This window comes from Misgurnus anguillicaudatus, chromosome 19 (assembly GCF_027580225.2).
Source record: "Misgurnus anguillicaudatus chromosome 19, ASM2758022v2, whole genome shotgun sequence".
In the NCBI taxonomy this organism is placed as follows: Eukaryota; Metazoa; Chordata; class Actinopteri; order Cypriniformes; family Cobitidae; genus Misgurnus; species Misgurnus anguillicaudatus.
In genome coordinates this window covers 23,141,505-23,263,400 of record NC_073355.2, presented here as the reverse complement: position 1 = coordinate 23,263,400, position 121,896 = coordinate 23,141,505, and the positions used below count along the sequence as shown (strand labels likewise).

The following is a 121,896-nucleotide window of genomic DNA, read 5'->3' as shown; positions in this document are numbered from 1 at the left end:
GTGCTTTCGACATTTAAACGGAAACCAGAAAAGCTAGAATTATGGATATACAAAGCAAGCAGCACTTCCCATTGTTAACACCTGGCGGGCTTACTGATAGATTTGTGAATCATGTCTGCTAAGTTGCAAATGGCCCTGGCATTGTCAGACCTTTGTCTTATTTTTGTAAATAAAAAAAATTGATAAGGCGACAGCGACACTGTACTAAATGGTTGAAAACTTTGTTGGGGAACATTCGGTGGTTACCCAACACATGTCAAGGCAGGCAAAGTTGTGCTATGTTAACTTACTTTTTAAACTTTTTGATTAGCATTATAACCGTTTCAGTTTTTATTGAGCTCCGTTTGGCCTTTGAGGTGACAAAACAAGTGACAAGAATACCAAATGTCTGTGCGTTCCCCTCATTACTCTGTCATCGCTTTGCTTTTGTCACTTGCATTTAATTTCCCTTATGCTGATTTGCTAAGCTTAATACCCAATCGGAGTTCTCGTTCTCTCTGACGAGCTCATTTGACAGTGTCTGACTGGAGGCATCGATACAGAACAACCCAACAAAACTAAAGCCGACCAACACTTAAAAACCACCTGACTTTGGCTGACGTCCGACCGTCAGCTTGGTGTTTTCTGGACTGAGCCAAAGATGATCTTATGATAGCAGATGATAGCAGTTTATTAAATCCTGAAAGCAGAGGAAGACAGATTTTGCCTCAAGGTCAGTCCTCTGTGGTTTAGAAGAAAAGCTCTAAGTGGCTGCAAAGAAAATAAATCATTGGATGACTCTGCTCACCATTACAGTGACCATGGGACCATACCAATCTGTCAGTGAGTTTAATTAAAGCCTAATTAAATTAGGGGACATACTGTTTGGTAAAAAAATCTACACCCAGTGGATCCTACAAAGAATAAATATTATAGAAGAATCATCACATTGTGCTCTTCACATTGACTGTTACCTTCTATATAAATATGGTGACCATACAGTACGTGGCATTCTTCCCGGACGCGTCCTGTCGAGGATTTCGGTGCGTCTTCCGGAAGTCGTATTTGTTGTCCGCATATGCCAATCAGTTAAAAACATAAGACATACAATCGTAGTTTCATTCTTACCTTAAAATGTAAAGTTTGGTTTTCTGTAATAATAATAATAATCCTCTATGACATATGCGGTCGACAAATAAGATGCCCCCGAAATCCTGGCCAGGACGCGTCCGGGAAGAATGGCGCCTATGGTCACCCTAATATAAATCAAAGTCAGATTTGCCCTATTGATGTCATTTTATTACTGGAATAAAAAAGTAATACCAAATAAGTTTCTCTATTGAATTGTTAACATGAAATGTAAGACTGTAAATTCTGTGACAACAGCAGAATCTGTTTGTCTAAGCTGCACAACTAGTTTTCAGGTGGGACTTTCTGTTTGTCTTACTTATGGCAGATGAAATGTATTTGAAATGCTATTTAAACAATATTTTTGCAGTTCAGTCTCGTGCTACAGAAATTACACAGACCACATTTAATCTCTTTAGGCATTAAGATATCAAACGAGTGTGTCTCATGCATTATAAAAGTCTTCCGGGCTTACTAAAGAACAGATCACCAGACAAGACAATATACAACACATGCTGTTAAGATCAATTACGACACAACCCCCTAGACAATCCAGTAACTCTGATTTATTAAAATAAGAAAATAACTACAATCTATTGAATATGATAAGTGTACTGTCATTTTATTAATGTAAACGTGTACCAGCATGTTTGTTGGTAGATTGATTACCATTACAAATAGCATGGTTAAACTATTATTACTGTTGTGAGACCATATAAATAAATATGTGGTTAAACTATGGTTTATTTAAGGGTCTGCATAATGCATATTACAGATGTGCCGCTGGTCACAATGAAGCAGATTTGGTGAAGGCCAAAAGTACAGAAACATGCATACAAGTATAGGCCTACATATAATGAGCAACACTTATTCTTGATCTCATGCAAAACTTGTTATGTTACGTTATGTCTAACACTGCTGAATAGTGTGACACTTACAGTAGCCTATATGACAGGAACCCTACTAGATTAGGAGCTACATTATCTGCTGTGGTCATTTTTGGCCACACACTTCTAACACTTACGATAAATAATTAGTTACTATTAAATGTTTATTTTGTTCTACATTCTTTTCATGTAAAGACACTTGCTGAGTACATTACAACAATGCTAATATTGATGCAAGCAAATAGAGCGCTGAAAATAGAGCACTGTAAATAGGACCTCATTTTGTATGGTAATCTTAATAGACTTTAATTACAGCGCAGTAACGTGCAGGCTCGTGTGTGTACATTCTCAGGGTACAAAATGTTCATAATGTATAGAACATGACATGAGTCGAGCATTTCCTCATACGACCTGCGTGCGCGCTCCCGTGACGGCCCCTCTGGCGTCAGCACATAACAAATGAAGATCGGACGTCAGCTGTGATGTTATGCAACTTAAAGGCGTGTTGTACTTCATGAGGCGCTGCGCAGGCTGGTCTATATATGACATCAAAGTATCGCGAGTGCGATAGTACTTACCAAGGCAAGCTGTGCTCACGCGATACTTTGATGTCTGGTCAGCGCCATATGCAACGAACACAACTAAACTCTTTCCTTCTCGCGTTCTTCTAAGTCCAAAGTAGCAATTCAGCCTCAAACGTAAAGAGTGTACTACTTTATTCGAAAATAAAGATTCACAGTTACTCAAACGCAAACCTGAAGATGACAGTAGCTGACAGACTGTTGACATTATATTCACATATGTTCCCACCGTCTAGGTTCTTTAAGGACGCGCGTCCTGAATGTACACATGCGATGAATTATTTAACTTAGCCCTCCATGACCAAAAGCAGGCTCTTAATCATTTAAGTGAATAGGAAAATAATACCATGGCAAGTAAAGAATACCACAAAAGGGAATATTGATGGCAGTTTTGAGTTTTTATCTGGGCGCGCGGCGGCATGATCTGTTGACCTGACAGTTCAGTTGTAATAAAATGGGGTGATTTAGTCAAGCCACACGAACGCACTGCCAAAACGTAGGCTTTGTAAGGCTTAAAAGTACATACATGAATATTATTCATAAGCACAAAGACAAACCATTCTACGTGTACCTAAACGACCTTTGTAAATGTTTATAGATGTCACACAGGGGCGGTGAACAACTCTCTCGCCAGCGCCAATCCTCACGGGTGCAATTAAAACGACATTTTATAATGCTTGTACGACTGTAAGAGGCTGACGATCTCTTATTCAAGACTGGGGACTAAGTTGACAAGTGTCATGCTGTTTACGCCAAACTGAACTTGGTAAGTAGCACTTAACTTTTCACTTCAGTTTAGATATTCAGCCATAGGCGCGCAGAGCCCTATAACATGCACGCGCCCGATCATTCGCGCTACTACCTCGCAGATGTTTTACGGGTCTGCGCTTTTGCGCGCTGCATAAGTAGACACATTTGAAGTGAGAAGCCCAATACGACAGCAGAAATTACTCACCCGTTTTTTGAAGAAAGACAAAGTACTTCCGAAAACCGATATGAAGTCCAAGAGGTCTCCTTTAGGAACGGTCTTCGCCGCGTATTCCGGATTAGCGTAACGCAATGCACGTTACAGGGAAACCTGCGTATCCCGCTAAAACAATCCAAAATTGTATAATATTCAGAATACGTCCATTAAAAGCAATTAGTATGTATTTTGTTTGTCTATAAGTGCACACTGTACAGCGATAATGTTTCGCCTACCACGACAGGAAAATGCAGGAGCATTACTATAGTCGCTCCACCCCCTTTACGGTAAGCACGAGCTGATGGTATAGAAGTATCTGTTTGCATCAGATGCTGCTCTCTACAGGTTAAACCATTAACCCTGTCTGTGAAACTTGATCAGACAACTTAGTTTTTGTCACTCTTAACAAATTGCATACACCTTACACTTTGAAGTCCACGAATTAAAAGTCCAGTGAACATCTAGCAGCCTACAATGCTTGCAGTTAAACTAAACTAAAGAAGACTTTACACTTTCCTCTTCAGAAATTTTTTATGCAAATTTGTATAACCTACATATAATACAGTGTATAACATAAAATAAAATAAAATCTTTACACCTTAGATAATCTGGGTATTAAATTATTATAGGACTTATATGAATATTATACCATGGAAAAAATATGTAATAAGATCACTAAGAATTAAAACAATTATTGCATTGAGGTGTTTTATTAATTTGGTACAATTACCCCCAACCATCGTTACTTGTACATTATATTTATGCATTTAGCAGATGTGTTTATTCAAGCATTTAAAATACATGTTTTTTTCCTCAGAATTGAACCCAAGACCATTTGATGCTAATACAGTGCTCCACCAATTGAGCTACAAGACCATTGCAGTTGTTGGTGGCAACTGTAACTTTTTACTTATTTTTTGAAAAGTCTTTTTCAATTTATATATATATAAATATATATATATAATATTTAGGCAAGTGACCAGCAGGACATTATGTATTAGCTATATAACATCAAAAGCAATATCTGCATAGCACGGCAGTTTTCCCTGCAGGTTTTTCAGCATTAGCAAGACTTTACAAAGAGTCGTGGTAATCAAACACTGAGAAAAGTGATGTGGCTTTGCATGAACCATCGTACCCTGGGGCTCATATGTCAGTCATTCAGTGTTTTTTACATGAAGCTAAATATACACACTGACAAAAACATCAAGGTTGGCACAGTTGAGCTAACCTGCAATTGTATCAGCTCTATTCAAATCAACACAGCAGAAAGAGGGTTGAGATGGGGGCCTGCTCACACAGAGACTGCCTAGTCATGCTGTTTGTAATATAAATTGCTTGTGGTTTTGGAATGGTTTTCAGCCTCACCCATTCGAAGGACGCGTAACTGTTCTGCTCTTATCTTAGTATCCACATTAAACGTGTCACATTCATTACAACATTGCCAGCTGTTGCACAATGCTGATATGGCGGGGTGAAAAGCCAGCAGAACAGAGATCTGCTGTGTGTTTTATCATACTGTTCATTGGAGCTTATAGGTACAGTTTATGGACAGTAAAATTATATTTTACATTGAATGAATGCATGATACTTCTTGTTGCATTAACGCCATGACAGTGAAGCGTGGAGAGCAAGATGTCCCAGAACAATGGAGACAAACAAATCGTTTTTCTTTCATATTTTTAAATGTCATGCAAGATAGTACTGAATGTCAAATATTTTTCTTTATATTTGCCTCCGTCTCGTTTTCACTTTTTCAATTATTCACAGCTTTTAGACATCAGTCATGGTTGAGATGCTGCTGCATAGACCTCAATTTAAACCTATATGCTTTAATGCAATTTTAGCGATATTGTCTTTCATGCTTGACTGGCGCTATAGTGAATCAGCTGACCATGCAGTCTCTTCTCTGTCACGCTATCTTAAGAATCTTCACTCACTGTGTGCTGTATAGAGGAATGGCAAAGCGTTCTAAGTGAATTGGGTTATGGGGTGTTACTTTGTTCATTAATTCACAGGAAGGGACCATTGCTCAGCACCCCATCACATAGATAAATCACACTCTGTTCTGCTGTACACAATTAACTTCATAAACCTAATGACTAGAGATATTCAATGGCTGTCGGTATGTCATGTTGTTTTTTTTAAAAAAAACATACATTTATTGTTGGCTTAAAGGAGACATATCATGAAAATCTGACTTTTTCCGTGTAAAAGTGATATAATTGGGTCCCCTGTGCTTCTATCAACCTAGAAAATGAAAAAAAAAAAATTCTCTGCAAGCATGTGAATAAATAGGTCATTGAAATGTGGCTCCTCTTGTGATGTCAGAAGGGGATCATCTTATAATAATTTCAAACATTATAATAATTTCAACCATTAATCTGCACTATCCAACCACGACACTGTCATATAGTGCAGAGATCAGCTCACTTGCATTTTAAAGGAAACACACAAAAATGGCACATTTTTGCACACACCTACAAAGTGACAATTTTAACATGCTATAATAAATTATCTGGAATTTTGAGCTGGAACTTTACATATGTACTGGACAACAGAGATTTGTCCCCTTTAATATTATTTTTTGTTTTTATTATAATTAGTTAATTTGCTTTAGAAATCTGAACAGTAGACTTATAAACACATTAGTGCACTTTAAAAACGGCTGGGTTATTTTCAGCCTGGTGTTGGGCCAAAACTCAATTGAACCTATGCTGGGTTGTTTTAACCCAAAATGTTGTGTTGTTTTATATCCATTATTGGGTAAAATATAAACATTTTCTGGGTTATTTTAACCCACATGCTGAATATAATTTAGGTAACACTTTACAATAAGGTTCATTAGTTAACATTAGTTAATGTATTAACTAACATGAACAAACCATGAGCAATACATTTGTTACAGTATTTATTCATCTTTGTTAATGTTAGTTAATAGAAATAAAGCTTTAATTGTTTGTTCATTTTAATTCACAGTGCATTAACTAACGTTAACAAGATTTTAATAAAGTATTAGTAATTGTTGAAATTAACATTAACAAAAATTTATAAACGCTGTATAAGCAGTTCATTATTAGTTCATGTTAACGAATGTAGTTAACTAATGTTAACTAATGAACCTTATTGTAAAATGTTACCATAATTTATTATAAAATATAATTTTCTACGAGATATTGTTTGTTTCTTTGTTTCCTTGCATTGATTTTTCATCTTTTAATGCTATTTTGTATTTTACCTGTTTTTTTGTTCTCTGTCTTGTGATGTGTATGGCAATAGAAAGACATTCACCACCCATTCAGATTCGATTGATAATTGCATTTTTGAGTGAATTATACCATTAAGTATTACATGTAATATTTCCTGTATGCCATTTAAAAGAAAAAAGTGAAAATGTGCAAAATGTTATAAAACTTCTGGTTTTCATTTCTGATTTTAGAAGATGACCAACCCAGCTTACAATGAAGTGCACAAATCTGATCAGATTTGCCAGCGATCTGGCTGATTGAATAAAACATTCCCTGCTTTTCCGTGGGCTTCCCACTAGCAGGAAAATGAAGACTGAAGTAGAACATGTGGGGATTATGCAGAAGAGGACCAGAGAGCGGATCAGAGACATGGGGAGGTCTCTGTCATAATAACCATATAAAATCCTGTCCCAGCTGATCCCATAAAAGCACATATCAAAGTCATCACTGCAGGGCAAAGCAGAGGCACATGAAAGTGTATGACTCAGAAATCACTTCTGAAGAAGTGTGTGTGTTTGGAAGCTATCTACTGCACAATTCAGCTTCATATTCCTGCCGTTACACAAAGCTAATTTTAATTTGCCCATGAGGAAATGGTTTAAAAACATTAATATGTGCAAAGAAGTGAATATGGTTATAATCACCTCTTTTCTTAACAGCGAGAGGCTAGTCCAAAATAAAATCACATAAATTGCATGTTCTCATTTATTTCATTTCACTTGGAAGTAACATGCACAAAGATGTTAGATATAACTACCATGCCTACTATATCAGATCTGTTAGGATTGAAAAAACCAATTACAGACATTTGTACTTGTACTGAAGTATTGTATCTGTATTGAATTCAACATCAAATCAAGGACAACCTTTCAAAACAATTTCCATCTTAACTGAAAGCCGAAACTCTTGAATATAGATGACTGAAAAGGAAAAATCTAATTCCCCAACTTGTGTGCGTTGTATAATAGCGTGTCCTTAAAATGCTTGTTCTTTCTGCTACGTTAAACATGCAGTGCTTTTGAGGGCATAAACTATTCATGGTACCTCATATTCTTATTTGTTAGGCTAATGCTTATGTCTATAAAAGCATGACTTTATTTCTTAATAATCACATCTTACAGGTCCTTTTAACACTGCAAATGTTGCAATAAAGGCCAAATTTATGATTAAAACACAGGTGGAGATAAAGCTGGGGGATATCATGTCGATATCTTTCCTAATTTTGACAGTAGTCCGTATATGATTTGGATAGAACATACAAATTGTTTGGTGTAACCTACTATTTTTTATCATATAAAACATGTAAATGCTGCTTGAGGTTATGAAAGAGATTTGTTGTTAGTTGAAAGTTGTTATTTTGTTTAGTATGTGTTTTCTGACAAGCAGACCATCGACAAGATACAGATTGGGGACTAATTTATCATCCACTCCCGCATGTCTCTTTCCACACTTGTCTCTTGTGTTAGTTTAATAATGATCTGTTATGTTTGGCTATGCTCGTAAAATGTATTATTGTATCTTTAAGTACACTCATTTTGAATATTCATTATTCATTACATCACCCAGCCCTACTGTAGGTGTGGTTTGAAAGAATGAGACATTCAGGAGTAATGATTCATCATGCAAGAATACCTAATCTGTGCAAGTCCTGTCTCGCATGCTTAACAATCTTAACAATTACACAAGGTTTAGGTGTGATTTTCACTAAAGTACAGTTAATATTTACACTAGAACATTTCTACACATCTGGACAAATGATATTTGGTCACATAAAATGTAAGATTAAATTAAGTGAATGCTTTCAAAGGTATATGCGTCAGATTTAATGTGGAGGAACCGATGAAACCATAAACAAAGGGTGTCTCCAAAGCAGGCATTCAAACTTTTCAATCCTAAATCTTTAAACTATTATATAGTTCATGCCTGCTATTTGATAGCTAGTTACTTGCAAACACACAGGTATTGCAACAGCCAAAACTAAATATCAAAAGTGCTTGTGCATTTTACTACTATTAAAAGGATTATATACAATACTATTTATTTATATGTACACTCTCAATGGTACAAGAAAGTACCCAGCGGGCACCCTGATGTCAAATTGACATCAACAAAATAGTCAAGATTTTGACCACCATATATGACGTGCATGAATATGCATATTTTCATTATATTTTGTAATTATTTCTTTGTGGTTGTAAAGAGGTCCAACAAAGGTATCAATCTGACATGTTTTTTCTGGTCCCTATATCTCAGGTCAATATCATTGACATTAAATCAATGTTGACGTTAATGTGAAATTTATATCAAAACAATGTCTGAAAAGGTATATTACTCATTGTAAATCAATGCAACTAATTTTCAACATCTTGAAAGTTGTAGCCTAGATCTATGTAGTTTGCATGTGTGTTTTTATTTATTTAAATCCTAGAATGTGGACATGGTTCACCATCAAAAAGACATCAGCAGAGGTCAAAATCTTGACATCAAACTGACATTGACATTTGACGTATTTTTTGACGTAATTTTGACATTAATGTTTGATGTCATATTGATGTCAAATTGACATCAAGGTGCCCTCTGGGTACAAAAGTGGTCACTACTAGGGCGGTCCCTTTTTCCGAAAGTGCACTTTGTACCTAAAAGGTGCATATTGGTACCTCAAAGGTACTCATTTGTACCTCAGAGGTACATTTCTGTACCTAAATGATACATATTAAGACCTTTTAAAAAGGTAGCCTACCGTCCCAGTGGAAACATCTGTACCTTTTCTTCTGAGATTCTATATTATACAAGTAAGACGCCTAACCTACACCTAAACTTACGTAACACATAGTGTATATGTATGAGGCAGATCATAAACACACCTGTCCCCACAAATACTTATAGGGGCGGTTTCCCAGACAAGGCTTATACTAGTCCCAGACTAAAATGCGTGTTCGAGCTGCCTTAATTTAAAAAAAAAACATCTTGGCTTGATATATCTTTACATATACAGTATCAGTACCATTGATTTGAAAAACCGTCCCATAGTTTTAACATTGTCAGATGAGAAAAATGAGCTATGTAACTATGAGACTTGTGTTATGATAGGGTGTTCAGGTTTCTATTACATTTCCTGCACATTGATCTGCCATTTATACAGATGTTAGTTTACAATCACACACACACACACACACACACAAAATTGCCATGACAGGCACATAAATCTAGTAAAATAATTAAACAAAGGATTTTTACATTTAGAACAATTAGAGAATTTCACATGGTATCATTATACTTTGCTGCCACCATCTGGATAAAACATTTACGACATTTGCAGTAATGTTAACATGACATTGACATAACAAATATTAATAAATGAAACAAATATTTGATTTACTATGTACATAAGACTAGAGATAATTGTTGTGGTGGCTACGCAAGCACAGCACTTGAAAGAGTTCACCACCACATCAAATAACAACACGTAACACTGGTCAGAATGTCTATGTTCTTGTTGTTGTTTTTTTATTATTGCAGTAACACAATTTTGCATCTGGTCGCACATCTCCAAACGTCATAACAGATCATAGAGATCTGGACATCGAACACAGAAACCATTCAAAACAAGTAAATTAGTGGGCAGCCAGAAATCAATACCGAAAGCAACACTTTTATAAATAATAAATTCAGAAACAATATCTACACACACTATACACAGACAATACACTCACACAAATGAGATGACTCTTTTAGATGCTCGCACACATGCACAAACACACACACACATTCAGATTATCAATCCACTTGAACTGATCTCCTATATTAAATTTAAAGATATTCTCAATGAGGTTGAATCTTGAACACTGGTGTTTAAATAAAAAACATACAGTTGAGATAGTTTACATCCATATATTATATATATATACTGTATGTTTTACAAGCTCTGACACCATAACCAGAATCTAAATTCAAATGAAAACAAATGAATTGTATGTTGTATATTAAACTATATACAAAATCATAAATATAACACTGTGATCTATATGTAGTTTCTTGTGTGTTACCACAACACAATCACAAAGGCAGGTTTCTGCGTATGCACACTACAGACAGCACAGCTTACGTTCACTGTATACACACTAACAGCATTCTTAAATCCTACTTACAGATTTCACACGTTGCAGGATATAGACCATCTATAGTGTTTATATGTTTTGCATATAGCCACATATGTACATGTTTTTTTTTAAGATTTCTTTTACATATTCATGTAAATAAACAGCTTACAGAAATATTACACAAAGCACAAGACAATATTTGATATCGTGGTTGGATATGAACGGAGACCACAGGATGGTTCTGCGATCCCTGTCGGGTTATCAATATTGTGAGGGGCGGGGTTTGCTCGTAGTTGCCGAGGGAACATGCAGAGGGCGAATACCTCTAGAAGTCTTCTGTCTTGTGTTACTCGCAGAAACCGCGGTCCCTGTAGAGAGACAGGTGGAGGGTGAGATGGTGCCGGGTGTGTGATGGTGAAAGTGTGTGCGGTTTTGCTTTGTGTTCACCCAACCTTCTCTAACCCTTGATGTTTGATGTATGGAGAGAGTCCAAATTTACAGACAAACTCTGGCACACAGTGACTTTGATGGTTGCCATCTGAAAGTAAATAATTACCTTTGGCTGTGTATCTAAGATAGATGCCGCATGCACATTTCCTCTGTCACTGTGCACGCCTGGAGCAAGTTTCGAATCTTTTATTAAAATGCACTTGCTCTAATACTCATATTTGAGTATTTAAATATTCTGTTTTAATCAGAAAAATGTTTAGGATTGAATCACTAGCAAATGTAATCTGCAATGATTTGTGGGATTTTACCCTAGCATCTAAATTACACTGAAAAAAAGGTCTTTCTTACTTAGTATTTTTGTCTTGTTTTCAATAGAAATATCAAACAATCTTAACCCAAGATGTATTTTCTTTATGAGCAAAATGACCTAAGAAAATAAATCTAGTTTTTAGATAGAAAATGTACAGTTCAAGTGAATTTGTGCTCAAAATATCTGCCAATAGGGTGAGTAAAAAAAATCTTGAAATAAGTTTACTTTTTTCTTAAACACTTAATTCAAGCAAAATTTCTCTCACCCCACTGGCAGATATTTTAGCTTGTTTTAAGCACAAATTCACTTGAATTGTATATTTTTGTCTAAAAACTAGACTTATTTTCTTAAGTCATTTTGCTCATTAAGAAAATACATCTTGATTTAGAATTTCTAGATATTTCTACTGAAAACAAGACAGAAATATGAAGTAAGAATGTCCTTTTTTGCAGTATAGTAACTAACTTACAAGTATTGTAAAAACATATGCTAAATAATTTAGACTGTAATAATCATTTGATTTACAAAATGCATGCGTACACTGCAAAAAAAAAAAGATTTTCAAGAAATAAAATGTCTTAGTATTTTTGTTTCGTTTACAGTAAAAATGTCTAAAAATTCTTAAATTAAGATGCTTTTTTTTGATGAGCAAAATGACACAAGAAAATAAGTCTAGTTTTTAGACCAAAAATATCAAATTTATATCAAATCACTGTGAATAAAACAAGCAAAAAAATCTGCCAATGGGATAAGCAAATTTTTCTTACTTTTTTTTTTTGAGTTTAGTGTTTAAGAAAAATGTTCAAGATTATTTTGCTTACCCCATTGGCAGATTTTTCAAATTTAAGTGATTTTGTGCATAAAACAAGCAGCAAAAATCTGCCAATGGGGTAAGCAAATTTTTCTTACATTTTTCTTGAATTTAGTATTTAAGAAAAATGTTCAAGATATTTTTGCTTACCCCATTGGCAGATTTTTTCGCTTGTTTTATGCACAAAATCACTTAAAGAAACAGTATGTAGGATTGTGCAGGGCTCCAGACTGCCACCAAATGGTGGCATTTTGCCACCAAAATTTGAGAGTGTGCCACTGAATTTTACATCCAGTAAATTTGACCTTTTTTTGTGATGTGACACTGAATTTGAAACAGCACATTGTACTTTCTGCATCTGTCATTAAAGTTTTTATTAGTAATACAGTGGAAATTAGTAGAAATGTGAATATTTTGGTAAGCATGTTGATTTTTGGTGTGTGCCCCTAAATTTTCTGGTTGTGCACCTAAAATGTTCAGTTGGGGGCCTCTGTGCTCCTAGTGAAAAAAGTTAGTCTGGAGCCCTGTTGTGGCCAAAACTGGTACTGCAATCACAAAACTTGTGGCTAAAACTGGTACTGCAATCACACAACTGGTGGCCAATACACAACATGACAACATAAACATCAGTTGAGGGCTGCAACTCCACTTTTTAAATGACAATATCCTGGCCGGACCACTGTTGTCAGTGATATAAGTATTTGAAATGAAAATGATTTCCTAATGTCTAGTGACATATCAGGGCCAGTTTATGATTAATTGATATAAATTTTGTTACATACTGTTCCTTTAAATTTGATATTTTTGGTCTAAAATCTACACTTATTTTCTTAGGTCGTTTTGCTCATCAAGAATTTTTATATATTTTTTTACTGAAAACACGACAAAAATACTTATAATTTGTTTTCTTGAAAATCATTTTTTGCAGTGTGGCAACCAAATGACCAGAAATTTTAACATATCCAGTAAACACATTCAGTTATCTCACCAACTAATATTCAAAGCACATACACTTCAAAAAATGACTTACTTACTTAGTGTTTTTGTGTTGTTGTAGGTAAAAGTATCTAAAAAATCTTAAATTAAGATGTATTTTCTTTGTTGAGTAAAATGACCTAGAAAATAAGTCTAGTTTTTAGACAAAAATATAAACTTTAAGTAAATTAGTGCTTAAAACAAGCAAAAAAATAATAATAATAATCTGCCAATGGAATAAGAACATTTTTCTTGAAATAATATTACTTTTTTTTATACTTAATTCAAGAAAAATCTTATTCCATTAGCAGATTTTTTTTGCTTGTTTTAAGCACAAATTTGCTTAAATTTTATATTTTTTGTCCAAAAACTAGACTTATTTTTCTAGGACATTTTGCTGATCAAGAAAAAGCATCTTAATTTAAGAATGTTATTTTAGATATTTTACTGAAAACAAGACAAAAGTACTTAGTAAGAAAGTCATTTTTTTGCAGTGTAAACTAATACATAACTAATAGAGATCAGGTTCTGGCTGGTATGGAGTTTCTACCGGACACTAGTTTACAGGGTCTATCTCTCTTTAGGATGAGGGAACTCCAAAGCCTCTGTTCTGACACACTCCAAATACTGAACACTCCTCTATCATAACACCCTTACCATCTCACTTCATGGGTCGAGCCCATGCTGACGTTAAATTCGGATGTGATTGCTTTCATCCAACCTGTCAATTAACAAATTAAAATACAAACAAGCTTAATGCCAATGCACGGCGGGTTTCTTTCAAGCCTCCAGAGACGTTGGATTTTGTTTTTCACAAACATGATGGTGACAAACATGAAGTGATGAGTACTCACGCTCCCTCTTCTTTCAGCAGAGCCAGGAACTTGCTTACTCTGTATGCTTGATCCATCTAGAGAGAGAGGAGAGTAAACAGCAGATTCTATAAATAAACGCTTTTCATGGCTGGGTTCTATATGCAGATCTGTCACAAGATACAGTGAGCATGTAACACATGTTATTCATCTGTGCAGGACAATTCACAACTTATATAAAATGAATGAATTATTTAGATGCCCTTTTAAAGGTGCATATTAGAAAGGCTCTCAGGCTCATTAAATTGCTGATCCACACCTCGCAGCATTAGGAGATTACTGCAGCTGCATTTAAAGATGACGAGTATTGATGGATAGGCTCGGTTTGCCAATCGCATAGGGGCGGTTTCCCGGACAGGGATTAGACTAGTCCTAGACTAAAACTGAAAACAACTTACACTGACATATCTTAAAATACATCAGTACTCTTGTTTTTAGTAAGGTACGTTTGTTAAAACTAGTTATATTTCCTTATTAAACTAAGGTAGCCTGACTACGTCAGACTTCGTACTTCCGCTAAATTTCATTACGCTTCTGTACTCAGTCTGAGATACCTCCCATTCAAACCGTTTTCCACCGGTCTCAAAACTACCGTCCAATCAACGAACAGAGGGCGGGCTGAGAGCCGTGACGTAGACGCTAAACGCCGAATCACGGTTGTAGTCTGTTGTGGACATGGAGACACAAGAGGTGTGTTCGACTTCATGCGGCGCTGCGCAGACCGATCGGTGGCTGACTTGAAGCAGTGCATTCCGGTTGGTGGTTTTGTACGACTTCAGCTGGCGCTGCAGGCACGTGATCGTGTCATATGGTTTTTAAGTACCGCGAGAGCGGTTCGAGATCAGCCGCCTGAGTAAGCCAGCGCAGTTCGCGAAGAGGAGCTGCACGGGCTGTAATGACGACACAGCTGTTTCACGATTGGTCGGATTCACCACATGACAACAATCACGTGTATTTCGTGTTTATTTTCACGCCCTCAGTTCCACAAATGCTCACAAATCTGTATTTTTATAACAGTTAAAGCTATTTCTAATTCATGTAGTCGCGATGTTATATTGTGTCATCTTCATCAAAATAAAATGGATAAAAAACGTAGACCCCACTACATTGGTATTTAAATAATATATGCTTATGTTGAACTCTTTATTCTTGTAAAACACTGCTGTAAGCCTCTTCAGTTCCACTCATGCTCATACACGGACATTCAAAACAGTATAATTCGCTTTTTATGTATTTTACATCTTACAAATCATGTTTAATGCGATTAAGCAAGCAAACGGCACGTGATCAGCCATGCCTGACGTAAATGCAGCAAGCTACGGGAAGCACAGCGCGTCCGACTTCACGTCTCCGTTTTCAGCTCCTCCCCACCTGCACGCGGCTAATCTCGCCGATCGGTTACATCCAGCCACAGCCGATGTCGAACACACCTAAAGTGTGTTCGACTTCATGCGGCGCCGTAAGAACCTTCAGCCGGATGACGTCAAAGTACCGCGAGAGCGATTTAAAGGAGATTCCTCCGTATGAGTTCGCAAATCGCTCTCGCGGTACTTTGACGTCATCCGGCTGAAGGTTCTTGCGGCGCCGCATGAAGTCGAACAAGCCTACAGACAGCTCTGTTGTGGAGAACCGGCACTTGCCAACTTAAACCCGAACAAGAAGTGTTTGTTAAACATTTGAATGGAGATTATGTTGTTGCCCTGCTCCCGACAAGTTTTTGGAAAAGTTTAATTTATCAACTTTACCGATCGTCAGCGAGAAACTGTGTGCAGCACAGCTTGACGTGCACAACGATCGAGAAATCATGGAAGGGAATTATATTGTTCACAGTTAATGGTGGAGGACGCGTGGGCAAGCATTCTTTGCTGACATTCCTGATTAACCAGAAAATAAGGTAGGGAGATTTAATTTACATATGGTTATGGTTGTCTGGTGGAAGAGTTTGAGAGGAGAGAGGGGCTTTCCTCCCGTTAGACGTGAGTGGAAAGCCACCGTAAGGATAGTGTTCAACTAGCTATGGCCCGATTTACTTTACATAATCTGCAAAAGTCGTTCATAGCCATGTTAACTCAGGTATTTCGCTCGATGGGTTTGTTTTCACATCATACGTGTATTTTACAGCAGAGATTCGATGCGGCTGATCCGGCGCATAAAGCACATCATATCCAAATGTTATGTGTAATTGGCTTACGTTTAGACCAATGATTTTAAACTTCAGACAAGCCCCTCCCACGAGAAGGAAAACGATTGTCAATTATGCCCAGCCAGACATGAGCCGTTTCCCAATGTCAAGGAAGGATCCTCGGAAGCTAGAATTTCGAGGATGCTACGTCATCGACGTCCGTCGAAGGACTGTTCCAATGTCGAGGATCCTCGAAATTTCAGCCAAGGACTGAGTCCTTCGTTCGACAAATATCCCATATACAGGAAAGGATGCAAATTTGTATCCTTCGCGCTCTTCACGCGCTGAAATCACCCACAATCCTCTGCGCGCAGCACCGAAAGCACACCTTTCAATCACGTAATGACGTAATGACGTGCACTTGCTAGCCTGTTCCATTTAACGTGTTCTCCGAATGCTTAAAAGGAGCCTCGCCTCGCCTCTCAAGGAAGTGACTTGTAAGGACTAGTCCTGCCAAGGAAGTATCCTTGACATTGAGAAACGGCTTCTGTCTATGAAGCGAAGCAAAATAGCAGAGGATGGTATTACCAGGCTAAAACTAAGGCTTACACTGCAAAAAATGATTTTCAAGAAAAAAGTTTCTTAGAATTTTTGTTTTTTGGTTTGTTCAGTAAAAAAATCTGAAAATTCTTACATTAAGATGCTTTTTCTTGATGAGCAAAACGACCCAAGAAAATAAATCTATAGTTTTTAGACCAAAAATATCAAATGTAAGTGATTTTGTGCATAAAACAAGCAAAAAATCTGCCAATGGGGTAAGCAAAAAAATCTTGAACATTTTTCTTAAACACTAAATTCAAGAAAAATTCTAGAAAAATGTGCTTACCACATTGGCAGATTTTTTTGCTTGTTTTATGCACAAAATCAATTAAATTTGATATTTTTGGTCTAAAACTAGACTTATTTTCTAGGGTTGTTCTGCTCATCAAGAAAAAGGATCTTAATTTAAGAGTTTAAAAAAAAAATTACTAAAAACAAGAAAATATTTCCTTGAAAATCATTTTTTGCAGTATAGTCCTGGCTTATGCTAATCCCTGTCCGGGGAAAATGGAAAAATGTTTACAAGTTGCTGTTAGTAGTCAGTGATGCGGATCGGTTTCTATGGGAAATGTTCCGGCAGGGGTAAAAATAGGGAACTGAATAACAACATGAATATTACACACTGATCTTTGAACAATTTTGTATACATGTACAAGAAAAAGTTTATCACTGATTTATTCACACCGCAGGACCATTTAGATAATGTAAAAGAAAGCTGAAATAAAAATACAGTATAAAATTTATCATGATATGATATGGCTTATTAAAGGGATACTGGTAGTTCACCCCAAAATGATAATATTATAGTACATCATTTACCCCTGTGTCGTTCTAAATCACCAACTGCTCCGATTGTCTTCAGAACACATTTTTAGATATTTTTGATGAAAACCAGGAGGCTTTTGTTTGTCCCATTGACTTTTTCCAGAAAAGAATGAAAGATAGCGCCAAAAAGTCTATGTGCCATCAGATATTCATTTATAATATTATGAACACTACTGTGCATAAAGAAAACTAAACGAAACTAAACGAAAACTAAACTATACAATTTGGTTTCCTCTTTGGTTGTTCACTGCGCATTCATGCTGCTGACGTCACCTGCCGACATAGTTGCCAGCGTACAGACACAAAATACACTGGCAAGTAATTTGTGCATTTATACAGGCTGTTCAAGTATTGTTTACAATGTTTTTTTCATAATGGCTTAAAGGGATCACATCATGAAAATCATATTTTTTCTATGTTTAAGTGCTATAATTGGGTCCCCAGTGCTTCTATCAACCTAGAAAATCTGAAAAGGATAAACCCAGTAACTTAGTTTTGGTAAACCTTTCTCTGCAAGCATGTCACAGAAATTTGATAGATAGGTCACAGAAATTTGGCTCCCTCTGTGATGTCAGAAGGGGATAATACCGCCCCTCAATCTGCACTATCCAACCACGGCACTGCCATTTAGTGCAGAGATCAACATATTTGCAAACTGGCACATTATTGCTCACACATACAAAGTGGCAATTTTAACATGTTATAATAAATGATCTATACGGTAGCCTAGAAATCTAGACGCACCCTAGCGGCCGCAAAATATATTTGCTGCCAGGGTTTAGTCTAGGCACTCACAATACACTTAACAGCTCCAAAAACCAAAATTTGGTCAGGCCAATCACATCGTGTGTAGCGTCTGTGGGGCGGGCTTAACATGATGACGACAGAGCTGCAACGGTTCCTACTTGAAAACAAAGAATGGCTGCTGCTGCTGGCGAACAGCTTTCTTTTGAAGCGGCTTTGGCCGCGACTCTGGAGGACTTAGACTTATGTTTTTCTTTGAGAGAAGAGCAAATAACCCTACTGAAGTCCTTTTTAAGCAAGAAAGATGTGTTTGGAGTTTTGCCGACTGGTTACGGTAACTACGTCACCTTCTTCGTTGCTCTGAGTGGTCATAGCGCTATCCTATTGCGTACAGAGGCATTTTGAGGGACAACCTTATATCCCGCCCCTTGCATTGAGCCGTTTGTGTGAAGAGTTGCCAGACCTTACATCTTGATGTAGGTCTGGCTAACCAGGCTATCTATACGGTATTTTGAGCTAAAACTTCACATACACACTCTGGGAACACCAAAGATTTATATTACATCTTAAAAAAAGTCTTCTGAAATGTCCCCTTTTAAAAAAAGCGGAAAAAAAACAAAAACATTGGCAACTACGTCGGCAAGTGACATCAGCAACATGTGCGGTGTGTGAACAACCAAGAAGGAGAACAAAGTTTTGAATAAAATCTTTGTTTTGTTTTCTTTGCACACAAAAGTGTTCTCGTCGTTTCATAATATTATTATTGAACGTCTGATGGAACATGGACCTTTTTGGTGATGTCTTTCATTCTTTTCTGGGGAAGGCAATAGGACAGTCAGATTCCTCCCGGCTTTCATCAAAAATTTCTACAAAATGTGTTCTGAAGACAATAGGAAGAGTTGGGGGTTTAGAACAACATCGGGGTAAGTGATTTATGACAAGATTAACATTTTGGGGTAACTATTCCTTTAAAATTGTATTGATAATACTGAACTAAATTATTATTTGAAGGATGTTAAAATTAGTTTTAAACGTGTTTTAAACACCATACTAATGTGGCTAAGGCTTTTAAAACATAATTCATTCAGCATTTATAATGTGACCGCTTGACGGTGAAAACCCAGCTAGTCTTTTTTTGTGATTTATTGTTACATAAAATCATCCTACATAATGTTATATACCGAGTAAGGCCATGTCAAAGTTCAAAGATCAATGAAATCATCTGAAATAAAACTGATGCCCCTTATCTCATAATAAGATGGAGACTTTAACCTGGATTTCACAGACAGTGTCATATATGGTATTCACTATATAGCTTACCTGCAGAGACATCTCAATAAGCATGAGAAGCTTCTTGATGCCAATCCACACTCTTTTACTCTTTACATGCTGGGCAATGGTGGTTCTCTCAGCATCTGTGAAGCTGCCCAGGAGCTTGAAATCAACACAAAATAACAAGATTAATACGGTAATCATATGATTTCATAAATGTAAGAGTAACATGTGTGTAGCGTGTGATTAAACAGCACCATCTGTTGGATATACTGTAGTACTAAAACAGCATAAAATAAACATCTATCATGCTCCTGGAGGGCCAATGTCCTATTTAAACAAACCTGAACCAGTTAATTTGTTTGATTAGGGACTTTGCAAGACTGTGGTCCTCCAAAAGCAGGACTGGGCACATTTGAAGTAGAATGTGAAAATAAACATCAAGGGCTCTATCTTACACCCGGCGCAATGCAGCGCAATGCGCGACGCAAGTGTCTTTCGCTAGTTTCCACCCTAATTTTCACGTTTAGCGCCGCGTTGTTTAAATAGCAAATGCATTTGCGCCCCCTTTGCGCCCATGGGCGTTCTGGTCTGAAAAACGAGGTGTGTTCAGGCGCATTGTTGGCGCGTTGCTATTTTGAGGCAACTAAAATAGACTACGCCATTGACCAACAAAAACCTGGTCTAAAGTCTAAAGTCAATGGCGCAATATGTTTTTTGTTATTTAAAGAGCGCATTAGTAATATGCGCCTATAAACGGGAGGACAACGCGGGTTTGCTTATCACAAAGTACATGAATGCGCAGCAGCACAAAAATGCTTTTAAATATGAAAGATTAAAGGATTGAATGTAAGAGATTATTATTGAGTCTCTTGGACATATGAGGACTGATTATGAGACGTTAGAAGGCGCAAAGAGCTGCTTCACCTGCAGCCTGGTAAGTAAATAAATGCTTTGCTTTAAACAAATGCGTCTGTTTTTAAATGTTTTTTTTTTAATCCTACCCGACGGATTTATTGTATATGATATACCTGTGGATATGGCGAGATGAGAAACATTTGTAAGTAATGCTTAAAAAACCGCTGTCCAAAGTGCTGAAACGTGAGGAGAGCCGTTTGTAATTTCTTTAAAAATACTTTATTTGTAACAAACAGGAGATAGAGTACAAACCTTATCTTGCATACTTGTAAATTATGTTTTGATGATATTGGATAGTCATACATTTAAAGCAATTACAAGCCTGCTTTTTACTTCCATGACTAAAAGAAAACGGGTTTTAAAGGTTTTAATAAAAAAATAACAATTTCAATACAAGTGTAAAACAACACAATTATTTAACATTAATCTTAAACTGGGGATCTTCTTCCTCCGCTTAGTTTTTCAGTTTACAAAGTTCGTCATCTAAATAGGGATTAGACATAGCGCCAGCGCAACTTGCTTTTAAAGGGGATGAGAGCTGAGACTCTCATTGGTTTACTGCACGTTATGCCCAAAATACTCCCATTACAATAGGACCAACCCTTTTCGACCATGCGCTCGCGCACAAACCATTTTTCCCGTCGTTAAAATAGCAAAAGTGGATTCGGACACACCCATTTAGACGTTGCGCTGTGCGCTTTAGACAATGCGCTTAGATCGTTAAAATAGGGCCCCAAATCACACTTCCTCTTTCGACATTTTTATCACATTACTCACTAAATGTGTGACCATTGATGTATCTCACCTCCAGAGCTTCAACCAGGTGTTCCCCACTAGAGATGTTTTGCACATGGATGGTGGTGCTGAACGCATCCAGCATCTCCATTTCTTGCAGCACATCCTTGCGGCTGGTGGTACCAATGATCAGCAGCTTTCGACCCTTTAAAGAAAAATTATATGTTGTAACTCTGTGTTAATGTTTTTTTTTAGTTCTTACAGCTCCACTGATGCACAAATGCAGAGTGGATCGAATGTACCTTTAAAGCATAGTTACTGACTTTTTGTTTTTTTCAGATGCAAAAATGTCAATGTAAACATCAAAGCATCTCCTGTGGTATGAGTACTCACATGAGGTGGAATCTTCTTCAGCAAAACCAACAGGGCCTGAAGGACCAGATTGGAAAAGCGCGGACCAATCGGCACATAATCTGTTTCATCACACAAAATTCACCTATACCGTCTCGTTCATTTCATTAAACACCAAATTCTTTAAACAATACTGAATAATTACTTGAATCGAACCTAATAGGCGCTCAATGTCATCAATCACAATACAGCTGAGCTGAGACTTGTAGGCATCATCAAAGATCTGAGTGAAGAGGACAACCGTTTTAATAACATTAATATATTACATTGCAATTTATCATGATGAGCACATACTGCCACTAACCTTCTTGATGGCCTGACATTTGGAGGTCTCAGAGAAACCAATCATCTTATCCGGAGAACAGATCTTAATGAACGGAAACTGTGAGTCCTCTGAGATCTTAGCAGACAGGGCTGTTTTGCCACTGTGGGGAGGTCCCTAAGACACACGCACAGAAAATGTAAAGACCAGGCACATGTATGAAAACTGCTAACATTATATCCAACAGGACAACTAACCCTCAAGAAGCATGGACACCAGTGGTGTACGATCACTGTTTTTGGTCTGCTGTACCAGCAGCTCTCCATCTTCAAGCACTCGGGTGACTGGATCCCCCCACTTAATGATGCCGTTCATTATATAACTTGAATAATCTTCTTGGTTGGTACCGAAAGCCTAACAAGGGGCCAAATGACACGGAATTTAAATAATACAAATGATCTCTGATATTACAGTTTTAAAAATATAAAGAAAGGAAAGATTTAACATGACTTCATCAGGGTGGACACACTTACAGGTTTAATGTCATTGTTCAATGACGCCATAAAATCTGTCCGTGTGACCTGGAGCTTCTCTGCTCTCTCCATGTCCACCTCTACAGTGGATGTGGCCTTAAACAGACAATTCAACGCAGGTTTAGATCAGGTCATAACCAGTTGGGGAAAGTTACTTTTAAAAGTAATGCATTACAATATTAAGTTTCTCCCCAAAAAGTAACTAATTGTGTTACTTAGTTACTTTTCATGGAAAGTAATGCTTGTGTTACTTTTAAGTTACTTGCGTTACTTTTTCTTACTTGGCTGAGGCTTGATCTCTTTCAGGCCTTGAAGGTGTTTTTATCTCCGTTTCTGACTCAAACTGTTCCCGCTCAGGCTCACAGAGTGCATAATTCTACATTAATGTTCTTTTTAATTCAATACATTATTTTATTTTTAAATTGAATTAATTAGACTGAAAAGTAACTTGCATTACTTTTTGAAAAAAGTAACTCAAATATTAATGTGTACATTTATAAAGTAATGCATTACTTTACTCGTTACTTCAGAAAAGTAATATTATTACGTAATGCGCGTTACTTGGTCATAACCCATATTTGTTTACACCTAGAGTGTGGCTATTACTTGCTTTCTTTTCATGAGGCACAGCTACTTGAAATCACTTTGTTTCCTTCGTTAATGTAATATAACTAGGGGTGTAACTAGGTGGTACCTACCCAGTCTCACTAGGTTTCGTGATATAGTCACGTAATTTTTTTATTCTTATTTCATGATATTATCACGAATTTCCGCGTTTTTCGTGATCGTATAACGAATTCCTGTTTTCGTGTGATTATCACGTATTGGTTACTCAACTTCTTTTTCCTATTTTTAAACCATTGTCGCTTCGGTTTAGGGTTAGATTTCGTGCTTGCATTAGAATGTCACTTTATATTTTGGTTTATACTATTTTTATTTTTTTATGTCATCTGGCGTTAGGGTTACAGTTGGGTTTGGGTAGGGATGTCATTTTATGTAAATCTAACCCTAAAACGAAGCGACAATGGTTAGAAAATAGGACAAAACAGTTTAGTAACTAATCACACGAAAACAGGAATTTGTTATACGATCACGGAAAAACGCGGAAATTCGTAAAAAAAAGAAAAAAAATTACGTCACTATATGATGTTTTATTAACAAAGTTCGGGAGGAACATGTCAAATAAAATACCTAAGTGACTTCAGCTGTTTTCAATCAGTAGTCAATGGCACCAGCCGCTTTCAATCGGTAATCAACAATACACCCAATCAGCTCGAAAGCAAGCCATATATAAATCACAGTTGAACTCACTGAAAATCCTTCGCATCTTTCAGAATCCCTCCTACACCCTGTCTCCTCTCACTTACCAAGTTATTTCCTTAAGAGGGGGGGGGGGATACTCTGTGTTTCAGGCTCATTCCCTGCTCAGAGCCCTCTCCCCGGACAGCACGCCAAATACGTTTACTAATTTAATTCTTTTAACTTATTTGTAAGTGTGAACTTGTGAAATAACGGAATTTCGTGAGACTGGGCTGGGTGGTACGTGTACTCATTCCGAACCATCACGGTGCGTACAGAACAGCATCTCACCTTAATGTGGCGGTTCATTGCAGTAGACTGGGCAGCTCTAACCAGTCCCTCCAGTTCTGCTCCACTATAGTTTTTGGTCTCAGCAGCGAGCTCTTTAACATCCACATCAGATGCGAGCAGATTAAACTCTCGCATCTTATTTGTGTGTATGTTCAGGATCTGAACACGGCCCTTCTCATCCGGCAAACCTGAGTGATAACAAACAGATACAGAGGTGACATCAAACAGTGATATAGAGAGTTACGTATCTTCTGTTGAACAACGATAAAGTCGTACCGATCTCCATCTTTACTTCAAATCTGCCGGGTCTCATTAAAGCTTCATCAATCAAGTCAGGACGGTTAGTCATGCCTTTTTGGCAAAACAAAAAACAGAGAGAAGAATGATATAAGTGGTTAGAAAATCAAATTAAAAATAGCTTGCAATAAAATGCATAAATATAATTTCATAGTTATTCACCTATGACGAGAATGTTGTTCAGCTGCTCAACTCCATCGATTTTTGACAGAAGCTGGTTTACAACTGTGTCATGCACACCTGTGCTGCCAGCACTTGTGCCACGCTGCTTACAGATAGCATCCAGTTCATCAAAGATAATGATGTGCAGGCCACTGTTTGCACCAAGCTGCAGAGAACAAAAACAGGAAATAATAATGAGATATAACAAGATAAAGGAAAGCGTATGGGATAGTATAGCATACTTCAGTACAATTTAGCATTGTAAAGGCAGTATTTAGGCTATGTCAGTGTTCATGAGGGTTTATCATCTCACCCTTTTCTGTTCTTCCTCAGCATCTGCAAACAGCTTCCTTATATTGGCCTCAGATTCACCCACGTACTTGTTGAGGATTTCTGGACCATTCACGATCTTTGGCTCTCTGGCATTTAGCATCTTACCAATCTGCCTGGCCATCAAGGTTTTTCCGCATCCAGGAGGACCAAAAAGCAGGATGCCTTTCACGTGTTTGCAACCTGATAAGCAGAGGAGACAGCTTATATATCAACAAGTCATAACCATAGACTGTAAAAAATATGGACGATGCCCGTTCGCGCTCTTTCAATGGTGAAAAGTGAAGCCGCCAGTGTCCCGATACGGCACTAACATCTTGGGTCTTGAGTCTGCGCAGTAGCAATTTCGGGACCAGTCCTGCGCAGTAGTGAGCAGGAAGTAAAGCCGCAAAATCAAGACCCCGCCCTCGCTCTCGCAGAATGTGCATATCACACGATATCACAGCTGTCAATCATGACATGACATCTCCGTTTTATATTATTAAATAAGTAACTAAAAACAAACTTATTTTTAAAACAAACATTTGAGTTTACATCAGCGTGATAAAAACTACAATAAATGACAGAAACCAGCTTTGGAAAAAAGATAATTGAATTGAATTAAATTTTTTAGTTGGTCTCAAGTCCCATTGAATAACATGGGGAGGCGGGGTTTATGACCTATACTGGGACCAGTCACTTGGGGGGGATCGAGACGTTTTGGCTTCACTTTTCAGGGATTGTGCAGCATGCTTGGTCATAACAAGCACTATTGATAGAAATGTGTACATGATAACATTATATAAACTCAAAATAAAACTCATAGGGGTTGTTTCCCGGACAGGTATTAGCTTAGGCCAGGACTAGGCCTTAGTTTAAATAGAAAATCTAACTTGTTTTAACAAACATGCCATTACTTGTGTGCATTTTAAGGCAAAACAAAGGGCACTGATGTATTTTTTAAGAGATGTCAGTGCAAGTTGTTTTGAGTTTGGACAGCTCTTACATTTATTTTAGTCTAGGATTAGTCTAATCCCCATCCGGGAAACCGCCCCATAACGTACAGCTCACTAACAACAAAACATTACTGAAGTCAAAGCGTACCCATCTGCTCCACAATGTCAGGAGGGAATACTCGGGAAGCAAAGGCTCTACGGAAAATATCCGAGAACTCCTTGTCAAGACCACCGATGCCCATTTTCTCAAAGTTCCAGTCTGGGTTAATTATGGCTTGACGGGACTCCTTGGTTTTGGCCTTGCCTGGTAAATGGAAGGATAAATAACAAGATTCAGTTGTAAACAGACCTGTTACATAGAAACTCTTATTTTTTAACCTTATTAAACTTACCAACTAGAGTAAGAGATGAACTCTCTGACTTTTCAAAAATCACCTGACTGTTTCCAACCAGCAGACCAATCTCAATCTGTGAAAATAAATCATGAAAATTGAAGAGCTCACAAAAAGTACATCTGACATGTTTTCTTGTAAATGAGCATTTTTTTTTTGAGACTCTTAAGGGATTCTGCCATCAAACCAGTATTTCTGTGGTAGAGCATTGCATTAGCAGCGCAAAAGGTGATGGGTTCGATCCCAGGTAACATGTGTTGATAAAAATGTATACTTTGTAATGCACTGTAAGTTGCTTTGGATAAAAGCATCTGCCAAATAAATAAAAATATCATTATCTTATTGTTGACAGAGGTGGGCTGGTTTAAGTGGCTTTTTGCCTCAAATATTTATATATTTAAAAATAAAATATTAACAGGATAAGTGATTTATACAATTTTCTTATTTTTCTGAAAGAAAAAAATCGCACAAGAACCTTTTGCCTTTTGCCAGATGCTGGTTCTCCTTTCAGTATGCTGGAGTCCATAGCCTCAATGTCCTTTATAACAAGCCCAAAGAGCTTGTCACAGAAACTGAAGACCAGCTATGACAGATAATACAAAAAATGAAAATAAATTATTTGAAAATAAAACATCACATAAACTTCAATTTTTACAAAGTTACTCTAACCTGCTGTCCCACACTAAAACTCTGATTATTAAAGTGTTGGATAAACTCGGTGGCCATTTTGTCCGAATCGTAGGGATTTGAGTCAGTGCTCTTCTTCTGCAGAAAGTCAATTTCAACGGTTATGGCTCCAGTACACTGCTTGGATTTGTCGAAGTTGTAATTTGCCACTGAAAGGACAAAAATAAACATATATCACTTACCATGATTTGATCATCCAAATATTTGTTTTAAATGGTGTGTAAAAATCCAAGAGCAATGTACCTTCTATTTCTTGTCCAATGGACAGGCCTGCCCATTTTCGCTTTAGTTGAAAGAAAAAAGAGAATAAAAACAATTAAATATGCACAAAACTCCAGCAAGCTAGAACATCTGGTTTTCCAAATGTCGTAAATCCTAGATTAGCATAAACTTCCAAGATATATTAGGATGATCTATAATGATTCATATTAGTTGCCTAGCAAAACCTTATAGACCTAGAAGGAACTTAACAAATGTTTTGATTTCCTAAAGACGAGGGGAGACGGCGATCATGGATCTGTAGTTAAGATTGTAAACATTATATACAGTATATATATATATATATATATATATATATATATATATATATATATATATATATATATATATATATATATATATATATATATATATATATATATATATATATATATATATATATACATATACATCTATAGTAAGGCTTTTAAGTTTGTGTTTTATGTCAGCTAGAACGGAAATAAATATTTGAACCTATCACAGAAACTGAAAACAGGTTTAATGGTTTTAATGGAAACTAAAATGGTTTCATTAGGTCTCTCTACTAGTAATGGGTTTGCTTTTATCATTAAGATCTGGTGGATATAAACCAATGTACATCCTTCACCACAAGCAATCATTTGTTAAAAGCATTACATCTTACTGGAATAAGGCCCAAAACATACATAAAATTGTGTAATGCCTTGTAATGGTAAATAGCTGATGATTTAGGGTATTTTTTACTAATGGCATTTGTATTATTTCAGCAGTGTAATTTTGGCTTTAACATTATTGTTTGTCCTCTGACGCTCATTTGTATGATATACATGTTGGCGGTAGTTTTGTACCTGTGGCAAACTAAAAGCTATCGTGCCAGGAACCACAGAGTGGTGACACTTTACAGTGAACACAAACTTGTGGGTGGGCGATGTCCTCACACTCACATGCCTAGAAGAAATGCAGAAAAGATGAAGCCTCTATGAACAAACAAACTACATCACAGAATATATAATATGTTATATGTAGTATGATTTAAAAACATTATATAATACATAATCAAAAAATAGCAAATGTGTAGTATAGGATACATTATACTAGCAGCTTTGAATTCAAGTACTGCCCACATCTACAGCGGCACAAATCCTTAGACTGAGATTAGTTAATCTCATGGGATTACAGTTTTTTTTAGTCTGACTAACAATAGTGTTCTTTTTTAGTTATAGCAGTGAGACAACATAACAACATGTTAGAGCCATAAAGTAAACATTTGTATCATACAGCTCTTTCTGTTACCATAAAACAACCTTTTTATAAAAGAAAACGATTAAACCCGAAGTATATTTTACAGTAAATGTACATCAATATACATCACACATCAATCTGCAGACTATGCATGGGTCTGTATAAGATTCTGGCAGTATGATAACCTTTATATAAGCAAAAATACCACAATTTCACGGTGTTGCGGTATTGCCATTGCAACACTAAAATGTGTTATTTTCAAATGCAAGGTAAACCCTTTAAATTATAATATGCTTTTAAAAATATGTATGTAAAAATGTATATTAAATGTAAACATCAAATCAATCACATGACTTAAAGATTTAATGAATTTTGTATAAACAGAGCTCACCTTGAAGACGGTATCACAGAACATTTTAGAGGTTTAGAAACCTTGACTGTTTAAAACCTCGGTATACCTTGAAACCAGTAACCGGCCCATGCCTACTGCAGACAAATCCCACAAGCGCCATACTGTGACTTTCTTTGACATAAGGCATCAGCAGGACTGCGGCAGAGTCTGTCAGTCTAAATTAATGTCTACACCGAATCAGCATTACAAACACAAAGAGTACAAGCCTAAGGAAAATCAGCAGATTTACTGCGTGACCGTGTGCACTTTCTCTACAATGTTATGATAAAACTGCAAAAGGATGCATTTAAATATTATACAAGATCAATAAGTATCCCTGACTTTCATAAAGTGTGACATCAAATGGGGTAGATTTTGCAATACAGTATTATGTCAAATTTATTTCTATTACTAAACACAATAACTTTTTTACCATATCCATAACTACATAGGCAAAAAAGGTAGAAATATTTGTATATGTTGGATTGCTACATGGACATTTTTGCCCCACTTTTAAATTCTGACAATTTGGTAAATTAAGTGCCATTTCTGATGAATATGTAAGGGTCAGTAAAGCAGATGGATACTCACTGTCCAGACTGCAGATCTTTCTCATTTACTACAGCACAATTGGTCAGTGACAGCTCATCTGTCGGGCATCGGGCTGCTTGCATAATCTGCAGGAGAACAAACGATAATAAAAGAGAAGAAAAATGGCAAGAGTTATCAGAATGAGTTTGCATTGTAAGGGAAATATTCAATAATCTGTCCGGTGGTGTTTAAGGTTTTGAATATGCAGACAAAAGTCTGGTTCCCACAAATGTGTGTTAGTTTAAAAATCCTGACCAAGCATCATTCCCTAAACCATGAGTGTGACTCTAAGGGCAGGACTGTTTATCTAACCTATAGGACTACTGTACTTTTGACGTAAACCTGTTGGGTTCCTACTGAGGTCAATATGTGAATCCAAACATTTTTTAAGAACCGGAAGATTCACATTTTTATTGTTATTTTTTTAACTAAACAAATGCTTTTTGATTGTTCAGAAAATAACAACGAGTGTTGCTGCACAAAGCCAATGTGCTCAATAACCAGGAGGCACTTGTAAAGCACTGTAAGTTGCTTTGGATAAAGCTGTCTACCAAATCGATAAATATTTCACGATGCTCAACATCATGAACAACATGGCTGCTCTTAAGCTTTTGGGGGGAGTAGAAAGGGTAGTAATGTTGTTTTATTAACACATAAGAAAACAAAAAAAAATCCATAAAAACGTTGTAATTATATTGTAATTGCGATTCTGAATCGCAAGGCTCCGATTCTGTGTTTCATGCACAGCTTGTGCAGGTACGTCTCTGTGATCAGTTGGAAGTCCTTATTAATCTAAAATCACTATGAGTTTGAGTCATTTATAATGTGCATTTATCAGAAATAGATAATTAGAAAATTCAAAAATAATGCCACACTCGAATGTATAAATGAGATCATACAAACTGATACAAAAAAACCACTTCAAACAGTTTCAAACAACGTTTTATGGTGTTATGGCTTTATTTGTTCCTTCTTTGTTTGATTCTGCACATAAAAAGGTGCAAAAATGAAACAACTAGACAAAGAAAACAAAAGCAGGGCAGTGTTCCAGGTGTTCCCATCTGGCTGTTTAAAGCAGAGAACAGATGAGCTCTTCCAGGAGCTGCAGGCTACAACACACAACGGCTGATAAGAATTAGCCTAACTGAAACAAGAAAACTTAATTTCGGTGTAAACAGTAACGGGATTCAGAGAACATTGCGGAGTAAACACTAGGTAAAACATTTTTCAAGATGAACTATTTTTGTCATGATCCTAGCAGCCTGTCACAGTAATTCATAGTTATGTGGCAGGATTGTGGCGGTACTAGGGATGCACCGATACCACTTTTTTGAAATACGAATACTTGCATTTCAGTACTTGCCGATACCGAGTACATAATAAAAACATGATTTAAATTGACAGGTAACGACTTAAGTCATATAATTTAACAAAAAAACAAGGGACTAGTTTTCCAGTTTGTTGTAAACTCTGCCTCTTTGGATAACATAAGAGGCATTAACCCCTTACACGCCGCTCAAACATAGACATTTCTCAGACCGTGGTATCGATCCCCGGTATCGGGGGACTTTTAACGAGTACTTTAGAAAATGTGGTATTGACACCGATACCCGATACCAGTATCAATATCGGTGCATCCCTAGCCGGTACCCATGTTTTGTGTGGTAGCACATGACCTTTTGTTTGGGCTGTGTGCTGCAGTGTCTTTTTTTGACAGTCTTGTCTCTGCCCCTGCCCCCCTTGTTTCCTAGTTAATTATTCATCATTGGTTAACTCCCTTCACCTGACCTTTCCTCGTTATCTTTTAACGATTTTCCTATTTAAGGCCCCGGTGTTCTGTCCTGTGCTGAATAGTTTTGGTTTGTTTGGTATGTTGATGCGCTTGCCAATTCTGTCATTGAATCAGATACCCCGTTTACACGAAGGAAAGAAGCATATATTTCCCTGCAGTTTGGCCTGTCATTTACACGAAAACCGCGTTTTTATTACAGAAAACGATTATTTTTAAAGCCTCCGGCCAAAGTGAATATTTCTGATTACCCCGGTTATGTGTTGCCGTGTCAAATGGGAGAAACGGGGTTTTAGGTTCTTAAACGTCACATTTTGCGCCAGAAAATGTTTAACGTCATGAGAGCGCCCTTACAGTTTGTTTGGCTACTGATCAATCAGGTTTATCATGTTTGCTGTTATGAAAGGAACAGGAAGTCGCTCGTGTTCTTCGTTGGTGTCGATTCTGACGATTTTGATTGGCTTGCATGGCTGTATTCCCCTTCCTACACTGCTTCCCACAGGTTTGGCATAGTTATTATGCCGCTCGACGGCGTATTTACGTGGGTTGATGTAAATGGAAAGTTTTTTTGAAAACGATGTTGTGTGCACGATGTTATTATTGAAAACGGAGGCGGGAAAGTATTCGTTTCTCAAAATACCCGGCTATGTGTAAATGTAGCCAGAGTCAAGTCAAATCAAGTCAAGTCGTCAGTGATTTGTCATTTGTCTGTTATGTCAATTTCCCCCACGTGGGCTTTTGTTTAACTTTGTGTTCAATAAACCCCTTGTTTAGTTCAATTATAACCTGCACTTTGGTTCAGTTCCTCGTGAAATCATGACAATTTTAAAACCTTTCTTTAAAGAAACATGTTAAAGAGCTCTTATTTTCCTTTTCATGATTTTACATTTCTTTTGGTGTGTAAGTGTGTGTTAGTCATGTTAACAATCTGCAAAGTTTAAGCACACCACACTTTTTCAGAACGATGAGCTTTGTAGAAATCAACATGTTTCGAGAAGGCGGAGCACAAAGAAGCAACAATAATGTACAATATTTGTAAAAAATAATGTGTTTTTTGAACCATAAACCATAGACTGTAAAAAAAGATGAACGACGCGACGTCGCCTCCCACCATTGTAATGAATTGAAGCCAAAAATGTCCAACCACGGTCGCCACCATGTTACGTAAAAACGTCAGTTTGGAGCCAAAGCATGCGCAGAAGGAATCGTCCGTGGAGCCAGAGGCGGAGCCGCGGTATCAAACTTCCGCCCAAACGTTCGCCCGACCAATTCAACCACGCCAATCATAACGACACGCTCCGTTTCTATAGCATCAAATTACAAGCTAAAATGAAACTTACCACAATAATGAAACCTTGAACATATATCAGCGTGATAACAACTACTTGAAAGGACCAAAACCATCTTTTGGAAACTTTTATTGGAAGTGTAAATAATTTTTTTATTACAGAAATGAAAACAGGCTTTATTTCATTAGATTACATCGCCCTGTAAACTGGCAACAACTTACGCTTATGAACCATAATAACCAGCATGGCCATATTAATAACAAGATAGGATAATGATAAAACATTTTTAACATTTACAGAGCAGTGTTTGTTGCAACCATTTTTGAGAACCGGTCCCAAATATTAGATTTAGCAGCTTGACCCAATTTTCTTTAAATGATGTAAATTCTCGACCTTAATTTCTCCTGCACCGCATCTTCCATCTTTACTTTTAGATCTCGGTGTGTTTTGTTGTTGTGGCTTGCGGCTGGAGCTTGTGATGTGAGACCAAAGGTTTAGGGACATCACACAAGTTATGTTGCTACCTAAGGCCTATGTATTGTAACTTTATCAAAGAACCATAAATATGAAAATATATTCCCAGATACTTAATATAGACTATAGGGAATTGCACGCAACATACAAGTTTTTTTCTTTTAATGACCCGCCTCACAAATAAAGTGGGAATTTCTGTACCAACAACAACCCGACCCGCGGGTTACCTGCGGGTGACTCGCACATCACTAACGTGAACACACTGCATTACACCAAATAACATTCTTTTTGTCAACATAATAGGGGCTCTTTAACATTAGTTACCAAATAATAAGCATTTTATATTCTATGGTAATGAAAATTACTACATACTGTAGAATACTGAATTAAAGCAATAGCGCTCTCATAGTCATGTAATATGGCTCTATATCAGCATGGCTGTGATTAGGCTATCAAACCTATGATTATACAAAGCCATATCACACGAGCGATACTGTGTTTATACAACAGTTCGATGGGACAAGTCTGTAAAAAACCCAACTACACAGTAGTGTCTTTAAAAGGCTCTTTTGTGAGGAACTACTTCCTTCCGCCACAGATTTAAAGCCCAGGATGATGACAGGTAACCTTTTCAGCAGTTTGTTTTGAAATTAAGTTTTTTGTTGAACGTGGTAAAGCAGGAAGATTGTGAGACTGAAAAATGAGCGCTTAACACTATAGTATTCATGAGGAGACTAAAAAAGCATGTTTGAGTTAGCTTAACAGAAAACAGCTTCTACTGACATATGTTAAAATATTTCAATGGCATTGTTTTGTCTCAAGATGAACACCAGTAATGCTTTTTGTAAGGTATGTTTGTAAAAAACGACTTAAATGTCCTAATATAACTAAGACATAAGGCATAGTCTAAACCCTGGAAACAACCCCAAAGTGTTTTAAAAGAGCATTTGTGCATTTTATGGAGCATTTGTGCGTGAATGTGTGATGGCAGCTTTTCCCAATCACAAAAACATGATATCTGAACAAATGTTATTTACTTGTCCATTATTTTGCTTAATATTAGATATACTCTAGAGGGACTCTTTTGTTATTGATTCTATGCGGGAGTCCACAAAAGGAGTGGAAGTTTGGTCCACAAAATCCATTTGTTTATTGTTGCTGCTGAAACCGTCTATAATGTAACATATTTCCAAAAAGAATAGAATATCTAATAGGAAAAATGGAGAGTGTGGCTTGTTTTTCCACTGTGAATTGCTTGGCTCTAACATGTGGACATCCATTGAGAAATGCAGATGGCAGCAGCATGTCAGTTTTAGAGGGATTAATGGATGTTCTCCCCAACCTTCTCATCAGGATTGACAGTCATTAAAATAATAAAAATAATAATTTTGATTAAATTTACAATTACAGTTTTTTGTGGATTGACTTTGTACGATTGAATTGTTACAACAAAACTCAGGGGACAGAACTAAATGACAATGAGTGATTTGTTGAGCAAATGCCTCTGATTCAGAGAGCACAGGTTAACTCAACACGCTGCTATAATCTGGCTAATAAACAGCTGTCCAGCTATTATACTTTAATTTCGGGCCAGAAAACCAATAATCCAGGCAAAATGCTCATTGAGAGCGGTCTCACCACTACACAAACTCACACCATTTAATTGTAGTAGTTGGCAAATTTATTTTACATAAGAGTAAGACCAGAGGCAGGTACTTTGAGAACAGTTGTGGTTAGCAGACTTTAGGATTGTGACTTTGTATACACATTGTACCATTGTCGAGTCCCCGCGAGGTGCTGCTGTCACAACAATGGGGACACTAAGTACACAGCTATTGAAGCATACAGCCTGATCTACCAAGTGGAAGCAGAGGGCATTTAGAGAGGATACATAACTTAAAAAAGATTACGAGCTTAGGGGCCAACACATGCAAACAAGAGTGAAACAAAGAGCATCACACTGAGCTCAGAACTTTGGAACAACTGTGGCTATGTTAACATGCACACAATTGTGTCGAGCCGACTGAATTTAATCCAGTTGCAGGTTACGACAGTACAAGTTCCATGTACCCTAAACATTGCAATCAGATTTAAATATTCATTTACATGTACATTCTATATAATCCAATCCAAACATCTGCGCAAGTTCACAGCCAGGGTTGCCAGATTCCCGTAAACAGAACCAGCCCAATGGACATTCAATACTAGCCCAATAACTAATCAACAAAATACTTTCATCTTTAACGCGCAGAAAAAAAATTCAACTCGCAGAAACAGTTTTAAAGTAGCTCAAATCTAAACTTAGCATGCATGCCATGCACAGCCTGTCTCGTCAAGTTCACGCTGTGGATAAATGTACAAAGTCAAACTTGAGTTGGAAAAAGTTGTTCTTAAGAAATTTTCAGACATAGGCAAAATTTTCAAAAGGTGCAATGCTATTTTATTGCTTTATGTAATGTTATGAAAGTACACAGGAATGCTGCAGAATGTACTGCGCGTGAACCCATTACCTTAATAATAATGTGTGTTGCCAATGCCTTGTTATTGCATGTTTCTGTGATGAGAATCATGTGATACGTAAATAAGAGGAAAATATAAAATCTATGTGAACTGAATCAGCACAATTCTTCTGTGCATGTGCAATAGGTGTTTTTGCATTCGATTAAAAATTACTAAGATTCAAGCGTTTACATGCGCACTTTTCTCCTGATGATCAGATCACAGATCAGACTACACCACCACTCCTATCAATATTATAAAAATTTGCATCCAATCGACCTTAATCATATTGATTAAAGTGTTTACGTGAAGGCTTTTTAATCCGATTAAGCCATCAGTATGATTACAAATTGATATGGTTGCGTGTAAACGTATCTAGTGAGTAACTCTTGGCAGAATCTTTAAATTTGAGTGAATTAAACTTGTCTAAGGGTTTAATATACATAATGCTTAATCTTATTTTATATAAAAGATGAAGCTGAATACCCTTAAGTCATATGATTTTAGGTAGGGGGTCCTTGGAATCATAAAGTTTGATAACCCCTAGTATAATCTACAGCTACATCTATGGGAGAAAGTATGACTTGAAAACATGAATATATATGTATAAGAAAAAAAATCACAAAGAGTTGACCACCGCACATCATACTATCAAAATAATGCTCTCTCATGCCCCTTTTCCACCAAGGAAGTCTGAGTGCTTGTTTAGAGCCGAGATTCAAATCGATTCTTTGTTTTTTGATACCTGAAGCATCGGCAGGAAAAGTGATTCTTAAGATTAAGGTCTGTAACACTGTAACACAATACTAGAAGTGTAGCTGCATGCTAACGTTGTTCTCTGTAAATAATAAAATATGTTATGTACTTATTGTTATTCTCGATTGCAACCTTTGTTTATATAAATTATGTTGAGCTGCATGTACACGTTGGATTCACCGCTATTGGATGCCAGTGTCCAAAGTCATGACCATTAAATTACGTCAAGCTGCATGTACACGTTGGATTCGCCAATGTGGCATCAAATTTGGATGCCAATGTAGGCCATGACCATTAATAATAACCCAACATCCGACCTTGTTGATGGCGTGTTTGTGTTTGGCCCTGCTGCGCTAACGTTGCTGGGAAAGATGAGACGTATACAGTGACGCAAGACCTGGCTCTGTGGTGTCTCGGTAGCGCATGTAAAGGCAAACCAGTTCTTAAAAGGCTCACTAGTCGACAAACTCCGAACCAGCAAAAGTACTAGCCCTGAACAAGCAGCTGGTTCTTGCTGATGAAAAGGGGGCATCACTGAGCTTTTTGTTCAATAAGAATGGAAGTAAAATGTAATTTATTAATGAATAGTTTTGAAAACACAAGAGGTAAAAAGTTTCACCAGTTAGCACACCTCTTAGACCTTAACCAAGCAATTTCATGTCACTGTCTACTATACATCATGACTTGCAATTATGAAGACATAATTTTTTCTCATTTGCCACTTATTACCAAAGGGAAATCTTAATTGAAAACATTTCCTTTGCCGAGAGAAAATGTTATATCATATGATTAGTTCTGTGTCTCGAGTGAAATGCATTATGATCCATAAAACTGCCTACAGTAATGTGAAATAACTGCATAATGAAGGGCTAATTGCAGGAAGAAAATATTATGCTTTAAATAACACAAAATTAAAAACACCATCATGCGATTCACGAGAGTGCTTTAGCGTAGTGAGCGTTAGTTGCCATGGTAGGGGTGTGCGAGGCAAAAACTAACGCGGGGTTAGTGTAACACAGACTGTTTACATTGTTGCGCAGGGTTGAGCGATTGGTTTTTTCTATTGATTTCACTCTGCCAAAAGACGATCTCCAGCAAATTATTGGAAATGTATGTTTTTCCAGAAAGTTATTGATGAAGGAGTGTTTTGGTGTCATGTAAATAAAAAAAATAAAAATTCTAAGTTGGGTGTGTAAGATACCAAATCCAATCCTGTGTCATATTAATCAGTGTCTTGTTGACTAAAACATAGCATCGTTGGTGGGCTTGAAAATATTTTGACCCAGCAGGGTTAGTTGTAACTCTGTGTTACAACAAACCCCTCAGCACTTACGATATGAAAACAGCTAACGTTAGCGTAATTCTTGCTGTTGTTTTAAATAAGCTACACACAAATGATTGCTGGCTGCCAATAAATGTGCCGGTCTAATCAAAAATCGTGTGTCAAATTTATTTTTGTTAATATCTTTAATATTGATTGAATAAGGTCACGTCAAAGACGGAAATCATAATAAAATTAATGGCTAAAATCAGACTTTAATGCTCATTATGTCATGTTATTACAGACATATAAAAAAATTGTCATAATTGTGCTGCTTTTTCTCACATATTTAGACATTTGTATCCATTTAAAATTGAACTATTGATAGAAAAGGGCTAGATGAATGAATACAGTGTGGATACCTGTCTATTAAAGACAGATATAAACAATATCCACTTCAAGTATATAGACAAAACAGTATTAAAATATTTGCCTGCAAACCTAATTTTTAGCAAGTGTTACAACTAACCCCCTGCCTGTTACAATTAAACTCACCTATAGGGTGTCACGTTTGGTGTATAAGAATGGTAAGTACTAGAAACAAACTTCAAATGTTCATTTGTAGCAGAGATGTGTGTGTTTCTTGTGTAAAAAGTACTTAATCAAACTCAAATATTTTTTGAATGATTGAGCCAAAACCAAAAAGCGTTCGGTTGTGCCTCACTCTCCCCTGCATTCCACAGTGACTCTCTGAATCGTGTGAGTCCAAGATGGCGTCGTTAAAATAGCGTGAATATTTTTCTTACAAAATCACATCGATTACCAGCAGAAGACCTTTATTAACCCATCGATTGGAGCCGTGTGGATGGCTTTTGTAAAGGATGGATGCACTTTTTTGGGGTTTCTAAGTCAGAAGTTGTTCCCTGATTCCTGTATTCTACCATTATAAAGCTTGGAGGAGCATTTACTAAAATAACTTTAAATGTGCTCGTCTGACAGATGATGGACATATGCATCTAAGATTGCTTGAGGGTGAGTAAATCATGGGGTAATTCATTTTGATATTTGGCAGGAGGATCCCGTTAAGGAAGCTGCTTCTGGATGACAAATCTACTTTATATGAGGTTTCCTAATTAGCCGTTGAACTGAACTGAATTTTCCACAATAAAAATCACTCTGTATACTTTAGACAGACATTGTTAGATTTCCAGTATAATTATTGAAGATTTGATGCCATAAAGATCTAAAAATCTGATCAACAACAAACTCATGATCACACCAATCTGCCATTTAGTGTGAAAACAAGCCTTGCAGAATAACATCACAAGATTGGGATTAAAGGTATTGCGGAGGATTTTCTTTTTCCGGGTGGATCATCAAGACTATTGGTCCTCCCAGTTGTCAATCAGGAGTGTTACGCAATTGCATTTTTTAAAAAAGTGGAGAAGGCGGTTCTTTTCTAAAATTCGAGAAAATCCTCCGCTACACCTTTAAATTAAAGATAGACAGTATATCATTTACAAAATTCTCAAAGGGATCAGATGAAAATTGAGTTATTTAACATTTAAGTAAACTCTGTGGGTGATAGATGCCCACACACACACACCATTTGTCTGGCTGGATCAGTTACAGTTGCACTTATACTGAAATATCTGATATTCAAATGAAAAATGAAAAAATCCAAATACTATTGTAAGAAACCTAAAAATCAATTACACACACCATTACACTCAATTTACAATAAATAAACATGTTAATCCTATTACGATATGGACAGCTATTTAAACATTTCCATTAATGAGTCACCTACGTCTCGATCTATCCACATAAATTGTTAATATTGAGACTGCAATAATGTTGCCGTTTAAAAGCTTTTCTTCTATGACTACCAAGCCTGTAAAGATCCACTGCGCGTAACGCGTTGCAGCAAAGCCATCGATTGCTTTACGCATATTTTTATATATGTATGAGTATGTTTCTGTTACAATTTTAACCAAATACATCAATCGACTCATAGGATTGTACATGTCGTACAGCTCAAGCATTAAAGCAAACACTCATAGCAACTGTGATGCGCTTATTTGAGCATTACGCGAGGCATGTCAAGGTTAAATCCTTTGAACGATTACCCAATGCATTAAATCACAGTGTCTTGTTATCTGACTCTCCATGACACCGTTTTGCAGGAGAAACGGTATGCTAATATAAAGATTAGTGCTTAAATTAGCGATGAGCACAAGCCCGATGTTTTGATGCGGCGTACTTTAACGATATGGCAACCTCCGCGGTTGCAATTTAGGGTATAGGCTACCGATGATCTTACATTATCTATTTCCCCACTCCATACAACGAGTTGCCAGAAAACATGTTAATCTGACTGGTCGTGTGGCTCATTCAACCCCGCCGTAAGGTTTGTTGTTATATTATCCAGTAGGCTATCCATATGTTAGCATGTAACGTTAATGACTAGCCATAAGCGGTACATTTACAGCATATCCGTGTTCACAAATGCTTCGTTCGTCAAAGCTAGACCGTTTTAGGCTGGAGGCCACCTTCAACCCTTTGCATTTAAAAAAAAATGACAACCCGAATCTCGAATGCGATCGTGCTGAAACATTTTAATGCAGATAAGGTGCATTAAAACGAAGATTCGTTATATTAAGACAGTACATATACAATTCAGATTGAACTATATCTTACCCGGGTCGCCATCTTTGCGTTTGGTGATGCTTCTCGCCTCGGTAGAGCTCTACACACGCAGCAGTACTACAGCAGCAGCACCAGAGCAGTGGACAGCGAGTGGCGCGCAAGCGCAGACACTTCCCATACAGGTGTCGTGCCTATACCACCATGTAGTGCAGTACATATATTACAGGGGTCTCCAACCTTGCTCTTTTTTATGTAAAAGCTTTCAAGTTATGCAGTTTAACTGGGGATTTTTGTTATTTCAGTTTGTTACCTTAATTACTCATTTGGGCCTATTTGAATGTAAACTAAGCATTTTTATGTTTTTCATCCAGAATTCACACAGAAAAAAAGTGATTTTCATTAAAAACATAATTAATTTAAACCTTTATAATTAATAAATAATTATATATATATATTTATATAATTGACTTAATTACAACTTAATTGACAGCACAATTGAGTTTCAGTTTCAACAAACCACCATCATTGGGATCAATCTTTTCATTTTGCTCACACTTACAAAGTGGTAATTTTAACATACTATAATAAATTATAGTATTTTGAGCTAAAACTTTACACTCCGGGGACACCAAAGATTATTTGACATTTAAAAAAATTCTTGTAAAATGTCCCCTTTAAAATAGCAATTACATGAAATATCAATGTAAAATATAATTTTTTACATAACATTCACAATGATTTTAGTACCAATTTTAATTTTTTTTGATCATTCCACTAATCAAAACTGTGAAAAGTCCCAAAATATGTCCCACTTTTGATTTTAAGGCCATCTGATAGAATCTGATAGCAATTACCTTTAATTTCAATGGCTGTAGTTGCACAGGCTTAAATCTATAAGCTCAAGATATAAAGTTAAAATTGTTGAATAAAAAAATGGTTGGCTACGAAAGATGTACAAAGATGCACAGACAAATCTGACCATGTTATAAGAAAAATACAGGAAAAATAATCACTTATTTGCAGCAACAAACATTCAAATTCTAGTAAGAGATCCAGGGGTTTCTGCTCTTTGCCATTGTGCTTCTATACAGAATGATAAATTTAGCAATGTCTTATCTGGAAGCATCATTAAATCATGCAGTGGGACTCTGATCTCTTTTTGAAGTGTGTGTGTCTGTGTTCTGCAACGTGGTTGACTGGCAGTTAAAAAAAAAATTCAGTTATTGTCAAAATTTTTGTGATTTTTTTAAGTAACAAAGCACTTTCAGTCTTTTTTTGGGGGGATGTGTGTGTGTGCATTGTGTGAATATTGGTCACATTGAGGATGTTGTATGCTCAACCCTTCATTTATGTGTATGCAAGATCTGCATTGTGTTGGATTTATTATGGTTATTGAACAAATTAAAAACTGCTAATTTGAGTAATTTCCCATTCATTTCCTGTGGGTGCCCAGATGGGCACTAACAGCTTAAGGACTTTTTTATTTTCACCATATTACATGTGGGGTGCATTGGCAGATTTTTTTGCTTGTTTTAAGCACAAATTCACTTAAATTGTATAGTTTAAGATAGATATGTATACTGAAAACGATACAAAAATACTAAGAAAGTAATTTTTGCAGTGTAGTCACTGTATTATGCAAAAATAAATATTTGTAATTATCTTTAACTAAATATATGGTTGATTCGTGTGAGGGTCTGGCACATAGCTTTCCTGTGTTTCAGCATTTCTGCAATTATTTGTTAACTGTTTTAGAAAAACAGGTAAGGAGGTTCAGTCTGTCAAAAGCACAGACTGAAATTATAATGCAGATAAACCAGCAGTTCAATGGGAAACTCAGCACGCTCAACAAACTTAACCCATCCTATATCAACTCCAAAGAAGTACAGTGGTTGATTCTTACATACTGACGTCTTACATATGATTAATGTTTTGTTGTTACAGAAAAATAAAAGTGAGATAAATTACTGTTCACCATCGGGGACATTCATCTCGAATGTTCTGGTCTCTGAAAATGACATTTTAAAAGGAAAGACACTACAGATGTGAACAATGAGCTTGGATAGTATAACACATTAGCATTTGTTTAAAAAAAAAACAGCATTGTTTTTAAAATAAAGAAAAACACACCCATTATTGTGTTAAACGAAGCAATCAGATAACCAGATGTTCTCGGAGACCTGATGTTGTACAGAAAGACTTAATCAGTCATATTCACTTGGTAACTTTATTGTTTTTTTTGCTTTATAAAAAGGTCAACAGCATGACAGGCCAGATAGAGGCGCTTGGCAATGTTATGTACAAAGAGGAAGGGTAGGAATGCAAGGGCCAGGGAATGAAAACCACTCATTTCCCTGTCTTAAAGACAGCATATTATCAGAATTTTTTCACCTGACATAAAGTCCAAGTATGCTGTCTTGCAGTGAGAGGTAGGCCGGGGCTTTCTTGGGGGAGTGGGCTTTAAACCGTTCGATCGATAATGCAGGGAATTTGTCGACAGCTTAACACGTTGGTCCCTGGATTGGCAAGGGATCTGGATCATTCTCAACATCTATTTATATACATTTCAAACAGTTATAATGCAGGGGAGTTTTTATTTTTTGAAGATTCCCTGATGGCCCATTAGGCACAGCCAAGATACAAAGGAATGCATTACCAGCAAAAAATATATATAATAAATGGGATCCCATAGTAATAGTAGTAGTTTGCCATTGAGGAAGGTGGCACAAAATGTCCAAGTGAAAGCCAGAGAGGACAGCAGGACCCAGTCTTGCTCCTAGTTTTTGGGGTGTTAGACCTTCGTTGACTCCCATTTCCCCAGAGTCCCCAATGCTGGCCATGCTCTCAGCTGCCGGGTCCATTGCTCAACCTGCAAAAACAGTATGCATAAATGAATAGGGAATGCAAGGACCACACTTTAGCATTTAAAGGTTTATTCTAAGGTCATTTCATGTATAATAAAATAGACTTGCTTATGTCAGTTTCTTGGCTTTGTTATAGAGCGAGTCCACAACTTTGCTCATGTTCTGAATTGTTTCAAGGGCGGTTTCATATGTTTTGTCTACTGGCGGCTCATCAAATACAATCAGGACACCCTCTCCTTGGTCAAGGATTCCTGCAGTTGGAGTACATTTCATAAGCATCATCATGCATCAAGCCAAAACATATTTTGAGGGACAACATAAAAATGCTTGCAGTAGAGTTAGTGAATGCATTCAATGACAAAGTTTACAATAGGTTGTTTATCATACCGTGGAATTTCTGGTCTAAAATCATCTGTGACAGCTTCCTTTCAACATCTCCCTTCGGTGAGAACAGAAAAGCAATATATATTTAAGGGATATTTGGGAAAGAATACTTAAAACATCAGGCAACAAATTACAGATACACTTTGCAGTTAAAGGACTCGTGGGAAATTATATTATATTTGTGTAACAGCTGGATAGTCTAATTAGACAAAAATCTGTCTGTCACAGGGCCAAGTGCAAAAAAAGTCTTACCTTTGACAGTTTAATCAGCTGTGAGATGTGCTCTATCTGTTGGTATAAAAAAACATGTTTGTGAATATCTTGCACCTAAAGGTAGGGACACACTTTTTGTAATGATTATTAGTGTTATTTGGTCATTAAGATGGATCATGCTTAGGCTTTTACAGTAGTGCCCATTCTTATATTTGTTGAGGAAAAACAAGCATATCTAAATACTCGGGTGAATTTGGCTCTCTGGTCTGTTAACAATTACGCTCATTGTCCTCATAAAGGTTTTTAAAAGTGTTTTAAATGTAGCCAATTGATCGAGTTTACTGAGGCACTTTGACTTTGTGTATTAGTGTTGTTCATTTGTATTAAAATGATTTTAGACTTTTTATTCTGATCTCAGTTTAACTTTGGTTGATCATGACTTACACACTCACTGCATTATTTAACTAAATACGAATAGTATTTTTTTAATAATGGGCAAATACTAAATTACTATTGATAGATTTCAATATCAATTTATTAAACCTTTATTATGCATGCATGAAAAGTAAAACAAGAAAATGCATTCAGGGTTCCTACACAATTTTAATTTCAAAATTCCATACTTTTCCAGACTTCCCTACCGATTATTCCAACCATATTTACCTCGTTCTGATAAATTGTTTTAAAATTCAACTGTTAACAAGTATGTTACGTTCTAAACATTTAGTATTGGTGTTTTTGCCTTTTATTAGGATAGGAAAGTAGCTAGACAGGAAGTGAGGTGGGAGAGAGAGAGTATGTTACACACAGAGACAAAACCTCTATGTAGGCTATCATGTTAAATTAGTAAATTTGAAAATTGTAGCTACTGTTGCTCGTACAAGTGACCTTAACGAACAAAATGCTTAATCAGGTCACAATTTTTTTAAAGGGTTATTAATTTACCCAAAAATGAAATTTCTATCATCATTTATTTACCCTCATGTCATTCTAAACTAATAAGACTTTTGTTAACCTTGGAAACACAAATGAAGATATTTAAAGGATTAGTTCACCTCAAAATGAGGATGTCCTAATCATTTACTCACCCCAGTGCCATCAAAATATCTTGGATGGCATTGAAGTGAGTAATTAATAAGGACATTTTCATTTTTGGGTGAACTAGTCCTTTAATAAAGGGAATGAAATCTATCAGATTAAAATAATAATAATAATAATAATAATTTGTGTTAATATAATAAAGTCTTATGGTTTTGAAAGTCATGGGGGTGAATAAAGGACAGATTTTCATTTTGGGTGTACTATTCCTTTAAGAACTCCACCACTGACTTATTTTTTTATCCTCAAATTTGCTAACCACGCTTTATATTTAGGATTGGCAAGCCAGCCCTCAGAAAACTTGCATTTTCCCATTTTGTTTGCCGTGAAGTCCACACTCAAATGTAAAAATCAAGGACAACGTTTCAGGTGTTTTTTTAGTCAAGCAGTTTGAGGTAGGGGCGCTGCGATGGCAACTGCCACCTAACAACGTAACAACCAATCACTGCAGACCTCCAGCAGATCAAGTGTAAAAACTATCTTTTGGTAGTGATGGCACACTGATCCAAACACCATAAAAAACGGTTGAAATGGGGACAATAGGCTGGAAAGGTAAATATTTTTCCATTCTCGGAATTGTTTTTTCCATACTTTTCCAGACCTGGAAATTACTCAAATCAAAGTCCATACTTTTCCTAACCCGTAAGAACCCTGATAATGCAGAATCTCCAGTCGTGACTAATCAATCATTAAATGTGTTGTGTAGCACCAATGATTCGTTGCTCTGTTAGGTCTGTCCCTGACTTTAGGCATAAATGCCCATTAAGGTTTGCAAATTAAATGTAAGAGCTCAAACAGGACATTACCTGCACTCTGGAAAAGGGCTCAATGACCCTGATAAGGTTTTGTTCCAATAGATTGTCATAAAGTTTGGCCAAGTGGGTACTGATGATGGGGTCATCCCGCAGCTCAGCTTTATATTCTGTTAAAGCCTGAATAACAAAGAAAAAGCATTATTGTTAATGTGAAAACAGGTGATGTGTTGATATTTTTTAGCCGGGGCATATGACCAACCTTCTCCAAATCTGCCAGTGACCTGTTCTTGCTGGCCTGAGCCACACATTTAAGTGCATCTGTCTATAGGAAAGACACAGGGCGAGTTAATCCATCTACCAGGTGGGATTACACTAAAACCATCAACTTTAGCTACTCAATACAATAAAATAAACTAAATAAGCAAAAGTAACATTATGGTTTATTACATATATGACTACAAAGGTTTTGGGGAAATAAAACAATAACAGATCAGACTTTGACATCTAATAGGCTCCAACTTAATCACATTTATTGTCTTAACTATCTGATCCAGGTACATGTAAAGTCATGTCAGCATCAATTTCACTTTACTGTTATTATATTGGCATAACACTCCCTGGCAAATGAGTGAGGAGAGTGAAGACGATCTGCATTCCTGTTAAGTTAATCAAAAACCACACCATGATGCTGAATGAACCACACTTGAGCTCAGACATCTACCTGTCTGCCGGCATATCTGAGGGCGAGTTTGCCACTGATTAGGCCCTGCACATCCTCTGGCCTGCAATGACAAAAACACAGGTGTTACTGAACATTACCTCTGCCTTTTCAGCTCACTATATCAAACCATTGGAAATAAATAATAACTCTTCAAACTGCCTACTCTTTGATAAAGATAAACAAGATAAGAATAAAGATCAGCCAGTACTCACGAGTTAAGCATGATCTTGCAGAGGAGCATGTACTTAAGTGCGGTGATGGCACGAGGACTGTCAATAGAGTCATAGCCCTCGAAGGCCTCATAGAAGTACGAATACGCTGTCTTCCAGTCCTTCTCCTCAGCAGCGTGAATAATGCCTGCAAGAGAAACCAGAGAGACAGGCTAAAATCCTATTTGTCCTTTCATTAAGCCATAAAACATCTTTAATTGGCTACCATACTGCAGGTCCATCATGGAAATATTGAATCTAGTAAAGAGTTATGGAAACGCACCTGACTGCATGTCTAGAGCAGCCTGCAGCTTGGGAGGGCAGTAGATGGCGTTTGCCGTCGTCCTGGCAGAGGTGAGCGCTGCTCTGGCCTTGGGCAAGTTGCTTAATGCGTGATACGTCTTGCTCTCCAGCAGCTGCAGCTCCACCAGCAGAGCTTTGTCGTCCATCTTCTTCAGCTCTTGTAGGAGCTGAGAGCCTGAGAAACAGAAAAAATGATGACAGATGAAGGAAGTCACAAAAAGTAAATAAGTCTTCCAAGCTTAACATAAAAATAAGTGTCAACAAAACAAACATTTTTTATTATAGACTCACCAAGCTGTAGAGCCTCTTGGAAACGCTTGGTGTCAAAATAGAGGGAGACCAGACGGGCCTAAAAGATTTGAGTGACACTAATGAGAAATCACGAGCATTTCATCAATACCAATCTGAATCAATTATGAATAAGTGTACTTAAGAGTAAATAAATTAACCTCGCTCTGGCTGTTTTCCTCATAAAAAAATTATTACCATAAATAAGTGGTGCTCGCTCATGCAAAACTGGCAACTGTAATTCTAGGATATTGCAAGAATGTGTTTCAGCCAAGCATTGTTCCCATTCATTTCAACACAGTATTTGTGCATATAGCAAATGAGCAATTTCATTAAAATAACGTAACAAGTAATGTATGGTCAAAGTTTTAGATCGATTCGGATTGATCTGGCATGCGAATGCAAGGTGCGATATTTGTGAGTGTGCAAATGTGCATAATAGCGGTGACATTATTCATTTTTTGTTTGTTTACTTTGGAAAAATGTCTGATTTGTTTTATACAACCGTAAAACATGTTACTGTTTACTTTCATTAGTTATTGTGATGCTTTCTTTTTCAGAAAATATTAAACATATGTTGGTCATATACATTTTCAACATACATTTTAAATTTATTTCAGTAAAATAAATATTGTATTGCAATATTTAGCATGCTTTCGCAGTTTCCTTCAATATCGGACAGGCCTAGCTGCTAATATATAATGCCGCTTTTCCATTGCATAGTATCCCACGGTTTGGTTTAGTTTGGGTCAGCTTACTTTTGGGAGCTTTTCCACTGGGTGCAGTACGTAGTACCCAATACTTTTTTTCGTAACACCTCGGTTGGGGTTACAAGCGAGCCGAGGTGATACCAAACATGACGCGAAACCACTGTAGATCACTGATTGGTCTGAGAGAATCGTCACGTCATCGCTATAATGTAAAAGATTAGCTTTACCTCAGTGCTAGCTTGCGCTGTCTCGAGCAAACATGTTGTCATCTGCTCTGCTATAAGTTCCCAAACTCCCATTTAGCGATGAAAAACATCCACAGGTTGAGAATCAGTGACACCATAACAGTTTTTTCCAGACTTGCAGTTTGTGGCGGAACAAACGATGAGCACGTCAGCATTATATATGCTTAAATGCAACTTCAATGAGGCTCAGCGGAGCACCGTCGGCTGACGCCGCGGGTGTTTGAACAGAAACTGTAATGTGAGACAGAGGTAGTGATAAACGCGATGTGCAAACATCTATTTGTGGTGGCCAATTTTCATTTTGTGGCGGACTGAGAAATAAATAAATGTATGGGAATATACAACGACGCTCTCACTTGTACGATGTCACAGCTGTAAGCAGCGCAAATATAACGACACGCCTATAATCCCTCCCACTGCAAAGTGATACTAAACTCGATGGAAAAGCTAACAATACCAAAGTGAGGTGAGCTGACCCGACCCAAACTAAACTAAACCGTGGGGTACTATGCAATGGAAAAGCGCCATAATAATACTAGTTCCTCACCTCCAGGGCCTGTCTTAGAAACGTCCTCTTTTCTGATTTGGCCCATTCAATGCACTCCAAACATAATTCCACCTCTTGACCAGTAGCTGCCTCCATGTCCAAGAAGAGATCAAGCAGGGATCGCACCAGCCGTGCCGCTTTTGCTTTGCTGATGGAGTTAAGGAATGGCCGGACATACTTCAGCAGACCTCCCAATTCTGTGTGAATGTGGAATACAGGAGGAATAGCTATTAACTTAACTCACAACTCGACAGTGACCTTCAGACAAATGTTTAATTGACACACTATGGTATGCAGATCCAGGGACACATGCAGGCCATGTCTAAATAGTTAAAGATCTTTACCAGCAGCTTGTCCAGTCTTGGCCAGCAGTCCGCCCAGCTCCAAGATGCTCTGTTCTTTGACACGCACAGCTTCTTCATCATCGTCCTGGACATCTCGCTTGACTGTGGAGGTAGACAAAAAAATGGCAAATTTGATTATTAAACATGAATAACAGACCAAAAGCACTACTTTGAAATTGGAAAGATGGAAAAAAACAGAAAAAAATCCCTAAAGATGACCCTTATCTCAAATGAAATGTAAAGTAAAAGTAAATGAATAAATAAAAATAGTCTGACAATCAAAAAATGGCTTGCTGGGGCATTAAATTACCCATACACAAATGCACACATATCAAACTACCTGTAAACCAAAACTTCCTGACATTGTCATTTTACTGCATTAAAAAAATTACAAATTACATTGAGGAAGCTTCATTATTATACATAACCAGTCAGTCATGTTTAATGACTCCTATCTGCCTAAATTTGTTCGTAATTGCATTTCTCACACCACTTTTCTCAACATTTGTTGTCTTTACACAGTATGGCAATTCAAATCTATATGTTAGAAAAAAAATCTCAGAAAAGAAAATATTTACATATAAAAGCTTCTTTTACTTTAATATTTTGGTAGTTCATCGATAGCTAGTAGTTGTCATTTAAACTTTTGCTAGTTACTACAAACGTCATTTAGAAATACGTCAGATAACTATAATTGTCCTAATTTGTTTAATACTAACAAAGACAAATATATACACACCGAAATTATTCACTTAGAGAAACCATTTGTTTATTTTTCCCTGTTTTTTAAGACACGTTTAGTCTTTATTTACTTGAACAGAGAAGCTCACTCATTGAAACTGAAGCTAGCTGATTGGCTAACTGTTTTCATGAGTGGCAGTTTATTGTAATTTGCTTTATCGTAAATCACAAGCTGATACCAGCAAAAAACTATATTTAAGGCCGATAAAAGACACAGAAACTCATATGTAAAGTTGACAGTTAACAAGAGTGTTACACGTTTATCTAGCTAAATGCTTTCTCACGCCTGTCACAGTGAGTCAGCAGCATGACACCGGCTAACACGTTTAGCTGCTGATCTGAAATCACAATGAAGAATGTGATCCAGAGGTTCAAACCCAAGCTATATCATCTAAAAGCACAAAAGCGGCATGAAAGCAAGCGGAGCAGGACACGCTTACCGATAGCATGTAAAATATCAATGGACGCGTTCCGATCCGTACTGAGCAGCGACTGTGCTCTCTGAAACTCCACCGCCGCAGCCGCCATCTTACCAATTCACCAATTGCCTGGTGCACATAACAATCATTGAATACGCCACCGGAAGCGCCACTGAGGCATGCCGGGAGACTGAGTTCAATGAGCCCAGCAGGCAGAATGACTCACTCCATGAGGAGGATTTTCCCAACAAAAAAAAGATAATGGGATTTTGAAGACGTTTAAGCCACAAATGATAAAGTAAAATAAAATCAAATTAATTTACTCTGTCATTCTTTGATCCAGAAGCAAAATCTTGGTATCTTTTTAAAGAAGACAATTTACAGTTTTCTACTGAAATGTCTGGAGTTGTTAAATTAAAAAGTAGTTATAGCAGTTTAAGTTTATTTAAAAAATATATATAAAAAAAGTATATATTTTATATTTAAAACCCATAAAAATTGAGAGGCTACAAAATGCTACAAAAATAATATCATAGGTCTCAACTAGTTTTGATCCAAATTTCAAGTTAAAATCACAAATAATTAGGTTTTTGTCACACTTTTAGTGGTTTTACCAACAAATGCCACTAGGTGTCAACGTTTAGCTGTATAATCTTGTCACAATTTAATAAATTACTGTCACTGCATCATTATTTTTTTAATTATGAAACCTAGAACTTTCCAATGATATATAGATGTCAAGATTTTTGAAGATTTATGATAGGATATTGCAATTAAATATGTAATAATCATATGTATTCCTACGGGGATCGATTTTTATGATCAAATGGCTTTGAAATATGAAAACTACATTCATAGAGCTTTTCAATGATATATGGGTTGTCAAGATTTTTGAAGATTTATAATTGGATATTACAATTATGAATATAAAACAATTATGTGGTGAGTGACATTTAACAAAATCACTGACAATACTTGATTTCTATCATCAAATGGCCTTGAAACATTAAAACTACATTCTTAGAGCTTTCCAACAATATATAGTTTGTCAAGATTATTTCATGTTTATAGGATATTTAATAATAAAAATGTAAAACATCTTGGACCCACCTGTTGGCCAGTGATATTTTAGAAAATTACTCATACTATATCATTATTTTTGCTAAATGGTGATGAAATAAAAACTACAATCTGAGAGCTTTCCAGCGACACATATTTTGTCAAGATTAGTGCTGGTTAAGACCAAGAAATTATTTTTTTAAATATGTAATGCCAAACACATACCACCTGTGCGACAGTGACAGTTAAAAGGATTTTAAAGTTTTGTTTTAAATAGTAATGCATTGGTTTTATTAGAAACTGTAAAAGTCCCTGTGGGTCTCTACTAGTAATGTTTTGAGTTCTTTTGGTGTTATTTGGCAGGTGAAGCCGCTATAGAACAATACGGCCTAAAACACTACATACAAAAATTCTGTAATGATTTTAGTGGCAATTGTCTGAGAAATAGCTAGTCTATCAATCTATCTATCTGATGTGCTTGCCTTTAATCAATGGCTTGATAACGAGATAAACTTATTACTAAAACATTAAATGGGTGCAAATGACTCACTACACCATTCTTTAAGGAAAACTGCATGCCTTACTATGATGATTGGATAAGAATCGTATATGGATCATGTGTGAGTGGGTGTGTGCTTGTGAAAGAGATCAAAGGGGGGTTGGGTTCCCCATTCATGTCATTGAACCCATGCGTCTCGACGACATTACTAGCCTACACATTAAGATTGAAGTTAATCTTTCTTGATAATGTGTGAATCTTGATTGAAGATTTATATAGGCAATGTCTGGCATGTAATGACAAGTTTAAATATTTCCTTTTTCTGAAGCTATAACAGATGCTGATGCGAGTACTGGTATTTCAAAGCACACTTGACGGATGGCACCACGGACAGATAACGAGATAGTGTGTGCTTAGCCATTGCCAAGTTCCCACCCAGCTGCCAGCGTTAGCAGATTCAGCATCAGTGTAGAAGCGATAGAAAACACTGCAAAAAACATTGAACGCAATTTTTCTCTAGACTTAAATAGTCATCTATTTTGTAAATGTTAATATAGACGTTTCTTTTTTATTTACCGTCTGAGCTTTTCGAGTTTTATTCTAGCCTAGCGTTTTAGTCTTCCGCCGTCACAGACAAATTTATTGTGATGCTGAAGCTCGAGGTGGAAAGAAAGAACGACCATGCATCGAGGAGAACGTGCGAAGGTTTGCATTTGGTAAATAACCTTAGCAACCAGATAATCCTGAACACCCACTGACTGCAACGCTGCTTTTACGTAAAAGCGTTATTTCATCACTGACGCTCCATTTTCAGCACCTTGGACAACGACAAGCACGTTGCCTTTACGGCGCGACACCGGGATAAAAAGCGAGATATCGACGGATTACTCGACGGATAGCCTATTTTTATATTTAGAAACATTTCTTATACATACATACATAGATATATTAACAACGGAACCAACGAAGATTTGATTGGTAAGTAATCAACATTTTATATGAATGGCCCACAATGCATTTGTTTAAAATCAAATTTCAAATATAAATGTATCTAGCTATAGCCTACAATATCAAAAACTTTATTGTATTACGTTTCCATATGTGAAACAACACACGTGAGCCAGATGTTATGGGGAAATAACGGTGATGTCTTTATTTGCAACAGCTCATTTTGACTAAAACGTAGCCTACCGATGATTTCCCTGTAACTCGTTTTAAGCCAAGTATTCGTAGAGAAATTTGTGAATTTATGAGAGGCATGAACTGATTACATTTAACAATTTATTATTTTTACACTGAAAAATATTTTTTTTCACAAAAAATGAATATCAAAAAGCAATGAACGTGTTTACATCCTCGACATCCATTTTGAAGCTAAGATGGATGCTTTCGCATATTCGGCTACTAAATCTCACACTGTTCATTTTATTATATCGTTATGTTTGAAAATATCTTTATGTGCGACAAAAAACATATATGTAGCAGGCTTCTTTTCTAAGAGAAGAAAAGAGTGTTAGTAAAACACAGTTTTGTGCATATTCTTTGCGCATGTTCATCAGAGGACGCGTGCATGCTGTGTTAAAATGGTGAGGGTGGTCTGAGGAAACCAATTTCCTACGTTAACCTTTTTTTTAACCAAATATTTCTATTTTTCTCTTTCAAGGAATAGATTTCATATCTACAGATATCTCATAATAATAAAGTCATCATGGGAACTGTACTGTCAGTCTCCCCAAGCTACCGTAAGGCTGGCCTGTTTGATGAAATACCACCCCCTCTGGCACATTATACAGCTGTGCAGAACAGCAAAAATGCCAAGGACAAGAACTTGAAACGACAGTCCATCATTAATGTCCTGCCATGGAAGCGCATCGTGGCGGCTTCGGCCAAGAGAAAAGGCTCTAAGAAGCTGGCCTCTGGTGACAGTCAAGACGAAGAAAGCGTGGGGACCCTCAACACCCAAAACCTGAAGAAGTCCCAGTCATGTGCCAATCTTTCCAGCTTCATCCAGGAACCAGCTGTGAGTTCCATACCCACATCTAAGACCACCGCCAATGTGGCCTCTACTGCCAAAAGGACCTCAATCACTGGATCTGTGGGACAAGCCGCCAATGCGGGCACACCAAAAAGAGTGATTGTGCAGGCTTCCACCAGCGAGCTGCTAAGGAGCCTGGGTGAGTTCCTGTGCCGACGCTGTTACCGCCTGAAGCGCCTCTCGCCTGCTGACCCCGTACTCTGGTTGCGCAGTGTGGACCGGTCACTTCTTTTGCAGGGTTGGCAGGACCAGGGCTTTATTACCCCGGCTAACGTGGTCTTCCTGTACATGCTCTGCCGTGAGGTCATTTCAGCGGAGGTGTCTAGCGAGCGTGAGTTGCAGGCCGAGCTGCTCACTTGCCTCTACCTGTCCTATTCCTACATGGGAAACGAAATTTCCTACCCGCTCAAGCCTTTTTTGGTGGAGACAGACAAAGATGCCTTCTGGAATCGGAGCCTGGCTATTATTAACCGCATGAGTAGCAAAATGCTTCAGCTTAACTCTGACCCGCATTACTTCACCCAGGTTTTCGCTGACCTTAAGAACGAGAGTCAGAAGGAAGAAGAGAACCGACTGCTTATTGGCCTGGATCGATAAGTGAGGTTTTGTGCGTAAATGAAAACAAACAAAAACAGTTAAAAAAAGTTTTTGTGTCGTTATTAGTATTATAAAAAAGTGTAATAAACTGACGCTTCAGAGCATAGTTTTGAGGCTTATTTGTAGCAATGAATGACATTGGATCAGACATTGTTGTAAACTCTAAAGGTCTGACCAGGACACCACCACAACCATAAAGGTGTTCTTTAACCATTCGTGTGGCTTCCTAAGGTCAGCTGTTGGGTATAGCGATACTTCCATCATCATCGAGAAGTCCAACGGTGCAGCAATCGTGACCTTCCTGAAGTGATTTCATCCATACAAAACATGAGCAGCAGTCCTGTTAAAGTCATTCCTGTTTTACAATAAAGATAAAATCTTTTGAAAGCCCAGATTTGTGCAACAGCAAAATGCTTTCTAAGCACACTGAGCAGTTTGAAAATGGGACTTATTCAATGGAGCCAAGCTTGCAACATTGTCAAAAATGAAGCAAACCAAAGACTCAGCTTAACACTTCTTCACTAGTTTGACCCTTGGTACCACCATTTCTGCATTAACATCAACCCAAAACCACAAATATTAGTGAGTATCTGACAGTTTTATCTGAGGACTTCTGCTGCTCTCCTTATTGGTCAGGGTGTCCGTTGCATGGCATCGTGACTTCAAGATGTTTTGTTTGTTTAGCATATCCTAGTGGCCTTTACGAAGGTCTGGGTCTTAAACTGCTGCGGGCACAAGACCATTTAGTGAGATGGTCTGTCGAACCGTTGTGTTTAAAAGAGACAAACGACGAATCATTTATGATTGTGATGATGAACTGACTGCACGATCTTCAACTGAACAGAATCTCAAACGTCAAGAAAGAGCATTTCTCTGACATCGTATGCTACTTATTGTCATCTTCAAAACATCAGAACAAAGTAATGCAAAGGTAGATATTTTATGTATTTTCAAAAGCAAGTACTGTATGTTCTTATACGGGTGTTAATGCATGCTTCTTTGACCACTTTTTAAACATCTTTGTTTATGATTTGATGGTCACATTTTTTGTATGACGTTCTTTTGGAAAGTGCTCCAAACTGATGTGCCATAAAGACATAAAAGTTGTAAAGTTGCCAGTACAGCAGCCAAAAGTACAGTAATCTTTTGTAGCCTTCTCATTAGGAAGAGATATTTTTGAAGGAGCAAAAGAAAGGCGATATTAAGGAAAGACGTTAGCAGTAGACATACAATGTCACAAACATTTTGTAAAAAAAATAAAAATGAAAAAATTTATTTCATAATTATGCATACAGCACATTAAAGCATGAGTTCCCTAGATTACATATCACACACATGAAATTCTTAAAGACATGTGCAAAATAAAGCATAAATCAATATTCTTAGTGACTAAGAGAAAGGATTTTTTTACAATTTTAGGTCAATCTATTTACACTGAAAGCACTCAGAAGAATTAAGTCTCAGTTTAAACCAATGAGCTTTAAATATTTTTCCCCTTTTCAATATTTATCTTCTTGCATTTTATGGAACTCTCTGTATTGATTTAGTTTTACTTCATTTTACTTATTGAGACACATTGCAAACCAGCTTCAACATAAGATGAGTTTGCTGATGAAATGTTAAAAAGTAATGTAATCATCTTTAAAATTTGATGCTGTCCCATAAATAACAGATGTGTTTTTTCAGCATATTATCAACACACTGTGTTAAATCAATGGGAACAATAGATCTGATCAACAATGGCAAAGGTGGGAGACTTTGAACAACTCACAGGTGACATTATTTGGAAAGAGGAGCTTGAATAAGCCTCTATAAAAAGAATTACAGTGTTTCAATATGCAAATGCTGACATACTGGCCTATTTTATCTACCACCAGGAGGTAATAAAACTTTGATTAGTTTATTGTAGCATACAAAAACTGATCAAAAGACTCTGATGGCAGAGCGCCAGTGACCTGATGCACTATGTTTAGCAATATGAATATAACTAAACTACAAACGTTTATGCACATGTTCATGTGACATTATAAAGATCAACGAGGGACAAAACTAAGACTTTAAGTTCATAATTTTATTATGTTAAATACAGGGTTGTTCATTATGTGTATTACAATTTTACATGGTTATTTACATGCTTTTGATTTTTTTATTTACATTTATTTCATGTCTAGCCTCAGATAATCTGATAAAACACTGATGGTGCTATTAATGCAGAGATCTTGTTTTACCCATAAGCTAGACCATTGGTTAGCTAAATGTAATGAAGTCTTCTACATTGGGCAAACGGTTGAACATGCATTGATGCTTTACTACTATGAAAAGTGGCTTAAATGAGATACTGGATGTAGTGATAACTGACCATGACAGTATAAGAGACATAAATAACTCATAAACAACTGTTCTTCTCATCATAGGTTATTGAAGAAATTTGTTTCATACAAGTGTTGTGGTGGATGTTACATTCTTCAAAAAAAAAAAAAAAAAAAAACTGTATAGCAACAAGAGACTGGAATTAGATTTTTCTCTTTTCCTTACGTTTCACGTTTTGTGAACTTTGTTGAGCAAAATGGAACAAAAATGAGATGTACATAAAAATATATTTAAAGATGCAATCTGTTATAGTATATGGATGTGTATGAATGTGAGTTTGTAAATGTGAATGTGAGCAATGACTTTGGTCAACTCTTCTATCTACTTTATATAAAAAAATGCATTTGCAAACAAATACATTGTTTTTCTTTCTTATAGTTATTTGTTGTCATCTTTTTAATGAAACTTGCAATTTCTTAACACTTAGGCCTACATGCCCAGTCAAAAGAATGATATCTTTCTAGTGTAAGAATTTTAACCTCATATGTAGTTTGTATGTGAAAACCGTACAACATAAGCACGTGTACTTTATTGAATAGTAATGAGGGACAACTGCAGTATTACGTAACTCCATTCCACACTACTGTTGCTCATAGCAGCTCCCAACATAAGCACACACGTCACAATGCAGTATACTGCCATCTGTTGGAGAATGACATCATAAAGTTAGATGAGGCAAAGAAGTGGGCTTGCCTCAGACTGGATTTTATATAAGTGAGGTTTAGTACGGGTGTTTTTGTGTGTGTAGATTTACCGAGGACAACTTTATTGCTTGTTCTTGTAGATAATCATCTTCTGGAAAGTCTTGATTATATTTGTATATGTTCAAAATATATGCCACGGAAAAAGGGCGTTGTTTGTAAGTAGCCTATTCTTGACAAATTGATATGACTGTAGACACGCCTCTTCTATCTAAAAAAAATAACTAACTCTCTTTTCTCTCTCAACAGGTATTGTTTTGAAATAGTGAAAACTTGTAACTTGGTATAAGCACTTCTTGTTGCCTCCCTATGAAAAATCGCTTGATTGTTTCCTTATAAGACGCTTTGGATAAAAGCGTCTGCTAAATGCCTAAATGTAGGTAAATGTTATAAAAATACTTGGATTTTTCTGTTATATCATTGCAAAAGTTTAGCTAGATATTAGCCTACTTATACATTTTACAGTATCCTATCCGTCTAGCAGTTATATACACAATGATGACGTGGCATTAAGTGGCCAGAAACATATGAAGAGTTTCGTTGCAAAACGAGATAAATCCATTTTTTAACATTTTTGTCAAAACATGTTTATTATTATGTTATGTCATTATTATTTTGTTTTATGGTGTTACTTAGCTGTTTTTTTTTTAAGTTATGAAGGTTTAAATCAAAACAAACCAACTGCAGTTGAATTGAAATTAATTGGAATGCACAACCAAAAAACAAGATTTCTTAACAATTAAAAAAACGATGGTTATCTCGTTTTGCAAAGAAACTCTTCATATATACGTATATTATTATATTAGTGCAACCAAACGCAACTACCAGACATTTTGAAACCGTTTTAATAAACTTTCTGAGTTGCTAACACGTTAGAACCAATGGGGAATGACACCACTTCTTTTGCCAAAATGCTCGTGCAGGCTATTTGATCACGTGGGCTGTAAAAGGGTTCCCAAACTTCAGAGTGGTAAGGTTCCCCAAAACATAGCAAAAGCTCCACGACCCCAGCCCCCATTTGTATATATATATTTTTTTTTTTAATAAACCAGATTGTCTCTTTGCACAAAATTATCAACATTTATCAACCAGTTTTTAAGAATCTCATGTGAATTATGAGAACTACAAGAAATATTTAAAACAATTATGAGAAGTATTTTTATATTCTGTTGAAAGTTGACGTAAACATTCTTTACAAATTTATTTAAATCCATAACACATACTTTCTGCATACTATTTACAATTATAATGCAAAGTGTGTAACAGAAGCTACATAGTTCACAAATAGTTCATAAATCTATTGCAATGAATTCCATAAATATGATTTAAAAGTCAAATAAAATCTCAAACCATTTACAAACAATGTATCTCACCTCACTATAATGGAATTTTTTATATGCTTTATGTTTATGTAATAGGGAGGGAAAATCACATTTCAGAACAATTAGAATATTTTCATTATTTTAATATTTTGATTTAGCCTAGCAAAACCCCCCCGCAGTACCGCGATGACCCAGTTTAGGAAGCACTGGTGTAATGAGTTCTGTTGTGAAAACCAGCTAAAACCATCTAAGATGGTTGGCTGGCCTTAGCTGGTTTAAGCTAGAAGAAGCTGCACTGTAAAAAATTATATATTAACATATACACTTACATTTAGGCGTTTAGCAGACGCTTTTATCCAAAGTGACTTATAAAGATAAAAAAACAATCAAACGATTTGTCATATGGAGGCAGTAATACAAGAAGTGCTTACACTGTACCAAGTTACACGTTTTCACAATTCTGAAACAATACCTGTTGAGAGAGAAAAAGAGTTAGTTATTTTTTTAAGATAGAAGATAGAAGTGGTGTATACAGTTAGTTTCAATTTGTCAAATATTTTTCAAAAAGATGAGTTTTTAGTTGTTTTTTGAATTTAGCGAGAGATGTGGCTGATCGGACTCCTAAAGGATGATCATTCCACCAGCAGGGAGTAGTGAAGGAGAATGAGCAGGATCGTGATTTATTGCCCTTTTGAGAAGGTAAGACAAGGCGCCGCTCCTATGCTTAAAGGTGCTCTAAGCGAATTCACGCATTTTAGACCATAAAACATTTTTTGTTACAGCAAACATCTCCTCACTATCTGCTTGCTACCTGACCGCTGATCAAACTGTAAAAAAACGCGATCTCTGTAAACAGCCCAGGCTCCACAAACGACAATAACAACACAGTGGCCAAACCTAGCACCACGAAACATAACAAAGTGTTCCAGCCAATAAACGTCAAGAAGGATTTGGGGGTGAGGGTTGGGCGCGTTAGTGAAAGCACGGAAGGGAGGGGAGGAGTTAGCTACGCTCCGTTTGTTTGAAAACAGTTTAAACATCAACAAAAAGTGACGTCGCACAGATTCGCTTAGAACGCCTTTAATGTAAGGTTCTGGATGAGGTGTAGAAATGCAGGAAAGTGTGAAAGTATGGCGGTGCAGTGCCAGTGAAAGTTCTGTAAGTGAGCACTTATAACTGACACACGCGATTCAATCAGTAGCCAGTGGAGAGAGATGAAAAGTGTCGTTACATGAGCCATTTTGGGCTCTTTGAAGATGAGCCGAGCTGCTGCGTCCTGAATCAGTTGGAGTGGTTTGATGCTCTATGCAGGAATGCCAAGCAGGAGCATTGCAGTAGTCCAGCCTAGAGAGAACCAGAGCCTGGATCAGGAGTTATGCAGCATGCTCCGTAAAGGAATGGACGTATCTTCCTGATATTGTATAATAAAAATCAACATGATCATGGTCTCTTAGCAATGTAAGCAGTGAAGGACAGTTGGTCATCAAAGATTACGCAGAGGTTTCTGGCAGTTTTGGAAGAAGTAAGGGTTGTGTTGCCCAGTTGAATGGATAGGGCATGCTTTATATCTTGGGTTGTGCCGGAAATACAAGCAGCTTCGTCTTCACTAGATTCAGCTGTAGGTGGTGTTTCTTCATCCAAGCTGAGATGTCTTCTAAGGAGGCTGTAATGCGTGCTGCTATGGTGGGATTGTCTGGGTGAAATGATAAAAAGATTTGGGTGTCTTCGGCATAACAGTGGTAGGAGAAGCCATGTGCTTCTATGATAGGTCCTAAATATGGTGTGTAGATGGAGAAAAGGAGTGGACCAAGCATTGATCCCTGAGGGACCCCATTGACCATCACAAAACCCTAAAGAATCTGTTGGAGAGATAAGATTTTAACCATTGGATAGGAGTAGCTGTGATACCTAGCCACGATAGGGTGGCTAGTAGGATCTGAAGGATGACTGTGTCAAAGGCTGCCTACAGGTCTAGCAGAATCAGAACAGAGGATTTTGATTCCCCCTTAGCTAGCCGTAATGCTTCTGTGAATGACAGCAGTGCTGTTTCGGTGGAGTGGTTGCATTTTGACTGCTTATCATCAGGTATGCTGTTCAATGATAGAAAGGAAGATGCCTGATTGAAAACTGTTCTTTCAGGTGTTTTGGCAATGAACGGAAGAAGTGAGACAAGTCTATAACTGTCCGTGAGAGAGGGGTTGAATGTGGCTTTTTTAAGCAGTGGCTTGACCAGGGCCTGTCTAAACATGGATGGTTAGCAGAAGGTGTTGATGATATGTGTGAGTTTCGGTGCGAGTGTGTCTGAATGGCCTGTAAGAGATGCGTGGGAATCGGGTCAAGATGGTAGGTGGTGGGGTGGGTGGGTGAGACAGAGAAAGAGCGTAGTGCATTCTGAGGTTAGTGGTGTGGAAATTTGGTTGCTGATGGAAGATGTTTTGTTAGTAAAAAAGTTAGCAAAGTCATCAGACGACAATAAGGAAGTAGGTGGAAGAGAAGGGGGACAAAGCAGAGAGTTGAAAGTTTTGAACAGCTGCTTAGTGTTGGGAGCGTTACTTACCTTTCTGGTAAAGAATGATGTTTAAGAGGACTGAAGTGACTGGTAGTGACAGAGGTCGGCAGGGTTGCTAGTTTTGTGCCATTTCCTTTTAGCACCCCTGAGCATACAGTAGTATGTTGCTCACGGAGGATGTCAGACAGCCAAAAACCTCTAAAAGCAGCCTGCTATCTAGTTTTAATCAGGCTGAAAGACCAGCCAACCAGCTTAGGCTTTTAGCAGGGGTGGCTTGTACTAGAATCTTGATACAAGACTTAACAAAGAAAAAAGTATTCATAGAAAATATTATTTTAAATAAGAACTTACACTTTTCAAGCAGTGATTCGGCTTATTTTACTTGCTTAGTAATTGCCCTGCTGAAAAAAACAGCATCATGGTGCTGATGCTGGTTTAGCTGGTGTTCACTGGCAAACCAGCACCAAAACACAACATATGCTGGTCTTGCTGGTATGCTGTTTTTTTCAGCAGGGTGTTGAGACATCACTAATGAAATGTAATTTCATGAGTTTACCAGCCCATTTTAGTCGTAATAAACGACGATAAATCATCGTTGTCCTTAGTTCAGTCCTGGTTGGTTGTCGTTAATGTTACCCTGTGTTTGCTGTATCCTCATTAAAGATTTGTGTTTAATTGTATCCTCTCGTCGTACTACTCTTTGTGTTCTAAGGTAAAACGTGACAGGTATACTTCAGTAAAAATAAAAACCCAGCTTAATATTACTTAATTTTATCAGTTAAGCACAATTAAATATCCTGGCTCTTCCTAGCTTTATAATACCATTGAATGGTGGTCAGTGTTGTGAGGCTTCAAAAGGACATGTGGGTCATTCTACAGAAAATATGGAATTCGGGTGATGGAAATCTGCTTAAATAAACTTATTTCAACATACCCAAAACTTCTTTAATAGCATTAATTAACTTGTCAAATATATTAATCCGCAAAACGGGGAGCTTAATCTAGGTTTAACGTTTTTAATACTTTTTAGTAAAGAATCCATGACGTTGTATCTTCAATACCTGACAAAATGAGAATATAATAAAAGATAATGAATATGATAAAACTTATAAACTTAAACATTTTTCCATCTTGTTTTGTTTTTATGCTTTTGTGTTGGTCAGTTAATGAAATAGTGCTTAGGAAGAACTCATTAAAGAAGTAACACCAATGACGGTGACACCAAGGACAATTTACAGAAAAAAACTAACATTTTAACAAAATGGCTGCCATTAGCCATGTGCTATTTTATCAGAGATGTAACAATCACATACTTATTCAGTATAATGTATTTTTATGTAAAGATCTAAACACTCCCAGCTATAAAAAAGAGTAACACTAATGACATTCAAAAAATCTTATCTCAAAATTCTTAGATATATCATGATATTTTAGACAAATAAGGTAAGACATGTCACAAACCTTTTGCCTTCCTCCACTGCACTTCTTCTTGCCCCAAGAAAAACTTCAAAGAGCTGATGCATTGTTTCAAAATTAAAGTGCTTTGTATAGGGTAACACCAATGACATAAATTTGGGGGACAAATATTTATTTGATATTATTCATAGTAATAGTGTATTTTTTACCATTTCAGTGTTGTAGTAAATTCATACAGGGTTAAAGGTAAATGTAAATTAGATTAGTTTAATAAAAAACATGGTTTTAAATAAGAAGTACACATTTCAACTTCCATGTATGATCAAAGGGACAGGGAAATTTTCAGGACCAGACATTTAAAAAAAAGAAAATTAAATAAATAAACTCTCTCATCATTTTAAGGACAGTCTATATTTCTTAAATATATATCATTATGGAATTATTAGGTCAAATTAAACGATTAAGGGGTCTACAAAAGCAAGGGACAAGCATTTCCACCTTTTTTGTAGAATGACCCATGTACATCTGGTACATTCAAATATGGTAGCATGTAGATAACTTCAAAAATTGCCTCTTGCATAAAGCAACAAGATTCAACATTTTCAACAGGCCGACATATTTAAACGCATTGCCCTGATTTGTGTATCTTAGCGTAGCCAATAATAAATAGGCTCACGAACGTATCGTTATATACATTTCAGAAGACATTAACCCAATGGAGTAATTATTTTAATGATTATTTTAAAGCTTCAAACTGTTTACCAAAGCTAGGAAGAGCCAGGATAATTACTTCATAACATAGTTTGTGTTCAGCTGAAGAATAAGGGTGAGTAAATTATGAGATTTTTCATTTTCTGTTGAGGATTTATATTCCCGTACTGCTGTATAATATGCATGCTATTATATTTTTAAAGGCGGAGTGCACAATGTTTGAAAAACGCTTTGGAAAAGGAGACGGGCCGACTACCAAAATACACTTATAGCCAGTCAGCAGTAAGGAGCGTGTCTACTAACCAACATCCTTGCCGGGTTGCGTATGTGTGGGGCAGGTCTTTGAAAAAGAAGGTCCAGATTCTATTGGGGTAGGGGCGTGTTTGTTTAGGTGATTTCAAATATCAACGTTGGCTTTTAAACATTGTGCACTCCGCCTTTAACATATCATCACATAAATGTATCATTGCTGTTGTAGCAGATTTATAAAGATTTTTTTTTTCTTTGTACTACTTTGCACAAATCTGTATCCTTTAATTACCAAACAAATCCACCTGTTACTACATAAGGATAGCTGCATCTACATCAAAGAGACACACACCAGACATACTTATAAGAGCAATAACTGTCAGAGAAGACACACCGCAGCTCAAGACTCACCTGCCTTGCTACAAACAGTGGGGCAATAATAATTACAAAAAACATTATCATGACTTTTAGTATTAAAGTGCAACTTAATGATATATAAATAAACTATTTGATAACTGCCTGTAATAATGAGAAAGAAGCCTTGAAGCCAGTTGCAGCCTAGATGTCGTCCAGCAGATGGCACTCAAACTATATATTAAATGGTTGTCATCCCTAAAGAGACCTTTCACACAAACAGGTAGATGTACAATGACAATGTGGTGTCTTACACTGAGTATTGTATATCAGAACATATAACATAACTCTTCTATTTAATCTTTATTTGTTGCAATAAAGTTTGTGGTTAATGCTATAGTGCTTATATATTACAATAAGTAACATATTGTGAAATATAACAATCAAACAAACAGTTTAATTTTATTTTATCTTTTTATTTTATCTTTTCTAACATTTTCCCCCTCTAATTACCATAGATTCTGATACTCTATCTCTTCAAACTGTTAAAGATGTACTGCCAGAAAAAATGGTCAAAATATAGACCCCTTTAAGGTTTGTAAACATTGAATGACTATCGGGTACACGCGCAGCATGGGGTCAAACTGTTCATACCATCCAGGCTTTCTAGTTTAATCTAACAGGGCTGAAAAATGATGACTTACCTGAAATGAAGTAAGCACTACAAACACAAGCCTCTTTGATATTTGCATTGTCCCAGTCTGCACGTTTAATTGCTTGCAGGCACAGATGTATTTTTTGAGATTCTGCAGGAATGACGAAAAAGTTAACGACAGACCTGGCGCGATTTTCAAAGCCCACGACGCAAGTAGGCATTTTTGACGATACCGCATAATGCGCAACTCAATCTGCTGTAATTACTTTTCTGACCCCGACATGCGCAGTGGGAACCGTCTGTGACATGAACTGTGAAGGGGTCTATCTTGCACTGAGGCAGTACCCTTTAAAATGGTCCTAATATGTACAAATTAGGTACAGGCAATGTATATATTTGGTACCAGGATGTACATTTGATGTCATATTAGGCACTTTTTGGTACCAATATGCACCTCAATTACTATATGACCGCTTTAGGTGCTGAGGTGTGCTTTTTAAAAGAGTGCTGCCCGAATGACAGCTAGGGAACATTTTTTGGGCAATTTTTTCACTGTGTGTATATATAAAAGTGTCTGTTGAACAGCTTAGGTTGATAAAATTGTTAAAAGTTTTGTATAAGTGCCCTAATACCGTTTTACACAATATTATTGAATTTTTTGCCTATTGCTTAAAATTTCCCACAGCAATAGATCATTCATCAAGTGAGAAAAGGATGAAGGTAAGTGAGTAATGTTTAATGCACTTCATCAGAAAGTGGTTGACTGTTTTCAGGCTTGAGGTTTCACACATTGAAAGCAACTGTCATTAAAATGTTACAATTTAGAAAAAAACCTCTGAGGATGTGACAAACCACCCAAATTTCTTAAGACAACTTACAAACTAACCCTTATTGCTACGCTCATATTGTACCTTTATGAAATTATAGTATTGTCTCCTGCCAAAATGATGAAATGATAAACACGTCACCGAAGATATAACAGGCCATGATAAAGTGTAATTGTATTTTCATTTGGGAAATGTCAAGCTCGGTGTTCAGACCCATATATCAATCCCTTGTGAGAATGTACATGTGCATCAGTTTTGGTCTTGTTCTGATGCCAATGCTTAAATGTAATTTCTGTCATTTCAGCGCTCAGAGAAAGACAAATGATCTAGCCAAACTGTAGAAGTATGTCATTTCATAATGGTCTGATTTAATCTTTTACTAGGATGACTTGTTTATTTTAAGGGTTTCTTTGTGATTTAATTTTGCTTTTAAAAGCAACACCGGAGGATAGCACAAGCCCATGTCACATACACTGAAATGTGCAGAATTTACATTATATTTAGGTGTATCTGTACCCTCAGAATTCACAAGAAATGCACAGGCCAGCACTAACAGAACTTTTCTTGTATGGCATGTACTGATGTATAAAAACTTGTTAACTGGTATGATCATGCGTGTTGGGACTAGTAAGTCAAGCAGACTTCCCAAAACATATTTTGATTCTAATCAGTGATAGTCTATCCTGAGGACAAATGCATGGGAGACAACAAACTAGTAGAAGTTACTATTAGTTACTTAAACATGGTGAGCTGTTTTACATTTAACAGAGGAAAGAGATTAAAGCTGTGCAACATTTACTCTTAATCTTAATTTTTTTATATAGAGAGATTGTTATTCATTTGGAATGCTGTTGAAATACAGAAACATAAGTCACATGACTTGCTTATATTCAGCGTTAACATGGCTTATTTATAGATTTATATACATAGTAACCCTATATAATACTTAAAAAATTAGCTATGCACTGATATCTTGGTATAAACCACAAATTGAAGGACACTTTTATTTATATTTATTTATTTAACATTTATTAGAGGATCAACCCCATGAGATGCAACATCTCGTTTTCATGGGGGTCCATGATGTTTATAGCTTTGGAAACATCACTTGTTAAGCACGAGCAGATCCAGATGGAAGGCGGATGAGGACACGCAGGGTATTGACTGTTCTTTAAAAAGACCAAGTGTCATTTCCACAGCACATGCACATTGAGCATATATTCTTAGTATGAATCAGTAGCCCAGGGCATGGGTAGGAATAACTCTGAAGAGAACGAGTGAATCACAGGAGCTCATGAATCCGTTTGACGCTTCTTGGAGATATCAATATAGTGCTGCTAATTTTAATGGCTTCTTCAGGCAATGCTATGACATTCGGTATATGAATTTCTATGCATTTTTGTGGGTTGCTAAAGACTTTTGTTACAATTTTAGTAAGCATTTAAAATGTTTTGATCCACGTTCTGGCCCCGGCTAGGGCAGGTGGCCTTTCTGCGTGGAGTTTGCATGTTCTTCTTGTGTCAGCGTGGGTTTACTCCAGCAGGCCAAAAACATGCAAGTTAGTGAATTGGAGATAACAAATTGTCCCTCCCCAACCTGTGTATGGATTAACTTGTGTGGATCAACTTGTGCATGGATTAACCATAATTATAGCCATAGATGCTGGAATGGCGTGAAGAATAAATAAAGAAGAAGAAAATGGTTTGGATTTGGTTTATTCAGGGACAATATGTAGGCTATACATTAATAATATGTGATACTCTACCAGATTCTTTACGAATGCAAAACATTTTCAACTTTTAAGAGGAGACACATGACCTTTTAATTTGTGACCTTGGCTGTAAAAAACCCAGAAAAGTTATTTTTTGTGATGTAGGGCAGGGGATAGCGGGGCACAACCTAACGCTTTTTGACTTTGGCTCTATCATTCAAAAAATATTCAAGTTAGAATAATATTTTTTACACAATCGACGCACACCTCTCTGCTACAAATAAACACTTAAAGTTTGTTTGTGGGACATACCGTTATCATACAATTACACAGAAAGTGACAAGAGTGCAAACGTTACAACTTACCCCATCGGTAGGATTAATTGTAACAAACCGAGGGTTATTGTAAAACCTGATAAGTTAACTCAACTTAAACCGTTTGAGGAAACCGATTGCCTTAAACCATTTAAGTTTTAAAACTCATACATATGAGTACTGTAAACTGTAAATTATAAGTGCATATGACTAAAAATGTTTGAGTTACCTTTACTCAAATATATTAAGTTGACGTAACTCAAATTAATAAGTTCACACAACTATATAGCTTCTCAAATGGTTTGAGGAAACCGATTGCCTTAAATGGTTTAAGTTGACGTAACTCAAATTAATAAGTTCATACAACTATATAGCTACTCAAATGGTTTGAGGAAACCGATTGCCTTAAATGGTTTAAGTTGACGTAACTCAAATTAATAAGTTCATACAACTATATAGCTACTCAAATGGTTTGAGGAAACCGATTGCCTTAAATGGTTTAAGTTGATTTAACTCAAATGAATTAAGTTACATAAGATCAGAAACACATCAGTATAAAAAATAATGAGAGAAAAGGGTAAAATTTAGTTTAAATGCTAATAATTCAATAAAATTTTGTCTATATGCTAAAGGTGGATATTGTTTATACGTCTATAATAGATAGATATCCACACATTTATCCATCCATGATCCTTCATAACCATCCTTGAATTATGCAGCAATGCATATAAATAGATTTTTTGGAAAGGGCTGCACAATTAAGACAAAAAAAAATCATAATTGTGAGTTATTTCCCCTGATATTGTATTAACAGTTATCACTTTGATTAATAGTATTTACATTTTTTCATTTCATTATCATTGTATACTGAAGGCTTAGTAGTAACTGTGTTACAACTACCCCGCTGTGTCAAAATGTTTTCAATCACAGCTATAAGGTACTAGGAGTTGCTGACATATTTCAAAATGGTGTTATGTTTTATTTAACAAGACAGTGATTAAAATAATATAAGGTTGGATTTGTTGACTTACACACCCAACTCGGAAAAAAAACCATGATGTACGTACTTTTATGCCTCCAAAACACTCTTTGTTCAATATCTGAACCAAAACACATCAAAACCTTCACAAATTCACAGCAGATCATCTTCTGATAGTAAGAAAAAAGACCAAAAGCACAGATTGCTCAACCCTGTATAAATATGTTAAGCAGCTGCGTTACAATTAACCCCGTGTTAGTTTGTGCCTGTTTTTCATCCTAAATAATATAAAGTACATTTTGTCAAATTTAATAAATTATATATATTTAATATTGACTGAGTAAGGAAATTGAAGTGAAATCAGTGAATGAAATCAAACTTTGATGCTCATAATCTCATAATTAGATTATAAACATTATCCTGAATTTTACAAACAAGGTCACATTTTTTATTTACCCTACTGCAAGTCTGTACCAGTTCCTCTGAGAACAACTTAACTGGCCTAATGTGGCACTTTTCATTGGTATTTTGCAATCCCACCTTAGGCTACTAGCTCACACCCCCTTTCATATATTTTGTGTGCAAACTAAATACATGAGGGCTTTATGTTTATGGGCATGCAGTGTTGATTTAGGGCATGTGAAAGGTGTTACAAAGAAATAACAATAAACGCCATGAAAATATACAGCTCATACAGAAGCTGGAGATCAAAAGATCTGCGTTTAGTGATTTAAAGCAACAAGTTGTTATTCTGCTCGCACAGACAAAACAATGCACAATTCACTTTCAGTTTTCTTGTTTAAACCATCGGTTTAGCATCCACAATAGTAAGGAGTTTTCTTGTTGTTATGACAGAGATTGAAACTGGGTGTGTGTAGTCTAGCATGTGCATGTCTGTCCTCTGTCAAGGTGGCCGCGCGCCGCGTTTTTTCAATGCCCTCCAGTCAGGTTTTAACCTATGAGCGAACACCCCGGAAGAATGACTAACATGAACAATGATTTCGCGGTGTCTGATCAATCTGCTCCTGTTCAGACCCGGCCAGATTCATCTCCCTCCGATCGTGACAAACAAAAAAAGTACGGATTTGCAGCCCCACAGAGACCATTTGGAAAAATGAGTGTGTTTTATCTGCACAGGCTCCATATAAACACGGCTGTAGCGGTGTTCGTGCTGTGCGCGGTTCACTCCTGTCAAGCGCTCAACTTGGATGTGAAGTTTCCAGTCGTCAAAGAGGGGAAAACGGCAGGCAGTTTATTTGGACTTTCTGTTGCACTTCATGAACAGTTTGTAAAAGAACAGAGATACCTGTAAGTATGTTTCATTGTGAATTACAAGTAGGGGCAAGTGTAATGGGATAGAAAAGATTTTCCAAAGGCAACCTGTTGAGTGATTTGATTTTATATTTCATGTAGGCTGTAAAGTATTTCTGACTTTGTAAAGAAATTGATAACTTCGTGCACGTCTAATTGTTAACCCCGTTGATACAACAATGAAAGATGGTTATCGTTTCTAGTTTTTGTCGAAGGTGTGGCGGTAAATTAACTCAGGTAAATGATTAACAAATGTAAAGCTCCATTTCACAATAGGACTCGGTATGTGATCAAAACTGTAGGAGGTCAGACACTTGTTTCGTCAAAAGCTTGTTTTCAATTAAAGTAGTTATTCTTCAGATATAATTTTTTTCTATAGTAAACTGTAATAAAGTGTATATTGTACTACACTTTGTTAATGTACTATGATTTGTACTGTAGTATAACTATAGTGAATTGGTAAACTGCTTTATTCTTTAATATTTAATATTGTACGGTTCAAAAACACTATATTATCTAGGAAATAGTCAATACTAAAATATAGGCTACTACAGTATTTGTTATAACATAATATAAAAGTAGCCTACAGTATATATGTCCTATTGTCAGTGATGTAACCTTAAATTCTCCTTCTTGTTCTCTTAATATACAAATTTTCTAGATTTCAAAACAAAACTTTAATGTGATTTATACATTTATTAGGTTACACCAAAAGTAAATCGTAAGGCTTAGGTTTAGCATTTATAGATCATTGAAGTAACACTTGAAGAGTTTGGGTCCAAAACGAGATAACTAATTTTTTTGTGCATTCCAATTAATATCAATCATTAATCGCGATTAATCTATAGCAGGATAAAAGTTTTTGTTTACATCATATAGGTGTGTAAACTGTATATAATAATTATGTATATATAAATATCCATACATGCTAGTATAATTTTAAGAAAAAAAAATATATTTATATATTAAGTATTTATATTTATACTATACATAACTATACAAATGTATATACACATGTAAACATTTCTCAAATATATACATCCATGTGTGTGCATTTATCTATACAAAGTTATTATACACAGTTCACACACATATATGATGTAAACAAAAACTTTTATTCTACTATAGATTAATCGTGATTAATCATTATGCCTCCCTAGTTTGTTTTGATTTAAGCCTTAATAACTAAAAAAAGTACTGCTAAGTAGCACAATACAACAGAATAAAACATGATAACATAGTAATAAACATGTTTTGACCAAAAATTACAGAGTTATTTCGTTTAGAAACCAAACTCTTCACTTTTTTAAGTCAGTGTAGTAATGGATGAAAGTGATACTTTTAGGCAAAGAGTCACAGCTTTGATAACACGTTAGGTGACTGAACAAGTAAATGAATCCCATTTTGTAATTTTGGCCTTGTGATCGAGACCTTGTGTGTTTCCACTTTGACATCGCGCCCTTGATGAAAACTCTGTACAAGATGACCATTTTATATGGTTATTTCCTGGTGCCAGTTACCATTGCTTTGTGTTTCAATTCATAAATTTGACTAAATACATAGAAACAAAAGTGAGACCTTACATTTAATAAGGAAATATTTTGTGTGGAGCTTGATAATTGAACTTGGCAGTGAATCAAATAAATTACCAACAATGGATGTTATTAGCAGAACAGTACATTATCTTAATGGTATTACATTACATCTTGCTCAACGATGTTTGGTGAAAAGAGTGCAGCATGTGTATCTCTCAACTCAGATGTGCAAAAACACAGCTATTATAGATGCCGCTTGAGATGTACTGAGAATACACATACAGGTACTCACGCACTAAAGACCTGTGTATTGGTTTGCATGCTTTACTTTTATCGTATCCCCAGGAAATAAGAATTTCAGAAATTTCGCAATAAAAGCCATACGTCTAACTGCATTTGTTCGTATTTTTGTTGTTATCATTATAAACGAGTATGCTATGCAATTAACAGTCGAGTCCAACTTTGATTGAAATACCAAAAGTTGCATTTGTGCAAATATAACACAACAAAGTAAAGTAATTACTTTTTGAAAACACTGTAAAAAATAAGGATACTGCTATAGCATGTTAGTTGTTGACAGATAACACAACACCCCTGTCGATTCAATTGTCAAATCAGTTGTTGTGCTAACAACTGTATTTTTAGAGTAGCTTTGACTGATATTCTTGGAAGTGCATACGGATGTGTGATGTAGCTTTGAAGCAGGAAATGTTAACAACAACTCACACATGTCTCTTGTTTATAACAAGTAGCTTCTTCGGATATTTAATGTAAATATAAGTTCATAATAAAACTACAAACACTCCTGCTCGACCTGATTTTGCCAAGTGAAGAATGACCTTAGGGCAACATATTGTGTTGACCCGAGGACAACATTTTTTGTATATAAAACCTAAACCCACCTCAAATCCCAACTATAACCCTAAAATCAGAGGGAAATAGTGAAAAACAAGGTTGAAAGCTTAATGTTGAAACAAACTGTAAATTTATTTCTGAAATCTGGTTCATTGAAATGTTGTCCCAGGGTCAACATAATGTTGCCCTGAGGACATCAACCATGCTATAGCATATGTTATTTGTGTGTGATTTTTGAGAGCACAGCACAGATATCAGATGATTTAAGGATTCTGTACATTAAATTCGAACATTAGAACCTACTGTGATTTGGTTGTATACAGGAGGGCACACATTGGCCTGACTGCCATGCGATTGCTGCCCCTGACTGTGACACGCAGTGTTGTGTTGCGTAGTCGGACCACAAAATTAGGAAATCAAAAATGCATGTAACAGACTCATAAGACATATATCACAAGACATTATGTCTCTGTTATTAGCAGATTTAGGAAACTACCATCACAATGGTGGTCTCTGGAATGGGTTATCTGCCATTGTGCCCCTTTAATGAAATCCTTTCAAAACCACTACAGGGTAAATGTTTGCTGTTCGTCACATTTAATGTAACTAAAATTTAAAGTTATAAAACAACCGTTTTCTTTGCTCAGATGTTTGTGTCTGGCTTTGTCATTGTCCAAGTGGAGTAGTCCCAGCCAATGTGTTGCTGAATACATTTTCTTGTGGCATTCTAATTGCTTGTCATTGACGATCCAAGACCTTCAAGCTATTCGTCTTTATTGGTTGAGAGACTAAATCTGAAGGAAACACTTCTAATGACAAAAGGAGATTTTTCTATAAATTGGAATAATTATTTCACATGCTTATAAAAGACAACCCTGCCTCAGACTCAGAGATTTATGTACACATAAACCGTTCAGAGATCTGCTTGATCTTGATCCAAGGACGATAGTAACCCAAGCAACAATATAATTGAACTGGCTTGACCTTCATCATGTGGTCCAGCATATAAAGAGCTGGCTCAGTCCTTGTGTGCCACAGGCTAGAATGCCACACAAGGATGCCCTGTGTTGGGGGAAATTCTTCCTGTGGCCTGATCTTTGGTCATTTGTCCCAAATGTTGTACCCTAATAACCTGTTTCCTCCCTGATGTGAGGAATTTAAAGGGCACCTATTGCTAAAAACAATGTTATTTTGTGTATTTGGTATAATACAATGTGTTCGTGTAGTTTATGGTTAAAAACACATTATTTTCCACATACCGTACATTTTTGTAGTTCCAGATTTCACTCTCTTCCTGAAACGCATTGATTTGAAAGCATTGTGTTCCCGATTGGCCAGCTAATCTGTACGTTGTGACTGGCCTGTACCGCGTCTAGTTTGCGCTTGAACTGTTTGAGTTTACTCGATTCATTCGCGCATGAAAGCCGCGCTTGAAATTCTAGTTATCAAGACAGTCACGCAGAACTTTGGGTCATGGGAGAGGATTCTACGACTCCGCTCGCTTTCTGTAATCGCGTCACTATTAGAGCAAGCTCCTGATTGGTTAACGTGGCGCGTTTTTCCGCCAAAGTTCACATTTTTCAACTTGTCAAATATTTTCCAGCAGCAATGCTAAATTTTCACCAATGAGGTGGAATCGCGTCTACCGTGTCGCGCTAAACGCCTCATTCACGCCTAGACCTTCACATTGACTTAACATTGAAATCACTCGCGTTTGACGCCTCTACAGTGGCTGGTGTGAACGTAGCATTACCATGTTTGAAAGATTTGCGTACAATGCAATGCTAACAGGTGTTAACTTACAGGTGTGAGTCCGAAGCGGGAGGCATTATGATAATGTCGGTCTTGTCTACATCACCAATCCCAGGAAGTTAACTATTGCCTACAATCCGTGTGTTTGTTGTAGTCCAAGAAAAGAGATTTATGTTGGAGACGATAACTCACGTTGTCGTTTAATTTGGGTACCTTTGCATATCGTTAACATGTACTAATACACACTTAAACACCAAAGGATATGAAAAATTGTGAATCGGACCATAGGCGCCCTTTCACAAGAGCGGGAGAAGTGATTATTTAGCACAAATTTAAGAGCAATTAAGATCTACTTTGTTCATCATAAATCCCTGAACACAAACATCTTTGAATTTCTGTCAGAAGTCTCTATAAAGTTCATTTGAAATTACCACTAAAGTCTGGTAATTTACTGCTTGAACAATTACGGTAGATTAACTCCATTTGACACTTGGGGCTGAGGTTGCTCACAGCAGGCACAATTTAGTCAGTCTTTTATATTGTTGAGTTATGTTGTAGACAATTTAATGACTTTTTTTATTTACAGGCTTTAACTGCTTCAATAAAAAGCTCAAATTAAGCTGTATGAATTGCTTGTTACTAAAAGATAAACTAAACCAAACATCCAGTAATCTCCTAAGTTTATTTTATATATAATGAGTTCAGATGCAAAACTCTCTAAGTGGGTCTGACATGTTTTTCTGTGAATGTGCCTCTTTTTAACCAGGTTCTAATGTTTAGGTTCAGTAATTTCACTTAAATGGCGATGAAAAGGGTATTAGTATTTCAGTAATTGAAATGCCTTATTATGTCTTTTGCTGTAAAACCCTCAAGTGCATGCAAACTTTTTTGGCAAAAACCTCCACTTCTAAAAAAGACCACTTTTTTGGTCAAGACCAAATATGCCACTAAACATTGCAAATGATGCAAGTAAAAATGATGAAACTGAAACACACATACGGGTACACTGTGATCCATGTCACTGCCACATTTAGATTATATTTAGGTTCAAGTACTCACATGGGATGCAAGTTTAAGCGTGATCCATGGTTGTTTTACATTCATCTTTGTTTAATATATCATTATCTCATTTTTGACTAAGGTGGCGTTTAGTGGCTTTTGCTTCTAAGCTCTTTATATTCAGTTAATAAAGTTCTCTTAATCTTTACTGGATTTATGCTTTAGCTTAGTGAATGTCCCTTTGTTGCATTTTATTCATTTTTGTGTACATGTGTGGGAGATGCATTTGACTTGTCTAAACCTGAATCGGCACAGCACTGCAAAAACATATCCAAACTCCAAATTAAGCATTTTGTTTATAGGGAGTCAGTCTCATTTTGTGTGCGGTAGAGAGATGTTTTTTTGTTTATGGGCTGCTCTTATGTACTTAGGCTTTTGGAACAGTATCTTTTATGTACAGTACTTTCACGTTTTACTTTAGCTGTAGACTGATCAAATATTGCTACAACGCACGTGAACTCTGACTTTGCAACTCATTCAGAGAAACCACCAAACACACCTTCACCGGGTCACAGGAAGTACTATTGTTGTATATGTTGTATATGTATGAGGGATTGCCTTCGTTATTTTTTAAGGAAAAAGAAAGGCTCATGGAAAAGATTATATTAATCTGTTTTAATCTATTCCTGACATTGCCTTTGAGATATGTGGTGCTCCTCTGGAATTAGACCTGTGTGTAATTGAAGTAAAGGTCATGTGTATGTGTTCAAGTATAAACTGCTTCATTTGTAGCTAGATGGGTTACACTTCACTACACAAACTGCAACAGTGAAACTGTATTCACTGCAGTTTTTCTGTGTTATAAATCAGCTCGAGAAAGGAGGATTTTTATATCTATGTCAAGATTCAGTAGCAAGAATGCATTTGGAAGGTTAATGCTTTATTTGTCACTTTGTTATATTTTGTTTAATGTGCAAAGTTTGCAAGTTTTATGCCCAAAAACATAATGTCATTTATCATGACTGCCTCTATGAATCTTAGAAATAAATATAGGCCTTTTTTTGCTTCACCTTTTTTTAAGACATCTGTGGAAAGGCAATGCATGCAAAACACTTACTAAATGCGCCAGACATCCTAACCACTGGTTTCCTGTTGGGTCAACTTTGTTCGCACGTCTCCATCCTTTATCTTAATTGCGTTGTGTCTGTTTGATGACATCATCTGCACAGCACACATTTTAAAGGTCGGATTTAAATATACAAGGACCTTGTTAAAGATAAACTTCAGCCACGCACTTGTTTCTAACAAGGAACAGCACAGTTTGTTTAAGTGTCCTTAACTTAAAGGGACATTCCACTTTTTAAAAAATATTTAATTTTTACCATTTTGGAATCCATTCAGCTGATCTCCAGGTCTGGCGCTACCACTTTTAGCATAGCTTAGCAGCACAATCTATTGAATCTGATTATGATATTACGCAGCAGCCGAAAAGAGTCCCCTTAGTATCTTTCAATAGCAGGGGACTATTTTGGGGCACTACATAAAATCATTGCGCCTCCTGCAGCCATGTTACGGCAGCAAAGTCCTTGATTATTACGCCAAAATGAGAGTATAGTTCCTAGCCATATCTGCCTAAAAAATCGCAACTTTTAATTTTCCCTGGGTCTTAGTACACTAAGTATCTACAGAGGAGTCAAGTTTTAAATAGGAAAAATATCAAAACTCCTTGGTCTAATCAGATTCAATGGATTGTGCTAAGCTATGCTAAAAGTGATAGCGCCAGACCCGGAGATCAGCTAAATTGATTCCAAAACTGTAAAAATCAAATGTTTAACTCTAGGGGAGCTGGAAAATGAGCATATTTTCAAAAAAAGTGGAGTGTCTCTTTAAGCCCGGTACACACCACAAGATAATCGGGCAGAATTTAGGGCAATTTTTCCCCTTATGACAATCCTAGGTAAGGTCCCGATCATGTATGTTGTTGAACTGATTATCTAATCAGATTTTCCTGTGGTGCGCGGTGTGTTAAGAGCATCTGAATGTCGGAAGCATGTTGGGGCCGCTTCGATAACAAAACGAAATCAACACGTAAATATTTAACATGTTGAATATTTAGTATAAAAAAATCTTGTTGTGTAGGGGAAACCCTATTGACAAATGCACACACACGCTGTAGATTGTCACGTAAAACGAAACGATACCCAATCAGAAAGCGAGCTGATGAAAGATGAAACCATAATAACTACAGTCATGTAGCAGCAGGCACAGTCCAAAGTGAGATAGACATCAGAGAAAAGGCCGTTTATTTCATGCCTTAACTCTTTATACCTGTTGTACCTGTTTGTATACTGTAAAGTCACGTTTGGCCAAGAGAGATATCGCGAGATTGCCTGTGTTCTCAGAAAACTCGCTTTGTTTGTGAAGTTAAAGGCGCTCTAAGCGAATCTGTGCGACGTCGCTTTTTGTTGATGTTTGAACTGTTTTCAAACAAACGGAGCGTAGCTAACTCCTCCCCCTCCCTCTCCCTTCCGTGCTTTCATGACCGCGCCCAACCCCCACCCCAAAACCCTTTTTGTCGTTTATTGGCTGGAATACTTTGTTATGTTTCGGGGTGCTAGGTTTGGCCACTGTGCTGTTATTGCTGTTTGTGGAGCCTGGGCTGTCTACAGAGATCGCGTTTTTTACAGTTTGATCAGCGGTCAGACAGCAAGCAGATAGTGAGGAGATGTTTGCGGTATGTAACAAAAAATGTTTTATGGTCTAAAACGCGTGAATTCACTTAGAGCACCTTTAATCTGATGCCGCTTGGTGTGCTGTCATGACCACATAGCGGCACTTCACACTCAATAGGATCAAAAGTGTTAAATCGTTGATTTTTTTATAATGTTTATTATGTATGGTGTGCGGCCCTAGCTTTAGGAAGTTTTTGCTCTTATTGTTGGTTTTGCTGGTGTTTTGGAATAATAGTATGTTGTATACTTTCTTATTGCTGCATTGTAACTGAATAAGCCAAGACTGAAAACAGTGAGGTGTTATTGATCTAGAATTGTGGATGATTCTTTATTGATGTATCTAGATGCTCCCTCATTTCTAAGTCACCTTAAAGGAATAGTCTACTCATTTTCAATATTAAAATATGTTATTACCTTAACTAACAATTGTTGATACATCCCTCTATCATCTGTGTGCGTGCACGCAAGCGCCGGAGCGCGCCGCGACGCCTCGACAGCACCCAGCCCAGCCCCATTCATTCAATGCCACCACCCAGAGACAAAGTTAGAAGTGACCAAACACACCAACGCTCCTCCCATCCAAGACGAGCAGCCACACGAGCAAGTCTGGTGGTACAAAACAAAACGCAGCGCTTTTCTAAGCGGATCCAAAAGAGGAGCTACATTTTATGGCGTAATAGCACCCCTGGGAGTACTTCGACTCGGCGCAGTAACACCCTTCCTCTCCCATTATGAGAGGGAGAAGGGGAGCGGACTTTTCAGGCAAGTGCTATTACGCCATAAAATATAGTTCCTCTTTTAAATCCGCTTAGAAAAGCGCTACGTTTTATTTTGTACCACCAAACTTGCTCGTATAACTACTCGTCTTAAATAGGAAAAACGTTGATGTGTTTGGTCACTTCTAACTTTATCTCTAAATGGTACAATTGAATGAATGGGGCTAAGCTAAATGCTATCGAAGCGTCGCAGCGCGCTCCAGCGCTTACGTGCATGCACATAGATGATAGAGGGATGTATCAACAATTCTTGGTTGGGGTGGTGACACATTTTGATGTTGAAAATGAGTAGACTATTCCTTTAAATAAGGGTGCCTGCTAAATGAGAAAATAATAAATCAATAGTATTTTTTATTTATGATAAATACTCTATTTTGCAAATTTAGTTCATTTAGTTCATAAAATGTTGTATCAGATGTTTTAGTTGGCAGAAATTCTTAAATTAACTCTTTCTCTCTACTGTAAGAAAGAATATGTAGGTTGTGATTTTACTGCTGGTTACTATGTAGCTAAGAGAAGAATCAGACATTCTTTCTTTATCATTCACCTTTCTCTTGACTTTCTCATTTCCTGTGTTGTCCTTGTTGAAACCAGATTTAAGAGTCACATGACAGGCATGAAGCAAGAACACAAGCAAATGGGTGGTGTTGGTGATTTGAGGAGGGGCGAAAGTGGGGGTCCAAATGATATCAAGCCCACATGGGTGGGGGTTGTCTTTTATCTCCCCTTTTGTTTTTCATTGCCAGACCATGCCTGTCACCTTCATCTTACTCTTTATCTTTCTCATCTCTCCCCCTCTCTCGACTTTGTGTATGTCCTCATCACAGTATAACTCATCACACTGTGAGACGCGTATGAACAAGTGAATTGGAATAAACCCACTTTAAGGATATAATGAAGGAATTGTGTCAAATTGAGCAAAGAGGATTATATTTGAGTTCCCTTGGGAAATTATTATTGTTCACTTCATGGGCAAGGGAAATATTTAGAAACGAATAAAACATACATGAAAAATAAAAAAATCAAACAAAACATTTATGAAATTTAAGTTTATTAATTTGTTTTTAAGGTAAAACAGTCCACCAGGAATACCAGAGGATAATGTTTTAAAAAATAATTGCTTCTCTTATGTCTCCAATGAATGTATTGGTTGTTCGTAGATAGTGTTACGTAAACTAGGAAGCCGAACATAAAATGGAGCATTCAAATAAAGCAAAACACTTCATTTGAGAGGTTTACCACATGCACCTGTCATGTTCAGCTGCATGTCAGGCCTTTAACTTTGCAGTAAATAGGCATCATCTGTCGTTTAGGCATGTGATACAATATTAAATGCTTTAATTGCAATGCTATTGTGTTTTACCAAACTTTATGTGACACAACTTCTCTGCTTAAGGAACGAATTCACTGTTGATCAGACGCTATTAAATTTCCAATAAAACTCATCAAGCAGAATTTTAAAGAAGACGAATTAACCGCATCGGCCATTCGTAATCCCGTTAGACACAGGTCACGATCTGATGAGAGCTCATCCTTCATAGGGCCGAATATTTATGAGGCCTCAGGCAGCAAGGTTGGATAAAATAGCAACTAAAGTATGTGTCCAAAAATCATGAAACTTTAATGCCCCAGGACTCCAGGCAGCTCTGCTGTAGTGATTATTATTTCTGTTGTGCACTCCGAAAAATGTTGAAATAAAACTGATTGATTTTGTAATGATTTTTAATGAAAAGCCTCTTTAATTCTGCTCACATTTTAAAGGCCCTTGAGGATTATATCTGATCCATTACAGCAGATCTAAATGTCTCTTAAGCCTGTATATTTAATGATGCACGGTTTTGTGACATGAGTCCCAGACAGTACACGAGGATTAAGAATGCAGGACTCATTGAAATGTATTGCTTATGGAAAGGAAGGGAAGTAGTGATATTCACACAGTAAGAAAAATAGGTACAAAACTGTATCTTTTCTGTTGCTGGGGTGGTACCCTCATAGATTCATTTTTGTACCTTTATGAGTATACAACAACTTGAAATGTTGTACCTTTTGGGGTGCAATATTTTAATCTAACTTGCGTAACTTAAGGATGCAATTTTTTATCACTCAAACTTTAGGGGTAGGCCTAAAAAACAGTTAACTGTGCCTTTACACAGTAGATCCTTAAGGTACAGTAATGTTCCTAAAAGGTACAACATTGTATTATGTTTAGTATGACTGTAAAGGTACTAAACAGAACCTTAGGACCCATAGCGACAGAAAAGGTAATTTTTTTTCTGGCAGTGTCTATTCACTCAGTCTATTACACAAACCTATTCACCAGCCCTAAAATCCACATGTGAGTAAAATGTCATAGGGGTGGTTTCCCAGACATGGATTAGCTTAAAGGTCAAGTTCGGTATTTTACACTTAAAGCCATGTTTTCAGATTGTTTATGATGAAATAGAACAGTTTTGACTGAAATTTGGACATATGATGCTGGCACGAGAATTTTCGGGTGTTTGTTGTTTCACCTCCCACCTCTACAATGCGTGTATAGGTGCACTGGAACAATCCTTCCTAAAATGCTTTAAACTTCTGTTTACAAAGACGTGGGGCTCGCCGAGTGGTCGGGGGTGTTCACTGGTGTGCTCGCACGGAAATTGCTGCAAAAGACGCATTCCAACAGGTTTTATCATAGTTTTTGTCCAACTCCATTGACTTGTATTAGATGTGCTGTGAGATATTACTCCACACCGGGAACGTTGTTTGTATTCTTGCAATTGGCAAAGGCGGATTATCGCCACCAACTGGGCTGGAGTGTCTATTATTCAAGCTCTCAACGGAAGAATGTACGGGTGTGAGGCGTTTGGAAAAATAGGTCCACAAGTTTACAACGAATGGTAAAACACCTGTTGGAGGGCATCTTTTGCGGCGGTTTTTGTGTGGGCGTGTCGGTGAGCGCCCCTGACCACTCAGTGAGTTTCACATCTTTGTAAACGAAAGTTTAATGCATTTTAGGAAGGATTGTTCCAGTGCACCTATACACCCATTGTAGAGGTGGGGGTGATACAACAAACACCCAAAAATTCTCGGGCCAGCATCATATGTCCAAATTTCAGTCAAAACCGTTCTATTTCATCACAAAAAATCTGAAAACAGGGCTTTAAGTGTAAAATGTCCTTTAAGTCAGGACTAGGTCTTAGTTTAATAAGGAAATATAACCTTACTAAAAACATCACTTGTGTGCATTTTGAGGCAAAACAAATGGCACTGATGTATTTTAAGATATGTCAGTGACAGTGCAAGTTGTTTTTAGTTTGGACCAGTGGCGGCTGGTGACTTCTTTATTCGAAAGTCGCCACAACATGTATGTAGCCCATCATGTGTGTGGTTCGTAATTTCAAAATATGTGTTCGGCGCGTCAAGTGAACCTATGCGATTCACATGTCTTTTCAAAATAAGTGCCTGCTGCAGACGCGTCTAAAGGGTTTATGATTAAAGAGATGCTAGCGTTTGCCAGATACTCACATAATCTCATGCGTAATCAGAGTTTACTGTTAAGGAAGTGTCTTGCGTGTATTTTGTGAACATGAGCATCTTTTTCATCATAAACACATATTTTGAAAACACGAGCAACACACATGACACTCCGAAAACATATTTTGAATTTGCGCTCCTCGGAAGAGCAGTCACGAGCTGCAACTGGTTTGGACAGCACTTACATTTATTTTAGTCTAGGACTAGTCTAACCCCTGTCCGGGAAATCGCCCCATAAACTTTATCTATGGCTTATTTATTTTGTATGTTAATCAAAAACAAAAGGCGTATGCAAAGTAGTTAAAACCCCATTTTTCAAAAGAATTGCAGTGTTACAGTAATGAGAATCACCATCGAGGATAATGGGATTTACAAAAAACTGAAACGTAAAACATTCAGATCCATCACAGTAATAGGAATGGGGGAATAATGTAACAATGGATTTACTTTACAAATGACTGTGGTTTCAACCCATGACAAAATATTGGTTTAAAAAACTTTTGCTGGATTGGTTTAACCCAGAATGCAATTTTTCATCCCATGGTCAAGCCTAAAATGGACAACCCAATCAATTGGTTTAATTTAACCTATGCTGGGTTGTTTTATACCATGGTTAGGCCAAATACAGACATTATCTTGGTGAATTTAAAACAGCGGTTGGGTTTGTTCAAATTTTATCGAACAATGGGTTGAAACAACCCAGCATTTTTAGAGTGTACTAAATGTCTTTTATATTCTTTTTGCAAAACATAAATAATTTTAGCTTTTGATTTAGAGTAAAAGTTAACAGTACAAGTTAACTGTATGGTACATATTTTTGACTGCTTTCAACGTAGTGCATTGTGCTCTTGTAGTAATGGGTTTTAACAAGTCCTTCCAAGTCAAAATCATTTCGTGTAATCTGACAAGCCCAGACAGATATGGGTTAGACATGCTTGAGTTTATTTGAGTGTGCAATAAGGTTAGAGGACAAAGTAGGTGAAATACAAGAAGTGAAAGTGAATTTATTTCTGTTCCTTGAAAGTGTTCATGTGCTTTTTGTCTCATACAACCAGTACTGTGTTCACGTAAGATAAAATCCTGCCTCAGGACAGGCTTTAGCTCAATAATATTTTTACTCGTTTCAGACTTCTTGTAGGAGCACCTAAGGAGAAGGCGGAGTCTGGACTGCCAGCAAATGAGACTGGAGATATGTATGCCTGTCCAATCACAACAGATCCCAAAGACTGTAAAAGACTGAACCTTATTAAATCAAGTAATGTTATTTTTCATCTGTTCATTCCAGACTCTTGTTGTTGATTTTTGTATTGTTGCTGTCGTTGTTAAAGATTTATTGATAAACTACAAACTGTCCAATGATTATATAATACCTTGACATAATTATTATTATTATATATATTATTCTTATTTCACTCAGATACTGTTAATACACAGGGCAAAGAAATGATCAAGAAGTGTGGTGGCACATTATAAACCTTTTTAGCTTGAATCATTTATTTTTATGTAGTAGATAGGGAGGCAGGGGAGTGCTTATATAATATAGATAATTGTGAATTATTTCGTTAAACAGATCTTGAAGACAAATCCGATCCTAACATAGAGGTAATTGATGGAATGTGGTTAGGTGTGTCTGTCGCCAGTCAGAGTAAACCGGGTGGTCGTGTATTGGTGAGTATCATGATAATACCCTTTCTCCGGTTCTGTCTTCATTTACTCTTCCTTATGTTGAAACTAAATTCATAATAATGCAATTTTCATACAATATAACTCACTATTTAATAGGCGTGTGGCCATCGTTACATTCGGAACATGTCGTCCATCTACCGCATGATTGGAAGATGCTACATTCGTGGAAATGATTTCCTGTATGACGAAAAGGACCATCAGTGGCAGTTACATGAAGAGATGTGTGACCCCAGTAGTACTATGGAAAATGAGGGCATGTGTCTTGCTGGTATGTCTTCAGCCTTCACGCAGAATGAGATCATCCTTGGCTCACCTGGATGCTACAACTGGCAGGGGAAGGGAATTTCATGTCCAGTAAACTAATATTTTATATGATTCTAAAACAAGTGAATGAACAATGTTTGCTAAATCTGACGATTTTCTCTTAATTTGCAGGGAATGCGTTTCTGAAATGGCATAGCCCTGATGATGTTTATACTACAATAAAGAGCAAGTTTCCAAATTTTCAAGATCAAGCAAATATTTACATTGGTAAGGTAATGGCACAGCTTAAAATAGATAGCAAGCCATTCATTAACGTTTTCATTTTTCTGCATTTGGCAGTCGCTTGTATCCTAATTCTAATATTATTATTAGTAAGTGTTCACCAAGAATCAAAGCCACAACCTTTTGTGCTACTAATGCAATGCTTTACCATTAGAACAACTATATTAAAACTTCATTTTATCTGGGACTCATAACCAAAAACATAAATATTTGCATGTTTGTAGTTTTTAAGTACAAATAAAGGGGCCTACAGTGTTTTTAAAATGTACATTTTATTTGTATGTGTCTCTTCTGCATGAATTAGTGGTAAACATTATACAAAGGCTTTAATTCAATTCAATTTTATTTATATAGCGCTTTTCACAATTGGTAATTGTTTCAAAGCAGCTTTACAGTAATAGAAGCAATGAAAAGCACAGAAAATCGACAGATAGCATAACATAATACACGATAGCATAAGCAGCTAAATTTGCTGCGGCTATGAATCAACATTATAAGCGAGCGTATTACTAATGTAACGTATAGAAGAGGGTGCTAAGTTAAGCCAAAGAAGGCTGCCTCCCCGGGTTGAAAAACCCCCTAGGAGAAAAAAAACCTGGACTTTTTTGCTGGGGAAAAAAGTAAAAAAAAAAAAAATATATATATATATATATATATATATATATATATATATATATATATATATATATATATATATATATATATATATATATATATATATATAAAGAGTTTCGTTGCAAAACGAGATAACCACCGTTTTTTTAATTGTTCAGAAATCTCGTTTTTTAGTTGTGCATTCCAATTAATTTCAATGCAACTGCAGTTGATTTGTATTGATTTAAACCTTCATAACTTAAAAAATACAGCTAAGTAGCACCATAAAACCAAATAATAACATGATAACATAATAATAAACATGTTTTGACAAAAATGTAAAAAAATTGATTTATCTCGTTTTGCAACGAAACTCTTCATATATATATATATATATATATATATATATATATATATATATATATATATATATATATATATATACATATATATATATATATACATATATATATATATATATATATATACATATATATATATATATATATATACATATATATATATATATATATATATATATATATATATATACATATATATATATATATATATATATACATATATATATATATATATATATATATATATATATATATATATATATATATATATATATATTCACACACATGTAAACGGATAAGGAGATTAAGCGTGATCTGCCGGTGGTTGTTGGTCAGAGGTGTGCCGACCTTCACATTTACCGGAACTGGGTCTGTTTGTATCATTGTCCTCGGGTCGAGGATGAGACAGGGAGAGAGAAACAAAATCCTATTAGCGTAGGGGCCGTTCACATGTAATGCAAGTGTCACACAGTGATGTGGTTTAAATCAGCTTGGTTTCAGAGAGGCTAACTATTGCGGCATAGGTATGTTACCCATAGTTGAGGATTTAGCAAATTAGGGGCCCAATGCGAAGGTATCTATGGTATCTATGGGTCCCCATCCGATCTTTAAAAGATTTTACATTTATGTATTTGGCAGAGGTGAATATTAGGCAAAGTGTAGAATGTCACATTTTATTAACATTTAATTTTGTTTCAAGTTAAACACTTAAATGCTTGACCAACATTAGTTTTATTCTAACAGTTCTCAAATACTGATTGCCTGATTCTATTTAATGAATATTCATATTTGAGATCATAGTGTTAAACCACAATATCTAGTTATTTTGCTATTGAACAATTTACTCCAGTCGCAAATAACAGATGGTGACACAACTAACATAATAACATGAAAGTCAACTTTTTTTTCAGGTTATTCTGTAGCTACGGATCAAGGCATATTAAGCAAAGAGAAATACACAGTTGTAACAGGAGCACCAAGGGACAAAGCCAAAGGATCAGTGATGATGGCCGAGTCACAAACCAGTACCATTGGAGGAAACCTCATATTACAAAGCACTCTCAAGGGGGAGCAAGTAGGATCTTATTTTGGCAATAGCATTGCTATTGTGGATCTTAACAATGACAGGTAAAGACATTTATTTTATTATTTGTCTAAAACTAGAAAGTTAAACTGGAAATAGGTGTACAATAATGGAGAACTTCTTATGCATACAGTTGGAAGGATTTGATTGTTGGAGCACCTTTTTATTTTGACCGGAAAAAACTTGAAGGCGGGGCGGTGTATATCTATATGAATCAGAATGGAGTTTTCCGTGACAAAGCCGACTTGGTCCTCTATGGATCTAAAGACTCTGCCTTTGGAATGGCTGTTGTGGCTATCGGTGATGTTAACCAGGATGGCTTCCGAGGTAGGATTTGTTTACTCGCTTTGTAATATAAATGTTGGTTTTTAGACATGTAAAGCTAATGTGCCGTTTATTTGCATTTTATTATGTGTCAGTCAGTGTTGCACAAGCTGAGGCAAGAACATTTTACTCTGCTGCCTTCTTGTGGCTTTATTAAGAAATATTTTCTTGTTGATGGCTTCCTGCTTTATGCTTTTCTATCATAGATTTTGCTGTTGGTGCTCCATATGATGGGAATGGAAAAGGCAGTGTGTCTATATGGTTGGGTAACAAAAACGGCATATCTCCCAAGCCTAGTCAGGTGAGATTATATTTTTTGAAAACGTTTTAAAATAAACAGAATTTGACCTTGCTTACTTTCTAAATAAATGTTTCTAGTTTTATTAAAAATCATTTGATTTATTCAGTATTTGGTAGTAACTAGAATATTATGCCTCCGGTTTCACAGACAAAGCTTAGGGTTAATCCTAGACTAAAAGACATGTTTGAGCTGTCTCAACTGAAAAAAACTTGCACAGACAGATCTTAAAATATGCCAGCCCAGCGTCCATTGATTTGTCTCAAGATACACACCAATGTAATGCAACGTCTTTTCTAAGGCATGCTTATAAATTACACTTAAACATCTTAATTTGACTAAGGCCTATCCTGGCTTTAGCTAAGCCTTGTATGTGAAACCAGGCCATGATGTTTTAAATAGAAGTACTACAATAGCATGGCAATATTATGCCATTTTTAAGGGACGATCTCCGGGTCTGGCGCTAGCAATTTTAACATAGCTGAGCACAATCCATTGAATCTAATTAGACCATTAGCATCGCGCAAAAAATAACCAAAGAGTTTGCATATTTTTCCTAATTAAAGCTTGACTCTTCTGTAGTTACATCGTGTACTAAGTAAATTTGCGATTTTGGCTGCAGCAGGCGTAGGGATATTGCGCAGTGGCCGAAAATAGTCCCCTGCAATTGAAAGTAACCAAGGGGACTATTTTCAGGCAGTGCGTAGTATCACTACGCCTGCTGCAACCATTTTACATCAGCAAAATCCTTGATTATTATGCCAGTTTGAGAGTATAGTCCTAACCATATCAGCCTAGAAAATCGCGAATTTTAATTTTCTGTCGGCCTTAGTACACAATGTAACTATAGAAGAGTCAAGTTTTAAAAAAGAAAAATATTGAAACTCTTTAGGTTTTTTTTAGCGTGATGCTAATGGTCTAATCAGATTCAATGGATTATGCTAAGCTATGCTAAAAGTGGTACCACCAGACCCGGAGATCAGCTGAATGGGTTTCAAAACGGTAAAAACCAAATGTTTAACTCTAGGGGAGCTGGAAAATGATCATATTTAAAGTGGAATGTCCCTTTAAAATGCAAATTGATGCAAATAATTTTTACAGTTTACATTGCATAAAAGTGTTCAATTAACAATTACAGAGTTTAATGTAGTATCAAGTTTTATTTTACACCATTAAAGGTTAACGCTGCCAGTCTGATTGGTGCTCCACATGGCATACAGTACATAAAAGAGGACAGGCTAGGACAGTTCATTTGCAAATGTGTCACTTTTGCACCTGCAATACTTCCTCAGGTCATTTATGGAAAAGATATCCCAGCTGCTGGCTTCCAGACATTTGGCTATTCCATCAGCGGTGGTTTGGATGTGGACAAGAACAGTTACCCAGATATCGTGGTTGGATCATTAGATGATCGCGTGGTTTTGCTTAGGTGATTTGATAGTTCGCTTATATTTGTAGCACATTTACATTTATGCATTTGGCAGACACTTTTATCTAAAGCAACTTCAATCTATACTTTTTTATTATATTTCACAAGCATCAAGCTGGGGTATAAAAAACATTAACTAGTGTTGTGATTTCATATCTTAATGTATTTTCTTTATTGTTCCTCTTATAAGGGCCCGTCCAGTGATTCACCTGAAGAAGACTTTCACTGTGACACCAGAGATTATTGACCCCAATAACTGTGATGCCTGGTACAAACATTTGAATCACCTAATTGTTCCCTTTCTTTGTATTTGGAAATGCACACACTACAATTAAATTAAATTAAATAAGCTTTCTGTTGATGTATGGTTTGTTAGGATAGGGCAATATTTGGCAGAAATACAACTATTTGAAAATCAAAATAACCAAAATATTGAGAAAATCACCTTTAAAGTTGTCCAAATGACGTTCTTAGCAAAACATATTACTAATGATAAATACATTTTTATTTATTAATTTAGGAAATTACAATATTTTAATGGACATGATCTTTAAAGGGGTCATAGGGTGAAAATCTGACTTTTTCCATGTTTAAGTGCTATAAGTGGGTCCCCCCCAGTGCAATCAACCTAAAAAATGTGACAAAGTACAATCCAGTAACTTATTTTGGTAAGCCATTTTTTACAAGGGTGTAAAAAATTTGATTGTTCAGATTTCGCCTGTTTTGTGAGCTAGGTAGCAAATCCACATTATCCAACCATGTCACTGCCGTTTAGTGCAGAGAGAAAGAGAGAGAAAAAAAATAATTGACAGCACAATTGAGATTTAATTGTAACAAACTACCATCATTGCGATCAATGTTTGCATTTCATCAGCTTATTTGCATTTTAAAGGACACACCCAAAAACCCATTTTTGCTTGCTCCTACAAAGTGGCCATTTTAACATGCTATAATAAATTATCTGTGGGGTATTTTAAGCTAAAACTTAACTTAACTAAGACTTATTTTACATTTTAAAAAATCTCATAATATGACCCCTTTAATATCCTAATAATTAAAAAATTCTAATTTTGCCCCATACAATGTATTGTTGGCTATTGGTACAAATATACCCATGTGTCTTATGACTGGTTTTGTGGTCCAGGGTCACGAAGAAAGTACACTTAACTTTTGAATTTTTAGATACATTACACAAACAACTTTTATATAGAAAATGTTGGCATTATCCCATGCCTCTATTTTCTCCACTGTGAATTAAAGTCTACAATAATTGCTTTGTTTTCTTGTTACAGTATTAAGGCAGTAATCTGTCTCTCCTACACACTAAGTACTGGCAGTACCAGTTCCCAGAAGAGTATTAGTAAGTGCCACATCACAATGCATTATCCTAAATACGCATCCAACCTTCCAACAAGCATGATTCAATGTGCTGATTTATTTCCCGAGTGTCAGGATTCAAATCCGACATGAGGTCGTTCTAATAAAGCTCTGTTATTTTGTCAGCTTTTCAGTATACAGTGGAAGCCGATGCGTTTCAACGGAGTCCACGCGTTCGTTTCCTTGACAACAAAGAGGGCAGAATGTCCGTTAATCCGTCTGGCGAATGTCGTACTCTGAAGCTCGAGCTGGTGGTATGAAACAAGGCTGTCCTTGAAACTGTCATCTTATTAAAGTGCTCTTTGAAACAGAAGCTCAAGTATGATTTTAAAATATGGTATATCAGTTATAAGATACTTAATGTCTCTGTATCTGACTTTCACAGTCCAAGACGATCCAAGACAAAGTGGCTGCAATAGTTTTCTCCCTGACCTTGGCTTTGGTGGAACCTCCGCCCTCAGCTGGAGGGTCGGTGGAGGACCTCAGTCCATTTCCTGTGATCAGCCAGAAGGAAGCTCTGATTGGCAAAACCGAGGTATGACGCAGTTTGTTTTGGCTGCAACGCAAATCCTGTTTTATTAGACACATAATGTCTACACTTCAGCACCTGGCCATGTTTTCAGCTCTGTGCAACCAATGCCGTCTCATTCTTTAGATTCACATTCTGAAAGCCTGTGGAGAGGATAACAAATGTGAGAGCAACCTTCAAATGACGGCTGTGTACACAGATGAGCAGAACAGGCCGTTTCCCACGTAAGTCACGTACGCTCTGTATCACTCTTCATGTGAAATAGATGATTCAGTGCTTGCATTTCACAGACTGAACATAACCTATAATGCTACAGAGAATGTAGCCAAACAGTTTTTACTTCCTCCTGTCCATAGTTTAGACCATTATGTTTATTATATAGTTATCTTACAGATCTCTAATCTGATTGGCTGCTGGGAGAGTCAGCTCCCAGCTGATAATATTGATGATGTTGGTTTATTATTAAATGTGTGTGTTTCTACAGGCAGGACGGCAAGCAAATGTTTCAGTACACTACTGAAGTAAAGAAGTTGAGGTTGATGATAAATGTGACCAACACTAAATCAGGAGACAAGATAGCAGAAAATGCTTACAGTGCTCTTCTAAATGTCACTATTCCCCCTTCGCTCAGCTTCTCTAGTCTGAGCCCAAAGGTATGAAGCAAAGACCTTTAGCTCATTAAAGTTTATTAATTACATCTCACTTCCTTCTAAAGTTTTCAATAATCTTCACACAGTACATAACAGTTCCCCGTGTAATGCTATTCATCAATGCAATGAAAAAATCATGTTTACACTTTACTTGAAGGGGTGACATGACACCTTCATAATCATAACATGACATGTGTCATGGACATGAAGGAGACTTCATGACAACAGTCATTAAGTGTCATTTGTTCAATTATGTCATTTTTAATGCAAAGATGACATTGTTTGAGATGTCTTTGTTATGACAACTTGACATAAACCAATACATCACAACTTGTCATAAATCTCCCATAAACATGACATGGCAGAATAATTAGGAAACTACCTAGCTTTATGGGTTAACATTACATTAAATTGTCATTTAAATGTCATTAAGTGTTAATACTATGTCAAATAATTTTAAATACCTTAACAAAATGCAACAGAGATGTCAAAAGATTATACTTAACTTTATGGGCTCTATTTTAACAATCTAAGCGCATTGTCTAAAGTGCACGGCACACGGTCTAAATGGGCGTGTCCTATTACACTTTTGCTAATTTAACGACGGGAAAAATGGTTTGTGCACCGAGCGCATGGTCGAAAAGGGTTGTTCATATTTTCCTAATGAGTAATGGGTGTGTTTTGGGCGTATTGTGCAATAAACCGATGAGAGTCTTATTTCTCATCCCCTTTAAAAGCCAGTTGCACTGGCGCTATGTCTAATCCCTATTTAGATGACGTACTTTGTAAACTGAAAAACTAAGTGGAGGAAGAGGACCCCCAGTTTAAATGTTAAAAAATGTGTTGTTTTCATTTTTTTTTTTTTAAATTTTAATTTTTTGGATTAAAACCTTTAAAAAGAGGTTTCCTTTAGTCATAGTAAAAATAGCAGACTTTAAATTGCTGTAAATGTATTGATATCATACATAATCATTGTAATCTCATAAAATAATTTGCGTTTCAGCACTAGAGAAGCGGCATGGGATTTTTACAAAGCATTACTTAAAATGTTTCTCATCTCATCATATCCACAGGTACAGTGTCATCATATACAATAAATCCATGAGGTAGCATTTAAAAAAAACATTTAAAAACAGATGCATTTGCTTAAAGCAAAGCATTTATTTACTTACCAGGCTGCAGGTGAAGCAGCTCTTTGCGCCTTCTAACGTCTCATAATTAGTCCTCATTTATGTCCAAGAGCCTCAATAATAATCTTTTACATTCAATCCTTTAATCTTTCATATTTTAAAGCATTTTTGTGCTGCTGCGCACTCATGTATGTGATAAGCAAACCCGCGTTGTCATCCCGTTTATAGGCGCATATTACTAATGCGCTCTTTAAATAACAAAAAACATATTGCGCCATTGACTTAGACCAGGTTTTAGTTAGTCAATGGCATAGTCTATTTTAGTTGCCTCAAAATAGCAACGTGCCAACAATGCGCCTGAGCACACCTCGTTTTCAGGCCAGAACGCCCATGGGCACAAAAGTGGGCACAAATGCATTTGCTATTTAAACAACGTAGCGCTAACGTTAAAATGATCATTGCGCAGGGTTGAAACTAGCAAAAGACACTTGCGTCGCGCATTGTGCCAGGTGTATGATAGAGCCCTATATGTGCACATGCACAATACATAAAAAACTGACAACTAACAGAACTTCTTCACACAGAGGGTTGTGAAATTTTCTGACATAGAAGAAAAAACTAACAAAACATTTAAAGGGGCCGTGAATTGGTCGATTTTATTGCTTTATGACGTTGATTGATGTCTACTTATGCATTTCGCGTTGTTTTTACATTCAAAAACATCAAAAGCAATAAGTAATAGGCTATTTTGTAACATGGATTAGTGGCTGTCTTGAGAAATGGTTCATTTGAAGGGGCGGGCCGCATTGAAGACCTGAACGTAAACACCCACTGCTATGATTGGACAGCTTCATTCCCCGTCATTACATGTAGGGAAATGTTTTAAAAACATTAATGTGATAAAAATAGCAGCCGAACACAAATATGTTTGAGACACAAAAGATTCTGGGTGCTAAACATGATACACATAAATGACAATACGTATATTAAAGTAGAAACAAAACTCGACGTGACTAAATTACCGTATAAAACACAGTAAGCGTGCATCCTAATCTAAACTGCGGCTAATAAATCCCTATCAATAACTTTGTATATTTCTATTGTGCTTGTGAGGTTGCTTTTACATTCACGTAATGTTAAATACCACAGTTATATGATAAAAAATAAGCTTTGTTGAGTGTTTGACCTTTCAAACGCAACTTGCCTAAATTACCGTATACAACACAGTAAACGGGCATCAGAATCTAAACTGCGGTTGATAAATCCTTCCTTATAACTAACTTTGTATATTTCTACCTTTAAATTACAGTCGTATTGTTAAGTGTTGTACCTTTATTAATCGTTTAATGTTTTTAGTAAATTAAAACAGTCAACAAACGTATTTAGACACGGATGTTACAACAGGACATCAAGCAATCTCTTTTAACAAAGCAATAGTGAAACGCAGTAACTTAAATAAAGTAAAATGTCTTACTGTGAATTATACTGCTGTGTCATTGTTGTCAGATCCAATATAAGTGGTGCTTCTGACTGAGTCTCTCTGCAAATCCAGCATCGACTTCTTTACAAATGAATCCATGTCCACAACGTTAACAAACGCTCCCCACACGAGCTGGAACTTCTTCAAAAGCAAACTTTATCCAAGCATATTGCTAATGTTAAGTTCCAAGCCTCCGAATTGAAGTATTTAGCTTCTGTGTTGTTCCCACGCGGTTCTTTCACAACCGAAAAAGCGTTTCCATGGTATCATAACAGATCACCGCGTCAAAATAAAAGTCTCTCAGAAAAAATGTATTTAAAAAGTCATTTTGGTTAAATTTGTCAATCTTTAAAGACATGTTTACTTACTGAGACACACGTGTCACGCGAAGCTGTGGGCGGGGCTACAAAAGTAGACTTGTCCTTTTGGTTATGGGGAGGTGTTTCAATTCTACTTTGACGTCATAGATTTCCGAATTTTAGACTGGAGTTTTTAGCTGGCTTGGTGCCAAAGACGGTTATATTTCAGTAGCACGGACGTTTTCAGTTCTGAAACTTGCAGGATGTTCATTTAAGTATGATGACCTCTTATATAACAAATTATCAAGTTAAAATTGAGTTTTTGATTCACCGCTCCTTTAATTAATTAATTTAATGTTATTAACTGTTTTGGCAGTGATATGGTCTCAGTGCAGCATGGCTTAACCCATTATTGTACTGTTTTCATTTAATTTTAGGTGAAACAAATGCAATAAAATATAATTTTATCAATTTTAATTATTTTTATTTTTATTGAATGATTGATTTTATTTATTAAACACATGAAGGAAAGAATACAAACAAAAGAATGTTCATGACACTGTAATAAAACTATAGAGTATTAACACTAAATGTCATTTTAATGACAAATTCAATTTGTGTCATTGCTAAAAAGTGGCCAGTTATGTTGTCTTGGTAATGTTAAGTTGTCATGACAAGTTATGATTTTTGGTTAATGTCAAGTTTTCATAACAAAGGCATCTCAAACAACGTCCTTTTTGCATTAAACATGACATAATTGAACAAATGACACCTAATGACAGTTGTCATAAATGTTCATAAAATCTTCATGTTCATGGCACGTTTCATGTCATGATTATGAAGGTGCCATGTCAGTCTTATGAACACCCCTTCAAGTAAAGTGTTACCATTTATTCTAATGCGCCTTTGTTATGGATGTTTTATTTAATTATCGTAATAACAGTAAATTAGGCATGATTACATGTAACTGACCTTAAACCAAACTCTAATCCTAACCCTAACACTATAGTAAGTACATGTTGTTAATTATAACTAATCTACACTTACACAACAAGGGAGCATTCACAGTCATCATTTTAATTTTATTAATATAGCGCTTTTCACAACTGTTTAATTGTAATGTAAGCAGATTTACATTAATAGATGCAGGAAAAAACACAGAAAAGACATAAAACATAAGCAACAAAATACAGCGGTTAAGATTAAGAGGGTGTTAAATTAAGCCAATGTCAGCAGACTCCCCAAGGGTTGAAAAACCTCACTAGGGGAAAACCCCTGTGGACGAAAAGTCCTAGGGGGAAAAAAACCCTTGGGAGAGAGCCAGACATAGCTGATTCTATAGAGAATATATTATATAATAGGTAGGATTTTTTTTACAATTGTACGGGGATTAAAACATAATATATAGGTATATATACACAGATAAACATGACAATAAGAATACTGTATAACTAAATTAACGTCCACACTAACGGACCATATTGATAATGTTATGGTAATTCTAAGCTCATATACTGCAGTGTTACAGTCACAAACCTGCCGGTGTCTTACACTTTCAATGCTAAACATCTTTCCTACAAAATCTGACTAAAGAAGCTGCATAAAATATTTAAAAAATAATGGTGCACTTGTTGCTGGAATACAAAGAATATAATCTTGCTCAGCTTGCTGATACTATGAATTTATAAAATACTCAATAGATAATTTTACAGGATGGTCTAGAAGCACTTCATGTTTTAGTTTTTTAACACCGAACAAAATATTAATATTACTATTAATTAATATTAGAACAAAATACAAATCAAATAAAAAAATAAAATAAATGTGAACTAAAAAACTTTCAAAAACAACAGGAAGTGCATCGGGAGATATCTTGCAAAATTGTCTAGTATATCCCACTCTAAAAACACTCCTGCCTGCATTCGTCTTTAATTAGGCCATTAAAACCTGCGTCACAAACAAAAATAGCCAAATAATGTTTGGGAAACTGCCAGAGATTGTATTTGAGAGTATGCTTCATTTATGAGCTGGAAAATTGCTCTAAAAGTGATCTTAAAGATATCGTTCCTTATATCTTTATCATTATAATTGTGAGGTGAACTCCACTATTCTTTTTCTTTAAAATGATTTTTATTTTTTATAGTTATTGTTAAGGTTATCATCTATAATGTCCTTTAAAATACAGTATAACCAAAAACAAAATGGCACATGATATTAGCCCATAGAAATATATTAGAGTTCTGCTGTATATATCATCATAAATAGTATATCAGCTTATATAACATCAGGATCTGATGCATCCAGTGTAAACACTGTTTGATTGTCAAATGTTTACGGTAAGCGAGCGAACTGGCGTATTAAAACAGTATTAAACTACTGTGTTTGTCTATCAGCTGTTTATGTAACAGCTTCAAATGAGGCTCATCCAGTCACATTTATAATTGTATTTCTGTTTCGAGTCTTTGTGTTTTTGAACTCAAGTGTTATATAATGCCAGATTTGCACTGATGCAAGACTTATCATTTGTTTGCTATGAATAATCTCATTATTTGTTTGCAAGTTCCAGATAAAAATAAAAGTAATCAAATTTGATGACTCTTGCATTCACACTCTTGCATGGGCATTAGTAAACATACATCAAAAACCAGTATTACTACAAGGCTGTGCAATAGGCCACATAAATTATTGAGTTGAAATTTTTCTTTAGCAAAAAAAAAAAAACACAATTATATTGGGATTTATCATTACATTGTGATCATTACTATTTTATGATGTAAGATGTTGGTCATACGACGGAGGTAACCGGCCTCATTAATATAAAGTGAATTACCGGTACTGTATGCCGCTTGAGGTTAATGGGGTCCTGTTTATTGGCCCTTATTTTTTTTGTATTGTACACGTGTACATTATAATCTCTTTATTCAGCTCATGTCTTTGTATTCCTGCAGGATTTGAGTGTTGAGGCGTCTCCTGATGCGCCTTATCTTCTGTGCAGACTTGGAGACCCTTTTAAAACCGATCAGAGGGTGCGTTCTTATAAGTGAACTTCATTTATAGATATATTTAGCTACACTGTAATGCACATATTACACTTGGTGCAACAACCGTATCAGATGGATATTTGGTATTAGTAACTGAATTGAAGTATGGTAGTAATGAATTGCACTAGTAGAAGCGATGCAGTGAATTTAAAGATAGATTAAGTGTTCAATTTGTTGCCGTCGCTGCTTTTTCACAGGTTGAGATTGAGATCACCTTCGAAACGACAGGAATCACGATAGACACGGAGAAGATTGGGACCGAACTGCAGCTCTCAACGTACAATATGATTTTTTTATTTATTTGGAGAGGTGTTTTGCACTTGAGCTAAGAACAGAAGCTAATATTTGCATTAAAGAGACGTATATTAAATACAACTGACATTGCCACAGCTGTTTTTCTGCTCAGCTTACATTAGAATGCATAAACATTGCAAGTTGCAGTGATTTGTTGGATATGGTTTGGATTCAGACACTAGCTTATTACAAGTATGTCTTTTGCACTTTTCAGCCAGAGCGATCAGAATGATCTATGGCCTCTTTCAAGAGTGCTGATGGTGGAGTACAACCTACGGCCTACCTTTAGTGTGTGAGTTACGCACTATTTTATGCTTAAAGCATTTTAACACATCTTCACTGCTTTTCAAAGTAATGACTCATATTACAACTGTGAATTTTGCATTTTAACCAGGTACTTTATACACTTTTTGTACCTTCAGCAGGATTTACATATTAATCTTGTGTGTTACACATATTCAAAAGTTTTCATTGTTTCTTTTAGCGTTCCTTATACGTACAGGGCAGAATTCAGTGGCAAAGTAGTTGGGGAATCAGCCATAAAATCCACCAGAGATATCGGAAGCCCAGTGGAATTTAACATTACGGTAACACCATTTTAACACTAAACATAGTTCAAAACTGCACCAATACATGATTTAAATTGAACTGGATTAACAGTAGCTTATACTCTAAAACATGCTGGGTTATTTTCTGCCTAGCATCGGGTCAAAATGGGACGTACCCACCCCGTTGGGTTAAAGGCGGGGTCCATGATCTCTGAAAGCCAATGTTGATATTTGAAATCACCTAAATAAACACACCCCTACCCCAATAGAATCTGGACCTTCATTTGATAGACCCGCTCCACACATACGCAACCCAGGCAACGATGTCGGTTAGTAGACATGCCTCTTACTGCTGATTGGCTAAAAGTGTGTTTTCCAAAGTGTTTTTTGGATATTGTGCACCCCGCCTTTAAATGATCCTAGAAAATGTTTATAATGAATAGAGCGGTTTTGGCTGAGGTTTGGACGTGTGGTGCTGGCCCGAGAATTTTCGGGTGTTTGTTGTATCACCCGCCACCTCTACAATGGCTGCATAGGTGCACTGGAACAATCCTTCCTAAAATGCATTTAACTTTTGTTTACAAAGACGTGAAACTCATCGAGTGGTCAGGGATGTTCACTGATATGCTCACACAAAAATTGCTGCAAAAGACGCTTTCCAACAGGTTTCATCGTAGTTTTTGCCAACTCCATTGACCTGTATTAGATGTGCTGTGATGTACCGTATTACTCCTGGCTGGAGTGTCTATTATTCAAGCTCTCAGCGGAAGAATGTACGGGTGTGAGGCGTTTGGAAAAATAGGTCCACAAGTTTACAACGAATGCTAAAACACCTGTTGGAAAACATCTTTTGCAGGGATTTTTGTGTGAGCATATCAGTGAACACCCCTGACCATCACGTCTTTGTAAACAAAAGTTTAATGCATTTTAGGAAGGATTGTTCCAGTGCACCTATACAGCCATTGTAGAGGTGGTGGGGTGATACAACAGAAATCGAAAATTCTCGGGCCAGCATCATATGTCCAAATTTCAGTCAAAGCCATTCTATTTCATCATAAACAATCTGAAAACAGGGCTTTAAGTGTAAAATACTGAACTTGTCCTTTAAAACAACCCAGCACTTTGGGTTGAAACAACCCAGCATAGGTTAAAGGTATAGTTCACAAAAAATGAAAATTTTTTCATCATTTCCTCACTCTCATGTTGTTACAAACCTGTGTGAATTTATTTGTTCTGATGAACATGAAAGGAGATATTTTGAGGATTGTTTGTGAGCCCCATTCACTTTCATAGTAGGATAAAAGAATAATGGGGCTCACACACTGTTTGATTATGAACATTCTACAAAATATCTTCATTCGTGTTCATCAGAACAAAGAAATTTTACAGGTTTGTAACAACATGAGAGTGAGGAAATGATGGCAAAATGTTCATTTTTGGGTGAACTATCCCTTTAAACCAGTGGTTCTCAAACTTTGGGGTGCCAGGGGGGCCCAGTTTTGTGACATTTTATAAAATACGTAAGGAATAATTGACGACAGGCCATTGAATTGTACGAAAATAATGCACACCCAAGGTGGTAATGCTGCACGACGCAAAGCGGAGCTGTTTCACTGTGGGCGTGCATTATTTGCAAATAGTTTAAAGGACCGAAGTCAATTATTCCTCTCATACCACCGTTACCCCAAACATTACTCTGGTGGTTAATTTTAAAACACTTGACAAGTTAGGTGTGCGCTTTACAGAAAAATAATCAACACCCATGGAACATTTCTCAGAATTAAGCATTCAACAGCCCTGTGGTATAAATGTATATTGTGTACATGTATAATTGAATATATTTTTTGTTTAATTTAAATTCTGTTTAATTTAAAGTTTGAGATTATTGTATGTCATAAATCTATGGGGGGACGAAGGAATGGGTGCACGCCAGAAAGTTTGAGAACCACTGGGTTAAATTACAAACTAAGCGGGTTGGGTTTTATCCTTTTTGACCCAATGCTGGGTTAAAAATAACCCTGCATTTTTTAGCGTTGTTTAGCGTGATGTGAATTCATCAAATCAAAGATCCATAACCGTCTGCTAAAATGAACATCTGTACCAATTTGCATGTTTTCTTACCACTAAGATCTCAGTTTAAACAGTACGACTAGATGTTTATTCGAAATGCTTAAAGGTTTAGATTTCTCTAGCAATTCATATGGCTACACATGCATAAAGTATTACTCACATATTACAAATATTTCTCACCAGAAAAAAACATGAGTAACAAAATCACGATGAGTTCTCACGTTTTGTGCTTCTTACCCTTTCACCAAAACACCGACTGATGGTGTAAAATAAACAATATAATATTTCGCACACAGAGATTTTAATAAATATAACGCACAACACAGTTTAAAATTCAGTTGGGTGTGTTTCTTTTGCTTTACATCTGCAGGTGGCCCTTTCAGGGAAACCTCTTTCAGAAAATCTGGGTTATCTAGAAGTGATCCTTCAATGGCCTTATCAAGTGGCTAATGGAAAGTGGCTACTTTATCTGACAGAAATCCAGATGACAGGAACCTCCAAACCGTTCTGTGTTCCTGCAGGAAGCATCATAAATCCCTTAAATTTTTTAGTAAGTCACTTAATGTACGACTCTAGCAGTTTTTGTATTTTGCAATGCAGAGATTATGAGAGAGTACTGGTTAGCTGAATAAAAATGTTGTCATAATTGATTTACTCTCATGTCTTTCAAAATGATTTTCTTAAGGGAGAAGTTTGAAGGAAGGTTTTTTTAATACAATCAAAGTAAATAGTGAGTGAGAGTGTTAATTATATGTGGGTGGTGGTGCGTCCTATTGATAGGTGTCAGATCGTGAGTCTAGAAGGAGAAAAAGAGACGAGGCCTCCGTTGAGGCCGAAGTATCCGAGCCAAAGGCCTCACTGAACCCACGGGGTGTCCCCAGGAAAACTGTCCGCCTGGTGAGTATATCGGTCTCCTCAACCATTGTTTAGTTGCTAGGCAACTGGATAATAATGGCATGCCTTCTCTGATAGTTTGCATGATCAAGTATGCAACAGAGACTTGAGAGGTTTTACAAAAATTAAGGGTGTTTTTTTTTGTCACTCCTTGTTGACTCCTCGCAATGTCAGGACTGCACCACAGGTACTGCTCTCTGTCAAACCTTTACCTGCCCTCTGCGAGACATGAAGAGCAAAGCCACACTCACTGTCAGAGCACGATTATGGAACAGCACCATGCTTGAGGTCAGATTTCTTCTGAAACTTCACCACATCTCATCTCATTACTGCAGGTTTACTGAAATTTTGTGTTAGATAAATCTGACAAATCTGATTTTCTAGTTTGTGCTAGTTTGATGTTTGATGAGGGTTGACATTTTTTGTTTAGGGTTCCCACTGTCGTGGAAAACTTATGCTCTTAGGAAAAAGGTACAAAAGATGTGATTGGGACGGTACCCTTTAAAAAGTTCCTAATACTGTATGTACCATACAGGTACAGATATACATAAGAGTTTGGTTCAAAAAATCAATAAATACATTTTGACTATTTGGGTAAAAATGTGTTTTCTATACCAAGAAAGTGACAAGATGAAAATCACTATTTTCTGTTTCAAACGTTCACATTGCATCTATAGGTTATAATTACATAAAAAATTCAAATCCATTATTTGATTTTCAAAGATTTATTATAAAAAAATTTCTGCAAAAAGCAATATCCATTAAGTTTTTTTTAATGCTATAAATCTATTGAATCAATATATAAATTAATCAAAGCATTTACTGTGTCATATTAAGAACACTGGCATTGTTGCTGTCATTCTTCGAACGTCGTCGCTGAACGTTTTTGACAGCGATAAAATGTTTTGGTCCTGCTTGATTTTTGTTGACTTCACATAAAATAATGGAACGTTTTTGTAAGATCCACTGTGGTCAATGTGTTAGCATGACAGAAGCATTATGCTGTCGTGTGAGAACAAGAAACAGCCGACATTTTTCCTTTGCCCGAGTGCCTCTCGCATAAATGGTACACGCCTCTTTCCCGCCACAGAAAAGCACCAAATGTTTATCAATGCCATCAAAAGTATTATTTTGTGTTTGTTTGTTTGTTGATCACGAAGTTCAAAGTAGATGAGGAAAACTAGGATTCTGTGTGTATCAACGCGCCACCATTGTTGTTTACAATGCGTCGAATGGTGCGCTGTAATAGGTTGATAGGAACCAAACTCTTCATATACAGGTATACATTTGGTACCAATGTGTACTTTTGAGGTACAAATACAATGAGGAAAATAAGTATTTGAACACTCTGCTATTTTGAAATCATGGAGGGGTCTGAAATTGTCATCGTAGGTGCATGTCCACTATGAGAGACATAATCTAAAAAAAATCCAGAAATCACAATTTATGATTTTTTAACTATTTATTTGTATGATACAGGTGCAAATAAGTATTTGAACACTTGTCTATCAGCTAGAACTCTGACTTTCAAAGACCTGTTAGTCTGCCTTTAAAATGTCCACCTCCACTCCATTTATTATCCTAAATTAGATGCACCTGTTTGAGGTCGTTAGCTGCATAAAGACACCTGTCCACCCCATACAATCAGTAAGAATCCAACTACTAACATGGCCAAGACCAAAGAGCTGTCCAAAGACACTAGAGACAAAATTGTACACCTCCACAAGGCTGGAAAGGGCTACAGTGAAATTGCCAAGCAGCTTGGTGAAAAAAGGTCCACTGTTGGAGCAATCATTTGAAAATAGAAGAAGCTAAACATGACCATCAATCTCCCTCAGACTGGGGCTCCATGCAAGATCTCACCTGGTGGGGTCTCAATGATCCCAAGAAAGAGAAATCAGCCTAGAACTACACGGGAGGAGCTGGTCAATGACCTGAAAAGAGCTGGGACCACCGTTTCCAATGTTATTGTTGTTAATACTCTAAGACGTCATGGTTTGAAATCATGCATGGCACGTAAGGTTCCCCTGCTTAAACCAGCACATGTCCAGGCCTGTTTTAAGTTTGCCAATGACCATTTGGATGATCCAGAGGAGTCATGGGAGAAAGTCATGTGGTCAGATGAGACCAAAATAAAACTTTATGTTCATAATTCCACTAAACGTGTTTGGAGGAAGAGGAATGATGAGTACCATCTCAAGAACACCATCCCTACTGTGAAGCATGGGGGGGTAGCATAATGCATTGGCGACTGCACTGTATTAAGGAGAGGATGACCGGGGCCATGTATTGCGAGATTTGGGGGAACAACCTCCTTCCCTCAGTTAGAGCATTGAAGATGGGTCGAGGCTGGGTCTTCCAACATGACAATGACCCGGAGCACACAGCCAGGATAACCAAGGAGTGGCTCTGTAAGAAGCATATCAAGGTTCTGGTGTGGCCTAGCAGTCTCCAGACCTAAACCCAATAGAGAATCTTTGGAGGGAGCTCAAACTCCATGTTTCTCAGCGACAGGCCAGAAACCTGACTGATCTAGAGAAGATCTGTGTGGAGGAGTGGGCCAAAATCCCTCCTGCAGTGTGCAAACCTGGTGAAAAACTACAGGAATCGTTTGACCTTTGTAATTGCAAACAAAGACTACTGTACCAAATATTAACATTGATTTTCTCAGGTGTTCAAATTTATTTGCAGCTGTATCATACAAATAAATACTTTAAAAATCATACATTGTGATTTCTGGATTTTTTTTAGATTATGTCTCTCACAGTGGACATGCACCTACGATGACAATTTCAGACCCCTTTCATGATTTCTAAGTGGGAGAACTTGCAAAATAGCAGAGTGTTTAAATACTTATTTTCCTCACTGTATGCACTCTTTAGGTATAAAGGTGTACTTTTTGAAAGGGTACCGTCCGAGTGACGGTTTTGTACCTAGTATGATATCAATGCCTTGAAAATGGGAAATTAATATAATTTCAAAAGTTTATGAGAAACTACTCAAGGACAATATTTTCAAGTGATTTTTTTCAAAAAAAAGTGAACATTGGTAAAAAAATGGGAACCCTGTTTGTTACACCATGTGTGGTGTTTTATTGTGCGTCGGTCATCATTTATTCACCTTTAAGTTGTTACAAACCTGTATACATTTCTTTGTTGTGCTGAACACAGAGGCAGATATTTGTAGTCAACAGGAAAACAGGAGCACCATTTACTTCCATAGCGGGAAAGAAAAATACTATGGAAGTCAATGGTGCCCCAAAAGAGTTTGGATACAAACATTACTCAAAATATCTTCCTTTATGTTCAGCAGAACAAAGAAATTTATAGAGATCTGTAACAACTTGAGGGTGAGTAAATGATGACAGAATTGTAATTTTTGGGTGAACTGTCCCTTTAAGTCACAAAGTGTTTTTTACATGTGCATCAGGATGTAGTGTTTTCTAAAGTTGTGAAAAATCATGTGTCTCCATATAGGACTACACTGCTGCGACAGTATCTGTACACGCCAATGCCACTCTGAGTTTAAAAACAGACAAAGCTACCATCAAGATGATCAATGACACCCGTGAGGTACTAACTCAACATCTTCCTTCTCTTTCTCCTAGAACTCGCTCCCGCATACATTTAGCATAAGTGAGGGAGAATCAAATAAATATGAAAATGAGGCAATTTTCCAGTATATGTTTCCCGGTTAATGACATCAAAGTTTTTTTTTCTGTGTTTAGTTCACAGTAGCTATAGATCCTGCAGTGACAGAAGATCTTCCATATGAAGCACCGCTATGGATTATCATTGTGTCTGTCCTGGCAGGAGTGCTGCTCCTGGGTCTGATTGTCATTCTCTTATGGAAGGTGAGGATCTGTTAAGCACTTTTTCATTGCATTCTCGCCTTAGTGTGTCATTCTGGATGCGATGACACCTGCAACATCACATCAACACCGTCAGAAAGGTGATGTTTTGTAACTGCACAAGGAGTCCCGTGGGCTTGAGAGGATCAACGACACACACTGCACACAGTTACTGCATCTTTTTTTAACAGTTACCTTTTATGTAATGTAGATAGATGCAGTACAATTGGGTTTGAAAGTCAATAGTGAAAATCTGGGTATCAAAGTGTCATCTCAACCTGGAAATAAAAAGTTGTCAAATAAGTTAAACGTACATAAGGTTATGCACTACATACAGTATATGGCACTAATGTTATGCACGATCATGCATGTAAATTTGATTGCACTGTGCATTACTTTAGGTCAGATTATATTTGCTCTAATGAAGGCACGTACTGTAAGATGGTTTTGGGGACATTTTTAGGTCATGCTGAATAACACGGATCATCAAGTTTTGCACAAACATGTGGAGCCTGTGCCATCTGGAACGTATGCTGTCATTAATGCAAATGAGGACATATTAAATATACAAATTATTTTCTTGTTAATTTTATTCAGCATTTAACTCAAATTGTTATGCTGTTAAGATCATTTATAAAAAAAAAAACATAAAATATAAAATTTGGAAGTTGCAAAATATACATTAAAGGGATTCTCCACCATTTTGAAAATATGCTCATTTTCCAGCACCCCTAGAGTTAAACATGTGATTTTTACCGTTTTGGAATCCATTCAGAGGATCTCTGGGTCTGGCGCTAGCACGTTTAGCATATCTTAGCATAATCCATTGAATCTGATTAGACCATTAGCATCGCGCTAAAAATAATAAAATAGTTTTGATATTTTTTTCTATTTAAAACTTGACTCTTCTGTAGTTACATCGTCTATTAAGACTGATGGAAAATTAATAGTTGCAATTTTCTAGGCCGATATGGCAATGATGTTACGCAGCGCCTGAAAATAGTCCCCTGCTATTGAAGGTAACCAAGGAGACTATTTTCGGGCAAAGCGAGATTATTATGCCAGAGTATAGTTCCTAACCATATCTGCCTAGAAAATAGCAACTTTTAATTTTCCGTCGGTCTTAGTACACGATGTAACTACAGAAGAGTCAAGTTTTAAATAGGAAAAATATCAAAGCTATTTTATATATATATAATATAAACTAATTATTTTTAGCGCGATGCTAATGGTCTAATTAAATGTAATGGATTATGCTAAACTATGCTAAAAGTGCTAACGCCAGACCCGGAGATCAGCTGAATGGATTCCAAAACGGTAAAAATCAAATGTTTAACTCTAGGGGAGCTGGAAAATGAGCATATTTTCAAAAAAAGTGTAGTGTCCCTTTTTTCAGACCCCATTGTAGAAATACAGACTAACAAATTTAATCCCTTGCTGAAAATCTGTAGGACAGTGCAAAAAACACAGTAAAAATATAGAGCATTTTTTTCAAATCAACACATATTTTTATATTACTTTAACTTAAAAAAAATTAAGTTAAACAATTTTAATTTATAATTTATATCAACTTTTTTTAAGCCAAAACTTAAAATAGTCAGTTAGATTGACATCATCATGAGGCATTTTTTTACAGTGTACACAATATACATTCAGTTAACTGTAAACTAAGGTATAAAGATTTGACAAGCATTTCTTTGTCTCTAATATATTGAATCTGCTGTATCCCAATTACAAACAACTATACTAACAGTTCAGTGGGTTAAATATCTTTTGTTTTGTTTGACTGCTCATATTTGAATCCTGTTCCCCAGTGTGGTTTCTTCAAGAGGGCCAACACCCGAGAGCTTTATGAGGCCAAAGCCCAGAAAGCCGAGATGAAAACGCAGCCATCAGAAAATGACCGGCTTACTGAGGACGACTGAGATTTTTCAGCCTTTCTGGGTCACCAGTTGCAAAGTTGTAGGTGTCACAGTCAACAGCTCTCGAGCTCAATACGCTTTACTTAATTAACAACAATATATTCTGCGTAAGCTCTGCTAAACAGTCTTTATCCTTTCCTTTTGCGCCATGAGACTTAACACCTCCCTTGCCTCTTTTTTTTTAGTCTAATCATTTCGCTCAAAGCACCAGAGGTTGTTTTTTTCCTGAAACAAATTGATACGTGATGCTTTTTGTTATGTCCTCAGGCAATAGATGCTGTTATCTTGGAAATACAAGGATGTCTTAAAAACAGCAACTGTATATCGCTTTAATCCAACTTGCGAAAGTCTTTTCTTCCCTTGACATGACTAATAATTTCCTTCTGCGATGCCATGTACTTTTCTTTATGGAGCTGTTAGAGGGATTTGCTTTCAACCGAGGCGGCAGACTTCTTCTTCTGCTCATTTCTTTTCTTGCAGTGCAAACAAGACTTTCTTTCCGCTTCGAAACTTGCTGCAGAATTCATCTCGGATTTTAATATGCTCACTGTTTCAATTTCTTCACAATTTCGGGTGACTTGAAGAATTGTTTTTCTCAGTTGTTATATAATGTATAAGACCCAATTACATCACTCACCGAGCGCAGCTTTCTCTCCTGGACTGATGTATTTATTATTCAGGCAGGATGTTTGGGAGAGGCACATCACAGGACTTGTCCCTTTAAAAAAAAAAAAAAAAGACAATCGTCTTTATTTTCATCACGATCATGAACCACTTGCCAGGAGGTTGCTGGTAGCATTAGACTTAGACTTTTGTTAAAAAAGAAAAAAATTCTAGTAAGTTATAGCAAGGTCTGTAGTGAATATTTAACTAGTTCAATTTTCAGCTTTAAAATATTTAACCAGATAGAAACTGTCCTTGTAAGTGCAGTGCCTATTTAAATGGGGAGTAAATGAATAAGCATTTAAATTGTAAATGTGCATACCTCCTAAAAGTTAAATTTTAAACAGATTTGGAGTGGTTCATGTAGATTTTACTGGTTTAAAAGCTTTACTGAATAAAACCTGTTTATCGTGGATGTGATAAATGCTGCTCTTATTTTCTCTTACAGAGTGGATTTTTTAAGCGCGCTGCCCATTTCCACACTTTGCAGAAATATCAAGGAGTGAGGATAAGTAAGAACGAACAGTACCAGGTAAATCAGGGCTTTTTGATCGTTGACCCCAAGAAGAAACACTGGATCACAAGCTGGACCGACAACAAGCAGTTTTACTGATGAAAGCGCTCTAATGCAGAAGTCTTTAGAGAAGGTTTTGTCTTCGAAAATCAATGCAACTCTTATTCGATTTGGTTTGAACTTTGTCTGGAAGCCACGTATAATTAATCCAAACAGAACTGTACAAACTGTTGTTTATTTTCTTCCTGTTTTATGTATGCTGGTCTGCTACCACCTTTGATTTTCTTTCTTTGGCATTTATCTCTGTGAGGATTTGTACATTACGTGCCCTAACTAAATATAGCGTTGTACTTTCTCTTCAGAATTTCTCGAAATCTGTTATGGTCATTTATGACTCACTCTTCTTTTGTGCCTCTGTTTTGTTGTTCGGTTCTTGCTTTATATATTTTATCAAGATTATCATCTTACATCATGTTTACGTGAAACAACACTGGGTTTATAAAAAGTCATCATTTTTGATAACAGCAAACTATATTCTTGAATGTTTATCGTGTCATTCAGAGGACAGTAAGATACAAAAATATTCACAGTATGCAGTTGAGACTGCTCTCAAACAGAGCTTGTTTTAGCTCCAATCTGATTTCCTCTGGGCTTTATTGTTCTCGGCTTCTGATCTTTTTTCAGTGAATTTCTCACTCAAGCTTTTGTATATCTTGTATGTGTCAGAGTGAAAATGTGATTCTTCAATTTGTCTTCTTAAATGACAGTAAAATTGTTGTAACCTGACTTTTGTGGATGAGATGTTGAAACAGTGAATTATTATTTTTGTATTTAAAACAAAATGTTTTATAAATTAAATGGCTGTTTACACGTCTTTGTTCATGTGACATGTTTAAAATAATCTTTTAAAATCCTGTGTAAATCTAGACAGGCTGCTTATCAATGCGGCCATTAGCTGTTAATAAAAGTGCTAGCTTAATAAAACACAACGATTGCATTGTGATGTTCTCCGAGCTCGTGTTACTAATTTTATGAGTAATGAACACAAATGTGATGATTTCTAATCCCGTTAAGCCTAACACCAGCGGGAAACTAATTGCATTAGAGTTTGAATGCATGTCAAAACTAACCGCATTCACAGGCGAGCGTCACGGGAGCGCGAGCCCCGCCTGCAGCACCGGGATTAGCACGCGCTAAACCTCTCGTCCGCGCGCCCAGTCAGGTAACGCAGCAACATCGTCTGCACCTCAAACAGCACAAACAACGACAAAATTAGCAGGTTTTGTTTTGCGTGCCCGATTTCGCGACTTTTAAGTTTCTGTGCTGTGAACTCACAGGCGATTTTTGCGTTTTGTTCATTTGATAGTAAATGCGCGCGCTGGGTCGCGATATAAAGGACGATAATGATATCGGAGAGTGATGGAGTGAATGAAGTCTTGTCAAGTTAAAATACCCGAAGCCTGATGGTCATGGACTGAGTGAAGAATGCCGCACGTTTGGGAGTTTATCCTCATTCTCAACATTAATGTCATCTTTGTGGAAGGTAAATTGTGTTTATATATTAAAAATGTTTTGCTTGATAGTTACGAGAAGTAGGTAAAAATTGTTGTTTATTTTTAATGCACCATTTAATTATTTGGCAAAACATTTACATACAAAGAAACGTTTAATATGAATATTTGTTTTAAAGTGATTCTTTTGTTATAATGACCCCAGTGCTCATGGCTATACTGGATATTTATTGTTTTAAGTATTTTTTTCTCACACATAACAGTTACTTTTTCCCTTCTCTGTGTTGCTTTTTCTGTCACTGGTGTACGTTATTAGATATAGCCTAACGGCCACATTGTGGAAACTTGTTATGCCAAAATATTGTTAATTGCTATAACAAACGACCACATGATAGGCTATAGTATAAAAAGTATTAGAAATAACGGAAAGGTTAGTGAGTCATGTCTAAAGCTCAATGTACTGTTCTTTTGCGTTTGCTATTGAAGTATCCAGAGTGGTTTGGCAGTCATGAGTTTGACGTCATACTTCTCTTCAGGGGATGAACATCTCCAACACACAAACACAAGTTAGATCTTCAAAGAGTGGGATCTGTGCTTTAAGGTCTGATATATTTGAAACTCGTCTTTTAAAGATAAGATAAATCTAATGCATTGAAGATGACTGGGCCATCTGGTCAAATGTATGAAGTTTATTTTTCTTTTCCTTTTCTGATGACCAATGCATGCCATTTAGAAGTGAAGGCGTTTGCATGCTGTGAAAGCATACTGCAAAATGATTATTTATATAATCCTTGCTATATGTTCAGTTCAGTATAACTCAGTGTGCTTGGAAGATATATACTAGTGTGAGAAGTTGTGCAAATCTCCTATTGTATGAAACTCATCTCCTTACACATGTAATGGATGCTGGCCGTAATTCCAAAGAGCACCAGCCTCTCGCATCCCAGATACAGATGTCGATAAATTGGTGTGAAAGCAAATTGTGCTTGAATGATCCGGCGCTCTGTTCATGACCGGCACATCAAAGTGAGCTGGCGTGAGGGTAGAGCTATGGTGCGGAGTATTAAAGAGCGGCCCTGGGTGCTTGACTTGGCAGTGGATATGATGCAAGCTGGAGCCTGGAGCCAGAGGGAGAGAGGTGAGGTGAATAGTGATGCGAGATAACAGAGTGAATTCAGAATGCTGGAGTCTGTTGCCTCTGTGACCTACTTTCCTGCTCCGCTGATAGGGCCTAGAGCTAAGCATCCAGGATGCATTTGTTGTCATCCCATAAATTTGTTTTTTTCGGCCAATTAAGCCGCGCGCTAGGCAAATATTGATTTATATATTTACATATATCTACATTTTCGTCAGATTTGTCAGCTCAGATATAAATAATTCCAGCAAAACGCTGGGAATTTCGAAATGCGCCTTGAAACGTGGGAAGAAACGACTTCATCGTCACATTTGACAGAAGAAACTTCTCTCTGTGGGGTGCTGAGGTCTATTACAGGTATGACTGTATTTTCAAAGAGCCGTGGGTGAGTGATGTGCGATTCTTCTCTTTTCTCGCAGCACAGCCGGTGTCATCAAAGCTTCACGATGGTTGGTGGGCATACAAAGATGTTGTCCAAGGGAGCTTTATACCAGGTAAGCCTTTCAAAAATTAAAGAAAAAGACGAGACTGTGCGGAATGCTTCCTGTCAAAAGTCATAACGTTTGGCACGCTAAAACTTGCAAGCTATGCGGGAATCCTTTATTCACTGAGGCTTTGCGTGTTGTCGTATACCAAATGAAACGCCAGACTGAGCAGATGAATATTTTATTCTACTTGATTCACACATAATGTGTGTGCATATATATATACAGTACTGTGCAAAAGTCTTAGGCCACCATGCTACCATTAGATTGTATATTGTACCACTGTATTGTGATCATATATAATTATTTCTCAGTTTCTTTATTAGAATACAACCAGAAAATACAGGAAATGTGTATATAGTATTAAAAACAGTATAAAAGTATAAGCTGATGTGTCAAGTATTTAGGGTAAACTCCCCTTCCACTTGAGCAATAGCAGGCAGCTGCAGGATCTCTTAAACCTAAATAAATGAAATCCTAATTCTAATCGAATGACTTCAGAACTTCAGTCTCCTCAAAAAAGCTCAAGATGTGTTTTGTGCCAAGAGAGATCATACTAAATACTGACTGATGCCTGAAGAAGACATGTAGTTCTAATTGTTTTGTGTACATATTTCCTGTATTTTCAGTTTGTATCTTAAAAAAGAGTGAAAAAGAAATATGGATGGATGTTAAAACTTTGCTACAAAGCAACAAAGCTGGTGATGGTACTGTGTATAAAGTGAGGAAAATAAGTATTTGAACCCCCTACTATTTTGCAATTCTCCCACTTAGAACTCATGGAGGGGTCTGAAATTGTCATCGTTGTTGCATGTCCACTATGAGAGATATAATCTAAAAAAAATGTAGAAATAACAATGTATGATTTTTTTAACTATTTATTTGTATGATACAGGTTCAAATAACTATTCTATATATATCAGCTAGAATTCTGACCCTCAAAGACCTGTTAGTCTGCCTTTAAAATGTCAACCTTCACTCCATTTATTATCCTAAATTAGATGCACCTGTTTTAGGTCGTTAGCTGCATAAAGACCCCTGTCCACCCCATACCATCAGTAAGAATCCAACTACTGACATTGCCAAGACCAAAGAGCTGTCCAACAACAATAGAGGCAAAATTGTACACCTCCACAAGGCTGGAAAGGGCTACTGGGAAATTGCCAAGCAGCTTGGTGAAAAAAGGTCCACTGTTGGAGCAATCATTAGAAAATGAAAGAAGCTAAAGATCGACTGTCAATCTCCCTCGGACTGGGGCTCCATGCAAGAACTCACCTTGTAGGGTCTTAATGATCCTAAGAAATGTGAGAAATCAGCCCAGAACTACATAGGAGGAGCTGGTCAATGACCTGAAAAGATCTCGGACCACCGTTTCCAAGGTATTTGTTGGTAATACACTAAGACGTCATGGTTTGAAATCATGCATGGCAAGGAAGGTTCCCCTGCTTAAACCAGCACATGTCCAGGCCCGTCTTAAGTTTGCCAATGATCATTTGGATGATCCAGAGGAGTCATGGGAGAAAGTCATGTGGTCAGATGAGACCAAAATAGAACTTTATGTTCATAATTCCACTAAACGTGTTTGGAGGAAGAAGAATGATGAGTACCATCCCAAGAACACCATCCCTATTGTGAAGCATAGGGGTGGTAGCATCATGGTTTGGGGGTGTTTTTCTGCACATTGGACAGGGCGAATGCACTGTATTAAGAAGAGGGGGCCATTTATTGGGAGATTTTGGGGAACAACCTCCTTCCCTCAGTTAGCGCATTGAAGATGGGTCGAGGCTGGGTCTTCCAACATGACAATGACCCGAAACACAGCCAGGATAACCAAGGAGTGGGTCTGTAAGAAGCATATCAAGGTTCTGGAATGGCCTAGCCAGTCTCCAGACCTAAACCCAATAGAGAATCTTTGGAGGGAGCTCAAACTCCGTGTTTTTCAGCAACAGGCCAGAAACCTGACTGATCTGTGTGGAGGAGTTGGCCAAAATCCCTCCTGCAGTGTGTGCAAACCTGGTGAAAAACTACAGGAAACGTTTGACCTCTGTAATTGCAAATAAAGGCTACTGTCCCAAATATTAACATTGACTTTCTCAGGTGTTCAAATACTTATCTGCAGCTGTATTATACAAATAAATAGTTTTAAAAAAATCATATATAGTATTGTGCTTTCTGGATTTTTTTTTAGATTATGTCTCTCACAGTGGACATGCACCTACGATGACAATTTCAGACCCCTCCATGATTTCTAAGTGGGAGAACATGCAAAATAACATAATATATATATATATATATATATATATATATAATATAATATATATTGCTGTGTCAGGCCAGTCTGGATGCTCATTTTTGAGTCATTTTTGATAGCTACATACCCACAGTAGTTACACTTTTATCGCTTACAAATGGCTTACTTATAGTTGTCTCTGCACATTAAGCTGGGATAGAAGGAAGTATTTTAACGTCGGAAAAATTACACACCTCAGCTTTAAGTGCCTTGTTTGGTGTGAGAGTAAAAAATATTCTTGTAATCCATATTTACAGCAGGTTTCAGCTGATTACTTACAACTGCAGCAGAGGCGCTTTATGAGTTTCATTTGAAGTAATTCATTGTCTAGTCAAAGTAATGTATAAAGCTAATAAACTTATGTAGCCATCAAAGGAACACTAGCAAGAACTTTAATGGTATTTTTCTTTCCCACATGCTTAAAAGCTTTTAATAAAGACACATCTGTAGCATAAAGAGGTATTAAATTGTAGATTGTTTGTGATGAATCATCATATATACTTTAAAAACAAAGGCAGGCTTGTACAAGGACACATCACATAGCACCAATCATAACGGCACCGGATATCAAGTAAGCCCTATAGCAACTCATACATATATGTATTGCACATAAATTTACCTCTTTAGTAAGTGTTTTTGAGAGAGAAAAGCTCTCTGGATTAATATTGCACAGATGTCCTTGAGACATTCAAAAAAACGCTACCAGGAAATAAATAAATAAAAAAGCATTCAAAAAGCAAGCACCATCCGTTTCCCTTACAGCATGTGTGGATTACCATGAGACACACGAGTAAAGCATTCATTTCCTTGTCCAACGGTTTGACAAAACTAAAGGCATTTTAGTAGTAGTTTTTTTACTAAGTTGCTTATGGCACAGATTATGTCAGTTATTAAGGCATATCAACATATATTTTTACTATACTTCAGCTTATCAAATTAAGTTTTCATAAGTTAAAGCCACACATAAGTACTCTTCCAATACTATTTAATTTGAACTGTACTTTTAACATACTATCTCTGTTTTAAATAAAATGTGTTAAGTTACCACTTGTAGTAAGCTTGCAAGTTTACTACAAGTGGTACCTAAATACATTTTTAGCACATTTTAGTTCATATTTATGTTGTCTCAAAATAGCACAGATAAGTACACCTATATGTGTATAAGATTATCTTAAGAAGAATTTTTGTCTATTAAGTACAATATTAGTACAGGAAAAAAGAGCACTTTAAGTGCATTATGGAAGCGTACTTCTTATTCACCTAGGTCCTTAAATCTCTGACAGTTACCATTTATTTAAGTCTAGTTTAATATTTATACACTATCTAAAGTGTACTATATTAATGATTGAATAACTGTAATGCTTTCAAGTTGACTGTACATACTGTACAGCTGTGACAAGAGAAGACATTTAACCGTATGAAAACTTGTTCTCCTTTTGGTTGCACTTACAGTAGGCTACAACCTTACATGTATGATTTTTAAAGTGCATATGGACAGTAGTGTTGCAACAAAAAAATGTGGCGCTGTTTGCTGTTTAAACTCTATATAGGTATATGCTATTTGAAGACATAGGGAATTTTAGTACAGTAACTTCATAACGTGCAAGATTTTTTACAATTACGTAACCCTCCAAACTATAAATGTCCTGCTGTGAATCTTCTCTCTTTGGACTCACACACAAAGACTAGTCTTTATGCAACAAATGCAACTTTGTACATTTAACAGATTATTTCATGAAATAATAGCATTTTAAATTAAATCTAGAAGTTATTATTAAGAAGGGTGTGCGTGAAATGACTTAAATGCATTTGCAGTGTTTGGTTGTACACACAGACTATATGCTTGCATTTATTTATTCAAGTGGCCACTTTGGTACGTATTACTGCAAAAGGCAGTAATGTCTTGACAATGCAATTTTCTAAGTGGTGATACTCTGCATGCAAGACCATTTTCCAAAAGCAGCTTTTAGAAATGTTACTAATAACATTTCTACTGGACTGAAATTGAGCAAGTGCTCTCAGCTTGTTTCAACCACCTCGTTCTCCAGGTGCATTGTGGGACTGACAGCGATCAGAGTCCCTAGGCGGTCAAGTTTGCAATGCCTCTGTGCACTTATTTCAGTCATCCAAGACTGCTTGAATGGGAAACGAGGGGCACTGAGCAAGTGGGCAACAAGAAGGTCGTCGGTTCAAGACCCGGCTAGGGCAGGTGGCCTTTCTGTGTGGAGTTTGCATGTTCTCCCTCATCAACTTGTCTGACTAAAACTTGTGTATTAACTTGTTCTTGACATGAATATAGCCGTAGATGCTGGAATGGCATAAAGGAAGAAGAAGAATGGGAAACGGCAGATATCTTTAAATTCATGTGCTGAAATCCCAATTAAACATATTTCTGTCCAACAGTTAAACTGGACATCAAGTACCATAACTTTTATTTCTTATGCTCGAATTTGAGGTCGTTTCAGCTAACTGGTTGGCAAGCGCCTTAAATAGCCCCTCCTCCAAAGATTTGTTAGTCTTTATCGATTGATGATTAGTTCTTTTATCTGGATGGCGGCGGGACTTCTGTGGCAAAGCGACCATAATAAGCGTTGCATTGTTCCCTAATCATCGTAATTATATAGCAGTGCTCATGACGTTGTCTCATGCTCACATTCCCCACAGCTATAGCATGTAGGTGGATTTTTAACATTGTAGTGGAAATGTCTGCTAATTTGCACTGATCTGAAAGATCAAAAATTCACTTGCTTTATTGCTAAGAACGAACAAAGTCTAGTTAATTGTAAATACTGAACGCTATTATGATTCAGCATACACATGTACATTCACTCTAGCATTGTGTTGTTTGTATACTAGAGAGTTTTACAGGTCTTAAGTAAAAAAATATGATATTGGTCATCAGGCATAAGTGTTTGGGAAAAATTGATTTATGTGAATTTTTTTCCATACAATTACTGCAAAGCTTTTTGGTTGCTTTTAACTCATTAATTTTTTTTTAAACGTAAACAGTTAACCATTCGGCTAACATTTCAGTCGATTATGTGCTACTCATGAGAGCTCAGAAGTAATTCACCGTTATATTGTGATTTAAATATATATTTTCAACTATCTCCCATCAGCACTTGACAAACATTGTCTGAGAAGATCTGAATAAAACAAAATATGACCTATCTTATTCTTCCCATCTGCACCATTTAACCTTTGAATAAACTCTCATAAGTGCAGTACTATTGTACAAAGACACTTTAATGTGCAGATATAGAAGACAATATAAAAGTAAACAATAGGCTTTATGCCCAGCTGCACTACTTCCTGAACTTCAGCCAGCTCCTTGTTTCCTGTCTGCCATTATTGGACAAACTGATTAATCCAGGTGTGTTTGATTATTGTTGTTGTGACTACTGAGGTCAGGCACACCTGGATTAATCAGTTTGTCCAATAATGGCAGACAGGAAACAAGGAGCTGGCTGAAGTGAGGAAGTAGTGCAGCTGGGTATAAAGCCTATTAAAGCATTCAGATTTGCACAGCTGCTATATCTATATGCAACTTTCAATATGAAGCAACATCAGCACCTAGTGTTACAATGTGTTTTATAGTGAACAATTTAGTATTTATTCCTTGTCATACCTAAAAAAAAACACTTTGAGGGATTTCTCATTAATGTGTTGAACCCAAAGCCAAATCTGGCACAGATCCCTGAGGATGAGGGTGCCATCTGCCTACAACTCATCAATAGCTACTGCATAATCATTGTGTCACTCCACTCCATACTAAAACAAACAATTATTGAAGCTTAAACCTCTGTTCTGGATTCAGAAGTAAACTGTGTCCCAATTCGAAGGCTGCAACCTCCGATGCCTTCACTCCAAGATCGATTGCGTCACAGTAGCATAGTAGCGCAACGTCTAGTAAGTAGGGGTGGGCCGATCCACTTTTTCCATTACCGATCCGATATTGATCCTAATTCAATTCTAGTATTTTTTTTATCCATTTTAGAATTGTGTGTGTGTGTGTGTATACACATAAATATATATACACACACACACACACACACACACACACACACACACACACACACACACACATATACACACAAAATCAGAAGAATATTATGTCACAAGTAAAAAACTCATTTAAAATGAGATACAAGTTAAAAGAATGTAAGTGTTCTTAAATATTTATTCATCCAGCAGTTTACTGCGACTTTTTAATCAGATGATTAAAATATGGTTATTGTGAGTGTTTATGTGTCTTGTGTGTGTATGACGCGTTTAATTCACCGCTACTCCAGTGTATTAACTCCACAAGCACCAGACCATTGAGTTTTTCTGACCTTAAATATCTTCATATATGCAATTGTTTTTCGCATAAAGCTGTTGAATATATTAGGGAGACTTTGAATATAGTAAATAAAAATGTTTATGGTGCTTTTATAATAGTCTGACTTTTCTATAGCATGACAATATCAACCACGAGTAAAGCACAGTATCGGATTTGGATCGGCCCTGTTATTCCGATATCCGATCCAGCAAAAAAGGTCCGGATCGACTCGTTATCTGATCCAAAGTATTGGACCGGCCTACCCCTAGTAAGGCCGTCCTAATTCAAAGGATGCTTAAAATGCAGCCTCAAAATGCATCCTTTTTCCTCGAGGCGCGAAGGATGGAACTAATAGATCCCTTACAGCCGAGGCTATCCCGAGATTCATTGCACGTAACATTCGAAGGATCCAGCCTTTAAATTGGGACACAGCTATAGTTTAGCATTGTGGATTCACAGCTAACATAAAGACAGACTAAAAGCATGAAGATGCTGTTTTTCAAGGAATAATTGACGACGGGCCGTTGAATTATCTGAAAATAATGCACACCCAAATTGTTAATGTGCCCGCTCACCATGGGTGTATATTTTCAAATAATTCAAAGGGCCGGAGTCAATTATTCCGCTTATACCACGGTTACCACAGACATGGTGGTTATTTAAAGACAATTATATTTGACAGGTTAGTTGTGCGTTTATTGAAAAATAATGCATAACTGTGAAACATTTCTTAACCAATCAGAATAAACCATTAAACAGCCCTGCAGGGTGGTATAATCTGATATACACTGAAAAAAATTATTAATTCACCCTGCTTTTTAAGGTAAATGGCAATCAATTTATTTCAGCTACATTTAAACAAAAGTATTTATTTTATTTTTCTTTTTTTGTTTTAATGTAGCTTAAATAAATTGATTGCAACCACTTACCTTAAAAAAATTAAATTGAGTAAATTGGATTAATATTTTTTTATTCAGTGTAGAAACACTAACAAAGGTAAAGTGTTAAAAATTTGCTTTCTGAACCTGTCACATCACTTTGCAACCAGGCTGTTATTGAATGATGGTGCAATAAAACTATATTGTGTGTGAGCAGAACAAAGTGCAGTATCTCATTTCACATGTGAAGAAGGTGTTTACATAAAGCCGCAGCAGCAAACCAGACAGTTTAGTTCTAATGGTGAGAAAGAGAAGGTGGATAATGGCCATGAAAAAGTAAATTACGACAAGTTTTGGCACAAAAGAAACTTTACTAAGACGCACACTGGGGAAAAAATGAGATAATAAAAACGTTTGAAACAACCCCTTTAAGTGTTTTTCATTTTCCCTTCTAAGATTATAACTAGGACAGCTTTTATACAGCTTTATGTCTTTAGATTCTTCATACCGTTACTGTATATATTGCCTTTGTTTGGCATGCAGGCAGTAAATGTATAGAACGGATAAAATGATGGGCCCAGCAGCTGGTACCCTAAGCTTCCTCTTTCAAATAAGCATATTTTTATATCAGCCCCCCCACGCCCCATACTTTTATTAGCAGCTTCCTACTCTCTGTCCTTGACATTTAAAAAAGCCGAGAAATAGGAATATGAATGGGGAAAAAATAAAAACGAATATCCCATAATGAGCTCAGTGGCTGTCAGTATGTCAGACAAAAGCGGGATTACACTTTAGTTAGAACACGGTTTTGGAAACAAACATTTATTTAGGTCACTGTACAAAGAAATGCAGAATATAGAAAAATGTAGTATAAAAAGCTTTTTGGTGCATTTCAGTGAAGAGAAATTGTGTTATTTTCCTGCTTCCTAGCGTATATAATAAGTATTTAATTCAACAAAATCATTTAGTTCACACTTTCCAATCCAGTTTCCCTGCAAAAATTCCTGAATAGGAAAATAAGGTCATGGATCTTTTATTCATTAAAGCAATCTGCTGGATTAATCTGTTTATAATCTCATTCTATAGGGACTAAAGGCGGCCTAGCTGCTGATGATCCAATGAGGTTGTTGGGCAGCATGGAGTTCAGTCTCACAATATCATCCCAAACTCGCATGCTGCACATATGCCCTGTTTTCTCACCTCACAATGGATCATTCCTGCTAATGGAAGGGATTCCCCTGGTATTGGGCTGTTTCGGTCGGTCTTATTGCATTTTGAGGTTCAGTGCACCAAAGCTGCTCTTTCGCATCAGTTAAAAAGTTGTGTACTGTTTTGGGACAGCGAAACATTTCGGAGAGCAGATTAGTCATATAAGGTCAAGCACGTCCTTTGGGCATGTGGCTGACTAATTTCATATGTGTGGGTTTTGTTTTCGTGAGCTGAAGTGCATTAACATGCAGTTTTTTTTATTTGGATACACGAGCTGCATGATATTGACCTCATTTTAAAAGAGAGCCAGCACACTGAATGGTAATAAAGCTGTAAAATTGATTGCTAGACCAGAGGTTTTTCCTCATAGGATATCACCCACCAGACTGAAACCCACAACCTAGATTGTGGATGGGGCGCATATGCAGGCTAAATTTGGGATGAGCAATTGGAGATAATCCCAAATGTATACATCACCGATCACATCATGACCGATTACAAAACAGAAAAAGGCAACAGCGTACAGTCTTCTTTTTTCGAGGGCGAGTTCGTCACAACCATAGACTGTAATAAAATATGGACGTAGTGTCCATGACATCACCCATAGGTTTCTGAAGATCGTTTTTGAATCTTAAAGGAGGCGTTGCCTGCCATCGTGACTGGTTGCTGAAACCACGCCCACCTAGCTCGACTCTAGTGACGGCAGTGGCTGTTCAACCGTCACTCAAGTGGCCACTCCCTTAATTATGCAGAACGTTAAGGCTTAATATAATTTAAATAAATGAGTTAAAAAAACATTCACCCCCCCTCACAGTTGTCATGAAGGGCAAAATTTGCTATACAGACCAAAAACACTTTTTGTACCAGGCTGTAAACATATTATTTTCTACTGTAAAGTTGGCCATTTTAACATGGAGGTTTATGAGAGTTGACTCCCTTTTGGAGCCTGCCTCTAGCGGCCAGTTGATGAATTGCAGATTAAATCACTTCCGTATTGGCTTCATCAGTGAGATCGGAAGGTTGCCCCTCGGTCACAACATGTATGTAACCCGTCATGTGTGTGGTTCGTAATTTCAAAATATATGTTCTGTGCGTCGAGTGATCCTATGTGCATCACGTGTCTTGTCAAAATAAGTACCTGCTGCAGACGCATCTAAATGAGACGCTCGCGTTTGCCAGATACTCGTATAATCTCATGCGTAATCATAGTTTACTGTTTAAGGAGTGTCTTGCGTGTATTTTGTTAATGTTAGCGTCTCTTTTATCATAAACGGTTTTGACGCGTATGCAGCAGGCATTTTTTTTGACAAAACACGTGATGCACATGGTTCACATGACCAACAAACACATATAAAAAAAACACATGACACTCCGAACACATATTTTGAATTTGCGCCCCTCGGATGAGCAGTCACGAGCCGCCACTTTCAACTATTAAATAAATTGTGCAGTGTTTTTTACCTTAAAGCTTTAAAATGTAATTTTACACATGAAACTAAGTTGTTGAATGTTTGTTTTATCAGTGCCGTCTTTCTGGGGACTGGTTAACACTGCCTGGAACCTTTGTGCGATTGGAAAGAGACAGTCGCCTGTAAACATCGAAACCAGTCGAATGATATTTGACCCCTTCCTCAACCCGCTACGCCTCAACGCCGGGCAACGAAAGGTCAGAAATGGAAAGAATGAAGTTCTTTATCGCACCCGTGGCTTGGAATAGCAAAAACAATGTGATTGATGGTTGCATTATAGCCCTGTCTATAATATCTGTATTTTAAAAAAGCTTTATTTCGTGTTATTTGACAAGCAGCTGTACGAGGCGTAGATTTCATCATTATTTTCGCTTTACTCCAACATCCCATAATTCACTGGGATTTTGACAAGATTGTCTTATACGACACAACCCTAGATTAGCCAGCATAGCCGGTCCATTTGTCAAATGTAATCACACACACGCTGTATTCACTTATATTGCAGTTATTTGACAGCTAGTTGTTTGGTCTGTTAAAGCGCACAGCTGAATTTTAATGTGGCGGGTGAGTTGGTTTACACACCTCTGTTGGCCAATGAACCAGATCCTCAATTATATTTGCAAAGCATGGCAGTAAAGCTTTCCAAATTAAGTCTTTGAAGATGTGCCGGCCTGATGGCTAATGCCCCAAACCGTTGGTTTGTTACAGCGGTGTCGTAATGAGATCACAAATTCTCCCTGGCAGGGAAAATTGCTTGCTGTTTGCTTTCAATGCAGCGCACCTGCAATCGGTCAGCATATTAGTTTGACCAAACTCATTTACCTGCCATTAATACAGCGCAGCATTGACACGGATCCAGCGTTTAATTATTGATTATATGTAGGCGTGAGATATTTCGCCCTGACCTCTACGGGGATGTAATGCAGATCTGTTGAATGCAGACGTGGGATTTAGTCCAGAAGCAGTAGGGAAAGAGTTAATTCCTCATTTAACATCCTGTTTTATGATTAATGCTGCTGTGCATCTGCTGGGGGAGATTAGGCAGACACACCATCTGCGCTGACATGGGTTGTCAGTGAAGGATTCTTCAG

The 121,896-nt window shown here is 36.7% G+C and overlaps 5 protein-coding genes and 1 long non-coding RNA gene across 11 annotated transcripts in view; 4 read left to right on the top strand and 2 right to left on the bottom strand.

Annotated features, from left to right (window-relative positions):
- Positions 1 to 3,121: 3,121 nt before the first annotated feature.
- Positions 3,122 to 8,461, top strand: LOC141351048 (uncharacterized). Its single transcript, XR_012359199.1, has 3 exons — positions 3,122 to 3,341; positions 4,357 to 4,437; positions 6,979 to 8,461. It is a non-coding gene; the product is annotated as an uncharacterized lncRNA (long non-coding RNA).
- A 1,802-nt stretch (positions 8,462 to 10,263) lies between these two features.
- On the bottom strand, positions 10,264 to 40,485 carry nsfa (N-ethylmaleimide-sensitive factor a). Its single transcript, XM_073857207.1, has 21 exons — positions 40,350 to 40,485; positions 29,582 to 29,667; positions 28,206 to 28,305; positions 27,364 to 27,403; positions 27,103 to 27,269; positions 26,909 to 27,016; positions 26,434 to 26,509; positions 26,190 to 26,345; positions 25,090 to 25,289; positions 24,777 to 24,942; positions 24,594 to 24,668; positions 24,318 to 24,505; positions 22,728 to 22,823; positions 22,455 to 22,608; positions 22,237 to 22,373; positions 22,089 to 22,155; positions 21,915 to 21,994; positions 21,592 to 21,726; positions 19,917 to 20,030; positions 14,288 to 14,343; positions 10,264 to 11,255 (listed from the first exon to the last, which is right to left on the bottom strand). The coding sequence occupies exons 1-21, from the start codon at positions 40,359 to 40,361 to the stop codon at positions 11,234 to 11,236; spliced, it is 2,235 nt and encodes a 744-aa protein (XP_073713308.1). The 5' UTR covers positions 40,362 to 40,485; the 3' UTR covers positions 10,264 to 11,233.
- Positions 40,486 to 42,506: 2,021 nt separating this feature from the next.
- On the bottom strand, positions 42,507 to 50,317 carry psmd11a (proteasome 26S subunit, non-ATPase 11a). Its single transcript, XM_055193348.2, has 13 exons — positions 50,161 to 50,317; positions 48,980 to 49,081; positions 48,636 to 48,832; positions 47,137 to 47,194; positions 46,826 to 47,020; positions 46,546 to 46,690; positions 46,334 to 46,394; positions 45,872 to 45,934; positions 45,664 to 45,789; positions 43,799 to 43,834; positions 43,550 to 43,601; positions 43,271 to 43,413; positions 42,507 to 43,167 (listed from the first exon to the last, which is right to left on the bottom strand). Exons 1-12 carry the CDS (start codon positions 50,246 to 50,248, stop codon positions 43,271 to 43,273), a joined length of 1,266 nt encoding a protein of 421 aa, XP_055049323.1. The 5' UTR covers positions 50,249 to 50,317; the 3' UTR covers positions 42,507 to 43,167.
- A 1,739-nt stretch (positions 50,318 to 52,056) lies between these two features.
- On the top strand, positions 52,057 to 60,168 carry cdk5r1a (cyclin dependent kinase 5, regulatory subunit 1a (p35)). Of its 3 annotated transcripts, none has more exons than XM_073857205.1 (4): positions 52,057 to 52,675; positions 53,361 to 57,558; positions 59,320 to 59,421; positions 59,924 to 60,168. In XM_073857205.1, exon 2 carries the CDS (start codon positions 53,406 to 53,408, stop codon positions 54,327 to 54,329), a length of 924 nt encoding a protein of 307 aa, XP_073713306.1. In that variant the 5' UTR covers positions 52,057 to 52,675; positions 53,361 to 53,405; the 3' UTR covers positions 54,330 to 57,558; positions 59,320 to 59,421; positions 59,924 to 60,168. The 3 variants fall into 3 exon arrangements, with proteins under 3 accessions (XP_073713306.1, XP_073713307.1, XP_055049318.1); XM_073857206.1 differs by having other exon boundaries at positions 59,921 to 60,168; XM_055193343.2 differs by having other exon boundaries at positions 59,320 to 60,168.
- Positions 60,169 to 69,391: 9,223 nt separating this feature from the next.
- Positions 69,392 to 108,377, top strand: itga3a (integrin, alpha 3a). Of its 3 annotated transcripts, none has more exons than XM_073857204.1 (26): positions 69,394 to 69,755; positions 83,051 to 83,178; positions 83,494 to 83,591; positions 83,706 to 83,947; positions 84,049 to 84,140; positions 86,023 to 86,239; positions 86,329 to 86,522; positions 86,726 to 86,820; positions 88,110 to 88,246; positions 88,437 to 88,514; positions 89,539 to 89,606; positions 89,750 to 89,877; positions 90,009 to 90,158; positions 90,279 to 90,376; positions 90,637 to 90,805; positions 96,660 to 96,737; positions 96,950 to 97,029; positions 97,261 to 97,338; positions 97,531 to 97,633; positions 100,035 to 100,214; positions 100,445 to 100,561; positions 100,733 to 100,846; positions 104,035 to 104,130; positions 104,286 to 104,411; positions 106,223 to 106,374; positions 107,442 to 107,580. In XM_073857204.1, the coding sequence occupies exons 1-25, from the start codon at positions 69,406 to 69,408 to the stop codon at positions 106,331 to 106,333; spliced, it is 3,327 nt and encodes a 1,108-aa protein (XP_073713305.1). In that variant the 5' UTR covers positions 69,394 to 69,405; the 3' UTR covers positions 106,334 to 106,374; positions 107,442 to 107,580. The 3 variants fall into 3 exon arrangements, with proteins under 3 accessions (XP_073713303.1, XP_073713305.1, XP_073713304.1); XM_073857203.1 differs by having other exon boundaries at positions 69,395 to 69,755; positions 106,223 to 106,370; positions 107,442 to 107,582; XM_073857202.1 differs by lacking the exon at positions 106,223 to 106,374 and having other exon boundaries at positions 69,392 to 69,755; positions 107,442 to 108,377.
- A 302-nt stretch (positions 108,378 to 108,679) lies between these two features.
- ca10b (carbonic anhydrase Xb) overlaps positions 108,680 to 121,896 on the top strand; it is a 23,604-nt gene continuing 10,387 nt past the window's right edge. Inside the window, exons 1-3 of one of the 2 annotated variants that reach the window (XM_055193319.2) lie at positions 108,683 to 109,050; positions 110,573 to 110,647; positions 120,860 to 121,002. In XM_055193319.2, coding sequence (XP_055049294.1) covers positions 108,993 to 109,050; positions 110,573 to 110,647; positions 120,860 to 121,002 — 276 coding nt within the window. In that variant the 5' untranslated portion in view covers positions 108,683 to 108,992. Of the gene's footprint in view, positions 109,051 to 110,572; positions 110,648 to 120,859; positions 121,003 to 121,896 lie in introns of both variants that reach the window. The other variant, XM_055193327.2, reaches the window with a different exon arrangement.

Excerpts from the sequence above, each read along its gene's own strand:
- nsfa (XM_073857207.1), bottom strand. Across the intron at positions 22,824-24,317 it reads CAATGAACCGCCACATTAAG|GCCACATCCACTGTAGAGGT; the intron begins GTGAGATGCTGT and ends TGTCTGTTTAAG. Across the intron at positions 11,256-14,287 it reads CTGCTGAAAGAAGAGGGAGC|GGACCGCGGTTTCTGCGAGT; the intron begins GTGAGTACTCAT and ends GTCTCTCTACAG.
- psmd11a (XM_055193348.2), bottom strand. The coding sequence starts at position 50,248 with ATGGCGGCTGCGGCGGTGGAGTTTCAGAGAGCACAGTCGCTGCTCAGT. Across the intron at positions 48,833-48,979 it reads CAAGACTGGACAAGCTGCTG|AATTGGGAGGTCTGCTGAAG; the intron begins GTAAAGATCTTT and ends ACATTCACACAG. Across the intron at positions 45,935-46,333 it reads TCAGATATGCCGGCAGACAG|ACAGATGCACTTAAATGTGT; the intron begins GTAGATGTCTGA and ends TCTTTCCTATAG.
- cdk5r1a (XM_073857205.1), top strand. The coding sequence starts at position 53,406 with ATGGGAACTGTACTGTCAGTCTCCCCAAGCTACCGTAAGGCTGGCCTG.
- itga3a (XM_073857202.1), top strand. The coding sequence starts at position 69,406 with ATGAGCGAACACCCCGGAAGAATGACTAACATGAACAATGATTTCGCG. Across the intron at positions 86,240-86,328 it reads GTGGATCTTAACAATGACAG|TTGGAAGGATTTGATTGTTG; the intron begins GTAAAGACATTT and ends TTATGCATACAG. Across the intron at positions 90,377-90,636 it reads CAGAACAGGCCGTTTCCCAC|GCAGGACGGCAAGCAAATGT; the intron begins GTAAGTCACGTA and ends GTGTTTCTACAG.